Raw genomic sequence first — 144,179 nt, 5'->3', positions numbered from 1 at the left:
TCACTAGCAGGGTGCATAGGCAATGGGATACCTAAATTCGATTTTAACAATCGGGACACAGAGGCATAGGTCACTAGCAAGGTGCAAAGGTAGTCAATACTAATCACAGATATACTGAATGCAGTTTTGTGCGCCGGGCATATTTAAACTAGTCAATGCTAATCACAGGTGTGCTAAATGCAGTTGCAGGGCATAGACACTGCTTATCTAGAATAGGCAGGACACAATTGAGCTAGACACTGCTAAGCACAAGTGCAAGAGGTTTAGTACAGTGACTAAAATGCAGTGCAACGCCAGGGTGTAGGCGGCGCAGTTCAGTTAGGTTAAGGTGCTATAGACAATGACAGAATTGATGTGAGAACAACACAAATGTATTACATAATACATATATACATCTTATTTTATATATACATATAATACATAATTACGTCTTTCTCTGTTCATGTATGATCTCGCGCATCCCTTCCAAACAATGATTCCGTGGGTCGCAGTGTCGGTAACAGGGACTACTCAGTTAGGGGTTTTTAGGGTAATCTGTCCAGCCCGACTCCAGACAGGCTCAAGACAGGAGCCTTTGTTCGTCTGCCTTGGTTGCGGATGCCGGCTTGCGCCTGCTGGTGAGCAGCGTGCTGTGATAGGCTCGCGGCAGCCAATCGTGTGCAGGCTTGCAGTGCGGGTATCCAGGAAGCAGACAAAATTAAACGGCCGCCATCTTGTCGTGGTCGTTGTTCCTCCGAGCTCAGCGCAGAGCGAGAACAAATGTCGGGTGGTGCCTTTCGGTTCTCTTTTGCAGAGTGCACCCAAATATAGCTTCTATGAGCCTACGGCTCCATATTAAATTTAAGCTGGATGATGCCATGAAAATGACACATGGCGTGTAAGCAGCTACGCTTACTTGACGCCCTAGAGATCTTCAGGCATTCTTGATGGGGCACTGCTCCTACAGTGCACCATGCTGCTGAGCTCCAGCTTGTGTGATGCGGGCAGCTGATTCGGGCTCAAGACAGGAGCCTTTGTTCGTCCGCCTTGGTTGCGGATGCTGGCTTGCGCCTGCCGGTGAGCAGCGTGCTGTGATAGGCTCGTGGCAGCCAATCGTGTGCAGGCTTGCAGTGCTGGTATCCAGGAAGCAGACAAAATTAAACGGCCGCCATCTTGTCATGGTCGTTGTTGCTCTGAGCTCAGCTCAGAGTGAGAACAAATGTCGGGTGGTGCCTTTCGGTTCTCTTTTGCAGAGTGCACCCAAACAAAGCTTCTATGAGCCTATGGCTCCGTATTAAATTTAAGAGGGATGATGCCACGAAAATGACATACGGCGTGTAAGCAGCTACGCTTACCTGACGCCCTAAAGATCTTCAGGCATTCTTGATGGGGCACTGCTCCTACAGTGCACCATGCTGCTAAGCTACAGCTCGTGTGATGCGGGCAGCTGATTCAGGCTCAATGTCCTTTAGATAAATTGAACGTGTTTGCTCACTGCGGCTTACCTCGTTATTTGGATGCAAAGCGATAAGTAGGAGCGGTTGCTTTAGACTGTTGGCAGTAGATTCATAGCTCGTGGCAGGCTTCCAAATCCAAAATAATCCCGAGTCCCAGGTGCTCGTCTCCGTGTCCACCCGAACACCGGCACACACTTCAGTACAACTCTGTGCTCAGCCGCCACAGGAGCTTAAGAGGGGATAGCACCTCCCTCATGCAGCAGAGCAGTACCAACACTGTAGACAGACTCAGGCAGAGTCAGGCAAAATGTTTCCAGTTCGAGTAAGCACACCACTGCGCCCTGCCGCCTTGGGAGCATAAGAGGGGAAGCACCTCCCTCATGCAGCAGAGCAGTATCAACACTGTAGACAGACTCAGGCAGAGTCAGGCAAAATGTTTCCAGTTCGAGTAAGCACACCACTGCGCCCTGCCGCCACAGGACTTTAAGAGGGGAAAGCACATCCCTCATGCAGCAGAGCAGTACCAACACTGTAGACTGACTCAGGCAGAGCCAGGTGAAATGTTTCCAATTGGTATAAGCACACTGCTGCGCTCCACCGGCCACAGGAGCTTAAGAGGGGAAAGCACCTCCCTCATGCAGCAGAGCAGTACCAACACTGTAGACAGACCCAGGCAGAGTCAGGCAAAATGTATCCAGTTTGAGTAAGCACACCACTGCGCCCTGCCACCAAGGGTATTTAAGAGGGGAAAGCACATCCCTCATGCATCAGAGCAGTACCAACACTGTAGACTGACTCAGGCAGAACCAGGTGAAATGTGTCCAATTGGTATAAGCACACTGCTGCGCTCCACCGGCCACAGGAGCTTAAGAGGGGAAAGCACCTCCCTCATGCAGCAGAGCAGTACCAACACTGTAGACTGACTCAGGCAAAGTCAGGCAAAATGTTTCCAGTTCGAGTAAGCAGACCACTGCGCCCTGCCGCCACGGGAGTTTAAGAGGGGAAAGCACATCCCTCATGCGGCAGAGCAGTACCAACACTGTAGACTGACTCAGGCAGAGCCAGGTGAAATGTTTCCAATTGGTATAAGCACACTGCTGCGCTCCACCGGCCACAGGAGCTTAAGAGGGGAAAGCACCTCCCTCATGCAGCAGAGCAGTACCAACACTGTAGACAGACTCAGGCAGAGTTAGGTGAAATGTTTCCAATTCGAGTAAGCACACTGCTGCGCTCCACCTCCACAGGAGCCTAAGAGGGGAAAGCACCTCCCTCATGCAGCAGAGCAGTACCAACACTGTAGACAAACTCAGGAAGAGTCAAGTGAAATGTTTCCAATTTGAGTAAGCACACCGCTGTTCTCTGCCACTACGGGAGCTTAAGAGGGGAAAGCACCTCCCTCATGCAGCAGAGCAGTATCAACACTGTAGACAGACTCAGGCAGAGTTAGGTGAAATGTTTCCAATTTGAGTTAGCACACTGCTGCGCTCCACCGCCACAGGAGCCTAAGAGGGGAAAGCACCTCTCTCATGCAGCAGAGAAGTACCAACACTGTAGACAGACTCAGGCAGAGTCAGGTGAAATGTTTCCAATCCAAGTAAACACAAATCTGTGCTCTGCCGCCTTGGGAGCATAAGAGGGGAAGCACCTCCCTCATGCTGCAGAGCAGTACCAACACTGTACACAGACTCAGGCAGAGTCAGGCAAAATGTTTACATTTCAAGTAAGCACAACACTGCGCTCCACCTGCCACAGGAGCTTAAGAGGAGAAAGCACCTCCCTCATGCAGCAGAGCAGTACCAACAATGTAGGCAAACTCAGGCAGAGTCAAGTGAAATGTTTCCATTTGAGTAAGCACACGGCTGTGCTCCACCGCCACTGGAGCTTAAGAGGGGAAAGCACCCACCTCATGCTGCAGAGCAGTACCAACACTGTAGACAGACTCAGGCAGAGTCAGGCGAAATGGTTCCAATTCGAGTAAGCACAAAGCTGTGCTCTGCTGCTGCCTTGGGAGCATAAGAGGGGAAAGCACCTCCCTCATGCAGCAGAGCAGTACCAACACTGCAGACAGACTCAGGCAGAGTCAGGCAAAATGTTTCCAATTCGAGTAAGCACATCACTGCGCTCCGCCGCCACAGGTGCTTAAGAGGAGAAAGCACCTCCATCATGCAGCAGAGCAGTACCAACAATTTAGACAGACTCAGGCAGAATGAGGTAACATGTTTCCAATTGGAGTAAGCACACTGATGCGCTCCACTGCCACAGGAGTTTAAGAGGGGAAGGCACCTCGCTCATGCAGCAGAGCAGTACCAACACTTCAGACAGACTCAGGAAGAGTCGGGTGAAATTTTTCCAATTCGAGTAAGCACACCCATGTATCCCTTTAACTAAAATGCAACTGCCATAGCTAAATGGGACACCTCCAAATCTGAGTCCTGAAGCTCCTGGGATAAAAGCACCCATACTTTTTAGTTGAGTAGTATAATTAATACAAAATATGACAATCTTCAATGACCTCCAGAGTTTCTTCCAGACCAAGCTGCAAGTTGTATGATGCAAATGAAACCATTTCCCGTATTGTCTTTGAAAAGTTATTTTGGTATATAGAGTAATAGAATGAAAGGAGAAGAATACCCTTAGAATATAACCATTTTAAAGGCTTAATTCTACCTGTGAACCGTAAACGTAGAAAGTATATTTCTTTATACTAAATTACAAACTTCCATGTACAGCACCTCAAACATGTCTGCAAATCAGTTGCCATGCATTGTAATTGTAATGATAAACTATTTAGGGGTAATTCATAGAAATCAGCGCACAAGTGGAGCACGCGGCTGGCGCACAGTGTGTGCGTGCGGCAGTCTGAGCCAGCCGTGTGTGCCAAAACCCATTTCAGAACACAGCGTATTCATGGATTTCAACATCCATAACCAGCCGTGGTGCAGAGTGGCGCAGCGACCCTGCAGCAGCGCCAGTTACACCCCGAACCCCGCCTCATGCGCCATGAAGAAAGCACAAATCCAATACATGGCTCAAAGGCCAGTGGACCAGCATACAGACCCCCAACCATCAAAACACGTCTAAAACTCCCCACGCACGCCCCAGAATACACGTACCCCGCAGCCGCTAGGCCAATAGCGTGTAAAACTCCCTGTGCACCCCTAGGAATACACGTACCCCGCTGGCGCTAGGCCAATAGCGTGTAAAACTCCCTGCACACCTCTAGGAATACATGTACCCCGCTCGCGCTAGGCGCTGGGGTCCAGTTGGTGGGGTGGCCACGCCTGCTGGACCTCCAACTCCCGACTGCGGCAGGGATGGGATCTCCACCTGGCTGGCTGCTGTTAGGCAGAAACCTGTGCAGTTCCCTTAGGGACCACTGCAAAAGATTTAAGACTATAGGTGTTGGCAGTAAACCCACTTGGTAGCAGTCTGTACCACCCAGATTTACCTGGTAGCTGTGGCTGAGCAGTCAGACTTCCCTCAAGAAGAGTTAGGCAGTATGCAAAGTATACTCAATAGGCACTCAGATACAATAATACAAGCAAACACTGACCAGAGCTTTGGTATCAAAGTATATAATTATTTATTTAAAAACACACAGTTGAAACACTAAAGCACTCTTATTGTAAAATATTCTAAACACAGTTACTATTATGATATATACACCCCTTTTTCCCTATTAGAAAATCACAGTAAAACACCACTTATTTTCATACAGAGGTGAGCGCTTAACTAGATTGTACTCTAATAAGTTTGTGAAAAAGGGAGGGAAAAAGACAGAATAAGCAGAGGTACACCACTCTACGATTCCAGAACACTGTTAGCAAGGCAGAGAGCAAAAAGTCACTGGTGAGCCAAAGTCCAAAGGCTGGGCCCACTCTTAGAGAGAGCAGAGCACAAATGTGCCCAAGATCACACAGTTACACTAGGCTTAGAAAGTCTTGCAGAGGGTTCAGCAAAGCATTTAGAGAGGCTTAGAAAAGTTTAGCCAAGGTGTCCCAGGCTAACCCAAGTTCGAAAGCCGGGGGCTAAATCTACCCCGTACAGTCGGTAGCAAGGGAAGCCAGGTGGGACACGGTACAATAGTGGGAAGGATCCTCCAGCGGTGGCAGTTGTTCCTGGTAGTGGGTGCAAGTTGCATCGGCGTCCAGGGGAAGAGAAGATCTCGACTTGGAGGAAAGATGATGGTTGTTGCACTACCAGGGCAGAAACCAGCCGCAGAGTTTTCCGGTTAAAAGGTGGTACCTTGGTTTCGCGGTCGTGGTAAAACGTGGTATCCCGGTTGCCGGGGTGCTTGGCACGGGCAAGGCAGCCACGAGATACATTGGGAAAGTGAAAAGACGGTGAAACTGGTTATCCCCACCAGTCAAAGGAAGAAGACTCTCCGGCGGGAGATCTCCTCTGTCGTTGGGAAAAGTGGTGAGGCAGTCCAGCAGGGCTCCACCGGTGGTGGTGTCGTGGCAGGTCGGCTCAGCTTCTCCCTCGTCGGATTCTTAGGTCCTGTGGTAACTTCTCAAGTTCCAGTCCCCAAAGCCCTGCTTTTATGCAGCAAACCCCCATTCACTCAGCCTAGCTGTCACTCAAACATGCTAAGTGGTAAGCCGGCCGGCTCACCACTTGGGCCAATCAGGACGGAGTGCGACTTGAGTTGCCTAGGCAACTCAGTCCAGGGTGCCTAAATTCCACTCCACCCCTCCTAAGTACCCCAGACACAGTGGCGCCACTTTGGAGGGCTTCTGTGGAGAAGCCAGCCAAAAAGTGGAACAAACGGCTCGACTTGGGTTGGAGCCACAGAAGAGAACACAAACGCCATTTTAGAATCAGGTTCTGGCAAAAAATACCAACCAGAGAATAAATATTAATTAAATAAACCGGCGGTATGTTTGAGGCTACCACATATAATTAAATAAAGATAGTAGCCTAAAACAATGGGAAATCTCTTAGGAAAATATTCACGGTTGAATATAAAAAGTAGTATCCACTGCCACCAGCCAAAACTCGATCAGGGGGGACGGAGACGTGCCCCCTCGACTAACAGACCCCGGGGCAATTGAATTGCCCCAGCCAGTACGTCCACAATATGATGGTTTGTACTGGTTCTGTTCAGAATTTAAGACTAGTAAAGTCAATGGTGACTTTACATGCCCTGGGAGACAGTAGTCAGTCCCAGGGTATGGAGTCTATACTGGGGGGTCACTATGACACCCCTGTGTCACTGCACTGTGGGTGCTGCGTAACACACATCACAAAAACACATGAAGCCCTATGGAGTAAACCACCCCATAGCCCATTAAACACATCTAGATTCAAAGAAACACACTCAAATCATGCCCAAGAGTGAAGGTGAAAGAGTCTCACTCTTGGCAGGAGAAAAAAATAAACCCCAAAAATCCAGCAAAGCTGCTGGTGGACTCACTAGGTTAGGAAATTCAGCCTAAACAGAGAATTCTCCCTAACACTCGTCCCCCCCCCCCAAGACCAAGGGACAGGAGAATTTAATCCACTCCTGGATGAACCTCATACCTCTAGTCGATGACATACATCCTAGAGAGTCCATCAGCATTTTGATGGTGACACCTTGACCTATGTTCTATGGCCCAATCAAAGGTTTTCCTTTGTAAGCTATATGACCTACAAACCCTTTGAGGAACATCAGTCTTTTTAAAGTTATAGGGGATCTGGTTGACCAGTCCCTCAGAAGTTGGTACAACTTCTGAACCTGTGTTAGGCTTTTTCAAGGGGTCCTTATAAAGGATTCCCTTAGATCTAGTGGGCCTCCATGGTTCCTCACCACCTCTCTTGTGGGAGCAGGTTGGGTCTTAGGCCTCTTGGTTGGAGGGGCTGGAGTTAGGCAATTTACCTGCTTCCCCTTCCTCTTAGATCTAACCTTACCTACTTTAGGAGTTTCCCCCCTAATACTAGGATTTGAGTTGGGGTCTTCAGTAGAAGGTCTAACAGTCTGAAGGTTTTTGACCTTAGACTTGTCTTTCCTGGTTGTCCACCAGCATTGAGAATTACCAGTTCTCTTAGGCCTAGGTAGGGGCCCAGTAGGTCTATCCACCTCTTCCTCAGAAGCAGGGGGAGTCACAGACTCTAAAACTGGGGGAACAATGATGGAGCGTGGTTGGGGTTCCCATTTCCCTGATGTACTAGCCTGAAATGTGCCTGGGTTAGAGGTCAACTTACTAACACCAGGGCTTTTAGTGGGGGTCTCAGTAGAGGTTCCCACAGGCTTAGAGTGGTCCCTTAAGGTGGCCTCTCCAGCCAATTTGGTTAGGTTCTGGTTCTCCATACTGGGAAGCCTGGAGGTATGTGACACTACTCCTAGAGTTCTCAGGTCATTCCCCAACAGGACCTTCCCAGGCACCTCAGTCTGAACACTGACAGGGATCCTCACTGTCATGTTGTTACACTGAATGAGGGTTCGTAGAATAGGAACCATTTGGACAGGGCCTCCAGACATCTTAGTGGGACCTTTGGGTGCTTTCGCTACATCCTCAGGTTGAAAGAAGCTTTCATCCACTACTGTTCTGCTGGTCCCAGTGTCTCTCCTGGCAGGAGTATCCTGGCCATTGACAAGAACACTGTCCACATAATACACCTTAGAGTTAACAGGTAGGGAGTTATACACAACCCTATTCTGGGGACTAACCAGACCCATAGGCTCTAAGTTTACAGTTGCTTGATGACCCAAAGGTTTCTTCAGCAAAGAGTTCAAAGTGGGCATTAGCCATCTGTACTTCATCCTCAGGAGTGAAGGCTAAGGAGACTGTGCTGATCCCTGCAGGTTTACCCTTGCATCTGGGATCCCCTTTGATATGGTCAGTAGCCTTACAGATATAGCATTGTCCAAATGCTCTCTGAAAGGGTGGCTTGTTCTGACCTTCTTCTGGTTGTTGACCAGAAGGTACGCTATCCTGATTTGGTTTACCCTGGGGCTTACCCTGGTTATTTTGTTGTTTGTGGCCCTCTTTGGTATGAGAGGTATTAGAATTCTCTGGATTCACTTTCGGTGGCTGCTTTCCCTCATCCTTTTTATGAGTGGCCCCTGAATCCTTGTGAGTGGCCCTGTTGGCAACCCACAAGTCAGCAGCCTTAGCTAGTTTTCTGGAATCTAATTCCTTTGAATCAGCCAAGTGCTGTCTGAGCTCAGGAGAGCAGGCATCATAAATTGACTCCAACATAAAAAGATTGTTTATACCTTCATAAGTGTTCACCTTGTAACCCTTAATCCATCCCTCTAAGTTTTTCAAACATTCACTCACCCAGGTAGCCCAAGGGGTACCATCATTCTTTTTGAGGGTCCTAAACCTCTTACGATACTGGGAAGGAGTCTTCCCAAATCTAGCTATCAGAGCTAGTTTCACACATTCATACTCTTTCCTATACTCCTCCTCCAACTCCATTACCACATCAGTCGCAACAGGGGGAAGCCTAGAGAACAACCAGGTGAGTAAGTCATTTCCTGTGATGTTCTGGAGCCCACGATTATATTCAAACAGAGACAACCAATCCAACACATCCAACTTAGGCTCATACATACCAACCAATTCTTTAGGCATCCGGGGTCTTTTAGGACTGGAACTTCTAGAGGACCAGAGAGAGAAGCATCTTCAACCGATATTTTCTTCATTTCTAGCTCATGCTTGAGCTCCATTTCCCTTGGCCTTAGTTCTTGATTCAGTTCCTGGTGTCTCTGTTTAGTCAGAGTATTCAGTCTCTTGAACTCTAGTTCAAGTTTCATTTTCTCTAATTCAAGATATTGAGGACTAAGTGTGGGACTTGGCAAAGGCCCAGTAGGTACAGCGGGTAGAGCAGACAGAGGCCTAGGGGGGACAGTCACAGCAGCATCACCCTCCTCTTCTGACTCTTCCTCAAGATTATCAACATTTGGATCAATATCAATTTCTACACTGTTATCTACATTTTCTGGCATGGTAGGTTCCTCAGACCCATCATCCAGACTTTGGTTAGCTAACAACCTTTCTATTAACTCCATTTTCTTGCCTTTAGTCAGGAGGTTCTTATGCTTACACAATACTCTTAAACAATCAGCAGTTTTTGAAGCAAGGGACTCTTGACTATAAGTTTCCATACTTGACATGTTAGAAAGATTTCTTTTTTAGTGCTAAGCTTTGTGGTTAGTTGTACTAAGGTATCCTCAAGCACTCTAAAGTGTATACTCAATACAAATCCCACCGCTGTACACCAGTGTTAGGCAGAAACCTGTGCAGTTCCCTTAGGGACCACTGCAAAAGATTTAAGACTACAGGTGTTGGCAGTAAACCCACTTGGTAGCAGTCTGTACCACCCAGATTTACCTGGTAGCTGTGGCTGAGCAGTCAGACTTCCCTCAAGAAGAGTTAGTCAGTATGCAAAGTATACTCAATAGGCACTCAGATACAATAATACAAGCAAACACTGACCAGAGCTTTGGTATCAAAGTATATAATTATTTATTTAAAAACACACAGTTGAAACACTCCAGCACTCTTATTGTAAAATATTCTAAACACAGTTACTATTATGATATATACACCCCCTTTTCCCTATTAGAAAATCACAGTAAAACACCACTTATTTTCATACAGAGGTGAGCGCTTAACTAGATTGTACTCTAATAAGTTTGTGAAAAAGGGAGTGAAAAAGACAGAATAAGCAGAGGTACACCACTCTACGATTCCAGAACACTGTTAGCAAGGCAGAGAGCAAAAAGTCACTGGTGAGCCAAAGTCCAAAGGCTGGGCCCACTCTTAGAGAGAGCAGAGCACAAATGCGCCCAAGATCACACAGTTACACTAGGCTTAGAAAAGCTTGCAGAGGGTTCAGCAAAGCGTTTAGAGAGGCTTAGAAAAGTTTAGCCAAGGTGTCCCAGGCTAACCTAGGTTCGAAAGCCGGGGGCTAAATCTACCCCGTACAGTCGGTAGCAAGGGAAGCCAGGTGGGACACAGTACCTTAAGTGGGAAGGATCCTCCAGCGGTGGCAGTTGTTCCTGGTACTGGGTTCAAGTTGAGTCGTCGTCCAGGGGAAGAGAAGATCTCGACTTGGAGGAAAGATGAAGGTCGTTGCACTACCAGGGCAGAAACCAGCCGCAGAGTTTTCCGGTTAAAAGGTGGTACCTTGGTTTCGCGGTCGTGGTAAAATGTGGTATCCCAGTTGCTGGGGTGCTTGGCACAGGCAAGGCGGCCACGAGATACGTCGGGAAAGCGAAAAGACGGTGAAACTGGTTATCCACACCAGTCAAAGGAAGAAGACTCTCCGGCGGGAGATCTCCTCTGTCGTTGGGAAAAGTGGTGAGGCAGTCCAGCAGGGCTCCACCGGTGGTGGTGTCGTGGCAGGTCGGCTCAGCTTCTCCCTCCTCGGATTCTTAGGTCCTGTGGTTTTGGCAAAAAATACCAACCGGAGAATTAATATTAATTAAATAAACCGGCGGTATGTTCGAGGCTACCGTAAATAATTAAATAAATAAAGATAGTAGCCTAAAACAATGGGAAATCCCATAGGAAAATATTTGCGGTTGAATATAAAAAGTAGTATCCACTGCCACCAGCCAAAACTCGATCAGGGGGGACGGAGACGTGCCCCCTCGACTAACAGACCCAGGGCAATTGAATTGCCCCAGCCAGTACGTCCACAATATGATGGTTTGTACTGGTTCTGTTCAGAATTTAAGACTAGTAAAGTCAATGGTGACTTTACATGCCCTGGGAGACAGTAGTCAGTCCCAGGGTATGGAGTCTATACTGGGAGGTCACTATGACACCCCTGTGTCACTGCACTGAGGGTGCTGTGTAACACACATCACAAAAACACATGAAGCCCTATGGAGTAAAAGACCCCATAGCCCATTAAACACATCTAGATTCAAAGAAACACACTCAAATCATGCCCAAGAGTGAGGGTGAAAGAGTCTCACTCTTGACAGGAGAAAAAAATAAACCCCAAAAATCCAGCAAAGATGCTGGGGGACTCACTAGGTTAGGAAATTCAGCATAAACAGAGAATTCTCCCTAACAGCTGCGTTGGTTGGGGCAGATCCACAGGGGGCCCTGGTGGCATCTGGCCCGGAAGACGGCAGGGAGAACGACTGGCGTATAGTGTGCACAGAGGAGGAGAGGGCTGCAAGGCTGGCCGACCCATGGAGAAAACCCCCGACCATGGCCCCTCCCAAATGGGTCAGGTTGGCACACAGTTCTTCGTGATGACGTGCGTGGTCCCCCCAGGAACCACGCACGTCATCATGAATGTCACGTGTGCGCAACGCGACACCAATCAGGACGGACTCTATCCGGTCACAGGTTGCCTCGTCCGCAGGTAGAGGAGTGCCAGATGACGTGGACCTCCCCCCTGCCTGCGGACGGGCCTGGGACGGGGCATCCCTGCTGGTGCATGGTGATGCAGTAACAGTGTCAGGGAGAGAGACATGCACAGGCACCTCCGCGGCGACCTTTGCTGCCTCCTGCCCCTGCCCCTGGACTGCACCACTTTCACCAGTGGTACCACCCCCACCAGACCCCATGTCCGGCTCTAAGCGGCCTCCTCCTCCTCTGTACCCACCACCAACCTGGATTGCTCCACACCGTCTTCCGCCATAGCAAGCCCCTGTGGGGGCTCATCCACCCCTTCCGCTGCAGCGGGTTTGGCGCACATCCCAAGGAAAACACACACAGGGACTTCCATGAATCGCGTGCGCCTGTTTTTATAAGCTTGCGCCAAGATTTTCGGTGCAGGTTTATTCCATGAATCGGCCCCTTAATTATCTGCTTATCCACAGGAGTAAATCAATGGGGATTTTACTGCAACACTTCTGATTGCATCTAATTCACTTTGTATCCTGAAAGCCTACTATATTTCTGTATAACCTAGCTCAGTTTTTCAAATTTTAACATCTCTTGAGTCAGCACCTTGTCTGCATAGAATTGTGCTTTTAAAACTGATTTATTGTTTTATAAACTTTAAAAAGAATACCATCTGACCCTGTGGCCAGAATGAATATTGCACTGGAAAACAAGTAAGTGTTAAGCAACAATTCCAAGGGCTGCAAAGGGTGTTAACGACCCAGGACCCACGTTAAATGCTTGAGCGAAGCACCATCCAATGGGCTGGGACGGGATTAACTGGAAAGTATTTCTTTCTGTGAATAGGTCGCCTCGTAGTGTCCTGTTTATGGAAAGAACATGCTATACAAACATGGCCTACTTGGAATAGAAAGGCGGGGCTACATATGGAGCCCCTCTTCCATAACCATGCGGCCAAACAAAGCAGGGACAGAAGCTGCAGGAGCTGCAGAGACAGTGGCATCCGTCACTGCAGCAATCAGGTAAGTGGCGTAAGGAAGGAATGTGATCAAACAGTAAAACAGACACAAGTGATCACAGTTCAAAGGTGTTTATTGAACTTCAACTGGGTTTAAAAATGCCTAAACTAATTCTAAATCTAACGATGGGAGCAAACTACGATCATCAAATAATAATAATGCAGTACTAGTCGAGTCTGTCAATAAAGGGCCTATGCCAATAAACCTGTTGCCAAACGTTACTTCTGAATACCAATAGTGTGGGAAACAATGTTATGAAAAAGAAAAGTGTTCAAGAAATGATACGTCAGGATATTCAAGCCATTGCCTTCCCTTGCCAACATTTTCAGCACAGGACAAGGTGGCACACTCAAGCTTAACACAGTCCCTGGCTTCTCTAGCACGAGTATGCAGTTAAAATCTCAGTATTAGGGCCTTCTGTGCCAAAGTCTCTTTGCCAAACAAAGGACCTCATTACGACCTCTGGCTTTGGGAAATAACTGGGGCATTACAGCCCTGGCGGTCCTGGTAATTCCCCAAAGCCAGGTGCCGGAAATAATTACTCCCCATTCCCATTGAGTCGCATAGGACTCAATGGGAATGGGGAGGATGGACGGCACTGTTGTAACTGGACCGGCACTCTCTGAGTTCTGCAGGCAGGTGCCGTCCCTCCACCCATCTCTGACCTGGCAGGCACAACAGAACCCGCTCACAGACTTTGAGGGAAGCACTGGCACCGTTATCAACGGTGCCTGTGCTTCCGTCCTCACCATTCCCATTGAGTCCTATGGGACTCGAATGGGGATGGGGAGTCATTTTTTCCTGCACCTGGCTTTGGGGAATAACTGGGGCATTACAGCCCTGGCGGTCCCCGTAATTCCCTAAAGGCAGGCACCGGAAAAAAATTACTGCTCATTCCCATATGAGTCCCATAGGACTCAATGGGAATGGGGAGGACGGAACCACCAGCACCGTTGCTTCCGTGAAAGTCTGCGAGTGGGTGCAGTTGTGCCCACTAGGTCAGACCTGGCGGGAGGGACCGAACCCGCCTGCAGAACTCAGAGTGTGCTGGTCCGGTAACAACGGTGCCAGTATCTTACCGGCACCACTGTTACCGGACCGGCATACTCATAATGAGGTCCAAAGTCATTTATTTAAGAGGGCCTGATGCAACACGACAAACATCAAAGTTCCTTTCTTTTCAGGATTTTACATGTACCACTTCTTGGTGATTTCTGATTCACCCTGGGCCCACCTTCGCCGGGCTCAGACCCACTTTGATACACAATCTTCTTGGGTGATTCACTGTTCACTCTGGGTCTCCCTCTGATGGGCTCATACCAACTTCATATACTTTTCAAAGCTTTCTTTACTTCAGAATGGAAGGCTTTTGATTGTGTGCAAGGTTTTGCTCAGCCCGTCGCAGGACCACTTCGATTCGCAATTACTTGTTCTCTTCTTGGTATGCTCTCTTTCTCACTTTCACTTTGCCAATTCTCAGCTGGATACCTTACAGAGATTTTCGACTGTGCACCCACGCGATGCCGGACCACTCTGTCAATGGTATTATATCTTGCTTCAAAAGTTCAATCACTCATCATCTGGTCAACTTTACTTGAGTCCTTTATCACACATGTTTTAAAAATGTTCGTACCAACGCTCACCATACAATGATGCTGCTTGCAACCTTGTTTTCAACACAGACCAGTCTTGTATCGGTATCCAGAACTCACCGGCTGTGTTGTTTTCACTGACGCTTTTTTCTTGAAGCCAAGGACAGTACCACAGTGGCTGGTGCTTCTCCCTGCCTTGATTATTGATGCAGGAGGGCCCCGAGTACCTCCAAACACACAATGCAGGATTCCACAGCTTGGTTTCCTGGCTTTATATTCTCGAGGTTTCAGAAAAGTAACAGTTCCTTGTCGAAAAGGTCAAGGGATCTTCCCTCCTTAAAATCCCCTTCTGTTTTTCTTCTTTTCTTCTCCCGTTAAACTGCCATCTTGGAACTGCTGTTTCCTAGTGTGCCTTGCCTCGCTCAGAGTGCGTTCTTGTGCTCCGCCTTTTATCCGTATGGGGAAGTGCAATGGAAGTCAGGTGTGTGTGATAGTCAGTAATTGCCTGACCTCACCTGACTGACCATTGTATTAGGACATATTAGGTATACGGCTCAGGTGTTAGGGGGGGGCAGAGTTCCTAAATATCTTACCTGGTAGGGATGGGGTTAAGGTGTTACAAGGAGGGGGGTACTGCTTTTTACCATCCGGTATCCCACTCCCACTCCCCAAAGACCCCTCACCCAGGTGTCACTCCCACACTGGTCCACCCCCAGGAATTGGATTCAAAAGCAATGGCCCTGGTTTCTCACAGTGGGGATTGTGGTGTGTGGGAACAAATTACTGCTGAGTCGGTAGAGGGAACATGGCGAGAGGGGGAACAGGCTAGCAGGTGGCTTGTTGCGTGGGTTTATATTAGCAGCGTCAGCCCACGTTCCATGTCACCTGATTTGGTGGCTTCACGCCAAGGGTGCTAATTCGCAATATTCATATAAATCGGCACAGTATATCGGAAATACGCCTACATTTTTGTATTTAGTAGTGGCCATATTTTCAGAAATGGGATCTTCTGCCTTCTCGATCCTATCATTAGATTGATGCTGCATTTGGCATTCCAACACATCTCTGAACAGTTTCCCTGCTTCTAAAAATATACCCATCTTTGTTTCATACATTTTGTTTACTCCCTTTGGCAAATTTGGTGCATTTCCATTCTCCTCTAGTGAACAAGGTTTGAAATAATCACATTCAATTAAGATTCTTATGTACCCCAAATTGAATTCAAAAATTCAAACCCTGAAAAATGAATGAGTTGGTAATGATCTATCTTTCATCTATGATCTTGGCGAATACAAATTTCAATCTATCTCTAAAATTACAAGTTCATGCTGTATAATGTTTTGATGCAAAATTCACATCTACATATGCTGTATTGCAAATCTCTACAATAGTTTGTATGGTGACATGGGTAAAAGGACAGTTTGTTCACATTATAATACTTTACTCACTATACATCTGCTAGCAGACGATTATATACACTTGTATCTGTTTAATTTTGGATATAAAGGACACACTAAAGCAATTTTCAAAGGGGTCAGGAAATTGCATTAAAATAACTCAATAGTGGGTAGGATAGCCAGATCCAAAACATACAATTAAGTCTCTTGGGAGGGATCAAGAAAAGTCAAAAGCAAACATTCTTTCAGTTTGTGTTAAGGTTGAGACATGTTCTTTTATGGAAGCTTTAAAAACCAAAACCAAAGGTGTGTTTAGGTGATCAGTGTACCAAATAAAGCATAAAGGGGTCATGCCGAGTTGGGCAGTAAGGGTTTACGGGCACCGGTAAGGATGCCGGTAAACCCTTACTGCCCTATTCCGAGGTCTCTTAGCGGGTCCGAGCAGGAACGGGTGGTCTGACCTTGGAGCTAATAACGGGCCCACAATTTGCAGGGCCGTTATTACCACCTTCCCCATTCCCATTGAGCTCTATGCGGGTTCAAATGGGAATGGGGAATGGATTACTGAATGGGGATTTACCGGGTCCTCCAGGGTTGGAATGACCCGGTAATTCCCCAATCAGCCAGATCAGACCCGGACCCAGATTTGGAGGCAGCCATGGTGCTAATTTTACAGCAGACACCTGGACCCTGTAATGTTAGGTCACTTCCCGTGCGAAAAGAGCCTGGCTGCCGCAGCCTTTGCGGTAGAGAAATCATCATCCATAACATTGGGATGCCCCACCACACTGTATGTGGAACACGCCCTTTTTGCAAAATTGAACAAACCCAAATCGACATTGACCACACAGAGTGCATCAGGGTATGAAATAATTTTATCCAGACCAGAACTAGCGATTGTAACTTGCAGTACTGTAAACCCAGCAAGGTTCATGGCAGAGGTAGTTGAAGAAGGTGACTACGCTCATGATGCACACAGGTCATTGAGCTTTACTCCAGCACAAGAAATGTTGAGGAAGTTGAGGAGAGATAATGTACATTGATGGGTCCTCAACAATTGACCAGATTGATGGGGTAAGAAGGACGGGAGCAGCAGTGGTACGCATGACAGAGGATTGGACCTATGTACCAGTAAGGTGTGTCCAATTACCACAACATTACTCAGCCCAAGCAGCAGAATTAGTGGCACTGATGTTAGCTCTAAAAGAGAGCAATGACAAGAGAGTAACAATATATTCTGACAGTGCATAAATCACATCAACGGTACACTCAGGGATAGTAAAGTGGCAACAAAGAGTGATCAGTAGAGCAGATGGTGCCCCGGTACAGCATGCCCTCCTACTTGCTGAACTAATTGAAGTACTTGACAACCCTAGAGAAATAGAACTGGTGAAGTGTCAGGCCCACACAAACGGTGACGACCCAATCTCCAAAGGTAATGAAACAGCAGACGCACATGCTAAATATTCTGTGTACTGTGGTGAGATATGGACCCCCCAGAAAAAGAAAAAGATAAGGGGAGGGTGGGGGCAAGACAGATGTTGATGAAGGATGGGTACACACATCCCTGAAACCCAGATAATGGAATTGTAGGCAGCAGAACCCATGGCAGAGAAAGAGCTGTGGGTAAAAAGAGGGTGCACAATGTCCCCACAGACGCATTATGGAGACAGAACAACACAGGCAAAATAGTGATGCCCCCAGCTCTCTTGAAAACAGCATTGGCCCAACTACACCATCCCACACACATGGGGAAAGAGGTGTTTGCAGCGTGCATTAAGGAGGCATGGTTCTGTCCCAAACTAAATTCACACGTTGCAAACTTTATCAGCAACTGCCTCACTTGTCAACAGTTTACGGCCGGTCACACGCTGCAAGTGATCAAAGGTACTATACCCCGGCCAGATGGACCCTTTCTGCACATGCACATTGACTACGTTGACATGATCAATGTATGTCAAGGATACAGATACATGATTGTAGTAGTATGTCCATTTTCAAGGTGGATTGAGGCTAGACCCTGCTCCCATGCAGATGCCTTCAGAGCAGCTAAGTTCCTGGTGAGGGAGGTGTTCCCGAGGTGGGGGATTTGTGAAGTGCTGCGGTCAGACAATGGCCCACACTTTGCCAATGAAATGTTCCAACATATAACTACCCTTCTTGGCATCAAACACAAGTTTGCATGTGCATACCACCCACAGGCTAATGGTATCTGCGAACGCCTGAATGGCCTCCTAAAAGAAGAAATAGCAAAGATTCAGCAAACCACCAAGAAAAGCTGGTTGTACTGCCTCCCCTTGGCCCTGTTGGAATTAAGGAATAGGGCAGGGTCAGATCATCACCTGTTGTCCCACGAGGTGGTGACAGGACGTCAGATGCACCTTCCACTCACACCATCAAGGGCTATGACAGATTACCATGCCTCCGCAAATATTTTTGGTGAAGAAATGTATGAATATGTGTCTTCCTTGATTATTATTGTCGCCTTTATCTCTCAACAGCTCGAGCCGGCCCGGGGCGGGTCAAAGAACACCCAACAAGAAGAAACAAATGAAGAACAGGAACAACCATCACAGTGGACAGTCAAAGAGGGGGACCACGTCCTCCTCTGAAATTTTAACCGCCGGTGGAACAGCCCTAGATTTACCAGGCCCCACCTGGTGGAAAAAACGGCTCCTAGAGCCGTGAAATTAAGAGATAAGAAAGTCTGGACTCATTTGCATGACATCAAGCCCTACAAAGATCAGACCTGCCCTTTCGTCGATGACAGGGCCAACGCACAAGCAACAGTAACCAACGACAGCAGCAACACAGCCCAGCACTGTCACAGTCACCAAAACCCCTTAAAGACAAAACTGAACAATCACCCATTGCCCACCCCATGGTCATGAGATCCCAGACTAAAGCTGCCCCACCAAGCCCTGCCCAGTTACTAAGTGAATAAAGAACTTTGTCAGATATGTAAAAATGTACACCACACTGTGTAGACACGTGCATGTTCTCTCTCGCTTTTTGTCTCGCGCACGCAGGTACCGCAAAGTAATGTTGTATATGTTATAGAAAGAGATTGAACTTAGTAAACTAACGCCTACATCAGTGCCCAGAGGTAAATGCTACCCACGGACGACAACACACCAGAGGAATTATCACACCAATTTGTTTATGTTATAAAGAAACCAAAATACCTAAAGAAAAGAAGATCACGTGTGTATTACAACACGTTCATTTTGATTATAGAGCAATCATTCCCACATCTCCACAAGCACTTACCAGCCATAAGGGATAGGACGCTAAAGAGAGTGTGGGAACAGTTTTTCGCCTATGCAATGAATGACTACATGATAGGGAGAGCCTGGATAAACAAACTAACAAATTCATGTTTTTTTTTAGAAATGTTCAGGCGGGCATCTATATCATCAAAAATAATAAGCTGCAGGACCGCAGCAAAGGTAAGATAACCATGCCAGTGATATTAGCTATTATAATAAAGATTATAGGCATATTGTTTATCACTGGTCTACTTGCTGCCACGGTCTGGCAGACACACTATGCTTCCTATGTCATGGCTGTACCTACTACTAATTTACCCCCCACCATGGCTGCAACAGGTACCGGTGTCAGGTGGTACAAGTAACCCAAGTGGAAATGGGAAGAGGGTTAAGCGTAGTACCTCTATGGATAACAATGGGGTATACACATATCTCACAGCATCCGCACACGTCTCAAATAACATGTGGTACCAGCACATGTCTAGAATTGGTGAGGGGACAACTAAGGACAACTGCTATGTGTGCTCATTGATCCCATACGCCATGAGCGCGTCAAGAACATTTGTGGCTACTGAGGTACCTGCAAAGACAGTAGAGTGCCTGATATACCTGGCCCTGTTCCAAACAAAAGGACAATTTCAGAGGAGACTAGCAATACTGCAATGGAAGACGAGGGACACATACCCATATGAAAATTACTTCATCAAAACACTTCCCATGTACAATAACTACTGGCTACTTACACAAGGGTTCCAATATGTGATAGATGGACCTGAAAAAGGGGAAACAAACAAAGTAACATTGAATTACCTACCATGTGAATGCCATGCAAGCAAAGTTGCTGGTGAACTAGGGTGCTGGGAAAGACCACTGATAGTAATATATGGAAAGGTGCACACAAAAGAAGGATGGACAGATGGAGTTGTGGGGAGCAATATGATAACGTCGGCAAAAGCAAATGTGAGAACGGTAGATGAAGCAAACAACAAATGTTCCAAGGAATGGTTAAGGAGCGTAGCATTGGTAACATGGCTAGAGAAGGACGAGGACCCAATAACTTTACTACCGCTAACTGCACCTACACTACGTTATCAACACGACGGGGATGTTGATGTTGGAAGAAACAACAACTGTAAAAGAATAATAATTATAGCTGAGGGGGGTGCCGGTACAGCAGTTATAATGGACCACTATTGGGCCTGAGGAGAAAAGGCATATCACAGCTGCCGCCATCTTGGAATGGAATATGCACTATGGTACACATCAAAGTACCATCCCTAAAAGTGCCACAGAAACATGTCAACCTGGGGAACTTCCCTAAAATGGATGAAGGAAATAAAAGGAAGAAAAGATCAGTGACAACAGGAGGAGGGCAGGAAAAGAACGGCACAACAATATTGTCAAGAGCAAAACGACAAGGAGAACCACTGATGGGGAACTACCTGTGGGGAAGATCAGAAACAGCTCTCAGTGACATCCCTCCAGGGCACAAACTGTTCAGCAGGGTGGCAATGTTCTTCTCCTCCATCGTACATCCAGGAATGCAGGCATATGCAAATGCGAAATGGTTCCAGATAACCAGATGGGAACTAATGATGACAATTAACCCACCGTCAATAGATTCAATGCAATAAAGAAGAACTGAGGGCAGTACGAATGGTAGCACTACAGAACAGATATGTGATGGATCTCCTAACAGCGGTGGAAGGAGGAGTTTGTGCAAAAATTGGAAGTTTGTGTTGCACGTTTGCTCTGCTAACGACGCAGACAATGGCACACTGTCTGAGGCAGTATCACAACTTGCCAAGATGCACGCCAAGATGGAAGAGGAATCAAAGGGAGTGAGGAGAGATGGTAGCTGGTTTTCATACTTATGGTCGTGGATGCCATCATGGCTATCAGATGGCCTTTAAGTTATAGCAGGATGCATAATACTGGGAAAGGCTGTTTTGCTAACAAGGTTATGGAGAGCAAGGGCAGCACGTACAATGGATGAAATGTTGGAAATGACGACAATCACGCAGACATGATTATAAAGGAACGTGAAAGATTGCGCAAGCAAATACTAGAAGCAGACTTATACCCACCATCAGTGAAGGTAGAGAACCTGAGGAACAAGAAAAGTTATGTTGTAAAGTGGGTTTACTGCGAACCTGGTGGTGGATGCGTCTACATGTACTGGTCATTTGAAGATCATGTGAACCAGTATGGACACCTGGCTGGAATAAAAATATTTATGGAGAGTACGCGGAGAGAAGAGAATGGATAATTTTGTGGTCGACAAGTCGACCAGAGGGGGGACTGAAGTGGGAAAATGGGAAAATACCCTCCCCCATTCTCATTCAAATCATGGGCCAGGACATCAAGACCCAAAAACCCCGCGCAAGAGAAGCTCGTCCAATTCACCTCCTCACCAGATGCCACACGCCCGGGGAGCCTGCATCATACCACGCCCTGGTCAAGCCGATGCCTGTGACATGGACCAGCTCGATTAGACAGCAACCACAAAACACAGTCATTGTTAGAGATACAATGACGACATAGCCAACAGACAAGAACACATGTGCCTCCGTGCACATTGGTCACTCACACACCAACCTACATGAAGAACATACTTAGCGCTATGACTTCGGTGACTGACACACCCACAGACATGCATTGTTGTTATTTTTCACATAGGCCATCTACAGCACTGCAGAAACACAAGATGCCTGAAGAGCTTGTGTATATGCTTGCTGATGCTTTCTCGCTACCTATCCCTATGAAGATGCCACCATATATACCTAATGCTCCTTGTGACACTCTGTCACCCGCGTCCCCCCTATTATGGGTTATGTACCACCACTCAGAAACTCGGCCCAAGTAGGCCGCAAGCAAGAGTCCCCAAGCAGGAGGCTTTCAGACGAAAATCCTCCCAAGACGAAAAGCAAAGCGCTGACCATGCAGAATGAGCCCCAACAAGAGCTCACAGCCAAGGCCGCAATGTTGCAACCCACTCGCCGCGCTCTCAGCGCCAAAGTTACACCTGCCAATGCCAAACGCTCCTCAGAGCCGAAATACAAATATAATGCTCATAATTCTGCTCCAGCTATGGTCTCTCCACACGTGACCAAGCCGAACTGACAGGATGCCAAGCTCATGAGACAGAAAGTCGCCAGGGTCCCATGTCTGGGACCTAGTCTGCAACAACGAAGCGAGTTGGACACCTAAGGCGATGGGAAAGACATGCACACCAGCCATTAGTCAGACCTGTCCATTGTCCATCACTAACACATAGTTGCACATTGTTGCAAGCACCAGGTACATTGCGAGCTGGGAACGGCGATGGTCCCAGGCTTGGGGGCTCGCGAGGGAACCAATCAGAATTCGAGGGGCTCATCACTGACGCCATCTTAGTTAGCCAATCACCAAGTGTCCCCTTGTAACTAATTATCAGCAAGTGTCCCCTTGTAACTAATTTGTTGTAGCAATTGTTAGGGACAGACCAAGAGCACCACCTGACCCGTCCTTATCCACTTATATTTCCTCCCATAGGTAACTATACTAACCCTACCACTCGGGGAGCCAACCCGAAAGTGCCGTTAGGTTTTTTGACGATTTTCCCAGGTGACGCGTCATACTACGGTAAAAAGGGCCTGCGAGCCCACTGATGCTGAGAGAGCTTCACCGGATGTATACGGTCTAAGCTAATCCCTGCCGTTGCTCTAATAAACAGCAGTTATTACCTTGCTCTTGGGTGTGTCTCATACTCCTTTTGGGACGCGGGAGGAGTTGGGGCCTCCCCAGCCCCGGAGGTCCATGGACGGCTCTGCCAGCCCCAGGGAAAATCACCTGACACCGTTCAATAGGCCAACCTCATATGGACCAGTAGTACTAAGGGCACCTGGCACCTTTTACATATCTTTGAAAGAACGCTGGTCTTTTCTGCATCAGTGCAATTTGCTGTGGGACTTCACATTTTTCAATCTTTATGCAATATGTAATGCTTATAAAAAAACGAGCTCATCTTCTATACGTTCATCTCTGAGCATATCTTCATTTGTTATGTCAACCAATCTGTATCCCTCCTCAAGAGCTATCACTGTTCTCCGTGCTCTGCCTTCATCATCTACTCCTTCAAGCATTGCTATTTCCCCTCGTACTATAGCTGCTTCCAATTCTATGGGAATAATCTGTCCTTCTACCTCATCCATAGGTACTTGTGGTTTAAATAAATATTCATCAGGTATCCTCACAATTTTCCCTACTAATCCAGGTACCCATGTTATTAAAAGGCTCACCGCATAGATGAATACTTCCAGATCTACCGGAACCACTCGTAGAGCCACTTGTCCTCTAAATGCCAGTATAAACTGTCCTATATTTAAATAGTATATTCCTGGAGTGGAGTCTACTATTCCTTGATCAGTGAATGAAATTGTCATGTTAAGTTTTGTCATGAAATCTCTACCCAGAATGTTAACTGGCGTGTGTCGCGAATATAAGAAGGGGACAGACATGTCACATTCCCCTATAGAAACAGGTAATTTATCATCAAAAGGAACTACATTTGTAGCTCCAGAGAACTCTTGAGCATTCATGGCAATAACAGACATTGGGTATTGTCCCTCCCTTATACAAGAGAGAGTAGCCCCAGTGTCTACAAGAAAAGAAAACGATTTGCCTCCCATCGTCACATCGACCCTTGGTTCCTCTTGTGGGGTCTGGAGTTATTGATAGTACTGAACACAGCAAGTCACCCTGTGAGCTGTCCTATTGAGGGTACAAATTTATCCCTGTCCCTATAAAAGGGTTCCAACTTACCACAGTGACACCCCTTATGCTTGGTGCTAGTGTTTGCCCTGTGTTCACACTCCGTTGGGTCTGCATAGCTGCTGTTGTGATTGCCCTTGTGGTGGGTACATTTACACTGGCACCTGCTGTTGTGCCTGCTGTGCTTATGGTGCCTGTGTCAGCCCTCTTATGTTTGTGTGCTGTATGGTGGTGGATGTCCTGGCCCCGCTCTTGAGTTTTTTCCCATTTTGATGCATGCTTCCTTGGTTTCTATATACACATGCAATATGCCCTACTATCCCACAATTTCAACAAATTGGGGGTGGACTTCTGCTGAATCCACCATTATATCTCCCTGTATGTTCTGACCTCCACCCTGGGCATTTTTAAATCCACCTTGGGTGTTCTGAAATACACCCCCTCTTCCTCTGAATCCTCCACCTCTTTCTCGTGGCCAAAACCCATATCCACTTTGATCCATTGCGTGTACATTATTCCCCTGTGATGCACACGTTGTTTCTTGCATTCCTCCTCTTTCGCCACTTGTCAATACTGCCCCATGTATAGGAAATTTTGACAATTTCTTCTGAACTAACCTGGCTTCCGGAACCTTCCTGTTCTCATCTTTCTTTCTATTCCTCTCTTGTAATAATCGGCAATGATGTACGATAGTCAACTGTATCTCAGCCCATGGCTTTGCTCCCATTACTTCTTGTTTTTTCATTTAGACAGGGCACGGTCTAAGGTCTCCAATACAGGGGTGGGACGATTGCCTGTGGATGTATACGTCTGTTCCTCTACAAGGCCAAGCAATCTCAGCACATATCTCATCACTCATACACACATTACAATGCTTGCCATTGAGCAATACTGATTCAAGTATACTGTACGTGAGAGTGACAGTTGTAAATAAACTTTTTTTATCTGCTAAATCAGCCCTCATTACTATATATCACCGATATTTAGGCCATTATATCTCTGATAAATGACAGCTACCTTACATGATTCTGTTTTCATTTGAACACTACTTGGCTCCTTGACATTTAACTGGGGTTATAGCACCTGAATCTGCATGCACTGGGTCTGGCCTCAAACACACTATGTAGTGGACAGTGTGACGTGAACGTTCTCTCAAAAATAAAGGGAATTTAAGTGACCAAGTTTCAGTGTAACATTGGTGGCTGTGAGGGGAAGAGCCTACCTGGTCTGCTCATAATAGATTGGAGACTGTGGTTCAAGTTGGTATCCACTGATCAGCCGGGTGAACCCATCTATCAACTGGTTACTAGGTTTTATCCACTCCACTAATGTTATTGTGTCATACACAGTGGACACTAATCAGCATACTGTTTTTCATATATATTTATTTACTTATCATTTGAATTTATCTCCTACCTTTTAATCATGCATGGCAGACAGTTTTTAAAAAAACATGTTCAAACAAAAACAAGGCACTTCATTTGCATACGTTATAGATTACTGTAGCACCTGTTTTCCGAACTGTAGTACAAGAAACATCTAAAACGGTGTATTGTATTCCCAGTGTGTGACCGAATGACGACTTAAGTGGGCTTGAAAGCCATGATATTTTCAAATTAAATAATAATGAAATAGTGGGGTAATACTGCTTCTGATAGGGAGGCCTGCTAGCATTAAAAATAGCATGTGCATTTGCTGCACCAGTCTCCTTACAACTGCAGCACCTGTTCTTCAGTGACAGCTGCTTTGACCCAACGTCACTGCAGCCACAGGTGGAATTTTAAATTCTACTCTGCTCTTGCATACTATCATATTAGTTTCCTTAACAATCTGGTGGCAGGGTAATATCGAAAAAATAAGCCATAACAGTTTATGGTATGCTGACTGGTGTAACCACACAATTATTAAGTCTACACCAATGTGTCAAGTGTCAACCCTGTAAGCCCATGCCATTGATATCAGGATGATATCTATTCATGGCTAGCCTGGCAGTCTACACTGCTCCCAGAGAAACAACAGACAGGGTGCCTCCTTCCTACGATTCCTCAGGAGGAATAGAAACACCTCCCTCTGCAACACAAGTTATGACCAGGAGGTCTCTGGGGAACCATGCTTCAAAAGAGCATTCACATAACAAAGGGCAGTCTGAAACCAGGGTGCATCACTACAGATGGCCTCTGAGTCAGTAGGCATGGGAAAGGGGCAATGTTAAGGTATCCAGAAAGGTAAAGGTAGACCGGAGAAGGGGTCGACCATCTTGATTTACTGTTGGGGCTCGTTCCCTTCCAGTCCCCTCCCTTTTCTGCAGGACAAGCTTTCTAAGTATGATTTAATGAGGAAAGGTTTAACTGTTACAGCAACAGGCATTGGGGCCCTTACCACAGGATTGCTGTTGTTCAATCCCCACTGACATGTTGCCTCCCACTCATACCTTGATTAATCTGGGGGCTTTCAAGAAGACAAGACGATTTCACTGAACCTTTATTGGGTGTGCAGTCCATTCTAAAGTCCACCAACAGCAAGGTGATGATATCAGGCATTCAAGGCAGAGGAGAGCTCTGTCCCTTAAACCATATTCGGGAAGAGCAGGGATGACTGCCCTTTTGCCAAATGATTACCCATATGTTGGCCACACTGGAACCTGGCTCCTCACTAAAGGTGAAAGATCCCCTAATGGTGCCAACATGTTCCCTACCATTGGATGGGGACCAAAATGACTTACCCTTCCCTGGAGCCTCTAGATTGGGAATGCCAGCAACCAGCAAGCCCAAGAGCACCTGGCATCATGTTTGCACAGATTTGAACCACATTAAAAAAATGAACAATGTCCTTCATGCTGACGCTTGGCACTGCTTCCCACCAGCAGGGTTCTTCTCCTGCAACAGCACCTCACTTCAACCAGACTCAAACACTAATCTGAACTCTTGGAAGCCATTGTGTCACATGGCAACTACACACAGTGGTAACGTTTTCTCAAAACAGCTTGGCCGCTGATCCAAAACTGGTGGACCCATCGAACAGCACTGAATCAAATGGCGACTTGAACTGAACAAAGTCCCAACTCAATCCTGACTCAACACCAACTCACCAACTGAATAGAATGTCTCACTGCATCTTGAACCCAGTTTGACCACAAGGAAAACACAGAGAAGCCTAGTTTGAGACTGTTGACCTACCTAGGTTCAAGACTGAGATACTGTTAAATGGTAAATGGCCCTGGTCCACCTTTTGGGTATCTAGTAACTTATCAGGCCCCCTTTCAGTCCTTTTCTTGAGAGACATATTCATTGAACAGTGGCATTGCTGCAATTGCTTGCCCTATTACCTTTGCTCAGGTGCCCATAGTGCTCTGCCCTACCAGTTGTGTGCTTGATGTTCTCATTGTAAAAGAATAGATGGTTGCTTTTAGCTATTTATTTGCATTTTTCATTGTTCAATTGAAGTATTTATATTATTATTGAACCTAGACTGGGCATTATTTTATTTTGGAGTCTTTTGTACTATTTCTGTTTGGGTTGGATTAAATGATGGCTTGAACTGAACCAGGTCCCTACTCAATGCTGACACAATACCAACTCGCCAACTGGTTCGTTTTAAACCCCTCCTGAGAGTATAAGACACTCCAACACCAACGTTACTACAAAAGGTGAAGGAGATATACTTTTTTTTTTGACTGTTTTTCTTAGGAGTTATCGTAAGCAAATGTTTCAAATTGGTCGATTTACGTGTTTTCAAGATTCTTCTTTCTGTTGTACCAATTCATAAGTTTCCTTGGTAACGAGTCGCCTCTTAAGACCACAGTCATTCGTTTGTTTCCAGATGTCATTTAGGTAGACGGATGTTCCTCTTTGATTTGTCGAAATATTGTGTCAATTTGATTTACCAATGCTATCGTCCATCTTGTGGTTTCACCAGATGTCAAGCGCTTCCATAGGTCGTTTTCACATATCATCCAGGGGTTTTCGATCAAGGGTAGTAGGTGAACTAGTCTGTGTTTCTTGATTTTTGGGCAGTTTATTGACAGGTGTTTCAGGGTTTCTGTCACCTCTGTCGATTTGCACAAATGGCATTCTTTTTTTCCAGACGCACCTCTGATGCACACAATTTCTTGAGTTAGAAGTAAGTTTAATCTAGCTTTCATAAACAAAGTTCTTTTTCTTTTTTCAGGAAATTTGACACAATATTTCAGTGGAGATTTCACTTTGTTAAAAGTAGATGGGAGATGTGATAGAAGTTTATTCTCTGCTGCTGCCTCTAGTGTGTTGATCCAATCCATGGTTATCATTTTTTGCTTTATTCGTTCTGGGATATCGATCAGTTCTGTTTCTGTGCAGGTTATTTCTTCCAGTTTCTCTTTTCTCTTTTCCACCCATCTGTTCAGTGCTGCACATTTGCCACTTTCTATTTCCTCCTTTATGATTTTGAGGGCTGCTAGCGATTCGGGCTGAATTACTTTCCGGAAAAAGCTCATGGCGCTTTGCTCTACCATGGATGCCAGGGATACCAGACCTAGTTCGCTTTGGATTGCTGCCATAGCAGTGGATTTGGGGAGTCCCAGCACTACCTTCCATATCAGTCCTTCCAGTTTTGTCCATATTTATGAAGGAATACATAGAGAGACTTATGTTCCATACGTCAGAACTGGGACCGCTTTTCCTCTATAGAAGTTAATTGCAGGCATTAGGGAGAACTTGCCATATTTTCTATCGATCACTTTAATTTGTGATGTCAGCCTTTTAGCCTTTTCCCACAGCGTCTTTTGCATGGCTATGTCAGTTCCTGAGCTGTCAATTTCGACCCCTAGATATTTGATGTTTTCCACCGTTTCAATTTTGTCGTTTTCAAGGTACCAAACCATTCCTTTAGTTTTTTTATTTGTTGCTTTCTCGATTGACAAAACTTTAGATTTATTTTTGTTGATTTCTAGGTGGTTAGTGTGGATGTATTTAGCTAGGTTTGACAATTTGCGCAGTAGTCCGTCTTTGGTTTGATCGATAAGGATCACGTCGTCTGCGTATAATAGTCCGGGGATGAAAGTTTTGCCCAGTTTTGGTGGGAAGCTCCTTATTTCGGCTTCTGAGGCTTGCAGATCGCTCAAGAAGGCAATAAACAAAGCTGGGGCTAGGGGGCATCCCTGTTTGACCCCTCTATAAATCTTGATCTCTTCGGAGAGTGCACCGTGTTGACTTAATTTCACTCTTATGGTGTTGTTCGAGTGTAGTGCTTTGATGGGCTCGTGTATCGATTGTGGGCAGTTCCAGAATAGTAGTTTCTCCCAGAGCATGTTTCTATTGATTTTGTCAAAGGCTTTGGATAAATCTACAAAGGCTAGATGTACCTTTGGGGCCCCTTCCTTCACCTTGGCTTTTAAGATATTAAGTATCATGATGTTAATTGTAGTGCTTCCATTTTTCTGGAAACCTGTTTGCAGGCTCTCTTTTGAGGGTCTGTTTTTCTCCCATTTTCTGAGATGGTCCAACAGTAGAGATGTGTATAATTTGCCTATGATATCGAGCAAGGCGATAGGTCTGTAATTTTCTGGATGTTCACGCCCTCCTTTTTTATATATTGCTACGATCACCGCTTTCAGCCATGACTGAGGGATCTGTTGTTTAGCCTCGCATTCCGCAAAAATTCCGCTAATTAAGTTCGACCACTCATTCCGAAATTTCTTGAGTTCCATGTTAGTCAGACCGTCGGGCCCGGGGGCTCTTGATGTTTTTAGTTTCTTAATTTTGTCTGCAATGTCTTCCGTGTTGGATAGATTCACCCTGGTTGAAATTGGGTTTTTCCCTTTTGCTACTTTTGCAACCTTCAGGTCTTCGAATTCTTTCGTTAGGTATGATCTCCATTTTTCGTCTGCAACTGCGTTGATCATCGGCGCGGTCTGATTCGCGGATGTTGTTTTTATTAGAGACCAGAATTCACTAGATTTTTTAGACGAAAGTCTCTTCATCATCTCCTCTGCGTCCAGTTGATATTGTGTCGCCCTTTGTTGTTTTAGCCAGTTGCGGTACCTTTTTGTCTCCTGGTGCCAATTTGCCCAATCCTCGCTGGTGTTTGTTTTTTTTGCCATTTTTTTCAGGCGTCGTCCCATTTTTCTCTGTTCAACCTCATCTTTATTAAATGCACGTTTTGGATAGGTCACGAGGCGTCAGTGTTTTTGACTGGTTTTTTGTAGGGGGCTAACAGTGGTATGTAGTCTGGTCTTTCGTCTATTTTGTTTAGTTTGTTGGTCTGGATTTTTTGGTCCCAATTGTTTTTAATTTTCAGAATGTTCGCTTCTGTTAGTCTCAGTCGTGTTTGTTCATTGTTTGGCTCCGTTATTGGGAGATACCTGGGTTTTGTAGGTCTCCAACCCTGCCAATTACACGGTTTATAGTCATAATATCGAAAGAATAATGTCGAATTACAAAAATGTCGAATTCAAAAATGTCGAAAACACATACATATAATAGAAAAAGTCATTAATTCGAAAATAAAATGTCGAAAAAAAATCGAAAAACCAATGTTAAAATAACTATGTAAAATGTCACACATACTAACGTTTTTTATTTGGGGGGGGTCCCCCCAAACCCCCCATCCCAAACCCCTACCCCAACCCTCCACTCCTCCCCATCCCCCCCAACACCCCCATGGATATACCTTTAATTTTTAAAAAAAAGTATTTAATAAAACATTAATTAAATAATTAATTATTTAAAAAAACCATCCCAAACCCCTACCCCACCCCCCCCCTCCTCCCCATCCCCCCCACCCACCATGGATATACCTTTAACCATTTAAAAAAATTATGTTTTATAAACTATATTTAATTAATTATTTATTTAAACATTAATTCGAAAAAAAATCGAAAAAAATTCGACATTTTTGTAATTCGACATTTTTATTTTCGAATAAATATTTTCGGCATTTTGACTTTCGACATTATTGTATTCGACATTATGACTGGACACCCAATTACACGACAGCAGGTTGTGATCGCTGTTCGGCGTTCTTTCGACTCTAAAAGTTTTTATCGCTTGCGTTAAGCCTTTGGAAATGCTTATGTAGTCTAAGGTGGCGCTTGAGGATCCACGTTCCCATGTAGGTAAGTTAGTTTGGTTGGCGAACAGCGTATCTAAGTTTTGTACATTTTTTGTAGCAATGAGGTCGTTCCAGGCCTACCCGCGCTCTCTTGTTTGATCAGATATTAAAGAACTCCGGTTGTCAGATGGGTTTGTCTGTTTTTGATTGCTACAGTTTGCGTTGAGGTCCCCGCAGATTATGATTTCGATGTCTTTGAAATCTTCATAGAGTTGGTCAATCGTGGAGCTCATACTAGAGCAAAATGTTTTCGTTGACATACGCTGGGGGTTCCAGTAGCAGGTGACTATAGCTAACACATTTGGATTTTGTCCTTTTTTTGGTTCCTGTTGGGCCCATGATGACACCACTACTAGTAGTTTGTAGGCTTCTTTCCACTTTCTCGGCTCTGTTAAACCACTACCTGTTTTTATCGCGAATAGTAGGCCAGATGACGTTCTTCCTAGAAGGCCTTTCTCGGCTGATGAAATTTCAACTGAAAAGCCGTCCAGTGCCGGTTTAGTCATCAGCCACATTTCCTGTAGGCATAAGATGTCAAAGCTGCCCAGGTTTACATCTCTTGCTACCGTTAGGTGCGTGTGGCCCTAGGTGTTCCAGGATCCTAGGATGAAATTCTTCGGTTCGGGCCGTACCTCTCTGAATTTCACTGTTGTGTTAAGGTCGAAATCTGGCCCTGGTCGTTGCTATTTATCAGATTTTTTGTTCCACATTGCTGTCAACCAGTTCCAAGGGCCCTTCGCCTGCCTCTGGTATGCCGTCTTGCTCTTTTGTTTTGGGGTTTCTAGAGTCAGTGCAGATTTGTGTCTTGATATACCTGGCTGTACATCGGTGATCAGACTTTGGGATGAGCAGTGTCTTAGGTTTTCTTGGCTCGGGTGGAATCCCCCTTTCTTGTAGTGCCAGCTGGCCGGCGTCTTTCTGGTGATTCTGATTTCTTTATTTCTGTCAAACGCAGACTCATCAGTTCCAGCTGCTTGGTCGATTCCTTCCGTTCCGTTAATTTTGATGTGAATGTACGCTTTTGCCTGATTACCGTCATGGTACGGTTCCACTAACTTGATATCTTCCGATCTTAGATGTCTCAGGTATTTTGATCTCTTTATTATCTGGAGAATTGGTGGCCGGTTCAGCGGCTCCTTATCTTTCCTTGGGTCTTGTTGCTCTAACTTGAATGTTCGTGTTTGATGATTAAGTGTGTTTTCCTTTGCCGCTCTCTCAGCCCGTTGTCTCTGGGTCTTGACCCTGCTTGTACTTATGGGTCTGGCGGGCGATTCTTTGCGGTATGAATCCTGGGTGTCTCTTTGCTTTGTGGCACTATAGTCTCTGTTTGATTTAGAGCGGCTAGGGTATTCCTTTTTATACTTTGTCTCTCTCTCTGTTCGCTGATGATTGTCTTTTTGTTGCTGCTCAGAAATTTTTCTTATCGGCTATCTTTTGTTTTGTGCTTTTTATTTCGGTTAGAAGGAAGCCTGTTTGCTCCACTTCTGTGAAGGCTGTTTTTTTAATGTGATTAATACTTTCTGCTTTTACGTATAGGTATGCTTTTGCTGTTCTCCTGCTATGGTACGGCTCTACCAGAGTTATGTTTTTGCTTTTAAAATTCTTGAGAGATTGGGTGTTTTTCATTATCTGAATGACAGTTGGTCGGTTTAATATAAGAAAGTCTTTCCTTTCACCATTTTGCCACAGCTTGAATAGGCAAGTTTCTTCATTTCTTTTTGTTTGTTCAAGCTCAACTCTGCTTCTCCATTTATTCTTTGGAGCTGGGGTTTTTTCTCTATCTTCATTTGCCCGACTTTTGATTTTTTTGTCCAGGTTTTCGTGGATGCTTGCTTGTCTTTCTGTTTCCGCTTTTTCGTGGTGGTCCTCTTTTTTTTGGGGTATGTTGACCTCGAGTGTCCCATTTCTTTCTTTGGTCTTTTTGGCAGGCGTGTTATCGGGCTCATTAGTAATGAGGTTATGGTCTTCCCAGTGTTGCGTTAGATTCATTAGATTCGGGTCTGCCATAAAATCCTCTGCAGTTTTGGGAGAATTTGTTATCCGACAAGTCTGCAGGTGTGTTATGGCTGGTGTTTTTAACTCTTCCGCTGTTGATACCTGTTTTTTGAGTATTTGGCCTGTAAGTGCCAATTTTATCTTTTGCTGCGTTTTGTTATTTTGTGGCAGTGGTTTTATTTGGTTTTGTTCTGTACTCATTTCCGATGGAGATGCGTTTTTAGTTGTAATCCACAAGCCCTCTTCAAGGCGCGTTAATTGATGCCCGGTCTGCAGTGCTTTTTGGATGTTGTTTTGGCACACTAAGTCTTTGATTTTTTTTTTCCAGTTCTTCTATTTTTTTTTCTTGTGGTCGTTGGTGTGTGTATTTCAAATCTTCAATCGCCATTATATAGCTTTTCACGTGCGATATTTTGTTAATCATATTAGACATCATTGCCGTGTTGTCTTGAATTTCTTCTTTTATTGCTTCGTAGAGTTTGCAGAATGGTGAAAGTACGACTGACATAGCAGACATGATTGTGATCATGCCTGGGTTCTTATTTGGTGAAACTCTCTTCATTCCGGCTGCTATGTCGCTTAGTCTTCGGTTTTTCGGTGAAGTATGTGTTTTCTCTGGTCTTTTTTTCAGCGAAGGTGTATTTGGTGGGGATTTAGCAAGCAGTACACTTTGCTCGTGTTCAGGGATTGCTCTTTCTCGTGCCGGTCTTTGCGTAGGTGCTTCCACCTCCTGTTCGAGCTCTCTTTCGTCTTTGTCGGTTGACCTCGGTGTCCTCAAAATGCCGGTTGTCAGATGGGGCTTGGTCCATGCGTATCTTCCCTCTTTTGCCTTTACCACTGGGCTTAGCTCTTTGTCGATTTCTACGAGTTCAATGTCGGAGGTATCTTCCCTTGTCGTATCCTTTCCGGGTTTTTTCCCTGTGGGTGAAGCAGATGCGTCAATGCTTCTGTTTTTTTGGCGATTCCTTCCACTTCTTTAGTTGTTGTTTTGGTGGGACGATATCCCTCAGTTGTCAGGCTTGCCTCTGTTGGCTCAGTCTTTTCTGTTGCTTGCTTCGCAGTTGTATTGTTCGAGCTGATTCGTTGATTGTCATTTGTATGGTTTACATGTGGAGCTGTGGTCCAAATTGAGTCGGTTTTCCTTTGTTTAGGTCCCGGAGGGTGATCGTGGGCAACTTCTAGCATTTCTGCATCAGAAATTTCAACCTCCGTCGTCAGCTGCCTTTTATACTGTTGTTTAAAGAAGGCCTTCAAGGGGCATGATAGAAGAGGGTTTGGTAGGGGTTTCGAGGATGTTCTTCTCCTTTTGATCACTTTTACAGTCTCTAGCTCTTTTAGGATAGTTTTTGGTTTGTTCGAGGTTTGTTTCGTGTGTCTGGTTGTTGATTTTTTTTTTGGGTTTAGCGTTTTCGTTCCTTTTTTTGTTTTCGTTCTTTTTTCCTTTAGTGCTCTTGGGTTTTCATTGCTGTCTTCCTCCTCTGATTCTTTGTGTGAAATGTCCGAGAGGTTGGGTGTCTCTCCCGTGGAATTGGGATCTTCTTCGATGGATACGATGGAAGATGAGTGTGTTCCGGACCTGATCGTATCACATCCCTTATTCTGTGTCTCAGGTTTTTTCCCACATTGCTTCTCAGTCATAGGGTGTGGTGTGTTTCCCATGCTTGCCTTTTCTGGGTGGTGGAACATGGCCTTTATTTTTATTGTGGATTGGGGGTTTTCGATGGTGGGGGTTCTTTTCTGCCCCTGTGCCCCTGTTAATTCCAAACTTTGATTCTGTCGATGGCAATCCTGTGGCCATGTGTGATCTCCTGATGGAGGCAGGGTGGATTGGGGCTCACCTCTCTCCCTGGCTTCCTTGCTGCTGGCGGAGAGTGGAGAGGCCCGATGTCCGGGATTTCTTCCTTGTCAGGTGTGGCGGTCAGTGTTGTGCGCGCTTCTGTTTCTCTGTCCGCCCGGGACTTTGGGCGGAGGGCGTTTTCCTGGATCGGTATCTCAGCTTCATTACCAGCTGGTTGCTGCCCTTCTTCTACGCTCGCAGTCCGCCCTGTCCCATGAGGCAGCCGACTTCCGTCCGCTCCCGCTCCGGGTACTCCCGCCACGAGGGCTTTGAGCGGACTGCTTGCTGATCTAGGGGGTGCCGAGGGCAATCCCTTGATTGTCATCTCTTCACCGGCGGGACTCACCAACCCATTTCGTCCCGGGGTGTCGGTCTTGGGCACGGCACTGTACACGGCGGCGAGGGGTAGGCTGCTCACTTCATCCTCACTTCCCTTGAGCAGGCCAGCCACGCCTCCTGCTCCCGCCAGGACCAGCAAAGTCGGCGGTGGGAGCGGCGTCAACGGCGGTTTTGACAGAGTTGGTTCTGTTGCTCCCGATGCTGCTGGTACCCTCTCGGCGGAAGCCCCGATAAGGTCTGTTTCTCCTTTTGTGTTTTCATTGTTTTTGAGATTAGGCAGGTTTGTGCCGCTCGATTCTTTGTTATGCTTAGGCGCGGTTCAGCTCGGTCCTGAGCCCCGCAAATTCCTTCCTCCATTGTTCTCGAATGAGCGCGTCTCTTCCACCTCGCTGACGGGTTGTGGAGTGGACGGGCAGGGGGATCTGTTGCACGGGGAGGACGTGTTTGGCACGTTTGGTTTTTTATGGGTTCTCCCCTTCGAGTGTACTTCAGGCTCCATATGGGTTCTGCTGCGGGTCTGCAGTGGACTGCTGCAGACTGCTCCTTCACCTCTGCTCCCAGCTCTGCTCACAGCTTCGCAGTGTATTTGGGTTTTTAAACTGCTACCTGTAAGACAACAATGAGGACTGGCTACACACTGCAGACTGCTCCTTCACCACCCAGGAGATATACTCATAAAGCTATATCTGTTTTCGCACTATAATTGGGATCCCTGCTGGAGTAGTAGTAGTGTGAGGCCGAGTAGGCAGTTTAGCCACTACACATCCGTATAGTCCTGATGAGCAGTAGTAATTTCGTTAGAAAATGTCAATGTAGAAAATAACTCAGAACGCACCTCGAGACCCACCTCCTCCACTCCTTGACACCAGACTGCGTAGAGATATGCAGTAGAAAGAGAGGTCATCCATTGGGGTTGTTTGTGCTGCCCCAACCTCCATTTTCCAGACAGATTTGCAATGCACTCTGCAGATAGAAACAAAATGCCTCTTACATAAAACTGATACTGAGTCAATGTGCCTATGTTTTTTCACACAGACTCATTTAGAAAACAGACGTTTTAGTTCATCAATGCTGAAGGTATTAACACATATACCAATGGATCTCCTTTAGTTAACAACCTCTTGTACCATCATATTAACACTTCATTAGATTTCAATAAGTCAAATAGAATCTCATGTATGTTTGATTCTATGTCTTTGAAGGAAAATGTTCAAAGTACTGTACCATGTTCGTTTTCCACAATCAGTCAAGACTTTCAGCATTGTGAAGCACAATACACGTATTACCGCAGGTGATATAGCTCATCAGTCGCAAGAGATACCCAGGAAGCAGTGCAGAAAGATCTCAGATGTTTGGGGGAAAGTAACACACAGGTCTCAGGAAAGAGAATCCCAGGAGCCGGGTGGAGGGGGTAGAGAAAGAAATAGAAGGAAAGAAACAGAGAGAGAGAGAGAGAGAGAGAGAGAGAGAGAGAGAGAGAGAGAGAGACAGAGAGAGGGGGGCAGGAAGCTGATGTGAGAGACCCAGGGAGTTTTGGGAGAGAGAAACCTAGGAAGCTGGTCAGAGGTAGAGAACTGGGAGGATGGGAGGCAGAAATGCTAGGATTCAGAGGAGAGAACGAGACCCAATAATCTGAGAAGTGAAACTCAAGTGGATGAGGAAACAGAAGTCCAGGAGGTTGTGGAAGGAGAACACCAGTGGCCACATTTCAAAATCTGTGCACCTGTGCAAGTGCAATGTTGCAGGATATTAGCACTAGTGCAAAGTTTGCCCTATTTCTAAAAACAATAGGACATATTAGAAATCCATTGAACCATGACAAGTGCAGTTTGACATGTTATAAGCACTAGGGCAGAAATGTCCCTAGTGCAAAAAATATACATGTTCACTGCATTTTTGCACCAGGGCAAAGTTTGCCCTACTTCTAAAATGGAACGGTATGAGCACTAGGGCAAACTTTGCCCTGTTGAAAAATGCATCAAAAGTTATCTTTTTTTGTGCTAGGGCAGTTTTTTGTCCAGGTGGTTATACCATGCCAAATTGCACTTGTCATGGTTCAATGGTTGTCTAATATGTCTCAGTGTTTTTAAAAAAGAGGGTAAACTTTGCCCTAGTGCTAATACTGTGCAAGTTTGCAATTGCACCAGTACAAACTTTCTGTAATCTGGCCCCAGGAGTCTGGGGAGAGAGTGAGTGCAGGAATGCAGGGGAGGTACAGTCCCATGGGGTTCAGGAGAAAGAGCCCCAGGAGGCTTGAAAAAAAATACCAGTGAATCTGTCATGAGGAAGACCCAGAAATCAAAAATTGGAGAGTGAGACAAGAACGTGTTGAGAGAGAGCATACAACAGGGAGCTGAGGAGAGAGAACCACAGAACGCTGGGGAGAGAGTCATGAAACTGGGGAGAGAAACAGTGACACAGGAGTCTGGTTAGAGGAACAGTGCTTACACTGGGAAGAGAGGGATTCAGAAAGCTGAGGAGAGAGACCCCAGTCCCCATAGGGTTTGGCATTATAGAACTGGTAGGTTCAGGAGTGAGAACCCCAGGATGATTGAGAGAGAGAGTTACAGGCTATTGAATATAGACCCAGGAGGCAGGGGGAAAAAAGGCTCCAGGTCACAATAGAACAGTGATCTTCAAACATTTTTGGCCCGGGTACACCTGAGTAAAATGTGGGTAGGCCAGGCCCTCCAAAATGCCAAATGGACTTTAAAATCCAAATGCTTATGAACAATTGGGTGCCCTCACGCACCCTACTCCCAGTATAGTTCCTGGGCTCCCCTACCTGCTCCCATCACAGTCTCTGGGCTCCCTCATTTCACTCCTAGCCCAGTCTCTGGGCTCTCCCCACCCCACCACAGACCCTGGGCTCTTCCACCCTGCTCCCAGCAAAAGTCCAAAGGGTCTCTTCACCCTGCTCCCACCACTATCCCATGGCTACCCCCCATCATGATCCAACCACAGTACTGATTGAAGAGAGAGTGACTCAGTAGGATGGGGAGAGAAAATTCCAGAAAATTAGACGAGAGAGCCAAGATGTTGGAGAGAGGCAGAGAGCTAGTGGGCTGAGGAGAGAGAACCAGAGGAGTCTAAGGAGAGAGACAGTTTACATTTGGGGGAGAGAGAGCGAACCAGGGAAATTCAGAGTGAGACGTAAGTGGCTGGAGAGTAAAAGAGAGACCTGGGAGTTTAGGGAGAGAGAACCTCAGGAGGCTGAAGAGAAACATAAGGATGAGCCTTGGGACAGAGGCCTACCCAGTGGGATCAATAGAGAGAGACTGAGAAGGCTGTGTAGAGGAATATCAATGAATCTGGCAAGAGAAGCACCCTCAAAACTTTAGAGTGAGAGAAATCCAAGTGGTTGGTAAGAGAGAAAAAAACTAGGGGACTGGGGAGAGAGAAACAGTGAAAAAAAGAGACCTAAGAGGCTAACGAGAGGAAGGCCCAGGAAGCAGGAAAGAAATAGTCCCAGTTGGGCGGTGAGAGAGACCCAAGACGTTTTTGAAAGAGACACTGACAGTTGCGGACGGAGCGAGAAACCAAGAAGGCTGGTAAGAGAGAAACACAGGTAGTTGGAGAGTGAGTGGGAGAGTAAGAGAAAGAGAGAGAGAAAGAGAGAGAGAAAGAGAGAGAGAGAGAGAGAGAGAGAGAGAGAGAGAGAGAGAGAGAGAGAGAGAGAGAGAGAGAGTTGAAGGAGGTTTGGAAGCTAGAGTCCCACAAGTTTGTTAATGAGAGATCCAGGAGGCTTGGATTAGAAAGATGCAGGAAGCTGAGGAGAGAAAGACCCAGACATCCATGGCTAGAGATTGAAGATGCTGAATTGAGAGTGATCCAGCACGCTGAAAAAAGAGAATCCCTGGGGAAACTCAGGAATCTTGAGAGAGAAAGTGAGAGAGAAAGAGAGAGAGAGAGAGAGAGAGAGAGGGAAAGAGAGAGGGGGGTGGGAGGGATACCTAAGATGCCAGCGAGAGTGAATCCCAGGAAGCTGGGGAGAGAGTGGCCCAACAACATTTGTAGAGAAAGACACATGATCGAGGGGAGATAAAAAGACACCCGGAGGGATTAGTATAAAGAGACCCAAGAGGCTGGGGAAATAAATAAAAATGAAGCTGGTGAGAGAAGAAAAGCAAGAATGCCTAGAGAGAGAGGGGCAGCTGAAGAGAGAGGGCTAAGAGGTTTGCAAAGAGATACTGAAGGTTTGGGAGAAACAAACCCAGGAGGCTGGGGAGAATGAGACACAGAGGCTTGGGAAGGAAAGACCCACTTGCCTTGCACTCGTTTGAAAGGAGGTGGTGAGGGGTGTAGAAAGGAAGCTGTAAAGACAATATGTTGGCATTCTGTCTTCGTGTGGCTATTGACCAATATGGTACCAAAGCAGGAATCCAGCATCCATCAGGCTTCTTTACAGATTTAAAACCTGGAAGAAGGACATCTCACTGGAAGCTGGTAGCACAAAAATATCACCAAGGAGATTACAAGAAAGTGAGATTTCATTATGGAGTAAAACAAAACGATTCTGAGAGACATCATTTTTTTTGGAAAGTCTTTAAGGGCCATTCCGAGTTTGGAGGCAGCCATGGTGCTATATATGACACTTCACCAGTTCTATTTCTCTAGGGTTGTCAAGTACTTCAATTAGTTCAGCAAGTAGGAGGGCATGCTGTACCGGGATACCATCTGTTCTTCTGAACACACTTTGTTGCCACTTGTAGTGTATCGTTGGTGTGATTTATGCACTGTCAGAATATATTGTTACTCTCTTGTCCTTGCTCTCTTTTAGAGCTAAAATTAGTGCCACTTATTCTGCTGCTTGGGCTGAGTAATGTTGTGGTAATTGGACACACCTTACTGGTACATAGGTCCAATCCTCTGTCATGCGTACCACTGCTGCTCCCGTCCTTCTTACCCCATCACTCTGGTCAATTATTGAGGACCCATCAATGTAAATTATCTCTCCTCAACTTCCTCAACTTTTCTTGTGCTGGAGTAAAGCTCAATGACCTGTGTGCAATCATGAGCGTAGTCACCTTCTTCAACTACCTCTGCTATGAACCTTGCTGGTGTTACACTTTTCCGACGTTGGTCTTGGTTGCATCAGAAACGAATATGTGGATCGATTTGTCCTGATGTAGTACCAAGAATAGGAAGGGTGAAGTATTCAGGCATTAGCAGTCTAGTTGTTTCACGTTCTCCAAGGACGACTGCCACGAGTCACATGATTTCGCCACGCTTCCAGCAGAGGGCGACGACGGATCACATGATCATATTTAAGGATCGGAGACGGTCTTTGCAATGCGTCACTACTGTGATAGACGCTCTGTAAGTTCGAAAACTAGGCTCTTTTCCTTTTGTCAAGAACCGATTGCAATCTAACCCAATCTATTCTCCCTTACACTCTCCTCAGAATTTCCATTCCATGCGGGCTTTCAGGAGTGCTTCTGAGGGCGTCTTTACTTCCGGGTTTGCTTTCACTCCCCGGTCCGCTTCCCATAATATCCCATTCAATCTGCTTCACATTCCCCGTGTGGCTAACTGCAGTGAGTCTTCTCTCTTTCAGTTCGGAGGAACTTTCTTTCCCCTTGTTCTTGTTTCTTCTCTACTTACCACTTTTCCTCTCTCAGACCATTCAGGGGGATTCAGGACTGCTCTCGCCCTCGCCATCTTACCTCGATAAGAGCAAGCTCACTGATAGGATCCGAATTCTTCTTGGGGCCTCCCGTAAGCTTCTGAACATCCTTCCTTCTATTTTTTAACACTTAACTTTTCCTCATACTTACCTGTCATTTCTCTCTTCAGAGGACTGCAAGCTACAGACTTCCCAGGATCCCATTCACTAGAAGTTCCCATCCGAAGCTCCGGTCATCATCGCCTCCCAGGGTTTTCTTCCCCAGAGGGTTTCCCTGGGGTTCGTGCTCCTTCCTCGCTGGTTCTGAGTTCCGGTTGAGGAAGGGACCTCAGGGCGATTCTTGTCGGCTGCTCTTGCTGCTTCCAGACCAACCAGTTTCAATCAGGTTAGTGTAATTTATTGGAATTATTCTGTGTGTTGACATTCTTCAGACCGGAAGGGCTAACAGCTGGGTTTACAGTACTGCATCTTACAATCGTTAGTTCTGGTCTGGATAAAATTATTTCATACCCTGATGCTCTCTGTGTGGTCAATGTTGATTTGGGTTTGTTCAATATTGCAAAAAGGGCGTGTTGCACGTACAGTGTGGTGGGGCATCCCATTGTTATGGATGATGATTTCTCTACCGCAAAGGCTGTGGCAGCCAGGCTCTTTTCACACGGGAAGTGACCTAACATTATAGGGTCCAGTTGTCTGCTGTAAAATGCTACTGGCTTGTGTCCCATGCTAGTTTTCTGTGTCAGTACTGCCTTCATTACTGCTGAGTCGCAATGTGAGAAGATGAAAAACTGGTGTTCATAGTTTGGGGTGGCCAGTACTGGTACTGTTGAGATGGCATGATTTAATTTGTCAAATGCCTCTTTCACTTCTCTTGTCCATCCCAACTTCCTTCCCCCCTTCTGTGCTTCTCTGAGGGCCTCAAGCAGGGGTCCTATGTATGAGCTGTAGTCAAAAACCCACGCCCTACAGTAGTTGCATAGGCCCAAAAACTGTTGCAGTTCTCTCACTGTTTGTGGTTGTGGTGTGTTTGTTATGGCGTGTGCCCTTTGTGGTGCAATGTTCCTTCCATGTTGTGAATGAGCTGACCTATATAAAGCACTTGCTCTTGGCAGTACTGCAACTTCTCATTGTCAACCTTGTACCCTTTCTCAGCTAACACTGTGAGCATCTTGACAAAGTCCTTCCTACACTTTTCCTCTGTGGTGCTGCAGATGATGATGTCATCTACATATTGCAGCACCATGCTCTCCTTTTAAATGTTACCCAAATCCATTTGTATCACTCTGTTAAAGATGGATGGTGACTCACAATACCCTTGGGGCAGCCTTGTATGTTTCCATTTTGTGTTGCGGTATGTGAAGCTTGTCAGGTCTTGTGAGTCAGGGTGCAGAGGTATTGAGAAAAATGTGTTTTTGAAGTCAATCACAGTAAACCGTGATGCCTCTGCTGGTATACCACATAGTTGGTGGCTGGGTTAGCTGCTATGGGGTACTCTGCTTCTACAATGTGGTTCATGGGTCTTAGATCCTGGATAAAACGCCAAGATCATCCTTTTGCTTTGCGCACAGGGTACACAACAGTGTGGCATGGTGACCTTGATGGTACTAGTATGCCTTTGTTTATTAGGGCTGTTATTGTTTCATATATGCCCTCATCTGCTTCTTTTGATAGTGGGTACTGTTTTACTCTTGGTAACATTGCTCCTTTTTTCAGTTTTATTTTTACTCCTCCAATGCTTTTGATGCAGCCAACGTCATATGGACTGGTGGTCCACAGAGAGGTTGGTACTGCTGCCAGGTCATCCTCGTAAAATGGCACTGCTGTAGGGGCAGGTGCCTCTGGTGTCATGGCCATTTTTTGTGACACTTGCTTGTATGTTACTTTGAACCAAATGTTAACGCTCATCCCAAACACCATCACTCCCTCTCCATTATCGCCAGAGAAGAGTTCCTCATCAGATACCTGTGTAAGCCTGCACCTTTCTGCCAGTGCTATTACAGCTCTCCAGGCCCTCCCCTCCCCGTCCTGGGCATGTACTACAATGTAGTCTGATGTTGCCATAATGTTTTCAATGCTCACTGAAATAATTTTCCCCTTCCCCTTCACTGGCCGGTGTTTCTGGTCTGAAGAGGTAAACTGCTGGTCTCCTCCAAATTTTGCCCTCAATTCCAGGTAACCATGCTATTGCCATGTCTGTCCCATATTGGAAGAGGTCCCCATCTACTGGTTCTGTCCGGGCCACTGTTTTGCTACAATAAGCCTGCAGTATTTGTCGTGCTGTGAGCATGTTAATGCCTGGTGTGGAGCAAATTATGCCTTTCTCAGTAAAGGAGATGGTTATGTTCAATCTGCTCATGATGTCTCTTCAAAGTATGTTCACTGGTAATTCTTTTGAATACAGAAGTGGAAGAGACATATTGTGATCTCCTACAGATAAGGAGATGTTATCAGTGAAGGGAACCAACCCCCAAGCCCCAGAGCATCCTTGAGTGTTCATAGCTTCGCCTGACAAATTAAACTTCCCCTCCCTTATGCAGGACCTAGTGGCCCCTGTGTCAACTAGAAAGGAACTTTTTTTGTCACCTATTGCCACATGTATGTGTGGTTCCTCCACAGGATTAGGTGTTACTGATAGGATGGGACACATCAAAGACATCTGTGGGCTGTCCTATTGTGTGTATACTGACTGATCGCTTCCTGTGTAAGGGTTGCGACCCAATATTGTCATCTTCCCTAGCTGTGTCTGCTGCATAGGTGAATCAGTTGTTGACACTGCATTGTCCTGTATTTGCGTGAGCTGCTGTGCCGTTTGTACTTGATGTTGTTGTGTGGCTATCGCCTGTTGCTGTGGTGGTGTGTATGTTTGTACATGTAGCTGTGGCTGTGGTGGTGCCTGCTGTACCTGTTGTTGTAGTTGTATTTGTGGTTGTTGTATGTAGGCTGGTGTTTGTAGCTGGGGTTGTTGCAGTGGCCCTTGTTGTTGTGGTAGGGATTGCTGTGTTCCTTGCTGTTGTTGGTAAACTTGCTGTTCCCCCATAGGCCCTTGCTGCCCTTGTTCACCCCAGGCTGCTTGGGGTGGTCTCATCCTGCAAGTGTGCGACATGTGTCCCACCATTCCACATATCCAACATACTGGTGGTTCCCGTGCTTGCCATGCAAAATCCGCTGTGTTGTCTTGGTACCCCTGCTGTCCATTTGGGTTGTAGCCCCGGAACCCTCCCCCTTGTTGTTGTGTGGTTGGGCCATAACCCCTCCCCCTCATTTGGCTGCCCCTCCCCCTGTAGTTGTTTAAATACCTGTTCCCCATTTGCATAGACCCTCCCTGTGTCTGTGCGTATGCGTTTATGGTGGGGGTGGGGGAATCTGCTTTGTCATTATTTGTGCTGGCTGCTGTAATGGTATTGTCTGATGTTGTGTTGTCTCTTGTGTTGTTGTGGTCTGTGTGGGGGCGGGGGCTGTTATTAGTACCCCTTCATGGCATATTTGGACAGTTTCTTCTGGACCAATTTTGCCTCCTCTGCCTTTCTATCTTCCTCCTTTTGTTTCATCTTTTCCTGCTACAATCTGCAGTGGTGCACTATTGTTAGTTGTATTTCTGGCCATGCTTTTGCTTCCATCCCCTCTAACTTCTTGAACTGCCTTTGTACTTGCTCCGGGAGCCCTTGTATTAGTATATGGTAGAAAATTGCTAGTGTTTTATCCCACGGTTCCTGCGTTTCCAAGCGCCACTTCTCCTGAATCTCCTGGATGTAATCAACAGGATCTTCATTCGCGCGCATCTTGCGTGATGTTATTGCTCCTATGTCTGATGTGTCTGGACACTGGACCCTCAATGCCTGCCAGCACGCATGCCTACAGTTGGCAAATGGTGCTCCATCATGTGACGTGTCGCTTATTGTGGCTCCTGGGAAGCCCACCCTCTTCCAAATGTCATCTGCAGCATCCCCCAGTATTGAAATTAGTAGCCCCTTCACATCTCCCACCACTAGTTTTTTTCCTGCAGTGTGTTTTTCCATCTCGTATATCCACTTCCCAGCTCCTTCACTTAGTGATGGAAGTCTGCATTTTATATTTTCCCTATCAGCATGCTTCCAGGGGACATATTGTTACCTGGCCCCTACCCTTTCTAGTAGTGGCATTACATTGTACTCCCTCATCTCCCCGGAGTCTGTGTTGTTATGTTAGTATATTCATCATCTTCCTCCATATCAGGTAACTCTTCAATGCTATCAATGTTACAGGAGTTTACTCTAGCACCACCTGCGTCCTTCCTCCCTCTCCTGTGACCCTCTTGTCCCATCGTGGGCGTGCTTGCCCGTTCTTCCTGCCTGCGTCCTGGGAGGTCCCAAAGCCTGCTGACATATGGGGTGTGTGCGGGGGTTGGTGTTAGTGGGCGTGACATTTTCTTGGTTGCCTCCCTTACCTGTGTACCTCCTGTGTTTTGTTCTCCCCATTTCTCGTATGCCCATGGTGAATCGCAGTTAGTGCGCATTATGTATAATTTGTCTAAACTCTCCCTATTGCAATGTCTTCCACTGGTTCGCAAACCCTTCTCTTCCTCGCTGCAGAATCCAACTGGAAATGTCAATCCCCACTCTTTGCTTTTTCCCCCCACTGTCACTGTCCTCAAATCTATTAAGTCCACATCTTTGTACTCACCTCCTTTAACCGCAGCCCCCTGTGTTGATGTTGTCGCCACCTGCGAGTCCTGGTGTGTATACCTTTTTGCTCCGTGTTCCACTCTCCTGTCTCCTCTCTCCCCATGCTTCTTTCCTACAACTTCGCCGCCTATTTCCACTCGTTTCCTGTGAAGTTCTTCCAATACCTCTGCACTCACCTTTGCTAGTATCTTGTCCTTGTCTTCCTTTCTTCCCCATATTCCCCCTTCCCTCTTTAATATGCTGTCTATAACCTTACCTTCTTCATGCTTCCAGGTGCTTTCTGATATAATCTTCTTTTTCCACAGTCCCATTTCCCTATCCTTCTCTTCCCTCTCCTCCTCCTTCCTTCTCATCTCCCGTTGCTCTGCGCGTGACACCCTTTCTGCTATTGCCCGCCTCCCTCTTCCTCTCTTCTGTTTGCTCCTTTGTCCTCGCCTGCTCCTCCCTATTTGATATCCTGTCTTATTTTCTTTCTCGCGGCTCTTGCCCGAACTGTATGATCAGTGCGCTTCTTACATCCCTTAATTCTGCCAACCTTTCCTCCAGCATCTCTTCCTCTTCCTGTGACAGTCGCCCTTCTCTTTCCTTACTCACCTCGTGCGCTGCCTGTACGTGGTCCATCTCTTCCTTTCTCACTCTCCTCACTGTATCCTCCTCTTCCCCTGTTAGTGTCCCCCGGAGCTTTAAGAGCATGCTGCTATCCATTCATCAGGCCCTATGTTGGTGAAGTTTCCCATAGTTCTCTTCCTGTCCCCCCATGCCTGCCTGTGCTGTGTTTGAGTCCACCGTGCCTGCCCCGCCACCCCCTTCTGGTAGCTATCTGTAGGGGCGTATGGTGGAGGGCTGTACGCGGGTTTGAGTACCCCTCAGCGTCTGTTAATCGCTGAGTGGCGGCTTCTCTTAGTTCTATTACTGGATACAATCCCTCTTCCTCCTTCTTCACTACCTTCACTGTAGGCATATCTTCTGTCCCCTCCTTTTTCACCTTTGCTTCAGATACCGCAAACGATCCTTCTGTCTCTTTCTCACTCCCTTCAGTGCTGGGTGGGTTTTTTTGTGCCATACCCCCGCCCTCTCCTTTTGCCTTCTCCTCTTTTACCTCCTTCTCTTCCCTCATCCCCTTCTCCTCCTTTACCCCCTGCATTGTGAACATTCCCATGTCCCCTGGTCTGGCTCCCTGGAACATTTTCCATAAGTTAAACACCTCTATATGTTGTGCTAATTTCTTTCCTTTGTATGTATTGTGTAGGTATGTCAAGAGTGAGTGCTGGATATATGAATCAAAGCTGCCGTTAGGCAGCCATAGTGTTCGTATTTTGTTATCTGTCCCTTGTGTCCAGTCAATGCTGTACTTTATAATTTTCTCCTTGTGTGGTGATAGTGATGTACAAATGTGTTGGTGGGGTGTAGTCAAGGTGCTTCCTCTCATCCCTAACCCAGCTCCTTCCCCCGACCCATAGTCCGTGGACATATTACAAATTGCTTTTCCTCAATATCAACCTTTTACCTGGCCCCGTAAATTAGGGACTTCCGACTGTCCGCTGAAAAGGAAGGCAATTGCAACTGTACTATTCTTTCTCTTTGTTCTTCGTTTCCCTTGATGTGACAACTATGGCCCCCTTCGGCCGAGGCGCACAAAGACCCCTGTGGCTGTGTGTCCTGTGTGGCGTGCTTTTGAGCCGCCCCACCTTCCTTTTTCGTCAGACCTCTCCATCCCCTTGCTCAATCCCCCTTGTCGAGCGTGGCCAGCATTCTCTGTGCGCGGCCACCTCTCCCCTGTTTCGCCCCTCCCCTGTCGAATGTGGCTGGTGTTCTCCGTGCGTGGCCTCTTGTCCCCTTCTCTTCCTCCCCTTTCTTGTTTCCTCCCCCCCACCACCCCTGGATTAACACGAGATGGTCGCGGTGTCCTATACAAGCCCTGCGGGTGACGTCACCAACCTCTACAAGCTATTACCGGTATGAGAAGTTGCACAATTAAAGAGCGCGCAATATGTCTTAACACTTCTGTTCCCTGTTAAACCCACAGCTGTCTTCCCACTACGTCTGGAGCTGAGGAATCACCAATCAATTTCTTATAATCGGACTGCGCACACTGCGTCACTTCACGTGTGACACGCCCCCTGCCCAGAGGAGCTTAACCAGCCAATTATCTTTCGCACTTGGAACCAATATAGCTACCTCCTGCGGGAAAACGACATCTACCTAACGAGCTTCAACACTCAATTAGTAGGGATCCTCGTCTATTCATTGATCTATAACGTCAATTCATAGGAAAGCCGCACCTCCCCATACAGGTGCCTGCGATCTGGACAAATCAGTGCCTTCTAACAACCACACGTGGTAGCTTTGAGCTCCACCCAATTTACTTCGTGATGTGGTAGAAAGCGGCCCTCGTGCCTGTCCCACTACCACTCACACGTCTACACCACTAATTAATCAAATATTCTACAAGGCACTCTAAACACCGCCCGCCACCCTCTTTACAATTCCTCCCCCCTCCCTCAAAACTTTACATTGCTGGTTGGGCGTGTCATACTCACCAAGTCCTCATGAGCAGGGGCCGCTCGACCGCATGCACCCCTCCAAAGCTTCACGCCACCTCCCCTCATCTGGACCACGTCTGGACACCCGCCAACCACGGGCGGGATACTTCTCAAGTCAGCTCCCGATGGCCAATATCCGGATTGCGCTGTCCGATCGTCTTGCAGTTCCGCAATGGTCCTATAGTCCTCAAAAGGGGGCAACGGCAGGGGGGTCACAAAACCTAACGCTACTTCGGATTGGCTCGGATTGGCTCCCAAGTGGTAGGGTGGTAGGGTTAGTATAGGACGGGTCAGGTGTTACTCTTGGTCTGTCCCTCACAATTGCTACAACAAATTAGTTACAAGGGGACACTTGGTGATTGGCTAAGTAAGATGGTGTCAGTGATGAGCCCCTCGTATTCTGATTGGGTCCCTTGCGAGCCCCCAAGCCTGGGACCATCGCCATTGCCAGCTTGCTATGTACCTGGTGCTTGCAACAATGTGCAACTATGTGTTAGTGGTGGACAATGGACAGGTCTGACTAATGGCTGGTGTGCATGTCTTTCCCATCACCTTAGGTGTCCAACTTGTTGCTTCATTGTTGCAGACTATGTCCCAGACGTGGAACCCTGGCGACTTTCTGTCTTGTGAGATTGGCATCCTGTTAGTTCGGCTTGGTCACGTGTGGAGAGACCGTAGCTGGAGCAGAATTATGAGCATTAGATTTGTATTTCGGCTCTGAGGAGCGTTTGGCATTGGCAGGTGTAACCTTGGCGCTGGGAGCGCGGCATGTGGGTTGCAACATTGCGGCCTTGGCTGTGAGCTCTCGTTAGGGCTCATTCTGCATGGTCAGCGCTTTGCTTTTCGTCTTGGGAGGATTTTCGTCTGAAAGGCTCCTGCTTGGGGACTCTTGCTTGCGACCTACTTGGGCCTAGTTTCTGAGTGGCGGTACATAACCCATAATATGGGGGACACGGGCGACAGAGGGTCATAGGCAGCATTAAGTATATATGGTGGCGTATTCATAGGGATAGGTAGCGAGAAAGCGTCAGCAAGCATATACACAAGCTCTTCAGGCATCTTGCGTTTCTGCGGTGCTGTAGATGGCCTATGTGAAAAATAACAACGATGCATGTCTGTGGGTGTGTCATTCACCTAAGTTATAGCACTGAGTATGTTCTTCGTGTGGGTTGGTGTGTGAGTGACCAGTGTGCATGGTGGCACATGTGTTCTTGTCTGTTGGCTATGTCGTCAGGGCATCTCTAACGATGACAGTGTTTTGTGGTTGCTGTCTAATGGAGATGGTCAATGTCGCAGGCGTCGGCTTGACCAGGGCGTGGTATGGGGCAGGCTCCCCGGGCGTGTGGGCCCTGCATGCAGGGAATCTGGGCATCTGGTGAGGGGGTGAATTGGTCAAACTCCGCTTGCGTGGGGTGCTTTGGCCTTGATGTCCTGGGCCATGGTTTGAATGAGAAAGGGGGGAGGATATTTTCACATTTTACCACTTCAACGGAATATTGGAGGTTAAAATAAAACTCAAGCCTGGAGCAATTGGACCCCAAGCAAACCAGTACCCCATGTCTCAAGAAGCTGATGAAGGCATATTTGAGACTATTTCTGCGTTGATGACACACAGAATCATAGTGCCATCAGAATCCTCATGCAATACTGCATTGTATGCGATTAACAGGTCAAAAGGGAGGTCATGGAGATGTATCCAGCACTTGTTCCCTATTAATCAGATTGTAGAAGCAGAATTTCAATTAATTTCAAACCCTGCAACAATATTCTGTAGCATCCCGGTTGAAGCTAAGTATTTCATGGTGATCGATGTGAAAAATGCCTTTTTCTCGATCCCATTGCACACACATTCACAAGACATTACTTCCTTTACTTTCAGAAAAAAAGACTAAAACATACTTGTATGCTTCAGAGGTACTGTGAGTCCCTGTCAATATTTAATAGGATCCTACAGCTGGATTTAGGTAATATTGAACTCAAAAGTGCAATAAAACAGAGGATGAATATAGGCAGGACTCTGTTTAGTTAATGACTGTATTAGCAGATAAGGGATACAAAGTAGATAATGAGAAATTACAGTATTGCCAGGAAGAAGTGTTGTACATAGGCCAGTTCATTTCAAATGAAGGAAAGAAAGTGACACCTGAGAGAGCTGAGGTTATCTTGAAAACATGAAAGCCAAAAGAATGAGGCAAATGCAGCAATTTCTGGGCCTATGCAATTGTTGTAGAGAGTGAGTATTCCACTGCAGCACATACACAAAACATGTTTGCAAGCACTTAAGAAATCACAAGTTGGTGAGAAAAAGATAGAATGGACTGAGGAAATGGAGGAAGGATTTGAGGAATTAAGAAAATAATATTTGTACAGCTTCAGTTTTGGGAATCCCCAATTATAGTGAAGAGTTTTATTTGTTTTCACACACCAATGGATCAATAATGACAACAGTACTCACACAAAGAACCACGCAAAGGTATAAGCCTTTGGCGTATTACAGTTGGGTTTTAAATCCAGTTATGAGAGGACATTTTCCAAGCAAATAATCTTTGGCTTCTGCTACATCTGCGATTGAGAAGACCAGAGGTATTACTATGGGCTGCGCAATGACGCTATATGTGGAGCATGCCTTATTTGCCCGTTTAGAGAAACCCAAAAGTACATTGACTATATTAAGAGCTTCTGTATATAAAGTAATGATTTGTAATCCAGCAATTAAAATTGTGAGATGTAAAATATTGAACCCAGCCACGTTTGTAGCTGAACCTATAGAAGAAGGTGATCGTGTACACGATTGCATTAACTATGTTCAATTTTATGATTAATAAAATGTATTACAAATTATTGCAAATTATTACAAATTATTACAAAATGATTACAAATTATTCTGGTGTAATCCCATCCAGTAACAGATGCACCTTTCCAATGTCCATATGGTTATGTGTTAGCGGTATGGATGGTTTCGATCTAAACTAGTTTGACTTCAGAGTTTCGATGATCGGGCATCCTCTGCCATTATCTGGAATTTTATGGAGTTTACTTTGGAGAGCGGCTGTGAGAAATAAACTTCCAAGAAAAACCGAGACGGTGGGCAGGTCGCTCTTTGAAGAAATTCATGCTCTGTTTCCATGGGTGCTCAGCGACAGAAGGCAAAGTGATCAGATTGGAGGAGGCGTTGATACAGAAGGCCTCAAGTTGATTAAACAGATATAAGTAGACTAAGCTAAATGGCAATATGAAGGGGCGGGATTGTGATATTTTATGAAAGGAATGGTGGGTAACAGGAATTGTGTGTGGATAAAGGAAACACCTTGGTAATCCTATTTCAAGGGAGATAGAAGAAGACGTCTCAAATTCCTTTCGGAATATTAAGCGAGAGGATACACACATTCAGGATCGTGGAATGTGGCGTCTTAAACTCTGTATGGGGTCATATAATTGGAGGCGTAGGAAGAATACCTCTTGATATAAATGTTATAGGGAAAAGAGAAGGCGAACACAGGTTTTTTTTAATGTGTACTGTGTTCTTATTATGATCATTTTTTGATGTATGAAATTCTAAAAAGGGATACATATGTGAAATTTAGAATTGAAGATGTTTTGAGTTAAGTGTAGTGAACGATTGGCACCAGTCAGAAGACAGATATGTTGTTGAAACAAAAGAGTATTGAGCAGCGATTGATGGTGCTTGCTCATATTTATAGTTTTTTTGTGTGATTAAAAGTGGTGAGCAATAAGCTTTGAAATGAGTAGATATTTAATAAACATAACAAGGTAACGATCTGGTATGTATCAACAGTTAATTGTGACTTGTCATTATGGAGGATACTCCTTTTATGCACCTTTGTAAAACATTACCACGACATGCGCCCAAGCTCAATCAGTACAGTGCAGAATGGGTAAAGGGCACAGCTGATGCAATGTTTATGCCATGGTCACAAAGGGGATTATTGTCAAAGGCAGTATTACAACACATGATCACATATGTGCATGCTGTGTACACAGGAAATAAATTAGAGAAAAGACTGCCAGTTTTAGAACTCTGGAAATTGTATCAAGAGGAGAAAGAGGAACCAGCACCAGAGCAGTGGATGCCTAATCAGCCTAAAGGGGATAGCATCAAGCCCTCGGCTCATCTTACTCCGCCTGAAACTAAGAATGTAGATACAGAGGAAACAGAGTTTTATCATTTAAAAATCATGAAAAGTAGCGGCAGGGTATATGAATCCAGTATGAGCACCCCCCCCACTTATTGTAGTGGTGACAGTTCAGAAGAGAGAAAAAAGAAGGAAGGCACGTTTAGGTTCATACGCGATAAGGAGGAATGAGGCGAGAGATCGAATATATAGACAGATATTGACAAGGAAATTAAGAGATGGAAAGGAGAGAAGGATAAGGCCGATGATGTAACGCTTGTACAGAAAACATGGATGGGAGGACAGATATTGCTCAAGTTAGGTGGGAAAACATTGAGGAGGTTAGGCAAAAGGAAGACAAAGATGAGCAAGAAAAGAAGGATAAGGAACGAGACAGGGCCATTTTAAGCACTTTTGGGGTCCTGGCCACGGACATCTTTAGGGCCCCCCTCCACCAAACCAAAGGAATTAAGTGATCAATAATATATTTTCGCTCCCCACCGACCATCGTTGCAATCACAACCCATAGGTTGATATGCTGCCTCACATGATTTAAAATAAGCATGTTTACTCCCTTTAAGTCCCTTTACCCTCTTCCTTCTTGCTCTAATCAGAATGATAAACAAGTAGCATTTGGAGGCCAACATTAGCAGTCTACAAAGAGGTTAATTCTGTTCCAGTAGAGATTCAGGATACATTTTAGCATCCAGGAAGGTATGGAGCCTGTAGTATTAATGTAGGACCATATGGAACAGGTACATGTAACACAGAATAGACACAGAACTCACATTAACTGCCTCACAGAATGTAAAAGTGCTCACACATTGATGGAGAAGACCAATTGGAAGGAAAGAGAAAGCTACACATACCATAGCATGGATAATGGATGCAGATTAGTTAGAAGCTACCAGGAATGTGTCTGTATCCAGACAGACTGAGATTAGAAGTGGTTTTCAAATAATGCTGCCATTAGAGATCAACGGAACAAGTGCCTATGGTGTGCAATATATCAATTCTCTCTATTATATTGGAAGCAACACTATATCCAGTGAAACCATGAGTGAGGCTTTTTTGAAGATCGCACCCTGAGAGGGAAATTACTTTGAAATTCTGACAATTTTCGAAAGATTTGGGGCCTGGCAATTTTGAGAGGTTAGGCAACACAAGATTAAATGAGATGCCCAGGATCACACATTGGTTAAGGGGGGAAGCTAGGATGTGTGCCAACTCTGCAATGTCTGCATTTGAACCCTTTTCCAGTTCTTACCATGAACTAAAATAATTTTATTTTATAAAACTGACTTGGAAAGCACACCAGTCACATTCCCAAACATGACTATTTTTTAAAAAGAAATATTATAAAAGGGTGTTTACGCAAAATGGTAATGATTCTAGCTTCATTCTCTCATCATTGAGGGAAATGTATAAGTACCAGAATACCAATTGAAGCGATGGAACAGATTTAATCTGGGTTTGTGCATGTATTTTTTTTTTTAAATCAGATTTTATTGAATATCGTATGTGTTATAACATCACAGAGCATACTAAAAGACGGATTAACAGAAAAACAATTATAACACGTCCCCCGCGACCCTCCTCCCTATCCCTCCCGCTCCCACCTCCAGTTCAAGTTCTCGTTTGCTGCTTGCATGACGGGTTCTGAAAGAGCATAGCAGTATTGTCTTGATGTGCCACTTAGCATGCCAAAGTCATGAGCCAAATTTTGGGAAGTTCACAATCAAGTTAGTGGGCAGCAGGCTATCGCCCTCAGGAGAAGAGCCCCGGCCTGGGTACTTCGTGTCAGGCGGGGCGTCCATATTTATCAAAGAAGGGCAGCCATGTCTCTTCGATGTTCGACTTAGCCTCGTTGAGTAGATGTGTAAGGAATTCCATATCGTAAATGGCCCGCACTTTAGTGACCCATGCTTTTGCCCCTGGCATTCCGGGGTTCTTCCATTTCTGTTCCAGACAGCATCTGGCCGCCACCAACATGACCTGTAACATATGGTCATGGGTATCTTCCTGGCCATCTCCAGAGTCTATTCCGAAAAGGAGAAGCCAGGGGCAGGAAGGTCGTTCAACCCCGTCAACCCCTTTGATCCAGGCTAATACCTCTCCCCAATACTTTTGGACCACTGGGCATCCCCACCACATATGAATATAATCTCCCCTCACTGTCCTGCACTTCCAGCATTGTGGGTCGTATCCTGGCCTCATTCTAGCAATCCTCAGTGGGGCTAGTGCCAACGATGCAAAACCTCGAGGGCCTGGTGGAGATATTGGAGTGAGGCCGTGGATCGGTTGGCCTGCCTGCACATTGCTGCTCATCTTTCATCATCGATTTCCTCTCCCAGGTCCCTTTTCCATTGCGTTCGTGCTGGTGTTGGGTCTCTTGGGACGGAAAACAGGAAGAGCTTGTAAAGGCGAGATATTATCCCCTTTAAGCTCCTGGCAGAGAGGAGGAGTTTCTCAAAATCTGTAAGGTCCCTCCTGAGGGTGTCCCCCACAATGGCTCAGTGAGAACTCCCTTGAGTTGGAGATAGCGGAAGGAGGACAGGGTACCTATTCCAAGGGCCTCCTCCAAATCTCTCAAGGGTAAGAATGTGCCCCCCACCCAGAGGTGGCCGGTCCTGCTTAGACCGGCTTCGAACCACTTTTGGTATGCCGCTGGCTTGGCTATCTTAGCTAAGAAGGGGGGCCCAGATGCAGCACAGTGGAGAGGGCCAGGTCATGAGCCAACAATAGTAACCTCCCTCCCTCCACAGGGACCATAGTACTTTTAGAACTGGGTGGTTCAGGACGCTTCTAGGGATGTTTTCCTGGGGACCCAGAGCCATTCCTCTACTGTGACAGGCGCGAGAACCCTATTATCCATGGCCACCCATTGTTTTTCTGTACCTGGGGTGAAGTGGTCAATCAAGACCCTCAGCTGGAAGGCTCTGTGATATGTTTCCAAGTCTGGGTATCCCACCCCGGCATCTTCCTTTGGCCTGGTCAATACCTCATAAGAGATCCTGTGTTTTTTGCCCGACCAGAGAAAGTTGAGAAGGACTCGCTTCGTTTCTGCGAAGAATGTTTTGGGGATCAGTACCGGGAGCATTTGAAAAAGGAATAGGAACTTGGGGAGGATAACAATTTTTATAAGATTAAGGTGTGCCATCCAAGAGAGACCCAACCCTGCCCATCTTTCCGTGTCTTTTCTGATTGCAGACCAAAGGGGGGGGGGTTGGCCGAGTATAGGCCCTCGGGGTCACGTGTGACCTGGACGCCAAGATACCGGAATCCCTCTTCCCGTAGACTAAAGGGGAGCCCACTCACATAAGTTACCTCTGGGTCCGGTAAGTCTCCCCCTACGAATGCCACCAATTTCTCGAGGTTGAGCTTGTACCCCGACAGTTCCCCGTAGCGTGAGAAACCCTGTAGCATCCTGGGGACTGTCTGGGACGGTTTTGTAATGTAGAGCAGTGCGTCATCTCCGAAGAGGCAGATTTTACAATGTGTATCTCCTATCTGTACCCCCCTGATGGCTTCATCATCGCGGACCGAGATCGCCCATGGTTCCATCACAAGAGCGTAGATTAACGGGGACAGTGGGCATCCTTGTCGTGTGCCGCACTCGAAAGGAAATACTCTCGACACTGTCCCATTCGCTACCACTCTGGCGGAGGGAGAGCAATAGAGCGCGGACATCCAGCCAAGCCACCTCGGGCCCATTCCGAGAGTCACGAAGACCTCCCCCATGAAAGCCCAGCTGACCCTGTCGAAGGCTTTCTCCGCATCAAGGGCCAGTAGGAGAGCGCCCTCATCGCGAACCACCCTAGAGGTGAGCACGTGGAGAGTCTTCCACATGTTATCAGAGCCCTGTCTATTTAGGACGAATCCCGTTTGATCAGGGTTTATCAGGCGAGGGAGGCAGTGTTCCAATCTGGAGGCCAGGATTCTCGCAAAGATCTTGGCGTCTAGGTTTAGGAGCGAGATAGGTCTATAGGATCCACATTCCATCTGATCTTTACCGGGTTTGGGTATCACAGTGATGAGGGCCTGTAAGTACGTCAGTGGGATTGAGTCTTGGTTTCTGATTTGGTTAAATAATTTGGCCAGTGGCTTTTTCAGGCCAGATTGGGTCTGCTTATAGAAGTTGGCTGTATAGCCGTCTCCCCCTGGGGCCTTTCCCGCTTTCAATCTCTTAATGGCGCCCTCCACCTCCTCCTCCGATATCTCCACCTCCAGGGCCTCTAGCTCCGCTTCAGACAGCCTATGCAGAGGGTGTTCTGCCAGGTAGGTACGGATCTAGTGATTCACCTGCCTGTCTGGAATAGAGTTTGCTATAGTAGTCGGCAAAACATTCCGCTATTTCCTCCCTGCCTCCATAGGTCCCTCCCTCCCCGTCCTTGAGACGAGCAACTCCTCTCTCAACTCTACAACCTCAGGCTCTTTGTGCCAGGACGGTCCCAACCCTGTCTCCTCATTCGTAGTACCTTTGCTTGGTGTATCACATTTTCTTAATAACTTCCCCTATGAGTACTGTGTGAAGTTCTTGTCTTTTGCCCTGCATTCCTCCAGGAGAGCCTCACGGTCTACCCCTGGGAGGCCCAGCCTGGCGCGCAGCCTGCCCAATACCCTGCGGATCTTATTTTCAATTAGGCCCCTTTCCCGTTTGCGCCTTGAACCCTCTGCGAGAAGGAGGCCCCTGAAGGTGGCTTTTGCAGCCTCCCACACAATGGACATATCAGTCTCGCCGTTGTCGTTTACCTCGAAGTAGGCTAACATTTCTTTCCTCATGAAATCCCGAAATACGGGCGCCCTGAGGAGTGTGTCGTTGCATCGCCATCGGGAAGATCTTGGAGAGACGGGCAGAGACCAGTTCGCTATGAGTAGTTCATGGGTTATTGCTTCTACCTTCGGTTGTTCCACCACCCCATTCCCCTCTTCGGAAATCAATAAGAGGTCAATTCTGGTGTAGGTGCAGTGTGGAGGTGAGAAAAAGGTGTACCCGCCCTGGCCTGGATGTGTTTTGCGCCAGAAGTCAACCCAATAGTGTTCCCTCAGAAGGGTTTGCATGGCCAGGTTATCATTGGTAGTCCCCTTGGCTGCCCCCCCCTTTCGCGGACCACCGGTCTAGACGGGGATCCAATATCAGGTTGAAGTCCCCGCCCAGTATCATGGCCCCTTCTGCCCATTTGTCCATGAGATTGAAAATCTGGGTAAGGAAACGTATTTGTACCGAATTGGGTGTGTATAAAATGTCTAGGGTGATGTGTTCCCCCTCGTAGGTTCCCTTAATACCTAGGAATCGACCCCCGAAGCCTCTTTTGGTTTCTACTCCCGCGAGATTAAACGTTCTGCCCAGGAAAATGCCCACCATTCCTTTTTAGAGCTCCTGTGTGAGGCCCAGTAGTTACTACCGATTTCTTTCCCCTTTATTTTCGACTCCTTTCCTTGCCTGTAGTGTGTTTCCTGTAGGAAAAGGATTGTTAAGCGTTGTTTGCGGAACATATTACTCGTAAGGGACCTTTTGTTCTTGGAGTTGAGGCCCTTGATGTTCAGCGTGCCTATCTTCCCCTCAATCATTGTAATCTTTCATATTGTGCTCTCTAAACTCCTTTGAATGTCCGCTATTTAGAACCCGTTGCAAAACCAGTATCCATGACTTGAGCTGGATTCCCCCTTTCCCCTTGACCCCTTCAAAAACTCTGTCCCCCCTACCCCTCTGCCCCCTCCCTCTCTCTTACCTGTTTTGTAGGGCGTTCGCCGCCTGCTCCCCCGAGGGGGTTGAAGAGAGCAACGAACCGCCAGGGTCACTACCCCGGCCCAGGGAAACAGAATTTTTAGAGTGACACCTTACAACATGCCTTTCTCCACTAAGTATCAGCCCTCCAGCGCTGGTGGTGGGGATCCTGTCGTGGTGCCCCTTCTCCCTTTTACCCTCCAACCTTGGCGTAGGGCCGACCTCCCATGTCACAACACGGGGTCACAGGCTGCCAACACCTCTCTAAGGAGAAACACCAAGTGTCACTCTATGGTACCATAAAACAGCCTCAAAGTGGGCAACATTTTAACTCTGACCTAGGTCATTAGAACAAATAACTTTCCGCACACCGTAGGAGAAACATGGTGTGCCCAGCGAGGGCCTCAGGTCTATGAGGACTGCAAAAGGACATAAATCGAGCCTTGGCATGGTGATTAAGCCTTGATTGCTGCGTGTGTGATCATGTAGGGTCCCCCCGATCCGTTGAGGGGTGTCTGGTTTTCCAAAATTTGCATGAGCCCTTGACTTTTAGCTTCCCCTGAGAGGGGTCTGGGCCCCGAGGGACACGACCGTGGTCCCTGTCAGTTCCATTTTGATCTCCAGATGATCCCGCAAGGTCACCCGTAAGGTCATCTGTGGCCCTTTGAATGTCTATTTCTGTGACTAGCTGTTATCTCTGGCCCTGCCATTCGAAACGCCAGGTAGAATAGATGACCACAGCGATATCGTACCCCTTCTCTTGTAGCCATCTTGTGATAGTGCCGCATTTCTTTCTCATCTGGAGTGTGAGGGCAGAGAGTTCTTGATATATTGTCACCCTGGAATTCCCGTGCTGAATGTCACACAAGGTTCTCGCCCTCTCCAGCACCCTAGCTTTGTCTCTATAATAAAGAAATCTTGCTTTCACCGAGCGTGGGCCCCTGCCTCCGCGGCTGGCCCGGTGGACCCTGTCGAGCAGGAGAGTTTCGCCTGAGTCTGACCCCTGGACAATTCTGATGATGTCTTGGATTTTGCTTTCCAGTCCCACCGGGTCTCTCCTTCTGTCTCCTCAAGGCCGAAAATTCTCAAATTGTTCTTCCTTTCCCGGTTTTCCATATCATCGACCTTGAGCCGGAGATCTTCCTCGCGGCGCTGGAGTTCCTTGAGTCTGATGTCCATTTGAGTTTCAAGGAGGTCCGTTGATGCCTGATTATTCTCGACCCCCTCCATTCGGTTCTCTAGTGTAGAAACCTTAGCGGTGAGGTCAGCCAGTTTGGCCCCCATGTCTATCCTCATGCCCCGGATCTCCTCAAGGATTGTTTGAATGTTACACTGCATGGCATTCATGTCTGGGGGCTGTACGGCGGTGGGGCCAGTTTCCATTGTATGGTGTACTGGGGTGAACTGATACTTCGCAAGAGTTTCTCTCCAGCTCATGGGGTGTCGATCGCCTTGGGGTGCCGGGACCTCTCGGGGTATCTTCAGGGAGGGTCTTTGGGCCTTAAATCGCCATCCCCACCGTATTAGCTCAAGTCCTTGTGGTTATCTGCAGATAGTGTAGCTATATGCCAGCATCTGAGCTCTGGTCTGTGGTGCACCACTTTAATTTCACCAGGAGCGCAGCCCTAGGCCGCCGGGGTTCCCTAGCCCACTGTGGTGCTCCTCCCGGAGGGCCCGGGCAGGCCATGGCAGGCAGCTGGAGGTTCGACACTGGAAGTTCCACTACCCAGGGGCGGGTCTGGCCTGATTTGCTGGCCTGTATCCCTTCGATGTGGTGGGCCCCCTGCGCCGGTGTATTGATTGCAGGGGGGTGCTGGTGGAGCTGCGGGCTCTAAGGGGGCCCCCGGGGTGGGGGGGTGGTGCTGTTTCTCACCTGGGGTAGCTTCTGCGTGGCAGTTGGGTGGGGCAGCACCCGCGGCGCGGAGCGGGATGTGGCTGGTGGGCTGGGGGCCCAATGCGGCTCTGCAGCGTAGTGTGGAACGACCAGACCCCCTTGAGTGGAGCCCATACTGGCAGATGGTCAGGTTGGGGGGTGGATTTCAGAACACCCAACTGGATTTCAAAATGCCCAGGGTGGAAGTCAGAACATACAGGGAGGATATAGTGGTGGTTTCACCAGAGGGCCACCCTCATTGTGTTGGATTTGTGGGATGGTAGGGCATATTGCGTGCGTATGTAGAAGCCGAGGAAGCATGCACCAAAATTGACAAAACTCAAGAGGGGGGACCGGTCATCCACCGCCATACAGCACACAGGAAGCACAATGGAGACAGGAAAGCCAGTGATGCCAACAGCATTACTAAAATGTGCACTTGAGCAACTGCATTACCCCATGCATATAACCTGAGAAAGTCTTGCTGTCACTATTGCAGAGGACTGGTTTGTTCCTAATCTATTGGAACATGTTGCACAGTTCATTGTGAATTGCATTGAGTGTCATAAGTTTGCAGCTGGGCATACACTAAGAACAATCAGAAGAGTAATACCCCATCCAAATAGCCTACGTCAATCTGCTGCAGACATGTCCCTTTTCTCAATGGATCGAAGCTGGTCCTTGTACACATCCTGATGCCACCTGCACAGCGAAGTTCTTACTGCGCAAGGTATTTCCCAGATAGTGTGTGTGCGAAGTATTGAGGTCCGATAATGGGCCACACTTTGACAATGAACTATTTGAACAAATAGGGCTTTTATTCACCATAAAGGATATGTTTTGTTCTGCTTATCACCACATGAAACAGGATATATGAGAGGCTCAACAGGCTCCTCAAGGAAAGAATAGCAAACATTAGATTAACTTTGAAAAAGGGATTGCTTTATTGCGTACCCCTAGCGTTGTATGCCCTTCAAAATCAGCCAGGTTCAGACCATCATCTTACGCCCCATGAATTAGTAACAGAGCGCTGCATAAGGACACCCCTCACACCCCCATCTAGAGTTAGACGTGATGCCCAGAGTGTAGCGCAGACTCTAGGTAATGAGATGCACGATTATTTGACATGTATGACTACCAGTGTTTATTTTATTTCACATCAAGTCAGGCATCGGAGGTAGGGGTTGAGGAAAAGGAACAGGATGGCCCAGTAACTGATCCTAGTGAATTATTGCTACCACCAAAGTTGTACGTTGGAGTTCAAGTGCTTCTCAAAAATGTTACACGTAGATGGCATGAGCCAAGATTTTATGGACCATATCAAATAGAGGAAGATTCCCCTTCTGCAGTTAGGTTGTCTGGAAGAAGAGTGTGATTACATTTGGGCGATGTAAAGATCTACAATGGCGAGGCCCTCCCTCTAGTACCCGCTGACTGGGGGGCAAGACAAGAAGAATTGCTGCATGTGCAGACTCAATCGATGACCATGAAGAAGGATGATAAAGCAGTGAGTGATTAAAAAGCATTTCATTTGGAGTGGAATTCATTGGACACTCCTTAAAATACTAGCCGGAAGTGCATGTACTTGCAGAGAAATCCAGAGGTTAAACTTATTTTTTCTTTTCAGAGATTATTTGAAAAAGTAAAATCATATCGGCATAATGCCCAATCGCCAATTCCTTATTAAAATTTCAAGGAGAGATAAATACCCAGATTCATTTTGAGAAAATATATTGCAAAAACAACATATTACACCAGCCGATAGTGTGTTTATTTTTCATTCATACCCTACCCTCATTATGAGAGATGTTAATATTCTCACCTTTCTCCAAGATCCAAAGAACAGCCCAGTAATAAGGAGGCTTTTGATTGCAATAATCGAGCAGATTGTGCAACTGCGAATGTGATTTGAGAACATGCATTAAAAAGTATTCAGGGAGTAATAAATGCAGATGCAAGAAATCCTGCAAATCAAAAAGCAATGGTGTGGCACACAACATGGTTGTCTAAACTCTTATGTATCATATACATATGAATGTGCTTTCTTTTCTGCTTTTTGTGTCTCACATTCCGAAGTCTTTATCATTCTGATGGTTCAATTGAAAATACGGTGCATGTGATTTTTTCCAGTACAAGTACAAATGGTGATAATTTCTTTGACCTATTTGGGCATGTCAAATGACATAGGAGGGATACAGAAGAAGATAACCAGGGGATAAGTACCTATCTTGATAATTCGGCTCACTTGGGGAATGATATGTGGTACCAACAGGTTACCAGACATTTGGTCGAAAAAAATTGGTCGACCAGACAAATGGTCGAACCAATTTGGTCGAAAACCAAATGGTCGAATTTTTTATTTTTTTATTTTCACCCCTTTTTTTTTTTTTTGGCGGGGTCCCCCCCTAACCCCCTTTTTTTCTAAAAACCCATTTTTGTAAAAACGAAAACCCGAAAAATAAATATATAATTAAAAAAAAAAATCTGACCATTTGGTTTTCGACCAAATTGCGTCGACCAAATGTCATTCGACCAGTTTTAGATCGACCAAATGTCTGGACACCGCACCAACATATGAAAAAGGTTGGGAAAGAGAGCATATAATGAGAGCTGTCATGTCTGCTCTCCCATTCCCTATGCCATGAGTACATTAAGAACATACATTTCAGAAGAAGAGATGTCAGCACATGATGGGTAGTGCCTCAGCCATCTACCAGCTACGAGAGGACAGTTCCAAGGGATCTGGGCAACCCCGCAATAGCGATCAAGACAGACATTGCCATAACAGGATGATTATATCAAGACAAAGCAAATTAAAAAAGAGCCTGGATGGACAGACAAGATGCTTGTGCATCCTCCAGTGGGGCAAGACAAAGTAATAATTGAAGAAATTAAGAGGATGAATTGCTCTGACAAAACGGAAAAGACTGGAATGCCTGGATGCTGGGAGTGCTCACTGCTGTTAATCTATGGATGAGTGATTACAACCAAAGGATGGGGAGATGGGATGCTGTCTTGTGCAGCTCATCTACTGAGGAAGGAAACACTGCACGAGGTGCAGAAAGTGAACAATGAGTGCCTACATTCATGTCTCAATAACTCTAAACTGCTGACATGGGTGGATGATGAATCAGGACCAGTGGCTGGAGTCCCATTGACTGATGTAACAATGTGCTTTTGACACAAAGGTAAAATCTGAGTTGGAGACAATACAAAATGCAAGAACAGAATTGATTTTCCAGGAATGAGGAGAGGGACAGCAGTCCTAATGGATAGATATTGGGCCTGTGAATTCAGGGCATATGAGAAGTTGCCCTGGCGCTGAGGAGGAGTGTGTTCCATTGTTCTCATCCATGTTCCTGCCTTGGTGATTCCCCAGATCGACCTGAATATTGAGGGATTTCCAAAAGTGGATGAGCACTTGAGAAAAAGAAGGTCACTTGCACTCCGGCGGATAAAGAGACAGAAGTATTTCTCAGCTAAGTCAATAGAAGTTTGCAATGAAATTCCAGATTAGCACAAGTTGTTCAGCAAGACTGCTATGATAATGACATCTATATTTATGCCTGGACTCCAAGCAGTAGTGAATGCCAAATGGTTGCAGATCATCAGATGGGAGTTGTTACAGACAATCAATGCCACTGTAAAAGGATTTCACCCGATAAATCCAGAACAGATATGTCCTCAACATGAATACAGCAATGGAAGGAGGTGTTTACACCAAGGTCGGGTATTCTTGCTATGCTTTCATACCATCCCATGAGGGTGAGAATGGGACTCTGACGGATGCTATAACTATGTTGACAGAACTGCACACGAAATGGAGGGGGAGACAGAGGCTATTGGATATGAAGATTGGTTCTCATTTCTGTTTGCATGAGTTCCTGACTGTATGACATATGTGTTCAAGTTCCAGCAATATTGGTGATGATAATGTTTGGATTCTGTGTTATAAGCATACTAATTGGACAGTGCCAGAAAACAGCAAAGAAAGCAGTTGATTGAAGATCATGACTGATGTGAAGGATGAAACAGAAGACAACCTACAGACTTAAAGTACCATTAGAAACGACATGAAAGCAAGTATTGTGGCACCAGAAGAAACAACATTCCTGTACCCAAGAGATCATACAAATTATGTGGGATGTTGGGTCTTCTGTACCCCAAGGGGAGAATGCAATTACATGACCTGGAGTGTGGATGAACACATCACAAATGTGGGCACCCTGAGGGGGGTCACAAATATCTGGATACCAAAGAAACCCTTCTACAAGAGAAGATTCAAAGAAGCAGGAAAACCTGAGAAGGTGGTCAAAGACTCAACCAGAGGGGGGAATGTAGAGGAACAGACGTACACATCCACAGAAGATCCTTCCACCCTACCTACCATGTATTGGAGAAATGAGACCATGGTTTGTCTAACACCAGACATTGTACCAATACTGCAGCGAGTATTTGGAACACGGTATCCATTAAGACAACCATATTGAATGTATCCTCAAGTTGATGACAGCCTGCAGGAGGAGATCCCTGAAGGAATGTGAGAAAGAGCTAAGAAAATGGACTGATGACATCATAAGAAAGTGTGCATAAAGTCCTGAAATACTGAATGAAGACAATGTATGAATCCTAGAGGAGAAATGGAGAAGTAAAGAAGCAAGTGAACCTTAAAAGTTTAAAAGAAGATTACATGGTAAAAAGTGCTGCACAAATCAGAAGTATAATGAATGTACATTCACTGAAACGCAAAATAGATCAAATCATCATGTAGGCTGGCTACAAGTAGTAAATAGAATGCAGGAGGAGCCGCAGTTTATAGAAACTGGACATTTGTATCATGAAATAAGTAAGCCAAAGAAACATAATGAGAATATGAAAGGCTGTGTCGCAGTAGAATAGCAGGTTGTTGGAGCTTCGTTGGGAAGTTTTCTGGCCTTTAGTCAAGAACTGAGAAGTCAAGGTCAGCTATCTATGCTGAAGAGGAACATGTGTCTGGTGGATGAATTCTCTCACGTCAAGGTACAAGAAAGAACACAGGAGGTGTCAAGTCTTAATTTATTAATACATTTAAAAGCTTGCAGAATGAACAGAATTATGATCTTTTGTTACATGAGTCCATGCTGAAAATAGGGCTTGAACTTGGAGTTCCAGACACGATAGCAGTGCCCTCAATCTTGCTGCATTCCTAAAACAAGAATGCTCTGCAAGCCCAACTATAAAGATAACTTCATGGCAGAGGCATGGGTGATGCTAATTGGGCTAATTGGGTGCTAGGGCAGCTTCATGTCCTATCTACCTGCACCTGGGTCTTGGTTTATAAGCTGCTGATTGAACTGCATGTTCCCAAGCGTACCAAACCAATTGCATTAGTCCATATAACGAAGAACCGTATATCTTGAGAAACCAATAAAACACTTTGTAACATTTTTCTTACATGCCACGTATGAAGAGGTAGTCATAGTTTGTCCACCCGATACATGACAGCCAATAACAAATGTAGCTCCTATATTATGTGTCCCTTAACCAATCGCAACCCTTGATAGGTTGTTCACTATTGCCACATAGGATGTCATCATTCTGACGCACAAAGAAAATATATCATTGTATTTTATTGTATTTTATGTGGAAATCGCTGAGAATGAGCGTATGTCCATTGATGTTCATTGTAAACTAGCTGTTTTAGATAATTGCTAATAAAACAGCAATTTGCCATCTTCTTGAGTGTGTCTGGTTATTTGGGCTCCGATGTATTCTGGCGTAATCCGTATTCTGGCGTAATCCCATCCAGTAACAGAGGCACGTTACCAAGGGCTATATGCTCAGCCTTGTGCTGCACTCAGGGCTGCAGATGCATGTGCATTGTTATCCTTTGCACCTTTTTTTGTGATGTATTTTCTTCCATTGTATTGGTGTCCAGTGTCCTGTAATCCTTAGGCTTATCTTTCCTGCATCTGTAACTAATATATGAGCCTACTTTTTCGACCTGTGACTCGTGGTCATCTGAGGACAAGGCCACCTTGGAACACCTTTCAAAATACAAATATATACTATGTGCAAGTGTTGTGCACAAGGGCGGTACTGGTACACCTGCAACTCCCACTGTGCTTTGGGAAACACTTTTAAGATGACCCATTTTGGTGATTAGCCTGGTGTGTCTATGGGTGCAGAGAATCACAGTGTTGCACTTGCCTCAATTTTCAGGGCACAACATTCAGTATGCTGTAGGTGCCAGGCTGTGCACTTCAGTTGTGCACTGAACAAAGTTTCCTTAAATAAGTCATTATGTGCGGGCATACTATTCTCTTCAAGAAACGTATGAGACTATTTCTTGAGGAAGTACTGAAACCAACTCCAGAAGTCGCCACTTTTTGTTTCCAGCAAAGGCTCGTGGCGTTCAGCATTATCAGCTAAACCACGTTAATAGCTGCAATCTGGTGGCCGCTTAGAATAGCAATTGTGTTAACTGTGATTGCCATAATAACGTAGATTTTTCTCAGATCAGCAGAAAACTCCACTGATTCATGGAGTGCCTTATTAGAAGCAATATGATCATCAATGGCACATTTATAATACTGATAAGACAAAGGCACATATTGTTCTTCTGTGCCACTGCACGAACAACGTGCTTAACGCAGGCTGAAAGAACCTTGATTAAAACATACAAATAACTGTTTTGCTGAATTGCATGAAACAATAATTTGTACACATTTTGCCATCCATCATTAGAAAATAATAGTCATTATATTGTGGATACTTATCCTTTAGACCAGAGAGAGGATGACGAAACCTATTTTTCAACCACTTCGTGTATTGTTTAGCAATAATACTAAGGGCGAAGATAATTTTAAACATATCAACAGATATATTTTAAAATGGCTCTATCAAAAGACTAACACATATCAAAAAGAAAGAAAAGAAACTCTTGCCAACCCATGTCTTAAAAGTTGCTCAGTACATAAAGCAAAAACAATTGGTTAGATGTAACTTTTTAAATATAGTTGGCCATTTTAATTCTCATCCAAAATATCTCCTAAGTATTTGCGCACATTAAGCAAGTTGCATTGGCAGGCCACATAACATAGGGAATTATAGCTGGGTAGCTGCCACCTACAGGGATATCTTCGACTGAGGGGGTTCCACCTGCCACCTGATAGACGAGAGCAAAGCTTGAGCTGTCTGTTTGGGTCAAACGTCGTTTGGAATCCATCCCGGAGGTGAGAGTTAAAGTTTCACATCTCAAATGTTATGCTGCACCTCGCCCCGGCCTGCATCCCTTTTCACTCCCCAAGCTGCCCCTTATGCACTGACATTGTAGGAGGTGTAGAGGGGGCGCATGCAGTAACTGTATATAACATATGAAGCACTTGGTGCCTTCTCCCCTCAGCCCACAGCAACCCAAAAGTGCATTATAAAATGGCTGGCAGAGAAGATACCATTTCCCCATGTTGATTTTGAATTCCATAATCCTCTGCAATGACATCAGAGCAGGAGAATAAACTATTCAGAAAGGGAACTCATTGCTAATGACCTAGCCATAGACAACAATGTGGCAGTGGAGTGAGTCAGCACACCAGGTGGTAGTTACAGGGCATTAGCAGATTTATCAGTTCAAAAAGCCAGAACCAGAAGCAGAAAGTCACATATCTGACAACATTCCCAAAACAAGCAGAGAGATGTTGGGGGATATAGATATACATATCCCATTGGCATGACAATCAATCAAAACTCAACTCTCAGTCTCTCACCGTTCGAGTAAAAAGACCAGCCCATCTTCCTTGTTCTCCTCTAATTCAATCCATTCAGTTTGTCGTTGTAGTCTTCAAACTAGAGAAATAACTAAAAACAAAACTAATGCACCGGAAAATATCGCATTTCAATATTGCTATACATTTTGTAACACTCTAGTGACAGTGATTTGCAATACATAATGCTCCACTAAAATTGTACATTAGCACAATGACCCCAACTTTCATTTGACCTATAATTAACAGAAATAAGGAAGACCTCAGCTAAAAACATTATGATCGCCGGACAGAAACGTCTGTCGTCATGGCGGACAACATTAACAGAACACGTGCTTTGTATAATATCATTGATTAGCAATATATATCTATGTAAATAAAGACCATTCTCAACACAACAGCAAGTAATTGAACATGTGATTTATGAATAACTAACAAATATGTCAAACTGTGAGTCCAAAACACTAGACATAGAGAACCAACCCATGGCATAATCCTTGGAAAAAAACACTAAAAAGATGGCCGCCAAACGTAAACACATGATGTCATCACGCTAGTGTGGTGACACGATTGCGCATTACAAAAAGCGGCCATCTTGTCAATATGGCCATGGCAATCGTACCATCGCACGGGACGAGCACAAGCAGCAAAACATTAAAGAGGTAAGACCAATGCTGTATGCTAGTCACTTCTATCACAAGTAAATATATTATTGCTTTGCTACACTAACAGTAAACAGCAGCCTGAACAATATGGAGTAATTCATTTCTTGGCACACTATGAAATGCATGAATTATTTAGATTAAAGATACCTTTCACACATTATGTACTCTGTTGACCATAGCAAGCCTTAAACAGAACCACTCTTGAGCAAGAGAAAATTATCCAGTCAACCTCTTGCACTTGTGTAATAAGCCAAACAACTAACAGGGTGCTCAAAACTTCCTTTATCTGTAGGGACCCACCACTTTCCCCCATTGAGATATCGCGGCCAAAAAGAGACATCACACCAGGAGCATCATGCCATGCCGCCATTGTAGAACGTAAGGGAATACACCCACGTGAGTATCTAACTTCACCTGTTGAGCAATTCAACCTGTCACCAAGAGTGTGAAAGCCTATCACTGACTGAAATTTTACTTTTCAGGTTAGGATAAAGCTAATTTCATCATCATGGAATTCTAAAGTGGGACATTAATCGTAAAACATTAGCATCAAACAGGAAAAAGATACCAATTTACCTCCTGAAGAACCACCCAACACCTTGAGTGGGGAAACACGTGTTGAGGTTTGGAATACAGATTTCACCACAGAGGACCCAGTATTGGGTCCACCTTTCCAAATAAACAAGGAGACTTGGCATAAACATACTTTAACCAACTGAATCACAAGGACTTGAAGCAACCCCATTTGGGGACTCAGACTGAACAACTCAAGGAATGTATGCAAACAAGCATCAAACTATGAAGATGTAGAACCAATTGACTAGCTACAATAGTTTCATTTGAAATCACATAAAACCAACTTTTCTTTCTTCTGACAGATAGTGAACTTAACTACACTGGGGGTCTTTACGACTTGGGTGGTAAGGGATACCGGGCACCGGTAAGGAGACCAGTGCCGGTAATCCCTTACCACCCTATTCCAAGGTCCCTTGGCGGGGACCGTAAGGAACGTGTGGTCTGACCACACGTCCCTTATGGGTCCCGCTAAGGGACCAGGGCGCTAATAATGGGCTTGCAAGTTGTGAGCCCATTATTAGCGCCCTCCCCATTCCCATTGAGCCCTATTGGGGCTCAAACTGGAATGGGGAATGGTTTGTTCAATGGGGTCTTACCGGTCCCGCCAGGGTCAGACCCCATTGAACAAGATCGGTGCCGGCCCCGTATTGGAGGCAGCCATGGCAGAAATAGCGCCATGGCTACCTCCAATCTCGGAATGAGGCCCACTGTCTTGAACTGTTCACTTCTGTTGTGTATTTAAAACAAAAATATTTGTACTGCACATTAAAGTTAACACCTTTTTTTGAAAAATTCTATGTGAATGAATCTCTTCATTTAGCCGAAAAGCGCAATTCTGGGACATCTTAATTTTGATTTTTTTTTTTAATAAAACCCAGGTCAGCTTCTGAGGAGACCCAAAGAAAAATTGCACACCACATTACGTTACTCCATGCATACTCTTGACATGAGTTGTAGAGAAGTGTATTTCCACGAGACAAACCTCAATGGAAATGCAACAACACACATGGGGCCTCATTACGACCCAGGCGGAGGACCATGGTGCTATTAGCACCTTGGTCCATGCCGGAGTCCGCCATGGCGGAATGGGGAATTACCACCCCAATCCGAGGTTGGTGGGGTGGTATTTCCCCATGCCGCCATGGCCCTTCCCCATTCCCATTTTTGCCCCATAGGGCTCAATGGGAATGGGGAAGGCGCTAATTACGGTACCGCAAATTGCGGTACCGTAATTAGCACCAATGTCCCTTTGCGGGTGCCTACTTTAATGGCTGGAAAAAACAGCCGTTAAGGTCGGGTCCCGCAAAGGGACCTCGTAATCAGATGTTAAGGGTTTAACAGCGCCGACACCTTTTACGGCGCCATTAAACCCTTAACGCCAGGGTCGTAATGAGGCCCATGGCCTCATTACACGGTAAGCGGTAGCCATGGTGCTATCAGCATCATGGCTACCCCTTACCGTCTTCTGGGTCCGGGTTGGCGGTATGGGGACTTACCGGGTCATTCTGACCCTTGGGGACCCGGTAAGTCCCCATGCCAAATACCATTCCCCATTCCCATTTGAGCCCCCAAAGGGCTCAATGGGAATGGGTAAAGAGCTAATAACGGTACCGCAATTTGCTATTTGTCTGACCACACGTTAAGGACGGGATCCCTTACCGCCATCCGTGTAATGAGGCCCACATTATTGAATTTGTGCCCCCAACCGCACACACACAGTCTGTATTACAGAAAGTGCCTTGTAGTTTCCTTTGTAAAACCAATGTGCAGCCCATGCTGGGCAAAGAACGCAATGCAACGCCTTACACGTTTGGCTGTAATTCTGGAGAAATTGTTGCCAAACTCGTTTACTATTACCGGATTATGAAAGGTGTAGGGGCGATGTTAGTCTCCTTTATTTCAGTTGATAGGACTTCATGGGTATTTTGGAGGATTCACCATGAACAGTCATTTTGCCATGAAAAATCTTTACATTTTTTTACTAAAAAGCAGAATTAACCAAGAGCAGTTTGCTCAAGGTAAATCCTCCACTTCTCCTCCAAAGTCAAAATTCGGCAGCAAAGTAAAATTGGCAATAATCATATCATTACTCAACAAAAGTGTCAGTAATGAATTACCATCAAAGATTTACCCCACTGCCAAACTCATACTGATGCTCAACGTGCCATATGCAAAAACGATGCACATTTGGTCCTAGGTGGGTCATTACTGAATGGCAGCACATATTGACCCCTTTACCCCAATACACTGATAGAACACCAAGCTTTCACATGTATATTAGTGGAGCTGAAGGCACAAACTTCTGGATATTGGGACATTAGACTAGCAAAGGAGGACCAGGGACTGTGTCATAGATTCTTTGCCACCTGTTCATTACAATTTTGCACAGTGTTTGTGCATGGGGACATATTTTCCAGGTTCAAATGAGGCTGGGGTAAGTGATCAAAGGACATGTCCTGGCATCTGAGTTATGTTATTGTAACATAACAATGCTAAAGTGCATCAGGCATATTACTATGCTTATTATTATTATTATTATTATTATTATTATTATTAGTATTATTATTATTATTATTACTAGTAGTAGTAGTAATAGTTGCAGTATTTGAAAAGTATGTGTAAGGAGTGAAGTTCCCCTTTACATATAATTCTTTCGAGTCACTAAACGTTTTCTGGGAGTGAGTATGGCTTACGCCTGAAGAAATGCGTCTGCAGGAGGATGTTACTCCTATCCATCAACATTTGTACACCCTAGCTGCTAAAAAAGACCTGTGCTTGTTCACCAAGATTTTGCTTTGGCAGAAAATAGCATTGGAGCAGATTTCATGCTGTCAATTTCTCCAACAAAGAACAGGAATACATCGAAAATAAAGGAAAATAAAGGAAAGAAGAGATACTATCTCCAAAAATTCATAAAGGAATCGATCAATGAGGATCAAATATCCAGTTGCCCATCAGATATGAATGACAGACATTGAGTGTCTGCACATTTGGAAATCATAATTTACAGGTAGGAGTTCCTGAAGGCATGTAAATGCCTACTGAAGAAACATGAACCACATTGAGCAACATGGGCATACAAACAATACAAACTATATGCTATGTTGGGGCCATCCACCAAAGAACACGTCAATGGGCTGTGTTCATATGCAGGGACATTTCTTCTCTGTGAAAAGAACAGTGAGCTAAAGACTTGGTTGAGACTCTCCCAGGAGCCATCCACCCAAGAACAAGTCAATGGGCTGTGTTCGTGCTGGTAGAGTGTTTCCAAGACCCCCCTCCCCCCTCTGTTTCGCATACCAAGAAACTTTGGGTCTCACCCTAAGTTACCAGGGGAATCCAGAAGTGGACCCTTTGCTCACTGCTCTTAGAGAGGCACAGCTTCACCTCGGTGATGATGCCCAACTAGGCTGAAGCACGTGTATGGGGTTGCTGTGGTACTCTTGTTCAGAGGAGAATTGCCTAGCATTTCGGTGCCGGACTGCCCTCAGGCAGGACAAAGACTGATATGGGGTACATTTCTTCTCTGTAAAAAGAACAGTGAGCTAAAGACTTGGTTGAAACTCTACCAGGGGCCATCCATCCAAGAACAAGTCAATGGGCTGTGTTCGTGCTGGTAGAGTTTCCCAGACCTCCATCTGTTTTGAATATGCTATGTAATGACCATGCCTGGGACACAGAGGATAGAGATTGAAGTAGATTGGCTTCAATGCAGTGTGCTCACAACAGAGGTGCAATAATGCCACTGCACACTTAAACCTAAAGGTTAGACGAATAAGGTAAACATAATCATAAGACATTCATAAGCACAAAAAAGAGATTTATATTCACAAATGGCATAATACAATAAAAAACAGAGGAGAACAAATCTAATGGTCAATGCATTTCGGATAAAGAACTATCCTTCATCAGGGCAGAGCTATGAAAAAACACATGTAAAAATAGGGACAAACAGAAAGAAAAGGACAAAGAAAAACACAATTAGAACACAATAGCCTATATGTAATCTCAAATTGTCAAATTCTAGAGTTCAAAATACAAAGTAAATTCTATTTTGTAGAATAGAGTGGAAAATAATACCTGTCTCACATGAAATGAAACATTCACATCTAAGAAAAACAAAGGAACCGAAAAATAATTCCTTAATAATGTAATGAATATGAGAAAAACGCAATTAATTGCAAAAAATATGAAGGAAATGTAGAAAGACCGAGAATTAGAATTAGAAGTATACTTGTCTCTTGTTCCAGTAAAGGTCAGCCTCTGTGTAGGGAGAACGAGCGTGAAGTATGTACAGAAAAGTTATCAATCCAGAAATATATGAGTTAAAACCCTCAGTATCCAGACAAGAGCATATCTCCTGGAAAATTGATACCTGCATGTGAATACAAGAGGAGGCCTCCAAAAGGCTAAACAGATACACTAGGCAAAAAATAACTAAAAAAAGACAAACACTGAGCAATGGTATTAGAGGTCAACCGAAGTATGGTAGAGCACATCGCAAGGGACCGAACAGTTTAGTCTTGAATCTGAGAGTCACAGGACCATTACAGAAAGACTTGTTGATCAAATGAGAAAAAGAAAGAAAGCATAAGCACTAATTAAAGTATCAAAAAGACACAATAACATAATGGCGTGGAAGCACAATGACGTCATCTGGTATAGCATAATAGATCAAATTGAAGGCAAGGAGAGAGGAATGCCTGGGTACAGCTGACGGAGAAAAAAACAGGCATGATGACATCATCGCATACTATCGCAGTGACTTCATTCGTTGTGACGTAATTAGAGTATAGGTAAATGGAATAAAATAGGGCGATCCAAAATCCATGATGATCATGAGATGTAAATGCTGAACAAGCAGACAAAAATGAATAGCTATGAGTATACAGGCATTGTGTAAATTATTATGAGAAGAAATATAAAAAAAAATAGAAAAAAGAGGCTAAAAAGGTACAGGAAAAGCACCATCTACACAGATGTCGAATAAGGAGGAGAAAATAGTGAACCAAAGTAAACGAGGAAGGTAGAACCCAAGAGAACAGTGTATTAACAAGGAGACAATACAAATGACATACCAGAAGTGCTGAATATGCACATAAATGAAAGATGTCAAAATTAACATCATCGATATAGAAATATTTAATCAATCAACAAGAGATATGATATCCAACGTAGAAACATAATGTATCTATGTGTAAACTGGAACAACAGTCTCTGCTAGCTAGCTAGACACAAGTAATGAAAAATGTATGCAGTAGAATACTGCTCAGTTTATGAGTACAAAAGTACACAGTTACCACGCTGCATTCAGGGGGGGGCCAAACAAAACAAGAGTAAGAAATAATGAATGTAGCCTCTAAAGTATATATCAGTAAACCATGAAATATCAGCCTGTAAGCATAAACAACAGTCTGTGCTAGCTACCTAAACATAAGTAATGAAAAAAGTATTCAGAAGAGCACAGCTCGGTGTACGAGTACAAAAGTTCACAAGTTCCACGCTGCATACCGGAGAAGATCAACAAAATGAGTGTAATAAAAAAAGAATATAACCTCCAAAGGGGTGAATTCATCAGTAAAATGTAAAATATCACAAAAAGCAGGTCCAGTTGAATTATTCGTTAATCCCTCCAGGGGCCAGAGAGTCAAACTGGTGTATCCGGCACCGTTCTCTGCAATCCAATTTATTGTGAATATCCTCATGGGACTTACAAGTAATGACTTCCAGAATTTCTTTTTTAAATAAATCTTTTTATTAGTTTTTAGAAACACAGAACCATATAAACACTCACTTCCCTTTCACATGTCATATCAACTTTCCAACAATTTATCACTGTCAGTATTAGTTCACTGCTTCCCCTTGCAGTACCCAGCCCGCAAGAGGAGTGCACTTTAGTTTCCATCTTCTCATTTACCCCAGATTTCCGTAGCCTTTGCTGGGCCTCCCCATGCTGTATACACTCGATGTTCCACAGCCACACGTGTCCACATCAGCACACCACTTTGCCAAAAGTGGGCATTCAGGTGATCTCTAGTGTTCAGCTATATTAAGTTTAATCAATCCCACCGTCAAGGACAAGAACAATTTCTCCCACCGGTTGGTAGTTCCCTCGTCAGTAATACCCACAAGAAGCAATTTGGGATCCATCGGTACCTCTCTCCCCAAAAGCGGCAGTCAATTTGTCACTGCATTGTTTCCAAAAGCATATGATTCAGGGACATTCCCACCGGATGTGTATAACAGTGCCCTCCCCCTCCTGACAGCGCAGACAGTTCGGATTAGTTGCCTGGTTCCATCAGTACAGCGCCACTCTGGGATAGTATATCCTGTGCAAGATCTTGAGCTGTATTAGACGGAGCCTAGAGGTTATGGCGATCTCACAAAGGCACATCAGAGCCAGTATCCAGTCTGCCGGTTCAATATTACCCATATCTGCCTCCCATTTTGTTTTGAGTCTGGTAAATTCTGCTGCAGCAAAATCTTTTATGGCATTATACAGAATGAATGTGACTTTGTCCGGTATGTGTTCTAAGAGGACATTACGCTCCACAGGGGTGTATTGTGGCATATTTGAGATGAGGGGAAGATGTCTGTGTAGTGCATGAGTGAGTTGCATGTAATGGTAGCGTTCCACTACTGGGAGCCCACATTTCTGTTTCAGGGTTTCAAAAGAAGCTATATCACCCTCAGCAAGGATATCCGCCATCACCATAATATGAGCCTCCACCCATATGTATTTGGGCCAGTTTAGATTGCTGTTCTTGAAAGTGTCTTGCCACGGGTGAATTGATGTTGCCTGTTTGTATATTGGACCAATGTTCGTTCACACAGACCTTTGCCATTTGGACTGCCCCACGCAGTTTATCCCACAATTTTATTTATTTTATATGCCTTTATATAGCGCTCACACAGCCCAAGGGCATTGAGGCACTGTTGCACGATTCCGGCTTAGTTGCAACACATAAGTGGGCAATTGGTTACATTAGCCCACAAAACATGTATTAATTACATTTCGTAGGTGAGTGGCTTAATTAGAGTAGCCCTTCATTCATTGGATACGCGAGAGAGGTTATCGCATTACAGTATGCAGGAAAATTGCATTGTTTTAATACATAGGGAGGCAGCAAGGTTACATTTGATTTGCAGTCATACATAATAGAGTTGTTAGATTAGGGAGATCCTAGTCTGAATGAAGCAGGGGTACATAGTATGAGTGAGTGAGGGTGAGGCCTGTCAGTTTGTTTTTATGGATTAGACAAACAGTGTGGTTTTCATGGCCTTGCAGAAGGGAAGATGAGAGGGTTCACTTCTGATGGAGTGAGGCGGTGAGTTTCAATGTCTAGAGGCATTAAATGGGAAGCTAGAGCCCCTGCCTTTTGCACTTTTAATTCCTGGTACCGGCAGCCTGTTAGAATATGGTGTTCTGATGGATCTTGCCGCTGGAGGCACGATGACTCGGTGGGATAGGTAAGGAGGTGCGGTGTGGTGGATGCATTTATACGTGATGGAAAGTGTTTTGAACAAAATGCCCTGGCGTACAGGCAACCAGTGAACTTGTTGTCTGGCTGAGAAGATATGTTCTCTTTTGGAGATGCCCAAAGCTGCATGCAGGGCGTTATTTTGAATGGTTTTCAATTTGTCAAGGGTTTTTGCAGAGGTGCCTGTAAAGAGTACATCACAGTAGTCTAGCCTTGTGCCAATGATGGCTTGTGCAATTGTCAGACAATTGGAGGTAGATAAAAACGGTCTGTTGGCATGAAGGAGTTTGGAGTAGTAGGCTGCAGAGGTAGCGATTGCGCTTACTTGTCTGGACATAGTTAGGTTGGTGTCTAAGTATACTCCTAGTGTTTTGACTGAGTGGGAGACTGGGATGGTGATGTTGTCTATAGTGAATGATTGGTATTTCTCATCAACTGTGTGAGTCAGTTGGGGCAAGCAGTAGTAATTCAGTCTTGTCCCCATTCAGGCATGGCCAGTTCTCAGCCATCCATGTGTGGATTGTGGGGTAGATGGAATTGAGGGTGCTGGAATCAGTCTCGTAGTTGCCTGAGAGAGAAATGAGGATCTGAGTATTGTCAGCATAATTGGTTGAACAGGGAGATAGTAAAAATATTATATAGCTTGGGGGATAGGCAGGATCATTGCAGTACTCCAAAGAGGATGGTGTCTGGATTTGCAGCTGCTAGGTCTGAGAAGACACACATGGCTCTTCCTTCAAGAAATGAGGCAATCCATGTGATTGCATTCTGAGAGAAGAAGGCTGATGATGAGAGATGTTGACACAGTAGATTGTGATCCACAAGGTCAAATGCTGCCGATAGGTCGAAGAGAAGGAGAAGGACAGGTTTGCCAGTGTCTCTGATATCATCAATTTGATTTTTCAAGTCAAGTAGGGCGTTTCGGTGCAGTGACAAGGACAGAAGCCGGGTGCCTAGAATGTTCTTGGATTCTAAGAAATCCTGGACTTGCAGGTAAAATGCTTTGTACAGAATCTTGAGCAGGAAGGGTACAGTGGTTATGGGTCTGTAATTATTGGCATTGGATGGGTCAAGTGAGTTTTATTTAGAAGGGGACCGACCCAGGCTTCTTTTAGACTGGGAGGAACTGATCCTGAGGCAAAGGAGGCATTGATGAATGCTGTGATGAATGGAGTGAGCAGGTCAGCATATTCCTTAATAAGGGAGGCTGGGCAAATGTCTCCTTTGCACATGGATGGTTTGATATTCTTCATGATAGCAGTGAGATCTGTTTCACTGATGTCCCTGAACGAAAAGAGAGTAGGGTCGGTAGTCTGCTGGTTGGGAGTAGGTGATTGGGTGGTGTTGGAGAGAAGTGCGTTAAACTGATTTACTCTGGCTTTGTTCTGCGGGTGGTCAGTCAAAATATCGAAAACAAAATGTCGAAAGACAATAATGTCGAAAACAAAACGGGGGGGTTAGGGGAACCCCCCATTTCGAATTAAAAACGTATTAAAAAAGAAATTCGACTTTTTATTTTTCGACGTTTTTTTCCAAAATTATGACTTTCGACTTTTTTGTTTTCAATGTTATCACTATGAACGATTCTGCGGAGTGTCAAGCTTATGGAGCATAGTACTTGTATGACAGTGCACCACTCTTCATTCTTTAGGTGGCTTGTGGGGGGGGCAGGAGTTTCTAACTCTCTGAAGATGGAGAATATGTCTTTACAGTTGGACTTGGCATTATCTATTCTGGTGCTGAATGAGTTAGCTTTGGTGAGGACAATAGCTTTTTTATATTCATTAGCCAGTTTGTTAAGCTTGATTTTGTCTAATGCAAGTTGGCTGCTTTGCCATTTTGATAGGGCTGCATGCTTCTTGGTTCCGAGAGCAGAGAGTTCAGGAGTGAACCATGTGTTTGCATGTTTAGTGTGTTTGGCTTTGCGGGCCATTAGGGGGACAATGGCATCAATGGCTTCAGATAGAGTGGTGTTGAGGAAGAGAGACAGTGCCTCAGGATCTTTGGAGAATGGTGCTATGAGGACTGGGACCTTGAGGTAGGCTGCTAACCTTTCCCTGGTGAGGATGTATGCACTTATAGTGGATGCCAAGGGGATAGGTATGATGGTGGCTTTTTGGATCTTGGGTGTGGAGAGTGTGAAGAGGATGAGGTGGTGGTCTGTCCATGGAAGAGGGAGGTTAGCTGTGACATCAGGAGCACAATTGTGGTGGGCTATCCAATCGATGGTGCGGCCCTTGTTGTAGATGGTGTTGGTGATTGAATGTGAGAAGCCTATTGTTTCTAGTGCTTTTGCTGGGTTTTTGGCTGGGATGTCTTTGAGGTCATGGAGCCCTAAATTTAGGTCTCCAGCTAGGATGACCTTGGAGGATGTTTTAAGGTTGTCTGAGACAAGGTGTGTGCTGGATGAGTGGAAGTCTGCTAGGGGGCTGTGAGGGCGGTAAACAATGTGAAGCATGATGGTGCAATTATGTGAGGTGTGATTTTTAATGATAAGAGATCATAGTTGCAGGAGTTAGAGTGGTCAATTTCTCTGATGGCAATGGAGTCTTTGGCTATGAGTGCGACTCCTCCTCCTTTAATGAGGGGGCAGTCCTGGCAGAATATGGTATAGCCCAAGAGGAGTGCTAATTCTAGAGCTGGGCCAGATGCTTCCTGAAGCCATGTGTCAGTCACAGCACATAAGTCTAGGTCCTGGGTCATGATCATGTTGTGTAGGTCTGCTGCGTGAGCAGGGATAGAACGGGCGTTAACGAGGGCACACTTTAGATATTTTTTCTGTGGCCACATGACTGGTGGTAGTGATAGCAGTTTCCTGCTTGTGGGTCATTGGAAAGGTAGGCTTGTTTAAAGTTGAAGGCTCTGGAGGGCCCGGTGGTGTAGGGGCCTGTGGCTTGAGAGAGCTATGATGGTGTAGCTCATATCCCTGGAGCCTAGACTATGGTTAAGGCAGGAGCTGCTCATAGGTCGAGGTGTGTGAGGGTTCGTGTTTGCAGGCGTGTATTGCGGTGCTCAAGTTTGGAGGGGTCTACCCTAGGGGAGCACATGGTACTTATAGCAACTTGACAATGGCTAAAGACCAGTTTAAAATGGGCATCAGTAGAAGCATAGGCTCAAAATAGGCATTCAGTGCGCTTAGGAGCAACAGAGATAGATGTGCATAGGCATTAATCATCAAGCATTACCTTTCCTGTGGGGCAAGTAGACAGGGTATTTACAGAAGCATGGTAACTTTTTGCAATGGCATTCGTAGAAGCACAGTAGAATTAAGCAATGTGTTAACATAAAGATGTGGGAGCATAAACAATGGCATTCATAGGCAGTATTCACCTAGCAATCAAAGAGATATTGTTGTGTTAGGCGCTGTAAGGCTGTGTCACTCTGGTGCAGCTCTGGTCTTTGGCTCCTTCAGCTGCTTTGCATCCTCAAGGTGAAGAGCGCTCAGTGTGGAAACAGTTATGCCACTATCTTATTTCAATGACAGATACTGGTCCCACCCACCCCGCCTCCTCACAGCCCTATAACAGATAGGTGCATCACGCACCACGCGTGCGCACCGGAAGTGCACCGCAAGTGTGCCGCTGTTAGGCTCTGTCACTCTGGTGCTGCTCCAGTGCTTTGGCTCCTTCTGCTGCTTGGCGTCCTTAAGGAGAAGAGCGCTCGGTGTGGAAACACATATCCAACTACCTTAATTCAAGTAAGTGCTTGGATGTTTTGTTTGGGTTTCCTGCATTGGGACTTGTGCTGGGACCTGTGCACTGTTTCTACGTTACGCCTAAGACTCAAGTTTCTTTTTGTTTTTTCTCCTCTCCAGCGACATATACTGGTCTCGCCCATCCCGCCTTCTCGCAGAGCTATAACAGCTAAGGGCACGCGCAGCATGTGCACGCACCGGAACTGCGCCGCAAGTGTTCTGCTGTTAGGCTTTTCGGGTGTGTGGTGGTGTAGGTGGGTGTACAACACTTTCTGTTAATTGAAACTAATTTTGCATTTCTTTATAATGTATGCTGTCTGCTTTCAGAAAATTATATGTGAACGTCTTCGAATTTATATGCAGCTATGGCTGTTACTATGCAACAAACAGTGCAGCTGTCTAGTGCACGTTTTTGATGTCAGTGACTATTAATCTTAGCGGATGCTTATTGTATTGGGGTCTATGAGTATTACATCCACCTGAATCTTGTGTATGATAATTTTCTTACCGGCTGGGAAAGTGTGCCTATTTTTCTGGAGGGTAGTAAATTATATTAGTGCCGGGTGTGTTGTGTTGTCTGCTCTTTGTGCGGAAACCTCCTATCTTTCTCTATTTTCCAAATTAGCCAGGAATGAAACCTTTTTTTGTGGTCAAGTATGAGCAAATGGGGGTAAAGGGCATGAATGATGACATACTCTCAGCCCCATTAGTTTTCACCCCGGTAAAGAATACGTTAAGGCGGGCATTGGCTATGCCGCTTCCGTTATTGCCTCCCTCACCTCCCTTAATTACAGATACTACTATACTGGGTGCAGTGGGAGGGGATCATTCTTTAATTTTGATAGAGCCCGCCCAGCCTTGCTGTGAACATAAATTCTGAGGCTGGTTTTAGCCTCACTTTCTACTGCGTGGCTCCACCGGAGGAGCAGGAGCGCCATGACCACTGCTGGAGCAGTGGCCACTCCCAGGAGTTGAGCCGTAGGCACACATACCTACTTGGTAAGAGTGTGGCTTAATTTGCAACTTTTGAATTGTGTTTGAAAAATCACCAGAGTGCACATTCTACAGTGCGCGATCGAGAGAGGTGCTTAATCATCTTTATTTTTGGGATTTTACGCTGTTTCCTCGTCAGTGCAGAGACCTGCACCCACCATTGTGAACCACGAGGTTGCACTTTCCAAGATGGCCGCCCCGAATTCGAACCTCTTACCTGCAGCCTAACTCCTACCAGACTGGCTGCTGTGCGCGATTTGAGCACCTATCACGCGCCGGCAGGCCCACCGTCACTAAGGCCTGGAAAATAAGGCCATTCCCTGTCCCTAGCCTGTCCACTGCAGTACACCCCATCAGCCAGAGACCCTGGATCCATCGTATCCCAACCTCGCCCCAGAAACAATTTCATGCCACCACGACCTGAACTATCCAATTTGTGCTTCCTATGGTACCGTGAGGCACCCCAGCGGCAATACACCAACTATACCAGGTACGCCTTCACTCTACTGCCCATTAGTCACTCCTTCGTGCCCCCGCCGAGATCCGATGTCCTTGAGAGCTCGTACACGTCGACATATCCAGTGTGCAACCCTTGCCGCCTGGGAGTTCACCGCAAACACATCACCATTAAAAGCACGTGTCGCCCATCTCATTCGACAATGGTAGTCAACGAGGCCCATGTGTTTAACCAGACATACATTTGATACATGTTCGCTTTCATATATTTATGCTGCAAAGTCAGACCCTAAAAGTATACACTCATTACCCGATCGGTTTGAATATAAGGCCCGTTGAGATTACTAGCTAAACTTGGCTCCATAGTTCCTCCTCCTACCTGGCCTATCTAGATTGTGTTTGCAATACATCACTATCATCATGAAGCTAAACAACCTTTGCCATACCATAGTTACATGCAAACGGTGAACTACTGCTTACTGCCATGAACACTTCAATGTGAATTGCTTTTTTACATATTATGGACGAGTGCACACTAGCATATACACATTAAGGTAAGTCCGTTTTATACTACTGTATAAAACTGTTACTATCTGGTATCTACTGGTATCTACTGTTACCTATTGTAATTCAGCCAGACTGTGTTAACTTGTATACACATTCAGCAAGAAAGTTATTATATTACATTATGAGTCATACAATGTTGATTTTTATCCTCTGCCATTTGTAACTGCCTCTGCCATCTATGACCGTATTGTTTGATGAATGTCTCTAAATGCCTAAGTAATATACGTGCTTATTCCTAGTATAGTTTTTAGTACAGTTAACTGTGCAGCAGTCCTATGACTATCGCATACACCTAGGCTTACTAACTAAGCTTGTTCTGATACCTCACTGCATTATTGACTGCATTCTGCCCACTGTGCAACTGTGCAACTTTAACATATAGATTATCAATCCAAGATGCACATTTATGGGCTAATACTGTTGTCCTTTATCACCTTACTAGCTTTAGCCTCACCAGACTGCAAACCTACAATTCCAGTAGCCCCTCACCACCAGTTGGTATCTAGCATTACAATGGGCCTCATTACGAGGTAGGAGGTAGCCATGGTGCTATTAGGACCATGGCTACCCCCTTACCGCATACCGGATCCGGGTTCTCAGAATGGGTACTTACCGGGTCATTCCAAGCTTCGAGGACCCGGTAAGTCCCCATTCTGAGAACCATTTCCCATTGCCGTTTGAGCCCCCATAGGACTCAATGGGAATGGGGAAGTAGCTGTTGTGTCTTCCGCCCTGCGTCCCGCTACGCGGTGACGCAGGGCAAGTGAATAAATGCTCCGCCCCTTTGTGAAGGAGGCAGTTCCGGGGCACAAAGCCATCTGCGTGTGTGTGTGTTTCTTGTCAGCTCCTGCTGGAGCGACGCCAGAGCGGCCTACACACACGGCCACTCACGTTCGGCCCAAGCCTGCACTACGCGAGGCCCGAATACAACATTGGCGACGAGGAACGGGATCCGAACACGTGTGCCACACATCGTCGGACGTGCGCTTTGAAGCGACGCACATAATTTTTGAACACCCGGTGGGGGTGGGCCACACGACAAACCCCCCCCCGCCCCCCACCCAAAAAAACAAAAAAAAAAAATGTTTTTTCTTTCATATGCAGCCATCACGCGCGCACGCTGTGATTTGTCAAATGGTGATCAAGTCACCTCTGTAAACCCAGCAAACCCGGGACATTGATGGGCCAACACACAGGTACAAGGAAAGCAGTGAACAGGTCCACATAAACTGATGGTGTCAAGATCAGCTGGAAATTATCGCCCGCAGGAGGAGCCACAGTCGATGCTCTGAGGTGAGGAGAAATTCCCTGGCAGGGGAGAGGGAGGCCACGCCATGGCCACTGGAATGTCCACCCCCAGGCCAAGCACACCATCTAGACTTGCAGCCAACCTATCTGTGTCAACGCCACAAACTCGATCACAGGGCAGCTCATCCATAATGATATAGCCATTTGACCCTTTCACGGATCCTTCATCGGTTGGCCCCCGATGGCAGTTATGGATTCAGAAATTTGAAATGGCTATGGATTGTAAAGATATTACTACTGCCAGGAAGATGAGATCACATTTGTTGTTAAATGTCGGGGATGAAGTACTGCGAATCTTCAACTCACTAACCATTGACGATGGCCAGGACATTTACCAACAGGCCAAGGATGCCCTAACGGCCATTTTTCTCCCACAACTCAACCCGGATTATGAGACTTTCATATTCTGTACAACAATTCAAGCAGAGGAGGAGACCCTTGATGCATACCACACCAGGCTCAGAAAATTAGCCATTTCATGTGAATTCACAGACACTGAGAAATAAATCAGGAGACAAATAATTAATGGCATCCAATCGGAGAAGTTGAGAAGGTTGATATTAAGTGAAAGAGGTATCACGCTAACACGCATTCTGGAATTGGGTCGCCAGAGAGAATTAGCACATGCCAGAGCAGCCCACATGGGCACAACGCTTCAAAAACTACAACCTGCCCTCACAACAACCATGGTGGCTCATGTCGCCAATCGTCACTCAACAAAAGAAGAGGTTGGGGGAAACACTATACATACCCGATGGCAACCGCGAATTCCAGGGCCAATGGAGTGTGGATGGTGTGGTGGTCCTCGACATGGACGGCAAAACTGCCCGGCACAAGGGACCACGTGTGGTGCATGTGGTAGGTTGGACCACTATGCAAAAGTATGCCGGTCATCAGGAGCTCAACCATCAACAAACAAACCACGCCACGTCAATGAGAAAAGTGGGAACAAGAAAAAGAAACAAGCTGGAGCCCGACAAATAGAGGCCACAAACTCATCCACTGACGATGAAGGAGATGACATGAATGCAGCACCTCAAGAGGCAATCAAGGAAAATTGGAGAAAAGTATATATGGTCTCAGCCCTTAATCACCGACAAGCCACGTCAAGAAAAGGCCGCAGGAGACAAAAATGCCAAGTCATGATCCAGGGCCAGCATGTGTGGATGACCATCGACACAGGGGCATCAGTCAATGTTATGCCCATAAGCACTTTCCGGTTACTACAGCCTCAGCCAGACCTCAAAAACACGGACACGCTACTATTTGCATATGGATGTAAGAAACCCTTACCTGTGGTGGGCAGATTCCGCACCACTCTTAAGCATGGCGAAAACAGTTTAACATCCAAAATATATGTAGTAAATGCTGGCATCGAGTGCCTTTTGAGTGGTGACGCAGCAGAAGATCTGGGGTTGGTGAGATTCATTTGCAAAGTGAATGAAGCTCAAGAGGTTGAAAAACTCCTGGGAACGTACCCTAACCTGCTGAAAGGAATCGGGTGTTTAAAAGGAAAATCCATTAAACTCCACATAGATGAATCCGTACAACCAAAGGCTGTCAGACACCGAAGAACACCATTCGATATGCGTGAGCAAGTAGAAAAAGAACTAAGAACACTTGAGAAGGCCGGGATAATCGAAGAAGTAACAGGACCTACACCTTGGGTTTCTCCAATGGTTGTCACAAAAAAACCAAAACAGCCAGGGAAGGTCCGCATCTGCATAGACATGAGGTTACCCAACGCTGCAATCAAGAGGGAGCGACACATAACGCCAACACTGGATGAGATCGTGGCTGATCTCACGGGATCAAAAGTATTCTCCAAAATAGATTTGAAGGCTGGATATCACCAACTACGATTACATAAGGAATCCCGGTACATAACAACGTTTTCAACACATATTGGTTTGCGACGATACAAACGTTTACGTTTTGGGATCTCCTCAGCAGTGGAGGTTTTTCAGCAGACTATTCAAGAGCTCATAAGGGACATACCGGGTGTGTTAAATGTGAGCGATGATATTTTAATCCATGCAGCTGACAGAGACGAACATTTGAAAAGACTGCATATGCTCCTCGGCAGATTGGAAAGTGTTGGACTAACCATCCACCGTGAAAAATGTGAATTTTTCAAAACAGAGTTGTCTTTTTTCGGCTATACATTCAGTAGTACGGGTATCTCGCCGGACCCACAGAAGGTTGCTGACATTCAAACAGCCAGTCCCCCTACATCGCCGACGGAAGTGCGCAGTTTCCTAGGGATGGCCACATACTGTGGAAGATTTATCAAGAATCTAGCTACACTGTCGGAACCATTGCGTGAGCTAACTAAAACCAACACAAAGTGGGAATGGGGGCTAGCGTGTCAAGACGCATTTGAAAACATTAAAGAATCCTTATCAACGGACACCAAAATGGCCTATTATGACACCACACTTCCTACAGAGCTGTATGTTGATGCCAGTCCCGTGGGTCTGGGAGCCATACTGACTCAGGTGACAAGAGAAGGGGTACAGAGGCCGATAGCATATGCATCACGAGCTCTCACTATGACTGAACAACGATACTCTCATATTGAGAAGGAGGCCATTGCTGTTTTATCGGGATGTAGACATTTTCACATATATTTGTATGGCAGGAAATTCACAACATATACCGATCATAAGCCTTTATTACCCATATTCATGGGCACCTCCTCCCATCCTCCGGCCAGGATTGCAAAATGGCTTTTGCATCTGCAACAATATGACTTTGAACTAAAATATCAACCAGGAACTGGAAATCCAGCAGATTTTCTGTCAAGGCATCCCAGAGAAGCAACCACACAGGAGGTCCAAGTGGCAGCAGAAACAGAAGAACACATATGCCAAGTGGTGTGTGAAATGAGACCAAAAGCGGTCAGCAGCGAGGAAATTGCAGAGGAAACACGCAAAGACCAATGTTGTGACTTGGTGAAAAACACAATTTTATCAGGTGAATGGAATTCTTTCCTGAAGAACATTCATAATAAGACACAAGAAGCCAAAACATTTCTTGAAGGGATGTTCACAGTACGGCAAGACTTATCTATCACAGAACAAGGCCTGATCCTTAGAGGAGACCGCATTATCATCCCCATGAGTCTTCAAGAAAGAATAGTAGCGTTGGCACATGAAGGCCACCAAGGAATGGCACGAACAAAAGCTCGCATCAGATACCGAGTGTGGTTTCCACAAATCGATGCCATGGTTGAAAAACTCATCAACACTTGCTTACCTTGCCAAATCACTGGTGCCCCACCACACCCGACGCCGATTCAGTCACCAGTGCGAGGATGTGGAAGATGGGACGCTATCAGCCTTGATTTTTGCAAAATACAGGAAAACTTATATCTCCTAGTGGCTATTGATGACTATTCGCGCTACCCTGAAGTAGAGATAGTGAACTCAACAGCTGCGGAAGTGGTAATTCCAATGATTGAAAAAATGTTCGCGACACACGGTTTACCTACAAGAATAAAAAGTGACAATGGCCCTCCATTCCAAGGGGAAGAATTCAAACGTTACTTACAGGATCTAAACATACGATATCACCACATAATGCCAAGATGGCCCCAAGCCAATGGAGATGTGGAACGTTTTATGCGGACACTAAATAAAGTGCTGAGGATATCGAAGGAAAATGCCAGCTCTTGGAAACTCGATCTGTATCGGTTTCTACGAAACTATAAAGTGACTCCACACAGCACGACTGGAATTCCCCCAGCAGACTTAATGTTTGGTCAACTCTTCCATACCACACCTCCCTAACAGAAGTCCGGATAATTTTGACACTGAACGAACAGAAAGAAGAAGAACAGAAGCCAACGAGCACATGAGCACCATGAGAAGGGCCAAGCAGTCAAATCTTCAAGTGGTTGACCATGTGATAATGATGCGTAATCCTACCAGATCCAAGTTGAACTCTCGGTATGAGCCATCCCCATGGATCATCAAGGAAAGAAAAGGCACCATGCTTACAGCACAAAAAGGACACCAAAGTGTAACACGTAATGCAGCATGGTTTAAAGCTGTGCCCTGCAATCTGTGGACTGATGGTGAACAGCCCCAAGAAGCTGACACCTCTACGCCGGATGGCGGAGGGACCGTATATCCACATGAAGAAGAAAGAGCTGATGATGAAGCATGGGAGCTGTGGAGTGAGCCTGAGATGGGTGAGCAGGACGCTGAAGGTGAGGCACCCTGTGAGACAGTGGGACCCCGGTCACAAGGGGGGGGCTATAGCCTGAGAGGAGCCACCCGGCCTCCAGCTCATTTAAAAGACTATGTATGTCCAGTGTGGGCCCCCAAGGACTAGAAATGTGGGAGGCATTTTTTCTGCTGTAAATGTTTATTCAGATATATCTAATGTTGATCCACTAATGCAATGTTGGGCTGTTATTTGAACAGATCTATGGTTGATGCATGTTTGTGTTTGGTTTTATTCATTTTGGAATAAAGGAGGAATGTTGTGTCTTCCGCCCTGCGTCCCGCTACACGATGACGCAGGGCAAGTGAATAAATGCTCCGCCCCTTTGTGAAGGAGGCAGTTCCGGGGCACAAAGCCATCTGCGTGTGTGTGTGTTTCTTGTCAGCTCCTGCTGGAGCGACGCCAGAGCAGCCTACACACACGGCCACTCACGTTCGGGCCCAAGCCTGCACTACGCGAGGCCCAAACACAACAGTAGCTAATAACGGTACTGCAATTTGCGGTACCGTTATTAGCTCTGAAGTCCCTTAGCGGGTCCCGTCCTTAACACCTGGTCAGACCAGGTGTTAAAGAAAGGACCCGCTAAGGGACCTCAGAATATGGAGGTAAGGGATTACCAGCACCGGCACCCTTACCGGTGCCGTTAATCCCTTACCTCCTACCTCGTAATGAGCACCAATGACTTTGTCCACAACCCACATTCTAACATACTTTAACAACCCATAAACAAGTGCCAAACAACTTGAACCTCCAACAGAGACCTATTCATGACACCATGCCATGCAATACCACTGCCAGAAATGCAAGGTTTTGTTCGAGGCTAGCTAAACTATTTGAACCGTTAGCCAGAACTTTATCTAATTTAAACTTTAGGAGAAAAACTCCATACAATAAAATCTCCACTATTAGTGAAAAAATCCAACCCAGCTCTCTGACCTCTCACGCGTCGCTCAACCACACCCCTACTAAGGCCCGATCAGATATACAGCCAACAGGAGTCTCCTCCACATTAAAATCTACCAGTCCACCTACCGACCTCAAGGGTGCACTAATAAATGCCAGATCCCTTATCCCACATGCCACCGAGATATTTAACCTTGTCCAGGCAGAAAACTACGACTTCTTGGCCGTCACTGAATCTTGGCTACATGCTGCTGCAGGCCCTGCCCTCATATTAGCGATTCCCAACGAATATACCATCCTAAGAGCAGACAGAAGTGAAGCGCCTGGAGGAGGCATTGCCCTTAATGCCAAATCAAATCTATCGTTGAGACTAGCACCGCCACTCGACATTAAATCATGTGAAACCCTTACAGCTAAATTATCTATCAACAATTCCCAAACTCTCACGATCCACCTCATATATAGACCCCCAGGTCCCATCAGAAACTTCGAGGAGGACATCTCTACTATTCTGTCCGACAACTTAAAAGGTACTTCACAAGTCTTATTATTAGGTGACCTCCATTTGGGCTTCAATGACCCTAAAGATCCACATGCAATTAGTGTGTCCAACATTCTGACCGAACTTGGCCTTACTCAGAGAGTGAACCTCTCCACTCACAACAAAGGGAGAATACTCGATTGGTTGGTGGATTACAACTGCAACACATATATCTCGTCCATGACTCCCCAGTTTTGGACTGACCACTATCTTGTGACATTCTCTCTAGTATCCAAAAGACCTACCTCAGCACCCACCATGCCGGCTCCTCCTATACCGACGAGGAACAAAAAGAATATTACCTCTGATAAATTACTTCCTCTTATTCTCCCAATACTTAACTCTCTTCCGGAAAATATGGAGCCTGATGTATTAGTCAATGGGCCTCATTACGAGGTTGGACGTAAGGGGTTACCGGCACCAGTAAGGATGCCGGTGCCGGTAATCCCTTACCTCCGTATTCCGAGGTCCCTTAGCGGGTCCCACTAAGGCCGGCTGGTTTTACCAGCCGCCCTTAGCGGGAGCCACTAAGGGACCATGGAGCTAATAACGGGCCCGCTATGTGCGGGCCCGTTATTAGCTCCTTCCCCATTCCCATTGAGCCCTATGGGGGCTCGAATGGGAATGGGGAATAGTTTTCAGAATGGGGACTTACCGGGTCCTCCAAGGTTGGAATGACCCGGTAAATCCCTATCCGACAACCCGGACCCGGAATGCGGTAAGGGGGTAGCCATGATGCTAATAGCGCCATGGCTACCTCCAACCTCGCAATGAGGCCCAATGAGTACAACAAAATCATGACCGCTTCACTTGACTCAATCGCTCCATTTAAAATGAGACAAAGTAAGCCGAAAGCACCACCACTTGAAAGCATTATGAATCAAAAAAAGACAATGCGAGGCATCCTGGAGATTACTACCCTCCGAGGAAAATGAAATCAACCTAAGCACTATCTCTTCTCTTTACAAGAGAGAAATACTTTTGGCCAAACGTGAAACCTATAATTCCAGAATCTCACAAGCTAACTTGAGTATGAAGGAACTATTTGCAATCCAGAAAGAATTAGAAGCACCCATCCCAGTGCAAGGTAATTGCGTGAAAGACAAACCATGGTGCTCTAACGTATAGCAAGCAGCAGCCAATAAAGTCACTACTCTTCAAGATAAAATTGCCAAGAAAAAAGCCTCCCTAACCGACATTACGTCACCTAAAATCTCCCCCATACCACCTCATAATACCGCACGTCCCCTACGCTTTAGGTTCTCCAAAGTCTCTATACTTGAGACTGAAAAAACTATACTCTCCCTTAAAGCTTCGAACTGTCATGGCGATCAATGCCCCGCCCAACGTATTAAGGAAGTATCTAGAGACCTGGCCCCTTTTATCTCAAAGTTTATCAATGCCTCATTCTCCTCTGGCACCATCCCAAGCAACCTCAAAGAATCTTGGGTGCTCCACCTACTTAAAAAACAGACTCTAGACCTGGCCATACCCACTAACTACCGACCGATCACAACAGTGCCTTTTCTTCTGAAAATTATAGATAAGATGGCTTATTTAGAAATACAGAAGCACTTGGAATCCAACCAACTCCTAGGAGCACGCCAAACTGGCTTTAGGCCACAGCATGGTACTGAAACGGCTTTAATAGACCTTAAGGCCCAGATTGATGAGCTCAGGGACAATGGGAAATCAGCCCTACTTCTCCTCCTTTCTCTATCGGCCACATTTTACTTTGTGGACCACAAGGTCTTATGCAGCCATCTGGATTCAGCGGCTCATTTTCTGAAAAAGCGATAGCATGGATACAATCATTTTTAAGCAACAGAGTCTTTTCTCCCACAGCTGCAGCAGACCCCATCCCCATTATTTGTGGAGTGCCCTAGGGATCATGTGTCTCACCTACAATATATAACATATTCACTAAGCCCCTTTTCGATGATCTGGACCATCTTGGTATCACCTACACTAACTATGCAGATGATACTCAGATCTTCCTACCACTTACTTATGATTACAATAAGGATTTGGCCTTGGTGAATAGGGTATATCTCATCATCCAGGCTTGGATGGCTGCTCACGGACTATGCCTGAATGATGACAAGACTGAGCTTATAATACTTTCAATATTGACAATAACCCTATTATTGTTGCTAACGAAATAAAAACTTTGGGTTTCTAGCTGGACTCTACCCTCTTATTCACCAAACAGATCAATGCCATGGCATCTGCTTCTGCATATACTTGCAAAATTATCAGAGCAGGTAAACCTTTCCTATACGTTAACACTTGTATTACCCTAGCCAGAGCTCTTATATTGTCGCAGCTGGATTACTGCAACTCGTTGTACATACTGGCTAATAAGCAAGTTATTTAGAGAATTTAATCCCTCCAGAACAATGCCCTGAGAGCAGCACCTTGAATAGCTAGGAGAGAACATATCTCTGAGACCAGAAGACAAACAACTAGTTATCTACCCATGACAAAATCCGGCTGAAAACTGCCTCACTTACATGTAAATGTCTGAATAATGCTGTGCCCTGCTATCTGAAAGAGAGATTCAGCAGAAAATCTTCAACAAGAACCACTAGAACAGCTAGCAACAACTGCCTCCTAGTCCGAAGATTTAAACTCTCCAGATTCGGGGTATGCAGCTTCCCGGTCAAGGCAGCGCAGTTGTGGAACACCTTACCCCCTTCATTGCGAGTGGATCAAACTTACTTAGATTTCCTCACTAGTTGGTTCAAAGACAATGGGCCTCATTCCGAGATTGGAGGTAGCCATGGCGCTATTTGCGCCATGGCTGCCTCTAATAATGGGTCTGGCAACTGTGTCGTTCAATGGGGATTTACCGGTCCATTCCGACCCTGGAGGGACCGGTAAGTCCCCATTGAAAAACCATTCCCCATTCCCATTTGAGCCCCCATAGGGCTCAATGGGAATGGGGAGGGCGCTAATAACGTGCTTGCTAGTAGCAAGCCAGTTATTAGCACCTTGGTCGCTTAGCGGGACCCGTAAAGGATGTATGGTCCAACCACATGTCCCTTACAGTTCCCGCTTAGGGACCTCGGAATTGGGCGGTTGGGGATTACCGGCACCGGTCTCCTTACCGGTGCCCGGTATCCCCTACCGCCCAACTCTTAATGACCCCCAATGACAAGTAACGCCCTAGTCCAGCTTTCTGTACTGTAAGTAGATATTTCTCTTCTGCACTGTAAATAGATTCCAGTCTGTTTTTGAAGGTTGTCCATTCTGTTTGCCTCTTGATGTATGATTCCCCTCAGCATCGCCTCCTGCTGACCCCCCCGTAATGTCCCATGATATATGTTGTACATGCTACACCTTCTATTATTGATTTATCTGTACTTACTTGATTTGTATTTGTTGTGTATTTGCTGTTTATTTGCTGTGTATTTGATGTTTAACTAAGCTGTAAGATGTCTTATTCATTGCGCCCTGATACCCCTGGGTCTAGTGTGCAAAACAAATAAATAAACAAACAAACAAACAAACAAGCAAAGTGCCTATGGACGCTGCCCTGGATAGCTCTTTCCCTGACACTCCATTGATATTCTTTGAGCAGGTAATTTCTTTGCTGGCTCTTTCCCAGCACGTTGTTGATCAGCTGAGACACAAGGAGGAGGCTGCCCTCTCGGCCTAGCTGCCCAGAAAGGCCACTTTGAAAGAGGAGGTGCTGGAAGGCCATGAACTGGGACAAAACATCCTTATTGAGGTCAGGGAAAATACACATTGCTTGAGGTCTATCCTGATGGTTCTGCTACAAATACAGAATCTGGGGGAGCGGGGACTGTGTAGAGGTTCTATGGATTGTAAATGAACTAGTAACAAGGTAAGATCAAAAAGGGAGGATGAGGCCACCTCGGAACCCCTTGTGACTCTGCCGGAAGAATTATCTCATACACCCATTATGCACAAAGGGTCCTCTGGTGCCCTCATGGGGTCTAGGACGCTTCCTCAGGAGGCAGAAGGGAGCGAGAGTGTGAGGGTGGCTGCAGTTTCTGTTGATCTGACTGGAGCTCCCTCCAGAAAAGGGGGAAACCATAAAAAGAAATGTAAACCTTTGATTGAGAAGGGGGAAAAAAAAATTCACATAGATGTTGGCGTAATTTGATTAATGAAGAAGTCTCGGCCTCACAAGATTTAGAGTCTTAGGTAGTCAAAGTTGAAGCTACTAATGCACCTGCTGATACCGGGACAAGGGAGGGATATGGTTTGGCTTCAGATACATTATCCGAAGCTATGAACCATAAAGGTAGAAAAATTAAACAAAAAATCTAACAAAATAAATGAGGCAAAACATGAAACAAGGCGCTTGTCTTTACCAAATATTCTTTAAGAATTCAAAATCAGACCCTCTGATTATACATACGGGTACTTCCAGATCTAAGAAGGCAACTCCTATATATTTGGGTGGGTCTACGGTGATGGATGGTGATCTTATCTCCTTAACCTCACCTATAAAAGAACAGGATTAGCTCTATCCACTATTTCAAATTTAATTGCTGGCACTACCTCTGCTCTTCCCACCAACACCGACTTAGTGCTTGGAGAGATACAGAGGCCACGCCGGTGGGTTGCCTCTCTGATGTTGATTTAGTAAAACTTTCTCCAGTAGAGGACATCAAAATTCTTGTAAAACAGCCATTGCTCAATCTCTTGCAAATACCCTCACATGTTCTACCATCACAATTTAAACCACTAGTGATCAACGCAACCTACAACTATGAGGGAGTTGAAGCAGGGCCTGCTTCTCATATGACTTCTAAGGCCCATCCTATGCTGGTTTAGACTCAGGTGGCTTTGGGAGGTGAGACCATAAATCAGGATTCCATTGTGGGGAATACTGTGCCTTCTGCACTGCAAAATCACCTTACTCCTGATACCAGTGAGACTATTGGCACTTTGGTGCTGGGAAATGACGCTAGCGTTGTCAGGAGTTTGTATATCCAGGAGCCAATTACAGGTCTTAGCTCTGGTGGCATGTTTATCAAACCTTGCGGAACAGTCAGAGCGGGGAACCAGGGAGAGTTCCTCACTCGGGACATCATAGAGACTTTGAGGATGTGCAATGGTGACAACCACAGCATCCTGACGATCCTAGTGTCACACTCCACTTTATGCTATTTTATGGGGGTCCAGAGTATTTGAACCGGTGGAGGATACTTTCTCTATTCAATGGGGTTCCTGGCCTGTCTCTCATTTCATCTGGAGACATTAAATTGGTAGACTTTATCCATCTGGAATGTTACAATTACATTCGCATAGTTTTCTATGCTCGTTTGGTGTATAATGTTGTAATTACTGAAGTGGAGGCTCTGAACAAATTTGGATATGATGTATTGAACTATAGTCCAGACTTCCTAAATTCATGGGTGGGTGGCCCTGTGGAGATGCATAAAGCACCTTAATGTGAGGACCCTCGGCGGGGGCCAGCCCAAACTCAGGGGTTCAGGACTGAGCCTGATCCCAACTTGAGATGTCTAGCTCTACGCCTTAGAGAGTCCATATCGAAATTTAGAACCACCATCTGCCAACATACAAATTAAAAATGGTAGGGTATTAAGAAAAACTCCTAGCCAGATCCCAGAGCTCTCTTTTCTATCTTGAAATTCAAGGAGCTCTTGGTATCTTAAACATTCTCCTGAATTGATTACTCTACTTTGTGGATACACCTTCCAGTGTATCCAGGAATCTTGGTTAACCTCTGCAGTTGCTTTGGATGGTTTTACAGTGTTTTATGAAACAGCAGTAAAGGGTCCAAAAGGTAGGGCCTCTGGTGGTCTGATTTTGGCAATTAGGACGGATGTTGATGAAAGAATACTTAAATGTATACAAATATCAAAATGGTCCCTAGCCGTCCTACTGCAGCTAAAATTGGGGACGTCCTTGACTAATATTCTGATGATTAATATCTATTGGTCACCTGAAAATTATCTAATTGAAGCGCTGAAACTGCTAGATGCAATTACCATGGATTGCCAGGAGTTGTGTTCTGGGCTTCATATTATAATCGCTGGTGACCTAAACGCAGACATTTTTAGGTAGGGGGCCCAGAATGGCCATACAAGCTCTGTCATGACTACCACGACTGCTGTAAATGCCTAAGAGGGAGTCTACAAGGACATGCCCAGGACAAAAACAAAGGGGTTCTTGTGGCACTCCTTTTTTAAAAATTGGGGCCCTTTTGTGTGGAAATAATTTAATCTCAGGCTTCTCCGATTCCTATACCAGGACTAACGGGATCTACTATTCAACAATTGACTATGTGTTGTTGTCAAGGTCTTCAGTCGAACTGATCAAGTAATTTTCTTAATTCAAACGCCTAGAAGTGGTTACAAAATACTGAGCTTTTTTTTTTTTGGAAGCCCTCATCTGTAACACATGGCACTTTACCTCTTATCCTCGAAATTAACCAATCCTTGTGCCAAATTTCTTGGCACAAGGATAATGTGAGGAAAGTAAATGTGAGGAAAGTGTTCTTACATGACATTAGTGCTTATGATCTTGCCAAGAAGTTATCTCTATATACACATGATGTGTTTGAGCACAATGTAGACTCCATCGTGCTGCTGACCCTACCTGCTGTAAAAGTAAATCCTATTCGATCTAACCATAGCCATATCTATAGTGGGGAGCTCACATTATTTAAAAATCATAGATATAAGGAGAATGGAAAAATTGAACAAAGAGTCTTCAAGCTGCGCTGTATCAAGCCGATGGCAAAAACACGGTATCAGCTCATAGGGGCTTTTAGGGGCTCCTCCACTAAGCAGTTTTGGGGTCTGAACAACAAAGGGGACCAATTTCAAACAAATGCTCAATCTGCCTCTATTTCAGAGGAATTATGGGTTGGGCATGTTGGTGTGGTGAACGCTCCCTCTAAACTAGAATGGCCTCTACCTCCAGCAGTTCAAACTTCTTCTTGGCGCTTTCCATTCGCACAGGATGACATTAAAAAACGGATTATTTGTGCATCCAACTCACATGCACCATGCCCTAATAGGATAGTAAATGTAGTTCTTAAAGGTAATCCGGAACTGTGGTCCAAAAAATGTTTCAACCTGTTCATCAACATAATTGTCTCCAGATGTATTCCGGAAAGCTGGCACCTTTCATATATTGTCCCAATATACAAGACGGGCGATAGGGGATGTCTTTCAAACTACAGACCCATCACCCTTCTGGATGTCGATAATAAGATTTTTGCTTGTCTGGTCCTGGGGCACTGGGGGTGGGCTGACCAAAATAATATTCTTTCGGCTTTTCAGTTTGGCTTTAGGCAGAATGTGGGTACCAATGCTGGGGGTCTGCTCATTAGAATCTTGCAAGAAAAGGCATGGAGGCCAGGTAGTGTGCCGATTTACGTGGCATCAATGGACCTTTCCCTTGCTTTTGACCTTGTGGACCGTAACATTCTTTGGTCAAAATTGTCAAAAGTGGGTTTTCCAGTTCCTCTATTATCAATTCTCTATCATCTCCATGAGGGATATAAGATAGGAATCCATCTGAATAATAATGGTACTCTGTCCCACTCTATTCAAGTTCTAAATGGGTTACGACAGGGGTGCAACAAAAAAAACAGTTATTCATTGTTTGTCTGACAGGAGATTTCCTATAAAATGTACATGGTTTGTAAATAACGAGAAATTGCTGTAAGATCAGATATTAGATATCTTGGCTACCCAAGTTTTGGGGACAATAGAAAAGGCCTGTATCAAGAATATCTGGAGGAGTAAGTTGGCCCGCTAACTGCTCAACTGAGGAAAAACAATCATAAGTATGGGAAATACTCGTTTTTGCCATGTGTGTGTTTCTATAAGTACAAATTGGTACAGGAGTTTAGTTATGACTTAGAACTTGCTCCCAGGTGGTGCAGAGAGGAACTTCTCAAATTTGAATCTAAAATTTTGAAATCTGCATTAAGATATCTTCCAAAGTGTGCTCCACTCGATGCAGTGCATTACGAGTTTGGTCTGCTCTCTTTGTCAAATGTGGTGGAGTGTCGTTGGCTATCTCTCTACAGGAAATTACTTACTTGTAAGAATTTAACCCTTTATGATATTATGGGGAATTCCATGCCTTCTGGCAAGCCTGCCTCACTATATCTAAGCACCTTGAAGAGCGAATGTCATGAAATCCTGCATAAAATAGGGGCCACCCTCGACCTATTGATCTTCAATCCTTTGAAATTAAAAAAAACTATTGCAATTTTCTGATTGGAATAACACAGTAGAAAAGGTCTTCAAACTCAAATAATATGGACAGCTAGTATCGAACTACAAAATAATTGGGGAATTGGAGCCCTATCTGGTTAAATTCCCGGATAAACTCTGGAGGCAGGATTTCGTGCGTTTCAGATTTAACGTGCTGGAAACAGGTCAAATTTAGGATGTTAGAGGCAGACAGAACGCCAAATTGTCTTTATGCATATTCTGCAATTTGGCAGACACAATGGAAACATTGAGCCATCTTCTGATTGATTCTGTGGTTTTGAGGGCCGACCATATTAAATGCGTTAGCAAGTTTGTTACTAACACAGAGTATATGGATTTAAACATACTATGGTCACAAATGATGTACGGTTGCAGGGTACCTGCAGATTGCTGTGGTGAGGTTTTTAACTGACACCTGCATGCTGATAGATCAAGGGGGTAGATCACGTGATAACCGTCAGATGAGGGTAATGCCAAATCCATACATTTGTCATTCAGATAAATACTGTTAATTGCGTAGACAGTATGCTCTATAATTTAGCTAGGGATCACTGCTATAGCTAGACTAGTGATGCTTTATGAATTGTTGAGTTTTGATAATGAGAACCTTTTTAAATGTATAATGAAATTCAGATTTTGAGTATACTATTAGAGCGCAGATACATTTGGTTTTGTTAAAGGTTAATTAAGCCTGTATTATTATTGTTTTGAAAGTTCTCTACATGACTGTTTTCATGATCTTAGTACAAAATATCTGTATGTACTTATATTTTAATCATTGTTACTCTTTTACACATTTTTTGTAAAGGTTACTGTGTAACCCACACAAATAAACAAATAAATATTGGTGAGTGATCATTGAGCATTATTAAGCAAAGGAGAATTAAATTGTGCGCATTAAATGTATATTCACGAAAAAGTTGCATGGGACAGCGCGCGTACAAGTAGTACTCAGTGCTGCTGCATCTACAAAGGTAAAGGGAGTCTAGTTGGAGTGGGGGATCGGTTGGATCTCAATACGCAAAGGGTTAGAGATGGCTGAATGTACAGTATTGTTGTTCGCCACTAACCGGCTGTAGGGTAAAGTAAAGTGCGAGGACGCAGCTATACAGGGAGGCAGCCTCGCACATTTTAATTCATTGGGAGAAGGGGGCCCGGTGCAAGCAGAGACAGAGTTAGCTGGACAGCGAGTATAGGTGGTGGTTAGCTAGTCTGTGCACTTTAGAACTTGCCACATTGAAGTGAGAAGGAGCGCATTAAAAGCAGGCAGTGCTAACTTACCAGAGGCGTGGCAGTCGCAAGAAAAGGCGAGGGGGCTGAGGCTGCAGGCTGCTCCTGGTTCCAACAGGCTCGGGATGGGAGCCTTAGGTGTTGGGCCTTTTTTTGGTGGGCTGGCTTTTCATCTGCCGGCGAATCTGATTGGCTTAAGTGGATTACTCCAGCCAATCCACAAGCAGCCTCTGTGATGCTAGCAGACTGCAATAGATGTAAACGCTGAATTTCACACGGTGGCCATCTTTACATGTGGATTCCCTCTTGGTTTCTTTGCACAACAGATCATGGATGGTGAAAAGTACAGGTGGCTTTGCACTCAGAAAAGCTTCAAATGGGATTGGAATGCTTGAAGCAAAGTGACTGTGCGATAACACACAATCCGCATTTTTATCAATAAAAACCAGCTGCTCGCTTTTGGCCCTTCATAAAAGCCCACGGGCTTACCTCGTCAGGGAAAGGACCTTGATAGGATGTGGGCACTGCTCCTACCGTGTGTTGGGTGTTCCTGCTCCTAGGATTGCTGCTGCTGTAGAGGTTCGGGACAGGAGCCTTAGATGTTTAATAGCATAAACAATGACATTTGATAGCAACAAAAATACACGCAGTAGCAACATTATTCAGTATAATATTTTCCCCTGACCTAGGGTGATACACAATATCTATTTTAAAAACATTATTGCAGGTCAAGCAGTGTAAGCATGGACAAATACCACATCTATTAACCATTCTTTCTTTTTTACACCTATCAGACCCCTTAGTGTCAAGTAATAGTTTCCATAAGTTGTGACTGTGTTTAAAGGTAAAGGCAGATGGATTTGTAAAGGGAGTTTTGAGTCTAGTGTCGGTAGGGATGATGTTCAAATGATTGGAAATAATTCTTCAGATTCTGTTACTATGTACCGAGCATGATGAAATAAAGGTCAGGTTGGGCTACTTCTTCTACGATGTTTAATCCGAGTAGAATGTCTGCGTATGGAAGATACCCTCTCCTTCAAAAGGAGAATTTCATCATCCTTGCAGACGCTTTGTTGAAATCTGTTTGTCATTCTGCCAAGTTTTAAATTGCTCATAATCGCTGACAATTCTTCTTACCCTAGAACCTGGTTATCTGGTAGGTTTCTGATTATGTCAGGTGGGTGGAAACTTAACATGTGTAACAGGCTATTTCTATCGGTGGATTTCCGGTTATCTACATATGTTGGCTAGAAAACCATCACTTTGAGGGTGACTATTATGTCAAGAAAGTGTATGTCAGGGGAGCCAATCTCCATGGTAAACTGTATTCTGGGATTAATGAGTTTAAAAAAAATCCATGAAGTCATGAAGGTCATTCAAAACCACAAAGATGTCATTGATATAACAATCCTAATGTCTGAGATATGTGTGCCAAACATGATGTTGTAACACATCATCCCTTTCAATTTGAATGTAAATGTATTGACATAAAACGGTGGCACCTATGGACGTCCCATTAGTCTTAAGGTAAAGGTTATTGTTATACCTAAAGTAGGTGTTCTGGGAAATGAACTCTAGTAAGATAAGAATCAATTCCTGTCAAGCACCTATATGGCCCTAATTTAAAAACAACCATTCAACAGCCTCTAGGCCCAGGCCATGCACGATGCTGGTGTATAAACATCTATGGTGAAGAGTATGTGATCTTGTTCTAACTGTATGTTAGATATGGAAGTGAGAAAACAAGTGGTGTCTTTAATTTAGGTGCTGGTCTTTTGTACAAGCGGTTGGAGGAAGTAATCTATATAAATGCCTAGGAGCTATAGAATCCCATTCGCAGCAGCAACTATAGGTCTTCCTGGAGGGTTGCTGAGTCCCTTATGGATCTTGGAATGAGGTAGAAAGGTATACTACAAAGTTGGGTCTTGAATAGGAAGATCTTAGTACTGTCATTGATCGACCCCTGTTCCTCTTCTTTATCAAGAATACATTTCCGATTGTTAAGGATCTCAAGTGTCCGGTTGTTATCCAGTAAATAAGGATAGATCATTATCCGAAATGCATTGGCCGTGACATCTGTTTCCCCCTGTTATTTATTGTATTATGGCATTGGGAATATAAAAACTCTTTTTGTGATTACGAATGTCTTATGTTCTTTTTACCATACTCGTCTGACCTCTATGTTTAAGAGTGTGGTGCCATTATTGCACCTTTGTTGTGAGCACAGAGCATTGAAGTCAGTCTGCTTCAATCTCTATCCTATGTTCATATCCACCCAATAGTTATTTTTGGGTCCCTGTTGTGTTTCTCTTTCATTGAACATTTTGAATAACCATTGTTAAATTGTAGTCTTAAAGAGGTGCCCCCTCCTCCCTCTTATTCACATCTGGGAGGAAACAATCACAGTTGTCTGCACACCTTAGCAGCAAACCCATTCACCATTGTCGCAAAAAAATTCCTGAAGAAAAGTACCCACACCAACACACATGTGTCTCCATAAAGGGTTCTGTTGTAAGTTTGCCATAGCTTTTGTTTTCAGAAACAGCGGAGACCTACAAGAGAGAGGTTATGCCATTCCAGGATCACTTTCTCTGGCATAACAGACTGACAGGTCTCTTGAAAATATCACATCCCTCCATGTATCATATTAGACATGCTGCAAGAATATGAACGATACTTCAAAACCACCACACCGTGCTCAAAGGGAATCAGAGTACTTGTACAATTGCTAATGTCCTTGCATAATTGCCACTGAATTCCAGAGAACCATTGCTATCTCAACTGGCATTTAAATGGCTAGCCTGCCATGATATGCCCACTCATCTCTGAGATGCAACATAGCGTGCAACAAGTACTATGTTCTTAGGGCATGAACGCTATAGGTGAGGCTACAGGTAGTGAACGGTTTCTCTAATGTGTGCCAATTTCTAAGTGTTTTTGGTGCAATGAACAGCAGCCATATTGTCATCTGTCCACCAGAGATGGTTGAGCATGTGTAGCTCAACCATTGCCACTACAGTTTTATCAATATGCAGCTCAGCTCATATAACATGACAAAGGGCTGCATTTCTAGTATGTATGCCAATTTCCCTGGGGCAATGCATGATAGTTATATCTTCCAGCACTTTTTGGGTGTGTGTTTATTAGTAGGCTGCTCCCTATGGTGGCATGTGGTTGATGTCTGAGTACCAACACATTTCTTCATTAAAACACTTTTGATCAATACCACATGACGACTTTCCAACTCTCTAAATCCAGACATCAGCAGAATATTAACTCAGAACACAGAGAACCCAGGAGGATCATTCAGTGGACCTTTGCTTTGCAATGTCCCACTTCAGTTGCCTTCACCATTCAGGCAGGACTCCTGTAAAGGCCTAAATATGTGTGTGACAGTATCCTGACATTATCATGTGTTGCAAAACATTGCCATGCATCAGAACATTCATATTGACACCATTTCTGTCCTCAGGCTCCAATCTCCAGCCTTTGCTGGCCAAGACAATGAGAGTGAAAGATCATCTGGGTCATACCTTCTTCATCTGAGCACAGCACGTTTGGGGGTTTGGCTTTGACATCTGCCAAATATTGTAAATGTTGAGAGGATGATTAATGATTGATGCCAGATGCCCGAAATCCACACCATGAGACACCTAAGTATGAATTAGTCATCCAATCAGAACATTAGCAAAGGACAGCCACAGTCAACACATCAGTCTCCATCTCACACAATGTAACCACAATGGAGTATATATTACAACATAATGTAGAAACAGACCTGAGGATTTAGATGACATTCCACGCTTGTGATTTATATTGGTTAAGCCCAAGACATATATACATACTTTGGACTGTTGCTTCATAGAGGTGACCAGGGTATACTCATACACTCTGAACAGAAAAAGCATTGAGGAATGTCACCCCTTGGCACAAGCCTGTCCATTCTGTATTGAAGGATAGTCTAATATCAAAGCCGGTGGTAGTTGAACACTTATTAATTCAATGACCCTATGTGAACAGTGTTTCAACCTTGATTGGTCCTTATCAAGTCAGGGCTAATATCCAGTATTTCACATTACATGTGTTATTTTCATAATTCACAAAGCAAGTATGTCCAGGCAAATATTTTGCCTGGGCAATCGAATAGGGCAATGGGGCGATAGGCTGAGGGATCTGCTCTGTTGCCCTTTTTGAAAATCGGAAGAATAATCAAACGTTTCCATGAGTCCGGTATTCTACCTGCAGAGGGTGGTCTTTTAGCATACCATTATGTAGGCCATCAGGACCAACGGCTCTTGAATGGCTCAGATTTTTAATGCAGAGAAAGATATCTGCATAATTGAGTGGAAATGCGTGTGATGATGTCATTTCTAGAGAATTCCAGTGGAAGTCTGGGAACGGGGATTGATAAAGGACCTTAAAATGCTCACACCATGCTCACACCATTTGCTGTTTGGTACAGCTGACGTCAATGCAGCTGCTTGATATTTGAAAGTTGCAATATTTAAACAATTCCATATACCACTCGTTGATTTAGTAAGTATCTGTTTCAACATTTCTTCTCTGTTCTTTTGATATTGGAGGAATTTCTGACTTTTCAACCAGCATCTGTAGGTGGCTATCAACTGTCTTTTTAGCATGAATCTATTAAATAAAGGTTCAAATCTAAGATTACGGATGTCTTGCCTGCGCTTGTTTTTTTTTTGTTGAAGATCAGGGTTGTATATATGTTGATGCTTAAATCTGATAGTGGAGTCTGGCATTCTGATTTGCTTAAAAAAAAGTCTGCATCATGCTAACATAACATTTGGGGGTGTTATCAAGCGAGGAATTAAAGGAATCGCTCAACAAGCGGTTGTAATGCGCTAGTTTCACAGGATCCCATCGGAGGCGGGTGCCACTATTATTCACCAAAAGGGAACACAGTTGGGGAGATCTGTGAAGAGTGTGTTGAGCAGATGGAAGTCTAAGGAACATGGTTAGTTTGTGGTGATCGCTTGCGTTGGAAGGCGTGGTGCGCAGGGTCTCTACTAAGGATAAATATCTTTTGCTAATATAGATATAATCCAAGGTGGCCCGGCGTGAACCACATGCCCAGGTCGAACAATTAGGCACATTACCTAACAGGGTGTCATTGACCATGACAAGCCCCCTTGCTCGCATGATTTTGCACCACGTTAATTCTTCTGATGTATGATGGTCATTGTTAGCTGGGAGAATATGCAAGTTCAAATCACCAAGAATAATGGAAAACGTCATTCTGGGATCCATGGCTATATTATCAACATGATAGGAAAGGTGTGTGAAGAATGAGTCAACTGATAAGTTTTGTCTACTCCAGTAAATGTTGACAATGGCTCGATTTAAAGTGTCTCGAGTAAGTTCCACAGCCTGAAAGTAAGGAGACGGAGACGGATACTGGACAACACTGAAGCTACTATCAAGCTTGGCAGTTATGAGAAGACCTCCAGAAGGTCGCCCCAATGACATTTTAACAGCATGTGTTGAGACAATTGCATGTGAGGCCCAGCAAGGGTTATCCGTAAACCATGTTTCCTGCAGAACAATCAAGTCATATTGGCCCAAGTCGCTGTCCATGGAATTTACAAAATGAGCATGACCTCTGGTGTTCCAGCAGAGAAGGGCTATGGTGTCTTGCTCATGTTCTTGTTATGACTTCTTACCATATTCTTGCAAACCTGGGAGTGTAGATGTGTAGGCGGACGATACCATTTTAGCTGCATCCCTTTGTTGGGACTGGTATATGGGCGTTTGGTATTTCTCAGTTTTGTGGATACTCGGATTAGTTTCCTGAGATAAGATAAAGCCCATGTCAAATAAAATCATCCTTGCCTGCCAAAGAAGGTTGAATACTAGACCTGAAAGGACAAATATTCGAACCTCCGCTAGGTCATTAAGGTTTGCAAATTCTACTAACTCGATGTCAATGGTGGTGAGATCTCTCAAAAGTGGCACATCAGAGCAGATGTTCAGAAAACTTGTTCTATTAAGAACATAACTTGGAAATGGTGCTGCGGGACACTTTAAGTTAAATGAGTAGAGTGACGGTTTGCCTAAGGCACGCAATTGTTGTACATCTGCACTAGATTTACGAGCCTGCAAATCAGAAGTCATGTTCATGTTTTGCCGATAAGCCTGCTGGTCGTTTGTGATGTTAGATTCTTGTAATGTGGGGCGTGAGTTGGGTGGGGCAGGTGCTGGTGTTGCTCTGCACGCCCAATCGCTAGATTTAAATTCACTCAAGTAGGAATCGATAGAAGATTTAATGTATTCTCGGTATGCACTTTTTCCGCCTTCAGGAGACCATAATTTTCATGTCCGCATCACTTTTGATCTTCTCTGGTTTACGGCATGGCGCTAATGCCGGCATGGTGTGTTTCGTGCGCGCGCCTGTCCGCTATTTACGGCATTGTACTTTACGTACCTTAAATAGCGGTGTGGTTGGTCAGAATCTCCTGTAGCGGTATGCGAAGCCGGTAATCCTTTACCGGCATTGTTTTTCCCTTACCTCCAACCTCGGAATGACCCCCATTATATTCATCATATTTAAAGATTATGGGACTCATTACGAGGTAGGAGGTAGCCATGGTGCTATTAGCACCATGTCTACCCCTTTACCGCATTCGAGGTCCGGGTTCCCGAAATAGGGACTGACCGGGTCATTCCAACCTTGGAGGACCCAGTAAGTCCCCATTCCGGAGACCATTCCACATTCCCATTCAAGCCCCCATAGAGCTCAATGGGAATGGGGATGGAGCTAATAACGGTACCGCAATTTGCAGTACCGTTATTAGCTCTGAAGTCCCTTATCGGGTCCCCTCAATAACGCCTGGTAAAACCAGGTGTTAAGGAAGGGACCCGCTAAGGGACCCCGGAAAAGGGTGGTATGGGATTAACAGCACTGGTGTTCTTACCGGTGCCGGTAATCCCTTACCACCTACCTCGTAATGAGGCCCTATGTCATTAAAAATATAACAAATAATGAGTAAAGACATTTTGGACAGACAGAATTAGATGGGCATGGGGAGAATCAAAGGGGTCATAGAGACGGCAAATAAACAGGTAACATTAGTGAGATAATTCCATTACTTTGCATTCTATGATAATTTGTGAAGAGAGACACGCACCATTATCATGGTGACTCTGTCCCTCCCAATCCCTCTATAATGGTTCTCCATCTAAGTGTTAATCCATTCTTACATTAGCTCATAATGTTTAAAAAACGTGCCATCACCATCTTGTATTGTCAATTTTACATCACTCGCTCCCACAGTGTACGCCACAGGTAGAATCAGGTTTTGATAGTTGAGGCCTGATTTTTCAGATGGTTTGGCTAAATGTAATATATTATTCACTTAAAAGATCAGTCTTGTAAAAAGAAGTAGAAGCAGGAGTACTTGATGGAATTGGTTTTAGTTTAGTGAGAGGTCAAACATTAATAATATTGAGCTCAGAGAGAGGTAGGGTATTAAATGGGCAAATTGACAAAATGCAAAGAAAAAGATTATTCAAGGGAGACATATTCATTAAAAATATTAATTAGTTAAGGGAGTGCTAAAAATGTGCTAACAAATTGTAATAGGAAAGGCTATAGATGTTGCTACTACTGACAACTACTTGGAGAAGAGAGAATACCGGTGAGCACCTTTCACAAACTTGCACTTGATATTTCTTGGCAGTGACTAGGCAGTGAGAAGAAAACCACAACATTGTTCAGAAGCAGGGAGAATTATATTCATTGGTTGTAACTCAGTGTTCCATTTTATGTGACAAACAGTGCATAACACATGTCTCTTAATTCTTTGGAGGCAGGAGGAGATGACATTGTGTAGCTGTAACTCCACCAATGAAGGCAGGAGAAAATTATATTTGGTGTTGATGACAAAGAGTGCCTTTTTTTTGAGGAATGGAAAAAAACAATAGTTGCAGATAAAAATCTTAGAAACATTTAGAGACCGGAGGATATTTTATTCAGATTCACTATTTTCAATGCAACTGACTTACCTCCTTATTTGAATAGGTGTGCACTCGAGCAAATGCGGATATACCTGTGAGTTTCTTAGATTAACACTTGTCAAATTCTACATGATTCTCAATGCCTTAAATTGCATAACATCTGAAGATGCCACTAGAATCTTCAGTATTCCCTTGAGCAAATAATTTTGAATCTCATTTGCATTGCACTAATACAAAGATGCTACAAAGATCTCCATGATTGTGCTCTTTGTGAGCTTGGAGAATTATGTATTTATTTATTGTCTTTATTTTATCCATTTGTATAGCGCTTATGCCTGTAGGCATTAAAGCGCTATGACATAAAAAAGACAGAGACAGACAATGACAGAAATTATTATAGTAAAAACCAACATCTCACAGCAAAGTGTAGAGGAGGTGCTAGACGTGTTAGCAGCCACCCCCCTTAAACTGAATGCAGATAACTGATTAGGCTGACCAATAGTTCAGTATTGTAAAAATCAGAATTGTAGCACTTTTTAGGATAAACATTTTAGGGCGATATATATTTTTTAGGGTCAAAATGCCTTACACCAGAGGGTATCTCAGGTAGTACACAAATATCAGGAATATCAAAAATCTAGTCTGGGAACTAGACAGAATATAATTTATGCTCAAAAGTAGGTTGCCTTTTGGTAGAATGGTCAAGTATTCAGATGAGGGTATATTTTAAAATGGCTGTCGGTAAAGAAGATGGTGGAAAAAACCCATAGTCATGCAAAGATAATTAAATATTTCTCTAACAGCAGTTCATGGATAGTTCACTGAAGCTGGGGCATATATTTAGAACTTCTTGGCAGCAATTCTGGCATTGATGAGACAGGGGAGGCCAGTTAGCGGTATGGGAAAGTAGCAATTAGAGCACACAGCTGTTTGGTTTGCAACAAATGTGATGAAGAAGCATGGTATAGCCTGCCAAAAAGAATCCAGTGATCTGAAAAAGACTGCTCCTTTCAAAACATCAAAGGATTTATAATAAAGGTCAGTAGGCCCTCACTCAAATTTAATTAGCCTATATGCCAGTCAATTGAGGCCTGCCAAATTGTGTCATGTGAGCTTGATGAGTGGCAGTTAAGCCAGCTAATCGCAGGCAAATAAGGGCTTGTCTTTATTTGAAAGAGCCAATCAAAATGTATTGAGTAATAAAATGAAACGTTGCACCAGCCATAAAAATGTATATAAACCCAGTGATTTTGGGAACTCATTGCTGGTGTCTTTGTGGTATTTTATGATGAATTAAAGATGACTTTTGAAACCAGCTCATGTACCTGTCTGTCTGCTTGTCTTGTGTCCAGTCTCTGCTGCCTGATCCACAGGTGTCATGCCCAAGGAGGCCACTGGGCCCTCCTCTTCACTTGGCGATCATGAAGGGAACCTGAAGACTTTCTTTCAGGGACATGAATCTATGTATGCTGACATGCATGAGGGGATGTGCCCTGGTAAGAGGGAAAGGGTAAGTAAATGAATCTGCAGTGTGCCCACACTTTGCCAACGGGGGTCTCCTATGGCTGTCAGCATGTGATTATAGCGTGGCACTTTGGCACCTGTGGATGGGGGTATGTATTAGGAGAGACTTAGGTAAGGAGGGAGAAAATAAGGGGTCTTTAAAAAGTAATCCAAGAGTAATCAGGGGTTTGTATAAAAAGTAATCCAGGACTAATCCAGAAATAATTTAGAAGTAATCCAGAAATAATTTGGAAGTGATCTAGAAATAATTTAGAAGTAATTTAAAGGTAATGCAAAAGTAATTTAAAGGTAATCAATGAATGGTTTAAAATGTAAACATGGTAGTTTAGAAAAATAACTGGTGGGTGTCATAGTGTTTTGTTAATGATGAAGAGCATCACATAGAGGTGTTGATAAATGATGTGAGATGAGAAGCGTCACAGATAATCATATGAGATGAGAAGCATCACAGATAAGCCCAAGAATCCTACATTTGGGAATGTCTAGAATAAACTATTTCAAAATCCAAGTGGATAAATAGGCTACACGCTAGACAAGGTCTGCGAAAGGAAATAGTTTTCACCCCCATCAGGGTATTTTCAGGGGCAGGAATAGCAGCGATGAGCGCTGGAAGATAAATGTGAAGCCGGCTTGTATGCCCATGTTTCTGTCTGTTTATCTTTTATGTGTTATTTGTGCAAATAAATATGTTCCGAAGCAAAATTGAGGTGTTAATAATTGAAAAAGGTCAGGAAATTGCATTATTTATTAAGGAAAGGAGATTTGCACCAATCCAGAAATAGACAGGAAAAAGTGAAAAAGATAGATAGGAGTAAGCCATTAATAAAGGAACTCATTTATGTTAGTTTTGAAATGCTGAGAAGAAAGAAACAGGCAGAAAAAATTTGTTTTGTAGCCAACAAAGTGTAAAGAGCTGTCACTTTGAACCCCTGCAGCAGGGAGGCACTGAGAGCCACAGGGTTAATTTTTTAAATCTTGACATCTTCAGGAATCCAAAAACCCTTGAATGATAGAAAACCGCAGTGAGGTTCACATCAACGATGGAGAGTTAAGGCACGACAAAAAATAAGAAAGGTTAAACATGCTTTAAACAGCTAGCTACGAAGCTACAAAGGAAAGGATGTAGGGAGTGAACATCACATTGAAACACAAAACCGATATCACACCCTGGTTCTGCAGCTCAAAACCAAGAGATTAAGAGCTGTTGCTCATTTTTTAAGTGTAATTTCAAAGTAATAGAGCTATTTTTCTTACAGCAATGTGCGCAGCTTGGCAAGAGGCTAGCGCAGGTTCACACAATAAATAATGTTTGAAGCTGCTCTGAAAGCAACTACGATGCCCTGTTCAAGCACTTAGAGATCAGTTGGTAAGGTCCAAAGAGAATAATTTACGATTGCAAGGAAAAGCAAGGCTGTTGCACAGAAAGACAGAGATAATTCTTTGCGTTAATATAACTGAGATAGCTTGCACCGGAGAAACCGCAACATGCGGTTGTTCAATGGTTTTAGCAAGGCTATGAGTGAATTAAGAAATGATTGTGTATGAGAATTCATGTTGAAAAAATAGGGAGAAATTGTATTAAAAAATCATGAAAAGTCTTATGAAAAAAATATTACAATTAGTAGGATTAAAACTAGTATACGTGTAAGCATGTACGGAAAGTGTTTAGACATGTATTGTGTGCAATTTTGAGAAATCTTTTTTTTTCTAATGCCTGACTGAACGTGACCTGGAGCTCACCAGGACACATGGAAAAATGGACTTGAACCCGAATGCATTCAATACATTTGTTATTTCTTGAAATGTGTATGGTACAGATGTGTAGTGGTGATGGTCCTTAGTGGGGACACCCAGATTGGGGTTGCAATGATGATATATATTGAGCAATTAACAGATGAATGTGTTTTGAAAAATATGATTTTTATCCATGGCACTAGTGTATGGTTACAAAAAGCAGATGCTGAGGAAAGCGATGGCTTCAAAGTGATATGTTGCGAAGCAATTTAACCCATGGTTGGTGAATCAAGGTGTGTACTTTGAAGAATTGTTGTTTTTGGCAGAAAAGGTATTACACAGCCACGGTAGTTATGGTTAAGTTGCTGTTTCCATAGGAAAAGCACTTTTTGGGCGGCTTATTACTTTGCTGCCCCTGGACGAATCCTCACAAACTTTGCAAAAAAAGTATATGGCCCACTCTGAATTTCTTTGCAGAATTTGGTGATGTTTGGTCCAGGGGGGGCAAAGTTATAGGGGGTGGGGCCCAAAATGTCTTTTTTTCCAATAGACATAATGAGAAAAAACTTTGCTCACGCCTACAGCCCAATCCGCTGAACGGATTTTCACTAAATTCGTGGCAGGAGCGCCGGCTTGGTCCCGAAAGCGTGCATTTTTTTATTTGGTGTAAATCGGTCCAGTAGTTTTTTTTTAAATGACCACAATGTAAGGCAAAAAAAAGCAGTGATATCTATGTCCGGTCCGCGGACTCACGTCCCTGTTCGGTGAATTCCTAGTTCAGTCAAGCACGTCCACACAGGTAAGAGCTCCCACGAGAATGTGAGGGCAGAACCAAGACATGTTGTATTGATATATGATGAATTAAAATAATTTTCTGTAATTTTTAGAAACAGTAACAACCGTACTCTGTCATCTTTATCTATTGGTTAATTTTTTGTTACACTGTGAAATATGGAGATATTTGGAGAAAGAATTGGAAAAAAGTGTGGCTAGAATCACAAGCGTTGAGAAAATGTAGCTGAGATTAAAAATGAAATTATGAGTGCAAATTCAGTAAAAAATAGGAGAATGTATTAGTGGATCACACTGAACTAAGCATATTCATTATTTATGGGGAAAAGAAAAATAAATCAGATAAAAACACTTTTTTGAAATGGATGAAAAAAATGTGGAAAAAGTTGTATTTACACTGAGGAAGCAATGGGCAATGAGGGAAAGGGCTTGCAAAGTGCACTGAGACTAAAAGCATGCACACATGCGCACACACACACACACACATACATGCACACGAGTACACATGATCTTATGGATATACAGGCAATCAGTGAACTATAAGACAATGGCCCTCATTACGACCCTGGCGGAAATCGAAAAACGATGGCGGAAATGCAATACCGGCATCGAATAGCGCTCGGTGCGACTATGACCCGTCACCGCAAAGTACGATGCCATTAGCGACACCGTAGTGAACGCCAACGCTAACTGCACCAAGTACGCGCGCGCCATGCCAAACCGTAAATACCACCATGGCGCAAGGGTACGCGAATTCAGACCCTAGCGGACATGTACCTAACGCCATCAAGCACGGCGGAAAGTACCATTCCGCCATGGTGAGAAGTACGGCATTGCGAATCAACCGTAAACGGCCCCACTGAGTGCCTGTACACCGCTCCCTGCCCACATAGTACAACTCCCCGTAGGTGCAATGAAGTCACAATGCAACCAGTGAAATGTACTAGTCATCCATGCATGCCAACGAACAAAAGAATCACAAGAGGGGCCAATGGGAGCTGCAGGGCACAGATGGCACGAATACAGAAGCCATTCCAATGGACATGACCACAGTCCCCCGCCAAGAAACGCACGAAAACACAGGCACCTGTGACCAGCAATATTCCGAAAATCACATCATTCCACCAGTCCACCTGGCTGACCGGCATCTGTTACACAAAACCTAATCCCCCGCCCCTGAGCATGACATCATTCAAACAGTCATATTGGCAGCCCTCATCCCTGACCTCACTGGGCTTCGTAGGCAAACGCGCCCAGCACAGTACCACGCAACTATACTCCGAAGCTGGAACCCAATGCAGATCTCCTCACAATACATCGCTCCCCAAATAGGAATATGCCACATCACTTGCAAAGAAGAACGCTACACGGCCCATATCAGAATAGAAATTTAATGCACAACAAAATCCCCAAGCCCATACAGCCATTAGGCCATGAACTCCAAAACACATTTCACCATTGTGGGCTGCATCCGCAAGAAATGACCAGCTACTACTTGTGTGACGCCCTGTTCCATCATGGTACACAGGGGCTACATTCCCGTACGAAAAGGCAACATGGAAGCGCCTAGAACCGCAGGGCCGTCCCAATAGGGAGGCACTAGTCCAGCTGAAAGGCCGAAATGTTGCTCCGAGCCACTAGTACTGCGTAAGGGCATGTGGCCCATTGGCGATCGTCCCATAAGATCGTAATGCTGCTCCACTGATTAACACGAAGCAGCAGGTGTCGGGAGTAAAAGCCATCTGCAGGAGTGGCATACAGATGGCAGTGGCAAAAGTGGAGGAGATACCTGTCAACCAAAAGAAAAGAAAAAGAACAGAATGGCCATCAGAACTACATTCGAACAACTCACTTCAATGATCACACTAAATCCACAGCCATATGCATGCTAGCCCACTCCAAAGGATCATCACCACCCCAAAACCACTTGCGACTCATAACTATCTATATCGAGGTGTAAACACCATCACAAACGAGTGTACCTGTGCATGCGTCTGTGAAAACAGAATCCATCTGATGGGATTGTTAACGTGCATGGACACAAGTGTCTGAAGGCGCGTCGAGACAGGGAGGGCTCAACAAGGCCAGATAGACGATGGTCCCACTATGGCAGCCCTGCATCACATAGCGCAGGGGAGGCGGACAGATTCCAAGAAGCCCTGTACATGGCAAACTCTGTATCAAATCATCTGCGCATGCATCCATTCATCATTCCCTCATCCCGGTATAAAAACGCCTGAATATTTACTCACATAACATTAGAAATATCCATTGAGTCTGTGCGTTATGCAGCCTGCAAAATCCACAGTGCCCCAGCCCGTAATTCCAGTGTTGTCAAGTAACATGTATTTGGGAACGTCCGGCCTCATCGCCCACGTCGCTATTGCGCATCCCAAACTATTCATATCAATCATTGCATCCTCGCCATGGCCCCTGTCTCAAGGACATTGAACAATAGAACGTTATATTTGCAGTCAGACCTGTGGGCATCTCCTCGCCGCTAGCTGATAACCGAAAGCGCCGCCCTTCGAATTCCTCATTTGCAACATCACGTCGAAAAGGCATCTGTGGCCGCTTGAAATCACAAATTAATCCATCTAGTGCGGCTGTGTGTGAAAATGGCAACTGCCTTCACTCACAAATGGGACGCCCCGCCCGTCGGTGCAACTCGGTACAGTGATGCATGAGGGCCCACCGTTACTCGAGTACTACGTTCCACTGACCCTTCACAAGTCTGTTCGCGACTGCAAAGATTGTATGTGAAACAATGGGACCATAGCCGAATGAACATATCAACCAATGTTACACGGCCATCGGGTACAAATACATGATTGCAATAGCAAGATGCCATTCCTCGAATTGAAGCGTTGTGTGCGGGACGTGCTCGGCCAAAGGGGAGAGCAGCTTGCACAGGTGGAATGAATCACCACAGGTGGAGGCCATACAGCCTGAAAACACATAAATTGCACACCCAGTCTCCTCCCACAACCACACCCACTCCGAAATGCTACCGGCAGGACTCGCGATGTTGGCCCTGGGGGACCTGATAGCACTGCAAGTACTCCAACTCCAAGAAGAAGACGAACACCAACTACAACCGGCCGCACGGAGGAGACGCAGGAGGAGGAGGAGGCCAAGGCAGGGCCAGCAAGGGCCGCCAGCACAGCCACTACCACCACGCAGGCAGCCCGCAATCCCACGCCTCCGAGCACATCCGTTCAACCTCACTGATGAGCAGATCCACACCCTCTACCGTTTGGACCGGGACACCATAGCCGCCATTGTGGACATGACACAGGCTGACCTTGTCAGCATGATAGATAGCCCAACCGCCATCCCACCCCTACTGAAGGTGGTGTCTGTACTCCACTTCCTGGCCACAGGCACCTACCAGCACACAGTCGGACAGTTGCATGGCATTTCTCAGCCACTGTTCTCACGGACACTATTGCAAGTGCTCGATGCCCTCCTGCAGCACGCAGACGACTACATCTCTCTACCACGCTCGGAGCAGGAACTTACCAACACAAAAGTGGGATTGCATGCACTTGCCGGCATACCGGGTTGCCTTGGTGCCATCGACTGCACCCATGTGGAATTGGTCGTCCCACATGCCATGGAGGCCCAGTACCGCAACCGAAAACAATTTCATTCTCTGAATGTACAAATGGTGTGTGACTCCAACAGGATCATTACACATTGTTGTGCCCGATTCCCTGGATCAACCCATGATTCAATGGTCTTGAGGAACTCTACAATACCACGCTACATGGAGCGACACGCAGGGAACAGATCCTGGCTACTCGGTGAGTCTCATTTCATGCATGATGATGTGGGGTATGTGATTCGGCAATGACCTGGCAGGAAGGGGGGGGGGTGTGCGTACGTAGCAATGGCATTCCACATTATACGTTTATCGTCCACATACAGGTGATGCTGGATATCCACTGAAGAGATGGCTCCTCACACCAGTCCGGAACCCACGGGACCAGCATGAGGAGGACTACAACCATGCCCACTCACGTACCCGTGTAGTCATTGAACAGGCATTCGGCCTACTGAAGACTCGTTTCCGCTGCCTCAGCAGGTCTGGCGGGGCACTCCTGTACCGCCATGAGAAGGTTGCAAAGATGGTCATGGCATGTGTCATGCTCCACAACATGTGCGTACGTAGAAATGTGCCCATGCCCCCTGACGCAGAACTGCAAGCACCTGAAGATGGTCATGATGAGGGTGGGGATGTGGCAGCACCTCAAGGAGTCTGCGAGGCACAGGAGGGCCGTGACATTCGTCAGCATCTCATTGATGCATGCTTCTAGCACTCACGCCTGGTGGCTGATACATGGATACGGTACTCGTGGCACTGTGTGTGTCTGGTACATGCACAATATGGACTGTACGCCTATGATGGCCTAGTACACAAAGATCATTGTCCACACATCTCATTGGTTGATCGTGCATTGTTTATGGCATATGTGATATCATGTCAAACACCCTATCGACCCGCCACCCAAGTGAGCCCAACACACCCCTTCCACCCTCCTACCTCCCCCCCGAACACCAGTGTCCAAAGATGCTCATTGTCGGTGGGCAGTCGCTATTGCAAGCCCCCTCTGCGGGTATCAGGGGCACCCCTGCCTGTGGAGCGCAGGTTCCTCCCAGATCTACGTTGGGGGCTGCCCTGGACGGAACTTGCAACGGATGATGTCTCTGCCTGCTCACGTCCATGCATGTCCCTAAGGGTTTGTGAGAGCTCAGTGAGCACACGGCGCACTGCGGCAAGTTCGGAACATACGTATTTGGACGTCGCATGCAGTTCCACCCTCAGGCTCTCGGTGCTTCTCTCCATTTGGACTCTCAGGCTCTCGGTGCTACTCTCCATTTGGACTCTCAGGCTCTCGGTGCTACTCTCCATTTGTACTCTCAGGCACTCGGTGCTACTCTCCATTTGTGCCCTTAGTGTCTCTGTACTTCTCTCCATTTCTGCCCTAAGTGTCTCAGTTGATGTTTCTATGTCTGCCTTAGTGCCCCCACATTCATCGGCATGGTCCTTGAGGAGCGTGGCCAGTTGCTGCTGTTGCACGATTAACTGGTCGAGGGACTGTTGCCTCTGCTGGGCCATGGCCATTTGCGGTGGTGTCACAGAGTGGCTGTTCGCCTCATGTTGCCCTGCCACAGGGCTTGTGGGGGATGGCCAGTCGTCGTCTTGTGGGTGCCCCTGCGTGGTATCCTCATGTTGTACGGGATGGGACAGACAGGGGGATTGGGACAGGTCATGGATGGATCTGACTTCGACATCCCCGTCTTCTGTGTCGGAGCATGCTGCCATCAATGGGGTGTCACCTATGGTGCTGCTGCCACCAGAGGCAGTGCCTTCTGTGGCATCCATTGGGGGGACCTGTGGTGCTGCTGTTGTGGGCATGCTGGCTGCTGGGGTGCCTGTTGATGTTCCCTCCTCTGTGCTGCCACCTGATTTGTGCTGCTGCCGTGTCTTGATGCGTGCAGCTGAGGTGGAGGGTCTTTGGCCGTTGGTCTTGGCCCTCTTTGCAGGTGTGCTGGTAGGGGTGTCCTGAAGCTCGTCGTTTGGATCGGACCCTGTGGTGGAGTAAAGGAGGGCGAGGGTTATTAATGGGTCTGTGGGAATTGGAATGGCATTGTATCACATGCATTGGGGTGGTACCTGAGGGTGATTTGGGTCGGGGCCTTGGAGGTGCTTTCATTTGTGTGTGGAGTGAGGGTGCAGTTGTTTGGCAGCCTGCAGTTAGGGTGTGCCTGCTGCACGTGTAGTGGGTGATTTTGGGGTTTTTAATTATTTATGTATTTATTGTGAGTTTTAAAGTGTGCTATCAGGCCAATGTGTGTGGACGTTCTCCTGGACATGTGTTTCTGTTGCACTATGTGGACACATGGTACTTCACATGATTGGACATTGTGGATTTAGCTTTGTTTCATTTGGGCCACCTACCTGATTCTTCGGATGTCTGCACTCCTTTCTCCATCCCTCCGACTCCCTCTATACTCTCCATTCCAATGGTGGAGGCACAGATTTCTTCCCAGGGGGTCAACTTGATGGGTGATTCCGATCCTCCCCCGGTGGCTGTGGCAATGTTGCGGTTGGCAGAAAGTATGCTACGGACGCGTATCCGCAGGTCGTCCCATCGCTTTCTGCATTGCTGTGGGTTGCGGGGTGCGGTCCCCACCGCACTTACCCGCTGTGCCACCAGAGCCCATATGGCCTTCTTGTTCGCAAGTGCCGTCCTGGTCATTTGCGTGGAGAAGACGGCGGCGGCATTCTCCTGGAGGGTCTCTGTTAGCACGGTGAGTTCCTCACGGGAGAAGTGGACCTGCCGCTTGCGGTCGCACGCTTTCTTCGCTACTTTTCCCATTTTTCTTGGTTTCGCTAGGGTGGATGACGGGTTGGGGTGTGTCTCAGGGTAGTGTTTTTAGTGGTTGTGTGGATTTTGTGGTTTTATAGGTGTACGGCGGGATGTTTCCCGTTCCGGGCCCATGTTTTTACTTCCGTTTCCGTATATTTACGGTCACCGTACTTTCCGGTTGGCGCTCACTGCGGTGTCCGCTAAGATGGGTGGCGGTATTGCACCTAGGGCGCCGTACGGCGGCGGTGTGGGCCGTTTTGGGGTCATTTCCGCCATCGCGGACTTTGCACTTCCGCCATGCCGTGGTGCTCGTGCCCGATGGGTCGGAATGGGCCGCACTTTGCTCCATCGTGCAATGGCGGAAACGCTATTTACGCTGTGGCGGTCCGGTCAGTCACTTTCCGCCAGGGTCGTAATGAGGGCCAATGCATTTAAGAACACACATGTGTAGTCAGAAGAAGGTACTCAATCAGAATAAGGTATTCACTATTGCAAAGAGAACACACACACACAGACACACATGCAGGATGGTTTTGTTTTACATTGTCATGCCGCCGGCGTCTAGTCGCCGGTGGAGGCTATGGAACGCCTGGCGTTGGCGGCGCCATTAGGTCATCCATTGCTTTTCCCTGTTCCTTTCCCAGGTTGTCGCTCTAGTCTTTCCCTTCCTTTTCCCGGCTTCACTATTTAAGCACCGCCCACTTCCGGGTTCGGTGCGTTGCAACTTTGTTTCTTTCCGAGTTGCTTGCTCCGTTGTGTTTTTCCTCGTTCCAAATTTGCTACCCTTTGATCTCCAGTCGGCGTCACTTCGCCGTTCGCCTTCTTTGTTTCTTTCCCTTCCGTGGCGCTCCGCCATTTTTCTGGTCTTCTCTGTGCCTCTTGTCCTCCCCTACTCCTTCATTTTTCACTACTGGATTCTTCCAAGGACCTGCTTCGCTTTCCATCTCCTGCTCAAGACCCTCGATCCAGTCATTCTGCTTCTTACATCGGGTCTACTGAATTGCTGCACTTCGCTCTCTAAAAACTACAGGATCGTGACTTTGTTCTCCGAGGGTTTTTTTAAGCATCCGCTTTTTTCCCTCTTTACCCGGTCCCTGCGGGAAGGAAGCCTCTTGCTTCCCTGCTTGACAGGGAATCATGGTGGCTTCTCACCGCGGACGACCATACCTCTTCTCTAAAAAGAAGAAGACTGGAAAAAAGGTATTCCGCCACGACACTTCGCCAGAAGACTCAGGTGAGGAGGAAGCCAAGGAGGTAGTTAACATCATTGATAAACCTACCGAGGTTCCGGAGGATGACAGTTTGCAACGCCAACAGTTAAGAACCATGGCCTCACCTGAGCAGGTGCAAGAACTGCTAACTGCTGTACATATCCTCACTCAAGAGTTACAGGCAGTAAAGACGGAGAACACTACCCTTAGACAGAGGTTGGACCGCTTTGAGCAGTCACGCAGTGATCTCCCTCCTATGCCATTATCCTGTGGCAAATACGACGGAACACCTAACAAATTTAAGGAATTCATGGAGGCTTGCGTGATCTATTTCACATTTAGACCTCAGTCTTACGCCTCAGACCAAGCCCGCATAGGGTTCCTCATTTCCAATTTGACCGGGAATGCCCTGGCTTGGGCAGCCCCTTTGGTAACCAGTGCCAGTCCTCTTCTTCAGGATTATGCTGGATTTACCGCCCAGTTCAAACTTGCGTTTGAACAACAAGAGACTACCTTAGTAGCCAGTGAACAGCTACTGGATATCCGTCAGGGAAGCATGGACCTTTTGTCTTATATTTCCCGATTTAAAAGGGTGGCGGCTGATGCGGGTTGGCAAGAGAATGCCCAATACACAATCTTTCGTCGAGGCCTCAGAGAAGACCTTAAGGATGAACTTGCTAGGGTTAGCCGCCCTTCTACACTCACGGAGCTTTGGGCCACGGTTCTCCAGCTCGACTTTCGGTTATCGGAAAGACGGTCTGAGCGGCGGAGACAACGTGGTTTTCCCGTTACCTCTAACCCGGCTACGTCCTGTTCCGTTCCCTCGGGTTCGGTAAGAGACGAGCCCATGCAGATCGGAACTACCAGGGGACCGCCTGCCCCCGAAGAACGGAAGCGGCGCAGAGACCTCAATCTATGCATGTACTGCGGTTCCAACACCCATGTTCTGAGGGACTGTTCGGACGTACCTCCCCGCAGGTCGGGAAATGCCATACCTCGGAACTAGTAGGGACCAGTTACCGAGGGGGCTATCCTGGTCCCTATGTCTCTTTGTCCATAACACCTACCATCAACTCCTCCGAAGACAATCGGCTCATGGTCATTGCAGTCCAGTTGAACCACCTACATCAGACATTCGAGGTCCTAGCTCTATTAGACTGCGGGGCAGCTGGATGTTTTATGGACGTCGTCTGGGCTGACAAGACTGGTATCAGTCGTCTGGAGAAGGAGGAAGATCAAAAGGTTGAGGGCGTTGATGGTACACCGCTAAGCTCCGGTCTTATCACTCATGCCACCGCACCCATGATCATGAAGGTTCTCCATCATACTGAGACCATCCAATTCGACTTGATTCGAGCTGCTCACTTCCCTGTCATCCTGGGGGTTTCCTGGCTCCGGAAACATAACCCTACGATTGATTGGACCAAGAACCAACTGTCTTTTTCTTCTAGCTTTTGCAAGAAGTCTTGCTCAATACAATCCATGGCTGCAACTATCCATACTCTTCCAGACCCTCTTACCCTGACTGATGTTCGATCCGTGAACAATATTCCTAAGGAGTGTCTTCATTATCCGGAGGTCTTTGAGGGTGAAGGTCCTCAAGAACTACCCCCACATCGACCCGAAGATTGCCATATCACCTTGGTTCCCAATGCAGTGGTTCCGTTTGGCCGCATGTTTTCTCTTTCACTCAAGGAGAAGAGAGTTCTCAAGGACTACCTGGACTCAAATTTACAACACGGTCTCATTCAACATTCCCATTCGCCTGCGGGGGCATCTTTGTTTTTTGTTCCGAAAAAAGGTACAGATGAATTAAGACCGTGTATTGATTACCGGGGCCTAAATCAAGTTACAGTAAGAGACCGTTATCCCATGCCTCTCATGAAGGATATCCTAGAGGCGGTGCAGGGAGCACGGATCTTCTCTAAGATCGACCTTCGAAGAGCCTACCATCTTTTACGCATCCATCCTGGGGACGAATGGAAGACTGCGTTCCGGACTCCGTTCGGTCATTACGAGTATCGAGTAATGCCGTTCGGTTTGGTTAATGCTCCATCTATCTTTCAGCGTTTTATGGACAGAACATTCTCTGATCTTCTTTTTCATAGTGTCATAATCTACCTTGATGATATCTTGACATTCTCAAAAACCGCACAGATCCATAGCACTCATCTCATTCAAGTTCTTAAAAGGCTACAGGACCACCATCTCAAGGCCAATGTAGAGAAGTGTGTCTTTGGAGTTTCTCAGGTGATCTACCTTGGGTTTATTCTTTCTGCGGAAGGCATCCGCATGGATCCAACTAAGACCGAAGCTATTTTGTATTGGCCTACTCCGGAATCTGTTAAGGACATCCAAAGGTTCCTTGGGCTTGCGAATTTCTATCGCAAATTCATTCAGGGATTCTCGGAGACGGTTCTCCCTATTACTAGTCTACTCAAGAAGACGTCCAAACCTTTTTCCTGGACTCAAGACGCTGATCAAGCCTTCTTATTGTTAAAGGAGAAGTTTTGTTCTGCACCCATCCTCCGGCAACCCGACCAAGGATTAAGATTCATTGTTGAGACTGATGCCTCGTCAGCTGCTTTGGGTGCAGTCCTCTTACAGGAACATGCTGGTCTTGAATACCCAATAGCCTATCTTTCCAAAACCTTGAACGAAAGTCAATCACATTACTCTGTTATTGAGAAGGAACTTCTGGCCATGAAGACGGCTTGCGAAGAATGGCGTCATCTACTGCAGGGAGGAACACACCCTTTTGAAATAAGGACAGATCACAAGAACCTCAAAGTCCTACAAAATATGGAGTGCGTCAATTCACGTCAGGCCCGTTGGGCCCATTTCTTCTCCCAGTACGACTTTCTATTGACCTATCTCCCGGGATCTAAGAATATTCTAGCAGATGCACTCTCTCGGAGGCCATGTTCCGGTGTCGCGAACAGGGAACTTCCCAGTTTACTGCTAACTGACGTAAGATTCATATATACCGTAGATGCTTTTTTGGAGAAGGTACGTAAAGGCACACAATCTGAGGGAATTTCTCATACCATTCCTCACTCAGATGACATCTCCATACAGGATGGCCTGGGATTCAAGCAACATCGTCTCTACCTACCTGATTCCCAGACTCGACGCACCGCACTAGGATGGTGTCACGACGATCTTGTGGCTGGTCACCGAGGGGCGAAGAACACTCTGGAACTTCTTCGGCGGAGTTTTTGGTGGCCAGATATGTCGAAAGAGGTGGACTTGTATGTCCGCTCTTGCCCTGTATGCTGTAGATCCAAGCATTCTACCCAAAGACCCATTGGTTACCTACAGCAGAGTGAGGTACCGAAGAGACCCTGGAGTATTATCTCCACAGATTTCATCGTAGAACTGCCTGCTTCAGAGGGATGTTCCTGTATCATGGTCACGGTCGATTGTTTCTCTAAAATGGCCCACTTTACACCCTTGGCTGGGTTACCCACGGCAGCAGAGATGGCAAACGTGTTTGCAAGAGAGATCTTCCGTTTACATGGAATCCCCAGTAAGATAATCTCAGACAGAGGATCCCAATATACGTCACACTTCTGGAGAGAACTTTGTAAGAGGCTGGGGATTGAGCGTGCACTATCGTCTGGTTTCCATCCCCAGACCAATGGACAAACAGAAAGGACAAACGCTACTCTTGAGCAATATCTACGTTGCTTCACCAACAACCAGCAGGACAATTGGGTTAGTTTACTCTCGACTGCAGAGTTTGCCTACAATAACGCTGATCACAGTGCCACTGGTCTTAGCCCTTTCTACTGTTCTTATGGGTATCATCCCAGTTTCACTCCTTCCTTTTCTCTTGTCCCTTCTACGGTCCCTTCTGTAGACTCCCTTCTCCTCTCTTTGCAAGAAGCCCATAAGACTGCCATCAATAGTCTTCGGGCAAGTAGTCAGCGCTATTGTAACCAGACTAACCCCAAGAGCTTGCCTTCCCCCACTTGGCAGAAGGGAACCAAAGTGTGGTTATCCACTAAATACCTCCCACGTTGGCTTCACCCCTCTAAGTTGTCTCCCAGATTCCTGGGCCCGTTTCCCATCCTGCGTAGGATCAACCCAGTTGCCTATCGGCTTTCTTTGCCCAAACACATGAACCGCTTACACCCTGTTTTTCATTCCTCTCTCTTGAGGGAGTTTAGGCCAGATCCCTATCACCGCTCCATTCCGGCTGTACCGTCTCTGGTTACTCTACCCCCGGAAGAGTACGAGGTGGCCTCCATATTGGACTCCCGCTTTCGGGGTGGGCGCCTGGAATACCTTATCCATTGGAAAGGATACCCCCATTCTGAGGATTCCTGGGAACCTGTCTCCCATGTCCATGCCCCGTCTTTAGTTCAGAGGTTTCACCGTCTCTTCCCAGGCAAGCCGGGGAGGTATCCCATTGGAAGGGGGCATACTGTCATGCCGCCGGCGTCTAGTCGCCGGTGGAGGCTATGGAACGCCTGGCGTTGGCGGCGCCATTAGGTCATCCATTGCTTTTCCCTGTTCCTTTCCCAGGTTGTCGCTGTAGTCTTTCCCTTCCTTTTCCCGGCTTCACTATTTAAGCACCGCCCACTTCCGGGTTCGGTGCGTTGCAACTTTGTTTCTTTCCGAGTTGCTTGCTCCGTTGTGTTTTTCCTCGTTCCAAATTTGCTACCCTTTGATCTCCAGTCGGCGTCACTTCGCCGTTCGCCTTCTTTGTTTCTTTCCCTTCCGTGGCGCTCCGCCATTTTTCTAGTTTTCTCTGTGCCTCTTGTCCTCCCCTACTCCTTCATTTTTCACTACTGGATTCTTCCAAGGACCTGCTTCGCTTTCCATCTCCTGCTCAAGACCCTCGATCCAGTCATTCTGCTTCTTACATCGGGTCTACTGAATTGCTGCACTTCGCTCTCTAAAAACTACAGGATTGTGACTTTGTTCTCCGAGGGTTTTTTTAAGCATCCGCTTTTTTCCCTCTTTACCCGGTCCCTGCGGGAAGGAAGCCTCTTGCTTCCCTGCTTGACAGGGAATCAGGGTGGCTTCTCACCGCGGACGACCATACCTCTTCTCTAAAAAGAAGAAGACTGGAAAAAAGGTATTCCGCCACGACACTTCGCCAGAAGACTCAGGTGAGGAGGAAGCCAAGGAGGTAGTTAACATCATTGATAAACCTACCGAGGTTCCGGAGGTTGACATACATTTAGAGTGCTAGATGGGAGCCCTATATTATATTTCAAATAAAACATAAAGATAGCTGGTCTTTTTGAAGAAATATGAATAAAAGGAAGAAGATTTGCTTGCTTATATTTAGAAGCACTGACATTCTTGCAGTACGAAAGCAATGGTTAAGACAGTAGTAATATTTCACCACGGTTTATGTCAAGGGCTGTTTGAATAGGTACTGAGATTCTTAAGAAAGCCTGTGGGAGTAGAAGCAAGGTCATGGGTGAGGATACAGTGATTATCACATATTTTTGCAGGCTGCTGCAAGCAGAGAATAACAAGACATCTTGTGGAAGCCAAGTTGGTTCAAAAGAAAGTGTAAAAATATGCCGTAGGAATGGCAATACTGATGAGTGTAGGAGGATTGGGAATGCGACAAGCAGTGGGTGCACTGTAGGTAAATAATTAGTGCCAGAGGGGTAAAGAAAGCAATGGATTCATGCCCTAAGATAAAGGAATGACCTACAAACGAAGTTTCTTTTTTTTTTAAATAACCAAGGCAGGTTTCAGAATGTGGAGAATGATAATCAAGGCATGCAGGGAGGCAAAGTAGAAAAGCACCTCTTGTATGCTGGGCATGTGGCATGAAAGCCACACCACACACATTTAAAAACCAAATGTATGCACAAGATGGATAATTCTCAAGAGGAGGGACAGCTTATCATCCAGTATATAGCTCATAAACTAGGGAAGGGTGTGTCCAAGATCAGACATTTGATCAGACACGAGCACTGAGAGTGCAACAGGTACAACAACCTCGAGCAAGTGTAAAATAAATTCACTAAAGGGGCAATTGTAGTGAGCCCCCATGCAGATTTAGCAATGTACAAACACAGGATAGGAGGTGCCACTATGGTAGGAGGAAATCATTTTACAGGAACAGGGAAATGCATGCACCCACGATAAGGTGGCCCACAGGGTGACTTGATGTGCTCAGAATTATTATTGACACTAAGCCCCAAGAGGAGCAAAGGGTTAATGGGTCAGTAGGAGGTGAACATCTTTGTTTATTGGTAGACACTGGGACTGCATGTACATGGATAAAAGCGGAAAGATGTGAGATGATGGGAATTATCAGAAGGTTGAGGGTTCTTTGGAGTTATAAATTGAGTTTCTTTTTGTTGATGAACCATCAGTCTTTATAGGAGAGTTTGTTGTGACAGACACTAGTTAAATATGTTTGGGAGGTGATTGGATGACAAAACTTAACATAATGATTTTATTTATTTGATTAAATGATGGGGTGTTCCACATTTGGGATGCACTATTTGAACGGTATATTTATATTGGAATGTGCAGGGCAAATGGCGCTTCCAGGTGTTGTGGTAAAACCAGGGGTCTTTCTTGTCGTGAGGTGGGGGCTTTGTTAAACATGGTTATTTGGCCTAGTGGAGAAAGTGGTGAGAATAGGTGATGAATTCTTGTTTAGACCAAAGATACCTATGGATAAAGAGGGGGACAGAAGACCCCCATAATAATAATAATAATAATTAGGCTTTTATATAGCGCTACAAACCCTCAGGTATCTGAGCGCTGCTTATTATTACCCACGGTGTGTGGTGCTCATTTATCGACCTCGGAAGGATGAAAGGCTGAGTTTGGCCCCGCCGGGATTCGAACCTGCGTTAACAGGCTCTGCACGGGTGTCAAAGCGGGCGCTCTACTCGCTGTGCCACTTGACCGGCTTGAAATTAAAAGCAGCCATAGTGCAAAAGCAAATGAACGTGCTCAAAGGAAGGGCCAATAAGGAGGACAGTGATGGTTCTCAAGTTAGGTTCTAGGGTGATTGACTAGCTGATAATGACATATTTAGATAGGACTAAACAAAAGAGGAAGTGGTGTTTCTTTATGAGAATCACACACTGAAAAAAAAAGAAAAGGAAAATCTTATAGCATGAGGTAATAATTTTGCAGCGCTCAGCACAAATTCAGGAAAGGTTGGAGAGAATGGCAAGTGTCGTGTGGACCAGAGGCCCTCATGGCATGGGTCTAGTAAAATGCACAGGAGAATAAAATACAAATATATGCATCTAAGGGATTATAATATGACAAATATAAAGGTGTGTTATGATTATACAAATGACTGAAAAATGAAATTAAACAGTTATCCTTAAACAGCATAGGAGGAAGAAGCTCAATTAAAACAAATGTCAATCAATTTGGTGAAATAAATAAATAGAACATTTATGAATGATTAGATGAATGAATGATTGAATATTAAAACAGTAAGAAGCATACATAAATACAATATTCAGAATGTGAAAATAAAGAGCACCATTGAGGTTGCTAGCCATAATTGAAAAGCGTAGTGCATTTTAATAAAAGCACAATCTGATTAATGAAGGACCAAAGGGGTATGTGTGGCCAAGATTGATTTGATCATATAAAGAATTTTGTACAGAACTGATCCCAAGAACATATAAGGGTAAGTAACAAAAACATTATTTTGAATGTGTATATTGATGGTGGTTTATGTTTTACAGATGAAACTTAATGTCCTTTCTTTAGCATGTGAAGGGTATCTATATGGCCTCAGCAGAGTACAACAATACAATGAGAAGAAACATTATATTTTGAAAGAGGTGAGCAATAGTGAAACAATGAGATTCAGAAAAAGTAAGCATTGGTTCACACCGCAGTGTTTGAACACACTGTTGATCATTATTAGGAGTAAGAGGACCCAGGTGAGTACAGAAAAAAGGCACTAAGGGCGATACAGTCTTTTCAAATATATAGCATTTTTCCCAAGATAGGTGCAAACAGGTGTGAGTATAGACTAGCATGAATATGCAAGTATGACCATCTCTAACGACAAGCATGCAGAAGACTTCAGATAAAAGGTGGAGTCACCTTTTTTTATTCCTGATGAATAGCAAGATGCCAAAATGCTAGATTTGGCAGAAGAGTAGGAAATATTTAAAATAGGCAAAACATGATGTCTTTTTTATATGTCATATTTTTATATATTTAATAGGAACAGTGCTGTGTTCTAAATAACAGTGGTAGGCTAGATCAATGTAGGTGGAGCAGCAGGCGGCAAGAAGCACACAGCGAAATGTGTCAATTATGTATTACCAGGATCAAGGCAAAGTAAAAGAAGATGACCGCGGTCCAACCAGAAGGAAGACTTCAAAAGACAGAGAACAACGTTCAGCTAAGCAGGAAAAAGTTGAGTACAGGCCTGAATGCTATGATAATTAATAATTTTATGTGCACCAACAATCTAGAAAAAGCCAGCCTATAGTTAAATGGGCTGGAAGTATCAACAGATGATCCTAGTAAACCTCTTTTTATAGACAGAAGGGAGCAAGGGTGTATGCTAGGGCGAAACCTGATCCCCTTGTCAGTACCCAAATGACTTTGCCTCTATTTCAGTTTTCTACAGAAAGCAAGAAGACACACCAGTGGTATCTTCTTCAGCTACGGATGAACCAAGAAGACGGAAGAAGAGCAACACAAGAAGAATACGTCATTTCTTTTTTAAAGTGTTGAATTTGTCATGTTGTTTGTTTATCTTTTCTTATTTTTATGATAAAGGAAACTCCTTGGTCTGGGAATGTCGACCTCAGGGGAAAATGTGTCCTTTTAAAGGATATATGGTTTTTGAAAAAAGAAGCCCATAGGAAATGAGTGCAATATCAGATACAGGCGGATGTATTTATTGCATAAATTAGGATCATGAGTCATGTCCCAACATCACCCAGCATGTATTTCAAAGATGAGCAAAAAGAAAGAGAGGAGCAGTCATTTTGGTATATTAGAAATGAAGAAAAACAAGGTGGAGATTGTTTAGTAGGCAGGAATGTTTGAAAGAAACACACAAGTCGTTTGTTTTTTAATGGTTGGGGTTGAGGAGGAAGTGCTGATGATAGAAAAATACTTACTTTTCAAAGGAAACTAATTCAGTTTTATATTGCAGGTGGACAGTTGAGATCTAAATACAAGAGACTGGCGGCACCAGATGCTGCAAGCAGAGAGAAAAGATTGAGGGACCCAGCCAGATGCCCAGTCATAATTCATGCTCTATGTTTGAGAATTGCCTTTACAGAAGACTCCCCCATATTTGTGTTCCCTAGCAAAAATGCCCCCTCTTGTTGACTTTCTGACTTTCGATGAATAATCTAAGAATCTGACTACTCTGTAAAATAAAAGATGTAATGGAATCCTGGCCTATAGGCCTGGGAAATGTGCTGCAAAGCAGCCCAAAAAGGAAATTTTTTAATTTTTTTTATTATTTGCATATAATCTTTTTAGATTTTTACAAAGACGTTTTCAACAGGACAATTTCAACCTGATAAAGGGGATCTGTGGATGCTAAACGAAGATGAGTTGGGTGGAAGATGTGCTGATCAAAGATGAATGGAATAAACAAAATAAGCACTAACAATGTGTGTGGGGAAGACAATGGAAGACAAGGAGAAGTCGTCATTAGGGGGTAGGAGTAAGGAAGATGTGCACACCAAAAAGTGCACATGGACAGACTAAGACACGTTGGGCTTGTGGGTTCCCTCAAGGACTGATTTTCTCTCGATTCTCATTGTGGCCGTAATTCCCTGATATGTATAGTTAGTTTAAATTTAAGTGGGTAATAGAGGTGGGATATGAGTAGAAGCACCTAAAGTTTTTCTTCAAGAATGTACGCATATAAATTGTGAAGGAAGAATGTTGCAAATAACCTTTTGACAAAGGAAAATATATATATATATATATATATCTCAAATTAGGAATTTTGTTGAGCTTGTAGATATGTTTTATAATACCTCTCATGATGAAACAGATCACCACACTGAGGGGGGTGATTGATTGGGGCAGGGATTTATAGGTACACTGAATATGGGGGAGGGTGGACATTGGGTTTAGTGACCATGTATTGAACAGGTGTCTACATGCAGGCCAATGGGGGAGTGTAGAGGAGTTGCTAGACTTGCTAGACCCCACTCACCCCTCAAACTGAATGCAGATAACTTGTCAGGCTGATCAATAGTTTCAGTATTGAAAAAATCAGAATTGTAGTGCTTTTTAGGAGAAAAAAGCACATTTTAGGGTGGTATATATTTTCTAGGGTCAGAATGCCTTACACAGTGGAGGGTATCTCAGGTAGTACACATACATCATGAATATCAAAAACTGGACAGAAAATAATGTATGCTTTAAAGTAGGTTGCCATTTGGTAGAATGGCCAAGTATTCAGATGGGGGTAGATTCTAAAATGGGTGCCGGAAAAGAAGCTGGTGGAAAAAACCCATAGTCATGCAAAGATAATTAAATAATTCTCTAACAGCAGTTCACCTTAGTTCTCTGCAGCTAGGGCATATATTTAGAACTTCTTGGCAGCAATTCTTACATTGATGGGCCAGGGAGGCCAGTTAGCAGTCAGGGAAAGTAGCAATTAGAGCAGACAGCTGTTTTGTTTGCAACAAATGTGAAGAAGAAGCACGGTTTAGCATGTCAAAAAGACTCAGGTGATCTGAAAAAGACTGCTACTTTCAAAACATCAAAGGATTTATAATACAGGTCAGTAGGCCCTCACTCAAATTTAATTAGCCTATATGCCAGTCAAGTGAAGCCTGCCAAATAGTTTCATGTGGGCGTGATGAGTGTCAGTTAAGCCAGCCAATTGCAGGCAAATTAGGGCTTATCTTTAATTGAAAGAGCCAAGTAAAATGTATTCAGTAATAAAATGAAATGTTGCACCAGCCATAACAAATATATACACCCAGTGATTTTGGAAGCTCATTGCTGGTGTCTTCTTGGTATCCTGTGATGCATTAAAGATGACTTTTGAAACCAGCTCAGGTACCTGTCTACCTCCTTGCCTTGTGCCCAGTCTCTGCTGCCTGATCCACAAGTGTCATGTCCAGGGGGGCCACTGGGCCTTCCTCTTCAAAAGGTTTATATGTTACGATATAACTAGGATTCAGAGAAAATAATGTTTTTGAGACCTTTCCTGAAGGATGGGATCAGATCCGACAACCAAAGGAATCGTTTTCCATGGAGTAGTTGCAAGGAACTGAATGATATACCGCCTGCTTGGGTATACTTAATTCATTTATTGGTTAGTAGCATTGGTTAGTAGCTGCTGTGACATAGAACACAGGGCATGAGGGAGCTTGTACCACTACAGCCGAGCATTAAGATAGGGTGGGGCTTCACCATGCAGGCATTTGTGTGTGATGGTTAGAGCCTTAAATATAATCTGTCGTGCAATGGGCAGCCAGTGAAGTTTTTTGATGTGGGCAATATATATGAGAGCATCTGGCAATGTTAGCCATGATACTCGCAGCCGAGTTCTGTACCACTTCATACGCATATAGGGCATTGCCATAGTCTAACTTACTAGCAATAATGGCTCTAGCAATGGCAACTGCATTGGAATATGATATAAGGGCTACATCTGCCAAATCAAACAGAGGTTATAATGGCAGGCACTAACCATAGCCAAGACATGAGCAGTCATGCCTTGTGAAACACTTGTGTACTAGCGCATTAGATATAAAATATCATATCATATCAAATCATGTCAAATTTTCAAAAATGCCTGGTGACTTAACCTGCCTCGTTATCAGGATGGAATAGGTGCCAGTAGCATAACATCATACACATTTCTTAAATTATTGATTGTTCTTGGGCAGCTAGTAATAGTAGCTTGGATTTCTGATCATTTAAGCAAAGTCAGTTATCTCTCATTCTGCCTCTGACTATGTTAAAAATGTCATTGACCTGGCAGGTGTCTGAAGCCATGTCACTAGACAGCGTGAACCAGCAGTTGGGTGTCATCATCATCGTTTTGGAAAATAATTGTTTTATCATACAGCAGATCATGGAGTGGTCTGATATTAAGGTTACATAGCAGTGAAGATAAGCATGCACCCTGAGGGACTCCTTGCATGATTTGATAAGTCTTAGATGAGGACTTAACCATAACTACCAAGGCAGACATTCCATGCAGAAAGGAGTTTATCCAGTAAAAAATGTGTTGGCTGAGGTTAAGGTTTGAGGTAAGACATGACAAAAGAATGTCCTGTTCAAATACACTGAAGGTGGACGAGAGATCTAGAACAATCTGCTGCCCGGCCTTGTCTTCATCTAATATGTTGGTATACTTGAATGAATATCCAGCATGGAAGTTTCTTTGCTGTGCACAGGGTGAAATCCCTACTGGTAAGTCACTAGAAGGTTTTAGGTGGTGACAAAGTGCTGTATTTGCAAATAAGCAACTTTGGGGGTCATTACAAGTCGGGCGGTAAGGGATACCGGGCAGCGGTAAGGAGACCAGTGCCGGTAATCCCTTACCGCCTGATTCCGAGGTCCCTTGGAGGGAACTGTAAGGAATGTGTGGTCTGACCACACGTCCCTTACGGGTCCTGCTAAGGGACCAGGACGCTAATAACGGGCTTGCCATTCGCGAGCCCATTATTAGCACCCTCCCCATTACCATTGAGCCCTAAGGGGGCTCAAATGGGAATGGGGAAGGGTATTTTGAATGGGGACTTACCGTGTCCTCCAAGATTGGAATGACCCGGTAAGTCCCCATTCAAAGAACCCGGACCCGGACACAACTTTGGAGGCAGCCATGGTGCTCATAGCACCATGGCTGCCTCCAAACTCGTAATGACCCCCATAGTGTCCTGGTACTTATTAAATCACACCTGTATTTAGATATTCAGATCATGCACACCCACCCATTCATTGAATACACCATTTAATCGTGCTCGTGGTCCCAGAGCAAGAGACCAAGAAGCACGCCCTATGAGGTCATGTATGCACACCATGAGAAAGAAAGCAAAGGGGAACATGTTTCCAATGAGGATTCACAATACTCATTGTTCATTGAACAAGTGTGAGAACAGTAAGCTGGTGCCAACCCTTTGAGTCTCTTGGGAAACGATGTGAAGTAATATTTTTTGTAGCCACACTGTGCACACCTCACAAGTTTATTGGTCTATTATGATGAAGGTCACCCTCTCCAGAACATCCGGAGGGCCATAGCCTATCGGAAGTCAACTTGTATATGAAACATTTTAACTTGTCAACTGTCCAATCAAAATCTGTGTGAAACTAAATGGTCCCACCATGAGAACATTACCACAAGGCAGTCATTAGAATGGTCATGAGGGAAAGGATAGGCCAATAGGACTAGACATTGTATAGAATCCCCTATGTCCAATCAACAAATATGAATTTAAATGTGTCTTGAAACATTTTGTAAAACTTCACTCCACTTTTCCTTCTAAAAGCAGCCATTTTATGATGTAACGTTGAATGATTTGTGGATTGTTCCCTGCTGTGGTTGCATGGAATAGACTTGTGTTGTTCTTGCTTCAGTGCACTTTTTTTTATTGCCTCATTGGATTACTTTAATAATATTAATTTTTGGGCCTTAATCTACAATAGCTAACTTGATCTATAGCAAGGAATGATCAGACCATGGACAGATGGAAAGATTAATATTTCAGATGACAACACAGTTGACAAATCAATGGTACGCCCCCATTCATGTGTAGGCGCATTGACTAACTGAGAAAAATGCAACTCTTCAAGAATAGCTATGTAGTCTGAGGATTGTTTTTTATCCGCATCCATGCAGCCTAGATTAAAATCTCCCAGTAAATTATCGGTTGAGTTGTTGGTGTTGAGTGTCACAAATGCTTCTTTAAGAGTTTTTTATTTAATTCTGGCATGTGCTCAGGGGGGTGATACAAACATGAAAGGTTATATGCTAGGTTAGGATTGACTCGAAGTTTAGAATTCAGTATTTCGCATCCAGATATGGACTGAATGTCCAGTGCATGTATGTTGAGTTCGATTGAAAAGCTGGCAGCCACCCCTCCCCGGGTTCGATCTGGATGATTTTGTCGAAGTATGAGATGAGAGTCAGGTATGGCCAGACAAAGAGATAGACCTGCTGCTGCATGGAGCCAAGTCTCTCAGACATAACATCAATCCTGGATTCACTATTAAGGTTAGCTACTTCAGTAGCACGCTTTACCAGAGACAGAGTATTAATGAGGGCGCATTTTGCAGTCAGGGTATCATGTCTGCTCTGATTTGTTGCGGTGGAGGAAATAGATGGACCAGGCTCCTCAACTGTTGTCATCATTCCACATTGAATTGCTCATATTCCCAGCCAGTTGAGGTGAGGTCATTGTACCATTTATCCCAGACCAAATGTATTTGTTCGCCATTAATTCCGGTGTGTAGAATTGGTATATGATTTAACAGCATTATACTTATTTATATCCTCATTCGGCAACCCCTTGTGCTTGGTTTGTGTTAATATGTTGGTTTTAAGCAAGATTTAGGCCCTCATTACAACACCAGCGCTAAATCATGGCGCTATTAGCACCATGGCTGGTGCCGGTATTGTAACGAGTCCGCCAATGTTCAATGGGGTATTACCACCCCATTCCAAGGTTGGCGGGGCGGTAATTCCCCATTGAACATTGGCCCTTCCCCATTCCCATTTTTGCCCCATAGGGCTCAATGGGACTGGGGAAGGCGGTAAGTACGGTACCGCAAATTGCGGTACCATACTTACCTCGAGAGTCCCTGTGCGGGTCCCTACTTTAACGGCTGGTCTGGACCAGCCGTTCAGGTCGGGTCCCGCAAAGGGACCTCGTAGTAAGGCGCTAAGTGGTTAACGGCACCACAGCCTTTTACGGCGCTGTTAATCACTTAGCGCAGGGTCCTAATGAGGGCCTTAGTGTTGTAATATCAGGCTAGCAAAGGCTTCCCGAATAATAGTTTGGTGTTGGCTACACACCAAGGCTGCATCCAAATCCTTATCCTCAACTTTTAAAGGGGCTCCATATCCGTCATCCTACCCTGAAACCTGTCACCATAGTTGTCCCCTGTTGTGGCATCTTTCGGCATAATATTAATGGTGTAACCATCAGCAAGTATATGCTCAAAATGGGGGCTCCGATCCCTGCATAAACTATTAGCTGAAAGAAAGTCCAGGGACATATAGCGACGCAGGATCCCGCCAGCATGGTCTTTTAGTTGGGCTGGCACTAATGGAGTCACCATTGTCCTCATGCTTACTAACGAGCTATCACTAGCACTCAACAGGTTTGAGAGTTTCATACCTGTCGTGCTTCCCACAGTTGTAAATGTAAAACAAAAGAATGTCTTACCAGTTCATAGCACAAACCCACACGCTCCAACACGAACCAGCACAAACTGCCTTACAAACGCACTGGCGCTAACGTGGCAGTAAGGTAAATAAAAAATGCAAGTGCTGCTGGGAATTGCAGTCCCCACCCAAGTAATAGGTATCAGTGTCAGTAAAGTGATGCGTTTGTGCAGCACACGCAAATAACAAAACTCGGCTTCGTTGAAAGTTCAGTTCTGTACTAATTTGATGAATCAAGATAGCAATATTCCAAAAGCAGTTTTTAAAAGCACATTAATAAATCATACTCAGATTTGATGAAAGTTCAGCTTGTGCTAATCGAATGATGAGTCAAGATGGCAATCTACAAAAGCAATTTTTAAAAAGCACATTAATGAATCAACGCTCTCATAACGCACAACAGTTCTGTGCAACCATGAACGCAACAGTCAAACTGACCTGGCCTTGTAGAAAGGAGCAGGTGCAAATCAGAGATGCTCAAGGGCATTTCATATTTTTCTCAAGTTAAAATCGTTCAGAATCAGACCCTTACAATTATTGTAGGCAGGACGGGGTTGTCTTCAGTGACTGCCACTAAGTGTGCCATATTTCTTGACAAGACAGAATGCAAGAAATGGTGTCAGATCTCTTTAGCTGCGAGTTGTTGTTATGTTCATTGCATTGGCCCTCATTACGACCCTGGCGGAATTCGGAAAACGATGGCGGAAATGCAATACCGCCATCGAATAGCGCTCGGTGCGACTATGACCCGTCACCGCAAAGTACGATGCCATTAGCGACACCGTAGTGAACGCCAACGCTAACTGCACCAAGCACGCGCGCGCGCGCCATGCCAAACCGTAAACACCACCATGGCGCAACGGTACGCCAATTCCGACCCCAGCGGACATGTACCTAACGCCATCAAGCATGGCGGAATGCACCATTCCGCCATGGTGAGAAGTACGGCATCGCGAATCAACCGTAAACGGCCCCACTGACTGCCCGTACACCGCTCCCTGCCCACAAAGTACAACTCCCCGTAGGTGGAACGAAGCCACAATGCAACCATTGAAATGCACAAGTCACCCATGCATGCCAACGAAAAAATGAACCTCAAGAGGGGCCAATGGGAGCTGCAGGGCACAGATGGCACGAATACAGAAGCCATCCCAATGGACATGACCACAGTCCCCCACCAAGAAACGCACGCAAACACAGGCACCTGTGACCAGCAATATTCAGAAAATCACAACATTCCACCAGTCCACCTGGCTGACCGGCATCTGCCACACAAAACCCAATCCCCCGCCCCTGAGCATGACAACATTCAAACTGTCATATTGGCAGCCCCCATCCCTGACCTCACGGGCTTCGTAGGCAAACGCGCCCAGTACAGGACCACGCAACAAAACTCCGAAGCTGGAACCCAATGCAGATCCCCTCACAATACATCGCTCCCCAAATAGGAATATGCCACATCACTTGCAAAGAAGAACGCTACACGGCCCATATCAGAATAGAATTTTAATGCACATCAATATCACCAAGCCCATACAGCCATCAGGCCATGAACTCCAAAACACATTTCACCATAGTGGGCTGCATCCGCAAGAAATGACCAGCCACTACTTGTGTGACGCCCTGTTCCCTCATGGTACACAGAGCCACATTCACGTACGAAAAGGCAACATGGAAGCGCACAGAACCGCAGGGCCGTCCCAATGGGGAGGCACTAGTCCAGCTGAAAGGCCGAAATGTTGCTCCGAGCCATCAGTACTGCGTAAGGGCATGTGGCCCATTGGCGATCGTCCCATAAGATCGTAATGCTGCTCCACTGATTAACACGAAGCAGCAGGTGTCGGGAGTAAAACCCATCTGCAGGAGTGGCATACAGATGGCAGTGGCAAAAGGGGAGGGGATACCTGTCAACCAAAAGAAAAGAAACAGAATAGAATGGCCATCAGAACTACATTCGAACAACTCACTTCAATGATCACACTAGATCCACAGCCATATGCATGCAAGCCCACTCCAAAGGATCATCACCACCCCAAAACCACTTGCGAATCATAACTATCTATATCGAGGTGAAAACACCATCACAAACGAGTGTACCTGTGCATGCGTCTGTGAAAACAGAATCCATCAGATGGGATTGGTAACGTGCATGGACACAAGTGTCTGAAGGCGCGTCGAGACAGGGAGGGCTCAACAAGGCCAGATAGACGATGGTCCCACTATGGCAGCCCTGCATCACATAGCGCAGGGGGGGGCGGACAGATCCCAAGAAGCCCTGTACATGGCAAACTCTGTATCAAATCACCTGCCCATGCATCCATTCATCCTTCCCTCATCCCGTAATGAAAACGCCTGAATATTTACTCACATAACATTAGAAATATCCATTGAGTCTGTGCGTTATGCAGCCTGCAAAATCCACAGTGCCCCAGCACGTAATTCCAGTCTAGTGAAGTAACATGTATTTGGGAACGTCCTGCCTTATCGTCCACTACGCAATTGCGCATCCCATACTATTCATATCAATCATAGCATTCTCGCCATGGCCCCTGTCCCAAGGACATTGAACAATAGAACGTTATATTTGCAGTCAGACCTGTGGGCATCTCCTCGCCGCTAGCTGAAAACCGAAAGCGCCGCCCTTGGAATTCCTCATTTGCAACATCACGTCGAAGAGGCATCTGTGGCCGTTTGAATACACTAATTAAACCATCGAGTGCGGCTGTGTGTGAAAATGGCAACTGCCTTCACCCACGAATGGGACGCCCCGCCCGTCGTTGCAACTCGGTACAGTGATGAATGAGGGCCCACCGTTACTCGAGTACTACGTTCCACTGACCCTTCACAACTCTGTTCGCGACTGCACAGATAGTATGTGAACCAATGGGACCACAGCAGAATGAACATATCAACCAATGTTACACGGCCATCGGGTACAAATACATGATTGCAATAGCAAGATGCCATTCGTCGAATTGCAGCGTTGTGCGCGGGACATGCTCGGCCAAAGGGGAGAGCAGTTTGCACAGGTGGAATGAATCACCACAGGTGGAGGCCATTCAGCCTGAAAACACATAAATTGCACAGCCAGTCTCCTCCCACAACCACACCGAAATGCTACCGGCAGGACTCGCGATGTTGGCCCTGGGGGACCTGATAGCAGTGCAAGTACTCCAACTCCAAGAAGAAGACGAACACCAACTACAACCGGCCGCACGGAGGAGACGCAGGAGGAGGAGGAGGCCAAGGCAGGGCCAGCAAGGGCCGCCAGCACAGCCACTACCACCACGCAGGCAGCCCGCAATCCCACGCCTCCGAGCACATCCGTTCAACCTCACTGATGAGCAGATCCACACCCTCTACCGTCTGGACCGGGACACCATAACCGCCATTGTGGACATGACACAGGCTGACCTTGTCAGCATGATAGATAGCCCAACCGCCATCCCACCCCTACTGAAGGTGGTGTCTGTACTCCACTTCCTGGCCACAGGCACCTACCAGCACACAGTCGGACAGTTGCATGGCATTTCTCAGCCACTGTTCTCACGGACACTATTGCAAGTGCTCGATGCCCTCCTGAAGCACGCAGACGACTACATCTCCCTACCACGCTCGGAGCTGGAAATTACCAACACAAAAGTGGGATTCCATGCACTTGCCGGCATACCGGGTTGCATTGGTGCCATCGACTGCACCCATGTGGAATTGGTCGTCCCACATGCCATGGAGGCCCAGTACCGCAACCGAAAACAATTTCATTCTCTGAATGTACAAATGGTGTGTGACTCCAACAGGATCATTACACATTGTTGTGCCCGATTCCCTGGATCAACCCATGATTCTATGGTCTTGAGGAACTCTACAATACCACGCTACATGGAGCGACACGCAGGGAACAGATCCTGGCTACTCGGTGAGTCTCATTTCATGCATGATTATGTGGGGTATGTGATTCGGTAATGACCTGGCAGGAAGGGGGCGGGGGGGGAGTGCGTACGTAGCAATGGCATTCCACATCATACGTTTCTCGTCCACATACAGGTGATGCTGGATATCCACTGAAGAGATGGCTCCTCACACCAGTCCGGAACCCACGGGACCAGCATGAGGAGGACTACAACCATGCCCACTCACGTACCTGTGTAGTCATTGAACAGGCATTCGGCCTACTGAAGGGTCGTTTCCGCTGCCTCAGCAGGTCTGGCGGGGCACTCCTGTACCGCCATGTGAAGGTTGCAAAGATGGTCATGGCATGTGTCATGCTCCACAACATGTGCGTACGTAGAAATGTGCCCATGCCCCCTGACGCAGAACTGCAAGCACCTGAAGATGGTCATGATGAGGGTGGGGATGTGGCAGCACCTCAAGGAGTCTGCGAGGCACCGGAGGCCCGTGACATTCGTCAGCATCTCATTGATGTATGCTTCTAGCACTCACGCCTGGTGGCTGATACATGGACACGGGACTCGTGGCACTGTGTGTGTCTGGTACATGCACAATATGGACTGTACGCCTATGATGGCCTAGTACACAAAGATCATTGTCCACACATCTCATTGGTTGATCGTGCACTTTTTATGGCATATGTGATATCATGTTGTACACCCTATCGACCCGCCACCCAAGTGAGCCCAACACACCCCCTCCACCCTCCCACCTCCCCCCCGTACACCAGTGTCCAAAGATGCTCATCGTCAGTGGGCAGTCGCTATTGCAAGCCCCCTCTGCGGGTATCTGGGGCACCCCTGCCTGTGGAGCGCAGGTTCCTCCCAGATCTACGTAGGGGGCTGCCCTGGACGGAACTTGCAACGGATGATGTCTCTGCCTGCTCACGTCCATGCATGTCCCTAAGGGTTTGCGAGAGCTCAGTGAGCACACGGCGCACTGCGGCAAGTTCACCACATACGTCTTTGGACGTCGCATGCAGTTCCCCCCTCAGGCTCTCGGTGCTACTCTCCATTTGTGCCCTTAGTGTCTCTGTACCTCTCTCCATTTCTGCCCTAAGTGTCTCAGTTGATGTTTCTATGTCTGCCTTAGTGCCCCCACATTCATCGGCATGGTCCTTGAGGAGCGTGGCCAGTTGCTGCTGTTGCACTATTAACTGGTCGAGGGACTGTTGCCTCTGCTGGGCCATGGCCATTTGCGGGGGTGTCACAGAGGGGCTGTTGTCCTCATGTTGCCCTGCCACAGGGCTTGTGGGGGATGGCCAGTCGTCGTCTTGTGGGTGCCCCTGCGTGGTATCCTCATGTAGTACGGGATGGAACAGACAGGGGGATTGGGACAGGTCATGGATGGATCTGACTTCGACATCCCCGTCTTCTGTGTCGGAGCATGCTGCCATCAATGGGGTGTCACCTATGGTGCTGCTGCCACCGGAGGCAGTGCCTTCTGTGGCATCCGTTGGGGGGACCTGTGGTGGTGGTGTTGTGGGCATGCTGGCTGCTGGGGTGCCTGTTGATGTTCCCTCCTCTGTGCTGCCACCTGATTTGTGCTGCTGCCGTGTCTTGATGCGTGCAGCTGAGGTGGAGGGTCTTTGGCCGTTGGTCTTGGCCCTCTTTGCAGGTGTGCTGGTAGGGGTGTCCTGCAGCTCGTCGTTTGGATCGGACCCTGTGGTGGAGTAAAGGAGGGCGAGGGTTATTGGTGGGTCTGTGGGAATTGGAATGGCATTGTATCACATGCATTGGGGTGGTACCTGAGGGTGATTTGGGTCGGGGCCTTGGAGGTGCTTCCATTTGTGTGTGGAGTGAGGGTGCAGTTGTTTGGCAGCCTGCAGTTAGGGTGTGCCTGCTGCACGTGTAGTGGGTGTTTTAGGGGTTTTTAATTATTTATGTATTTATTGTGGGTTTTAACGTGCGCTATCAGGACGATGTGTGTGGACGTTCTCCTGGACATGTGTTTCTGTTGCACTATGGGGACACATGGTGCTTCACATGGATGGACTTTGTGGTTTTGGCATTGTTTCATTAGGCCCACCTACCTGATTCTTCGGATGTCTGCACTCCTTTCTCCATCCCTCCGACTCCCTCTATGCTCTCCATTCCGATGGTGGAGGCACAGATTTCTTCCCAGGGGGTCAGCTTGATGGGTGATTCCGACCCTCCCCCGGTGGCTGTGGCAATGTTGCGGTTGGCAGAGAGTATGCTGCGGACGCGTATCCGCAGGTCGTCCCATCGCTTACGGCATTGCTGTGGGGTGCGGGGTGCGGTCCCCACCGCACTTACCCGCTGTGCCACCAGAGCCCATATGGTCTTCTTGTTTGCGAGTGCCGTCCTGGTCATTTGTGTGCAGAAGACGACGGCAGCATTCTCCTGGAGGGTCTCTGTTAGCACGGTGAGTTCCTCACGGGAGAAGTGGACCTGCTGCTTGCGGTCGCACGCTTTCTTCGGTACTTTTCCCATTTTTCTTGGTTTCGCTAGGGTGGATGACGGGTTGGGTTGTGTCTCAGGGTAGTGATTTTAGTGGTTGTGTGGTTTTAGTGGTTGTATAGGTGTACGGCGGGTTGTTTCCCGTTCCGGGCCCGTGTTTTAAATTCCGTTTCCGTATATTTCAGGTCACCGTACTTTACGGTAGGCGCACACTGCGGTGTCCGCTGTGATGGGTGGCGGTATTGCACCTAGGGCGCCGTACGGCGGCGGTGTGGGCCGTTTTGGGTTCATTTCCGCCATCGCGGACTTTGCACTTCCGCCATGCCGTGGTGCTCGTGCCCGATGGGTCGGAATGGGCCGCACTTTGCTCCTTCTTGCAATGGCGGAAACGCTATTTACGCTGTGGCGGTCCGGTCAGTCACTTTCCGCCAGGGTCGTAATGAGGGCCATTGTCTGTTACTGTGTGGCCCTCTTTTTGTCATGAGACAAAATACTAGCAGTGACTAGATAAGGAAAAGTCTCAGAAGGAGATCATATCCAGTCACTGTAAGTGAGTGTGCAATTTGTTTTTGTTGCGAGAAAGTAAATATGAGTTTTGAGAAAAGTCTTAGAATTCTTTTCAGACAGCATAAGATAATGTTTAGAGGCTGTAACTGAGTGCACCACCTTTGTGTAATTTGAAAATACCGTAGTTGCTTGGGAAGAAAACAACATACAAATGTTTGAATGCAGGAGGACATCATATTCAGTGGTTGTAAATCAAAGGACCACATTTATTGTGAAAAATCAGTCATAGAATTTTTTGGAGGCAGAGGGACATTATTTCCAGTGGCTAAAACTCAATGGGCCTCATTACGACCCTGGCGTTAACCAATGGCGCTATTAGCACCATGGTTAACGCTGGTAACTTACCGAATCCGCCATGGTGAAATGGGGAATTACCACCCCATTCCAAGGTTGGCGGGGCGGTAATTCCCCATTTACCATTGGCCCTTCCCCATTCCCATGTTTGCCCCATAGGCCTCAATGGGAATGGGGAAGGCGGTAATTACGGTACCGCAAATTGCGGTACTGTAATTACCTTCAAGGTCCCTTTGCGGGTCCCTAATTTAACGGCTGGTACAGACCAGCCATTGAGGTCGGGAGCCGCAAAGGTACCTCGTAGTAAGGCATTAAGGGGTTAACGGCGCTGCAACCTTTTAGGCCCCGCTACCCCCATAACGCCTGGGTCGTAATGAGGCCCAATGTGCCATCTCTTTGGGATGTGACACATTAGGGTTAGTGACTAAAAGAAATCATATGATTCCTTGGAGGTAGAATACGATTATATTCAGTGGCGGTAGCATAGGTCGCCATTTTTTGTGACCAATGACAGAAAGTATTAGTTCCGGATAAAAGTCTTATACTTTGGTGATGGCAGGAGTTCAAATTCATTAGATGAACACAGTTTCCATGTTTTCATGTGATGAGACAAAACAGTAGTTGCTTATAAAGAAAAGTATGTAGAATTATTTGGTTGTAAAGGAAGATCAGTAGTTGGAACTCAGTGTGCATTTTATTGTGGGAATGGGAAAAAAATAGCAGTGCCAGAAAAATGTATAAACATGTTTTGAAGGCAGGTGGAATGTGTGTTCTTTTGCTCTAAGTTAGTTGGTCATTTACTTGTGTAAAGAGAGAAAGTGGAAGTTCCTGGGTGAGAAAACATTTTAGAGTTGTTTGGCGACAGGAGCAGATTATATTGAGTAGTTGGACATGAGTGTTCAATTTGAATATGATGAACTAGAGTAAATGCTCGAGCCAAACACCAATCTAAGAATGATTTGAGTATTACAAATTAGAGAAAAACCGTATGGCATCGATTATGTCTTAGAATCATTTCCAGATTGGAAGAGATTACATATATTCAGTGGCTTTTACTCAATTTGCTTAATTTTGGGAAGAGATAAAATAATTGGAGTGAATAGAACAAATCATTATTTACAGGCAGAAGAAGATTATTTTCTGTCACCATCACAGAGTTGTGCCATCTTTTTGTTATGAGACAAAGGGGCCGATTCATGGAACAAATGTGCGCCGAAATATGTGGCGCAAGCTGGCGCAAGCGTGAAAAAGCAAGCGCACGTGCATGCGTGCGTTTCATGGAAGGCCCTGTGCGTGTTTTCCCCGGGATGTGCGCCAAATCTGTGGGTGGCACACACGGGCTCACATGTCACTGCAACATCCCGAACACCATGCGCGACGTGCACAGCGAAAGCGCACAACGTGTAGCGTACACACCAAAAGGGGGCGAACACGGGGCAGAGCACGTGGAATGGGGAACAACGCGTGAATATGAGGGCATAACTGGGGAAGTACTGCGTACTACACGTATTAAAGCAATCAAATAGGGGAAACACACATACGCCAAAAGACACGCACAGGCCAAAACATGTCTTCCACATGAAGGCAGGCGGAAGCATCCCCGTGCAGTATAAAAGGGCGCACAAACAACAAACACGTATATGCAGCTACGATGAATGTCCCATTCTGTGGCCCCTTAGGAGAAATGACATGTCACGCAACGCTCGGGCATCCCAAAAAAGCAAGAAAAAGAGATAGCGACCCCTGTAGCCCACGTGCATGTAAAAAAACACACGCAGTACACTGTGGCAGGCAGGAACACAAAAAATGCATATGTGAACAACACACGGGCTATTAAGAACGCAAAAAAGGGGTACGCGACAAACAGAGACACCCGCAGTGGGAAAATAGCGTGCACGACTCCCCGGCTGCCTTGCGTGTAGAAGAAGAACGCGTAGGCAACACCTCTGCCAAAAGAAGAAGTATGCACTGTAGCCGCTGTGAAGTAATCACGTGTGAAACTCCACGCGCACCCCTGGAATACACGTACCCCGCTCACGCCAGCGAAATCGCATGTGAAACTACACACGCATCCCCAGAATACATGTACCCCGCTCGCGCTAGGCCTATCGCGTGTGAAACTCCACACACACCCCTGGAATATGCGCAGGCAGCCCATCCATCCTCCCCATGATCCACAGGCAGCCCACACCACATGGGGGACTTTTCCCATGCATTTTACCTGATGCGAGCGGGGTACGCGTATTCCGAGGGGTGCGCAGAGAGTTTCACATGCGATAGGCCTGCGCGAGTGGGGTACGTGTTTTCCGGGGGTGTGCAGGGAGTTTTACATGCAATTTCACTAGCGAGAACGGGGGTACGTGTATTCGGGGGTGCGCGGGGAGTTTTACACACGATTTTGCTAGCGCGAGCTGGGTGCGCATATTGGGAGGGGTTCCCGGGGTGTTTTCCACGCGTTTTCATGGTTGGGGGGCTGTATGCTAGTCCACTGGCCTTTGCACCATGTACTGGATTTGGCCGATGTTTTTGGCGCACGGGGTGGGGTTGGGGGCGTAACTGGCGCTGCTGCAGGGTCGCTGCGCCACTTTGCGCCACGGCTGTTTATGGGTGTTAAAAACCATGATTACGCTGTGCGTCAAAATGGGTTTTGGTGCACGTGGCTCTTGCAGACTGCCGCACGCGCACTCTGTGCACCAGCCGCATGCGCCACTTGTCCACTGAATTCTATGAATTACCCCCAAAATGACATAGAATTGTTTAGAAGTATGAGGAGATTTTTTCTGTGAATGAGTGAGCTGTATGTATTTAGTTAAATATCTTTGGAAGTCATAAATACATTAAAATAAGCAACATCAAAAAACAAGCTTTAAAACATGAACACAACTGACAATTTACACATATAAAAACATTTAAATCCAATATGCTATCTAAAGTCTAAAGCACATGATGTCTCATAAACCGCTTAGCAGTGTGGTAATGGATTATCAAAACTTTACCACGCCACCAACTTTAAACTTGATAAAAATGCCTGGTTTTGTGTGGAGGAAATTTCCTCCACAAAAAAACATTACTGCATACAATGTTACCACATTTAATTACTGCATGCTGTAATATGCAATCCCCAATGGAGTCCTATGGGACTCCAAAATGGGAAATACCTGTCTGCATGATTTCGAATCATAAAGACCTTTCCCATTAATGCATGCTTTCCACATGTTCTGACAGTAAAAGAGTTTGGCAGTATTGCTAGAGGTAACACTGCCAAATCCTTAAAATGGCCCAAAGTATATTAAAAACAATATACAAGGGGAACTGCAGCAAATAACAAATGATTCATTTTTCAACATATGCCTGCCTACTCAGGGCAATACCATGCTCCCAAGGTCCGTCTATAGCTGCTGCTCTCCCACTCAGGGAAACACCATGCTCTCAAAGTCAAACTATAGCTGTCACTCCTCCACTCAGGGCAATACCATGCTCCCAAAGTCAGATTATAGAGGCCCCCTCTCCCACTGTGCTGCCTGGAAAAAAAAGCCTCTCTGGTGCACCCTCCTCAACACTGACTCGGTCACGGTCAATCTACATTAAATTCTTGACCTCATCACCCCAGATAATCTGGATATCCTAGACTTGACAGAAACTTGGCTTACCCCAACCGCAGGCCCAGCCTTATCCATTGATATTCCTACTGGCTATGCTATGCTCTGGTGTGAAAGATCAGCCAAAAAAGGTGGTAGAGTGGCCCTTATCCACAAGGACTGTCTTGCACTGTATGCCATTAA

This window comes from Ambystoma mexicanum, chromosome 4p (assembly GCF_040938575.1).
Source record: "Ambystoma mexicanum isolate Mex_15411 chromosome 4p, UKY_AmexF1_1, whole genome shotgun sequence".
In the NCBI taxonomy this organism is placed as follows: Eukaryota; Metazoa; Chordata; class Amphibia; order Caudata; family Ambystomatidae; genus Ambystoma; species Ambystoma mexicanum.
This window is presented reverse-complemented; position numbering follows the sequence as displayed.